We start from the raw sequence: 144,179 nt of genomic DNA, 5'->3' as shown, positions 1-144,179 counted from the left end.
CTGTAGGTATCAAGTTGGTGATGAACTCCCCAGTGCCTGCTTCATAAATTCTTATAGCCACATGTGATTCACATAATTATCATGCGAGACTGTCCAATCACCTGCAACTTATGCAGCAAAGCATGTGAGTATAGCATGCTGGGCAAGTCTTATTAAATTATCTGTACATAGTTTCCTTAGTTACGTGTATTAAGTGTCCCTTGATTTTTCATACCATGCTTTATAGCTGAATGGAATAACTTCTCTACACAGAGCTGCTGAACCTAATTTTAAAGAATTTTAAATCTTGCGTTGGCATATCTGATGTGCATTGATTACTGTTTACCTCTACGTATGGCTTGAGTTTTTTCTATCCCCTTCTGCAACATGCACAATATTGCACTTTCATATTTACATTTGCTCTTGATTTACAGCACATGTTAGCATGAGTTCATGTCACTGCATCTGAATGTTTTTTTTTTAATTTTCTAATGCTAGTAAGCTTGTAGTTTGCTTACTTTCAAAACTGTTCTTTGCTCACCCTGAAAGAAGGCATTTAGAGTACGAATAAATAAAATGTGAAAAATGATTCAGAAGTACAATACTGAGTTTGCTTGTTTAACAACCATGCGCAATAAGGCATGCCAGGTATGAGACCACAATCTGAACCTATTTTGTTGCGCTTCTCACTACTGGCGCAATATGATGCTGTCAAAGACCTGTTTACAAAATCCTCAAATCTTTACTATGCTGCTTCGTATATTTCAAGCTGCACTACTATTCAAGGTAGTCACTAAGCTAACATTTGCATGTTATCTGCGCTGTCTAATGTAAAGCGCTATATTCCAGGATGAACACAGTCCCAGTGAAGTGGCACCAGAAGCTTCAGACACTCCACTGGTCCCAGACATTGAAGACATCCACAGTGAGACCTGTCAAAGACTCATACAAGAGAGGTTTGATGGTAAGAAAGTCCACTTCCTTGTTTATTACTTTTTTCGCAACTTTTTGTCTTGGCACGTGTCATTCTGAGGCTGTCTCATTTATATAAGAATGTACACCTATGTCTCTGGGCATCACCTTCACAAGTATCCCACTGAGCAGCAGATAATCCAGCAATCACTTTTAGACTTAGTGTCTTGTCATTTCTTAACTTTTACAGGGCTGTCGCATAACTCGATGTGTGTGAGCACCCACAGGGTCCTCAAACATATCTGCTTCATCTATGGCATGTTTGTGAAGCACTGTGTGAATGTATAATGGATGTTCCTTTAGCATGAGTCCATCACCTGGATTCATGCACGGCATTTGTCATATATATATGTTGACTGTGTTTTAGCAGAGCATGGAATTGAAAGCATGCACATTTGTCTTGCTCTTCTTGTTTTTAGGCATGTTTAAATACTTGCAATACTGAACCAACTCTACGATTTAGCTATGTTGACCAGCATAATTAGCGAAAAAAAAAATAAAACCTAATGAGCACATGCAAGTTACAAGCTGCAGAAAAATTCTTATGTCACTGTGAAAGTAAGCTGTACAATTTTGTAGGAGATTAGTATCTACCTACATTTTAATCGTTGCAATATGCAGTTGTGTCATTTGACACAACCTAAGTACTTTAGCCTCTTTGAGTAGGCCTGTAGGGGTTTCTTTGTAGGATTAAATAAAAGCTAACCTAATGGTATTAAGTTTCTGACAAGTGATTCAACATAAAAGAAAGTAAGGCGTGCAAACACCAACAAGAGAACTAGACAACATGGAATTTACTTAGTTTGGTTCTCTTGTATCCATGTTTGCATGCGTTACTTTCTTTTAGTGCGATTCGCTATCAACTAGCTGAACTTTCTCTCATTTTAAGCTTCATTTCCTGTACACTTAGCTCCTATCTGCAGTGTTTGTGTTGTCTGGTTCTCTTGTGTCCATGTTTGCACCCCTTACTTCCTTCCACGATGAATCCCCACCAAATAGCTCAACATTGCCATGACAAGTGATGCTTTGTTGACGTCATGCTACTTCTCATTGCTTTAATACAATGTAATGCTTGCTGTACGACTTGTAAAACGGATTCTAAACCTATAAATTAACAATACTGTTTTTTGCAGCTATACAGGCCCTCTCGGTGGACAGCAGAGCAGTTGTTCTCGAGTCAACGATTGGACAGGCCGCAAATCCAACCTGGCACATGGAGCGGATTGGTCGGCTAACTGCCTCAATGTTTAAAAGAATTGTGCGGTGCCGGAAACCTGACAGTATTAAAGAGATACTTTACCCGCGGAGCTATAAAACTGAAGCCATGCACTATGGAAATGTGCACGAGCCAGATGCCGTTCAGGCATATGAACAGCTAATGGCCTGCATGTATAAGACCATAACTGTGGGATATACAGGCTTGCACGTGCATGCTGAGCATCCGTTTATTGCTGCATCCCCAGATAGACTGGTATTTGAGGGCAGTGACATGGGGCTGCTAGAAGTTAAATGTCCGTTTTCTTTCAAAGGAAAAAGTATCGAAGAAGCTGCAGCTTCTCCAAAGTTTTGTTGTAGGGCAACAGGTAATGAAATTACATTGAAAAGGGAGCATGAATACTATTATCAGTTGCAGGGCCAAATGGCAGTGACAGGACTTAGCTGGTGCGACTTCGTTGTGTGGACTAATGCAGCATCCATTGCATCCTCCTTGCACGTCGAAAGGATTTTCTTTGACGAGGCCATGTGGTCTCAGGAAATATTGCCAGCACTACTGCATTTCTATAGGAATGCTATGCTAGCTGAGTAGCTGACCCAGCGAATTAGAAGAGGGCTTCCCCTGTATAGTTCTGCCAGGTATGTTGGCACTGCCAAAAGGAATCTGAAAACCTGCAGAAAGCAGGAGCCCCCTACTGCAAAAATATGTACACCACAAAGAGAATGAAGTCATTGTCAAGGAGGTGGGACAAAACGATGCCTGATACGGAAGGGCGTATGTGAGTCGGCTAATTACGAATGCGTGAACCAGGCTGATGGTCTCTCCCTTAGTTAGGCCGTCTCTGCTTCTTGCCACTCTCCTTATCATTCTGGCCACGTTTCCTGTGACCGCGTTTAGTTTTTGTAGGGTGTGAGATGTTCCAGCATTCTGCTGTATCCACATCCCCAATATTCTGAGTGTCTCCACTTCACGAATAGGCACCCCGTCGAGAGTCAAAGTGAGCGGCACCCAGTCCTTCTTTCTTGCGTACTTCGCACGCACCCGAATGAATTCCGATTTTTCGGGTGCGCATGCCATGTCCGCCGCCCTCGCATATTCCACGACTGCGTCTATGGCCTTTTGAAGGGTTTCTTGCTTGTCCCCGTAGGACCCCTGGTGAGCCCAGAACGTGATATCATCGGCATATATCGCACAACCGAGATTCGGGTGCTTATCTAGCTCCAGGGCTAGCTTTCTCATCCCTACATTGAATAGCAGTGGAGAGAGTATAGCTCCCTGGGGGGACCTCTGTCGGGACAGTTGAAGGTGTCGGACCTCGTGGAACCTAATCCGATTGTGGCCGTGCGGTGGCTGAAGAACGAGCGCACGTAGTTATAAATTCGCGATCCACAGTTCACCGCGAATAGCGTGGTGGGAGATGCTGTCGAAGGCCTTTTTGATGTCCAATGCCAGTACAAATTTATCTTCCGACCCTCTGTTGGGGTGCAGGACCTCGTGCTTTAGTAGTAGAAAAATGTCCTGCGCTGACACGTGGGGTCAGAAACCGAACATGTTGGAGGGGAACATGTTGTTTAGCTCTATGTGGTTCGAGAGCCGGACCTGCACAACCTTTTCAAAGAGTTTCCCCGCGCACGACGTTAGGGAGATGGGTCGAAGGTTGTTGATGTTACGAGGCTTACCTGGTTTTGGAATAAGAATAATTTTTGCTTCCTTCCATTCTTTTGGAAGGACGCCGTCCTCTGTCCAGACCGTGTCGTTAAAGAATTTGGTCAAGCTCTTTAGCGTGTCATCACTTAGATTGCGAATCATTGCGTTCGTGACCTGATCTACCCCTGGGGTCGTGTTTTTCTTGAAGGAGTGTGCCGCTGCGTACACCTCTTCAAAGGTTACGGGGGCGTCCAGTTCCGGCTGGTCCTGACCTTCGTAAACGGGTTTGGTGGATTGCCCGGTCGGTACAGTACCTACGTATATCTCTTTAATTTTGTCTATGATGTCAGCTTCCCGACCTTCAAACTCGTTTTCAAGCAGCTTAAGTGTGCGATTCGCGACTGTTTTTGTTCCTCCCGGGTCAATCATACTTCGAAGAATGCGCCATGTTTTCTTTGTAGTCAACGTGCCCCGAAGCGAGTCGCTGAACTGACACCAATTGCTGTCGCTTAGCTTTTGTGCGTATTCGTTAGCTTCCTGCGCTAGCTGAGCTATCCGTATCCTGAGTTTACGATTAAGCTTCTGCCTTTTCCACCTTTTTGTGAGGCCTCTCCGGGCTTCCCAGAGATGCAACAGGTGACGATCCACGGCTGGAGCCTCCGTTGTCGTTTCAATTGTTTTGGTGACCCTAGAGTGAATAACTCGGATCTGCTCGGCCCATTCTCCTACGTCTGTTATGCTGCCGATTGTTTTCTGTTTTTCACGAAATTTGGTCCAGTCGGATAGCCTTGCCAATAGCTCTTCGAATCCTGGCTGCATTAACCGATATGCTTAAGATATAGTGATCACTTCCTAGGTTTTCACCTAGGTTCGTCCATCGCGTCTCACTTTCGTTGTTGGTGAACGTGAGGTCGGGGGAAGTGTCCTGCGACACGCTGTTCCCGATTCGCGTTGGGAGATCCGGTTGAGTTAGCTGAAAAAGTCCGTAGCGCGTTATAGTCGCCTAACAATATTAATTTGTCCCTACCTTGAGCGAGTCGCACCGCGGTGGCCACCACGTTTCCAAAATCCGCCTGTTGTTCTCTGGGAGAACTATAAACGTTGACAATAATTGTTTTAGGTTTGCCCCTTTTCTGCGGCCAAATCGTGATTATCTGGTGCTGAATAGGTTCCCGGAAAAAATAATTTACGCTAATCGCGACATCCTTCTTGGCAAAGGTGGCTACTTGAGGGTAGTCAGGGTGAGCATAAAGCTCATAGCCTTTGAGTTTTTGATTTTGTTTCCCTATTTCCTGAATACAGATAACGTCGGGAGGGATTGGCGCCGATTATATGTAGTGCGTGAAATTAGCCAATTTAGTGCGTAGCGTGCAGCAATTCCATTGCCAGATTTCAATGTGTCCGCTCTTTGTGTTGCTTGCCATATTATCCATGGATATTACTGTCGCTATCAGTGTGCTCTATAGCTTTCGGAGTCCTGGTAGGAGCTCCCGGACTTTGACTGACCCTCTTTCGGGGGACGGCTGCGACTTTTGTTTGCACATCTTCTACCATTCGTTTGAGTTTGTGTAGCTCTGCGAACATTAGTTGCATGTTTTGTGCTAACTGTTGCAGCGTTAACGAATGAGTGCTGGAGGTGGTACTTTGTTGCAGTGATGTTTGTGGTGGTGATTTGGAAGTGTGGTCCGCAATTTGTGTGATGTTTGTGGTGGTAATTTGGAAGTGTGGTCCGCAATTTGTATGGGTTGCTGTGATGTGCTGTTGTTTGCCGTGCGCTTAAAAGCTTCAAACTCGGCTCGTAGCTCGGCTAAACTGTTTCGAAGTATTTTGTTTTCTATGGCAAAATGAAAAGAAATAGCATGGCCTAAGTAAATTGCGTAGCATTGGTGATAACTATAGCCGTTACGTCTATAGACATAACAAAATAAATGTGCAGTGTACATGGAAGATAACTGAAAAAGCAGTATCATTTATTCAGAGATGGAAAATACAAATTTCCTCAGAAGGTAGCACAGTAGACAGCGTCGTCGTAAGTACACGTGATATAGTATGAGAGCACACTGTTGTTACACAGTCTGGTCTCTTCTGGTCATAAGCATGGTAAAGGAGGCTCATTTGAAGTAGAGATGTGCGAGCTGGCTACTTGTTCTCATTACTGATTGGCTGTAGAAAATTGCACAAAAAGGCGCAAGTCCTAAAAATGCTGTCAATAATGTCGAGCATGTTGATTGGCAGTGGTTTGTCTAAAAAATGAAATTCTTTGATACGTCTTATGACTCGCTCAACATGGATCCTAGCGCCAGCTATTTTTCGGGTGGCAATCACGTCACTAGCTGACAATTGGTTCCCCATTTTAAATGGTGGCATGTGGATTTGAATAGATGGTGGAAAAACGCCCTCCAACCTAAAGCCTTTGTCGACCATCACACCGTCCCCCGCATCTAATAAACCCAGTAGGCCCGATTTTTCGACAACTTCGCTATCACTAACATGCCCATTCCACAAATCTGGCACAAATGAAACGTAGCCATCTGGTGTTACCCCAACAAGTGCTTTGAACGTGTTATAATGCTTGTACGAGGAGAAAGTATGCCTCTGTGCCTGTAGTTTTGAAGGTCTTTGGATTCTCACCTCTGTGAAATCAAGGATGACTCTAGTGTTTGAGAAGTCACTGAATGCCATTGGCATGTGCCTTTTGATCTCTGCTAATGTGGGAAACCTTGTCAATGCTGAGAGCTCTTTATCGAGAAAAATTACCCATGTACAAAAGATGCGACTAAGGCATGACTGAGAAATTCCAAAGATTCGAACCACTTCCTTGGCACAAACACCAGTCCTGAGCCTATACAGCACTATGAAAAGTTCTTCGCGCTTGGAGAGCTGTCTTTCCTTTGCTTGTGTTTTTCCTCCATCCTAATAAACCATGCGTTCTGCATTTTTTTCAATGTGCTTAAAGAGTGCTTCAAACTGTTCCTTACTTTGCAGTCCTGTATAAAACCTAAAAGACGATTTGTGAATAGTATCCACAGAAAACGTGCAGCGTTTTAGCTTTCTGCATTGCAGTTCTAGATCCCTGACTTTCCGTTGTAATGCCACATTTTCAGTTAATAGGTGGTTAGTGTTCTCTCTGCTTAAGGGCGTTGGCTCTAGGACCTCCTGTGGCTCAGTGAGCATTGGGGATGTTGCAAGCAGCAAGAGTGCATCAGCTGCTCCTTCCTCGTCGAATGAAGAGTCTGCACCTGCATTTGCATCAACAAATGCAATAAAGTGACGCTATTGCTTTAGACACAATTCATTGAACACTGACATTTACTCTGAGCATTCGCACTTTGTGCGGAGTGCACTACTCTAATGACCTGGTCACCTGAAAGCAAATTATGGATAATTCATATGTCGCAAACGTGCAAGACTCGCAATGAGCAACATAAGGTGAGCCTCAGAAAACATTTCCAGCTGCATAATGTGACAGTGTGCTTGCCATTAGTTCAAAAGCCACTGCTCACCCTGAACACAGGACGTGTCTGGTTCCCCATCACTGTGACCTTTACAAGTTCCTCCTTGACCTGAAACCTCTGTACCTGTGACGTAAAGTGAGTAATAAAATAGTATGAGTACACACAAAAACGCATGACTCGGATAGGGCATGAAGTGTAGTTCTTAGGGCAAATATCACGTTTCACCACTGCATATATTCCTTTATAGTGTGCCATAGTGCTTGGCGTACATACACAGGCAATGGGGAGGCCAACAGAATGTCAGTTTGCATACGTGTTTTACCCACATAAAGTATATGTACACCTACAAAAATGCCAGAAAATGGCCAGTATGCCCAGAACCGGTGATACCTGCTGTTGGTGGAGCGCCTGTTTTCCTCTTGGAACGCGCCGCGGTACGAACATGGCGGTCGACCGCGTCCTTCTTTCTGAACTGGTCTGTATACACGAACAGCGTCGGTATGAAGTCCGGATGTCTGGGTGACAGAGAAGGTGCCCCTGGAATGTGTCCGTTACACAATAAGACGCGCCACTCGACTCTAGAAAGCGCAGCACGGGAAAATGAGCCATAGTACAAACCGTACTACATCGCTATTCGCTAAACGAACATAAGCTTTCTTCAAGAAATATTACTATACTCGGTGTCGACAAGAATGATGAAACGACAAATAGCAGCGATTGCTAACTAGCACCATCAGCTACTTAAACAGTGCACGCCGTTTCCAAATCTGCTCGGCAGTGCAGGCGCGCTTGGCTCCAACGGATAACTACGCCGACATCACGAGCACTCGCTGAACGCTTACGAAGTAGTAAAAGTGTGCACGGTGTAAAGTTGCTAAAGACGGCGTTCTAGCGGCGGCCGCACAGAGATGACAGCAAAAAAACAAAGTAAAGCACAACGCGGCGGCCGCACAGAGATGACGACAAAAAAGAATTTAAAAAAAATAAAGCACCGCGTTTCACTCGGCCGGCTCGCGCGAGCAAGAGATCGTTTGTTTCGCTAGCTCAAACACATTTGCGTCTTTCTCGAGATTATTCGTATGAGTCAGTAACGACAAAAACAGAGAACTACGTATGTGGATGCATACCTGTCACAAAGTGCTTCCCGCAGAGTCGAGATGCTGCTGACGGCTGCCATGGACGCCCTTGCGCATCTTGCCGCTTCACAGCCCTAATCCAGGCTTCACGGCGCTGTCGATCTCGTTTTACCGACGGAAATCGGAAAAACCGCACTGTCCTGCTGGGACTGTCACGTGAACTGCAGCCGTACGCGACACACGACATTGGCATCGCGCCAAATTTCGATGTCAATATGTTAGGAAGGCGTGCCGTGCGCGCGGCAGCGAGAATAGCGCAGCTGAGAATTGCAGCGCCTGCCCCGGCCGTCCGCCGTCTGCTCTAGCGCCTGCCAAATCGCTTCGCTCCTCAGCCGCTAGGGCACTGCGCATGCGCAGTTCGGCGTCGCAAAAGGCGGATTCTGGCGTATCTTACGCAGCAGTCGGGCCATCCTTTTCGGATACCGGTGTTCTGCACACGAGCACAAGTATCTTTACAGCAGAGGCCTACGCCATATTGGCTGCCGTTAAACACATTAAAGAAAGTAATATCCCAAAGGCAATTATATACACAGATTCATTGAGCGTTGTAAACGCTTTGAAAACTGTCAAAAAATATAAAAACCCTATCATTGTATCTCTTTACTCAGCATTACTAACCACCTATGCTTCCAAGCAGCAAATCGTGGTATGCTGGGTGACGGGGCACCGCGAGATTGAAGGAAACGTGTTGTCTGACCAGCTAGCCACATCCATCCACGCGAACGCTGCAGACATTTCCATGACTGTCCCTGTAATGGACCTTAAGCCCTCCATAAGGAAAGCGCTCAGGGCTTTCTGGCAGCGGTTGTGGGATAAAGAAACAGAAAATAAACTCCATGTTATCAAGCCATATCTTGGTAACTGGCCGCCGGTATCAAAGAACCGCCACACGGAAGTAATACTTTGCAGACTTAGAATAGGACATACATACAGTACACACGCATACCTCTTGTCAGGTGGTGATCCACCCATGTGTGATAAGTGTGGTGAGCCACTTACCGTGCTTCACATCCTGATGCAATGCAGAGAATTAGATGCAAATAGGAAAAAGCATTTTCCATTACCTCACCGGCAACAAATTCCACTTCATCCTCAAATGATTGTAGGCATAGAACCTTTCTTCAAACATGAATCCCTGTTTAGATTTTTAAAAGATGTAGATAGTTTCCATATTATAGCCCCAGGAAATCCGTAGCACAGCCTCTAACAGAGGTTTCTGCTGCGGTAGGTGCAATAAAAGAAAGCACCTGCCTCTCAGCCTTTGTACTCAAAGGCCCCCGGAGGCATTAGTGCTATTTACATATTCTCGCATTTTAGCTCCATGATCACTTATCACGCGTACTATATCCAGAGACCACTACATGTATCACTATCATAATTTTATGCTATATCCTATTTTACGCTTCCATGTCACTGATTGATTTTAGGCCACTTTACAGCCATGTTACATTCTACCATCGCCACTCACAAATCAGCGCTCAACACAAGATTATCAGTCATGGCGCTCTTTGGCCATACCTGGCCCTTGCGCCACTAAACAACACACATCCATCCATCCATCGACTTTGAAACAGCGCTGGTTGCACTGACAGGACAGAAGGAGTCAAGAGATGGGGGTGTTTTACCAGGTTTTAGCAACGGGACCTGGTTAGCGGTCTTTCAACACACAGGCATATGTTCTTCCTCGCCCATCTTGTTGAAGACGTGGAAAATAGGGGCGTGCCTGTTGGGCCAAGGTTTTCCAAGGGGCAATACGAGATGCCAGGACCTGTCGCGGTTCTTTGGCGTCTCTTCGAAAGAGCATACGGCAGTTCTTGTAAAGAAAAGAAAATATCCAACATGGTTGCAAGAACTTCGATCTGTTGCTGCACCGACAACATAGATTGAACTCGAACTGAGACAGGCTGTACAAAATTTACTAGTACTGCACATAATGCATTCGCATTTCCACGTTCATAGGATCTAAGAGCTGTAGCAAGGCTTGTGTAAAGGCTACATTGTGATACTTGATGGCCAAGGAAAATTGCTGACCCCCATATTTTTGGTAAGGTAGTGAAGGGTGTAAGTGACGCACAGAACGGACGCCACCGTTGCTGTCCCAGTTTTTGCATGTCCCGGTTAGATTTTTCGTATGCAGCTTGACTCTCTTGAAAGTCTTCAAGCCTTCCGAAACGAAGAAGCAACGCTCTGCTCTCCGTAGAACTCATCGGAGTCGTTCGTATTCTTTGTCGACAATGGATGGCCTCCTGGAATAGCTGTGTATCGCGTAGCCCTGGAGTAATTGTTAAGTATCGATGACATGAAGGTTTCCAAGCCGTCTACTTGATTCAGTTCCACGCAATTATATTGTCGAACTTGTGGCCAATTAGCAAGTTTATTGAATCTAGGAGATCTTGCCAGACGCATGTGGGTATGCGCTATCAGAATTGGGTAGTGGTCTATACCCCGTGTCCTATATTAAGTGCACCATCTATAGCGCCCGTAAGACCAGAGGGGACTATAGTCAGATGAAGACAACTAGCGTAACTGTAGCCTCTTATAAATTTTATCGAACCGTCATTAACTCAAGAAGGCCGCATGCATTTATCGCCTTTGCTAAAGATCTGCCTCTAGAATCAGTGTGGAGAAGGCAAGACAGGAAGGTATATCGCGTCGGACGCATAACGTAGTTCCGCTAGGGTTCGGAGTTTCGTGAAGTGAGTATACGGCATACTTCGAGAGCCGAAAATCGTGGCCTACACCGATTTCATGAAGGCACGCCATGGGGAATCGGTATTAATGAACAAGTTTCCTGAAGTCTGCGCTCTTAGATAGAATGCCATTTGCATTCCACTTAAATACGGTTGTGTTTTGAAAACATTCATGCACATTGCGAGCCATTTGCTATGTTGTAAGCTATTTTTACAGTACGAGCCTTTCCAAAGAAATAGCAGCGCTCACCTGCTAAAGGCCGTTCGCCAAAGAAAAAGAACAACAGAACTGCTTTTAACGCAACAGATAGCATAGACATCACCATGGGCTGTTGAGATGATTACGGTTCACGTTAAACATAAGTAGGTTCTTGTGTAATGCAATGTAAATTTTACATGCAAATTTCCCGAATTCATTATGAGGTACACCGTAGCGGGGGACTCGGGATTAATTTTGACCAGCAAGGGATCTTAAACGCACCCCCAGTGCACGGGACACCGGTGTTCTAGCATTTCGCCCCCATGGGAATGCACCCGCAGCAGTCGGGATTTGATCCCGCGACCTTGCGCTTAGCAGCGCAACATCAAAGTGGCTAAGCCATCGTGGCGGTTGAGGTGCTTGTGTTCTCGAATGGATGAATGCCTGCTGAGATTCATGTTGGTGGTCAGTTGCACTTAGCGACGTCTTTGCTCGGCTGTCGTTCCGACTTGGTTTGCTTTTCATCTCCTGTAATACATTAGACATGATCGTATCCATTGTCTTGCGCTCTTCAGGTTGTAACCGAGGAGCTATTCTCACCGGGTTGACAGCGTCGAAATTCGGAGGAGGCGTGCCATACTCCGTAGCCCGGCCACGTAATATTTCTTGTCGGCTGAGTAACGAAGCCGCTTGGTTCTTGGGACATTCGGCCTCTGAAGCAGTATGGTCTCCGTTGCAGTTGGTGCACTTGGGCTGTTTTCTAGAAGTAGGGACTTTATAACCATGCCCTCCGGTACAGATGCTGCATCGCAATTGAACATGCCACACCTTGTCAACGTGGCCGAATCACTGGAAATCATAGCAGCGGGTGGCAAGCTCTAAATACACTCCTATTGGATTGCTCTTGAACCCGAGTAGAAAGCGTGTTGGCAATAATTTATCCGGCAATAATTGTAGGAGTATGCTCCCAAGGGAATGTGGTTCCACTGCTCCAATTTCTTGCGCATCGCAGGGAAGTGCGAGGACACCACGGTAGTTTCCGTGTACATACAGGACGGCAAATACGAATCTAAAACATCTCATCCAAAAACGTGGGGCGTACAAACGACTCGTAAGACCTACCCGAGGAATTCTAACGTTGCTCTCCCCAAACACACACGAAAAAGGGGAGGAACCAGGCACGTACCCAGGGGGGGCCCGGGGGGGCCCGGGCCCCCCCCCGAAATCAAATGGCATACCCCCCCCCCCCCCCCTCCCCACCCACGCCACCACTCCTCACATATTCCTAAAGCGCCGCCAGATTAATGTTGAGACTTGGCAGCTGTTTATCGGTCAGCCTTATGCTGCCTTTTTCACTCCTTTTAGATGCCGGTAGTTATCGGCACCTCTTGTAATGTGAAGGACAGTTTTCTCATAGATTCCGCACCCGCGCGATTAACTCGAGATGCGTTCAGTTGTCACCATCTATTCAACCGTCACGCGCATAGCTGTTGCTTTTGTTAGTTCAACATTCTTTGTTTAGGCTGATCCTGGGACCAGGAGAGAGATGCGGCTGTTACTTAGCTGGTATGTATGCTCTCATGGAACGAGTTGCGGCCGGAGAAAACGCCAATTGCGTTTAACTTTTCCTTTTGCTTCATTATTTCCTTGAGTTACGGCTCGCCGCGACGCTGGCAGATGCCCGGAACCATATACACGTGATATGAGTTAGATAAGGTGGGAAATAAAATAATGTGAAAGAGCGTCCATCATGAAACCCTGGAATAACGCTTAAACCCATAAGCAAGATGACTGTCTCCCGCTACCTCGTCTGTTTTTCCCTAATTGTATAGCACTTTTCGTGCAAAATTGGCAACTGGAAACAAAAATCGCAAGGAGTTGAGAAATTAAGCGATCTACTAAGGGAGAGAGCCAACGCAACAACCAAAAATGTTGACCGTTGTTTATGAGAATATTTATGGATCAACATCTTTTTATTTTAAAAAGGAAGTAGAGGAAACGCCGCCGGAAGTGGAGAATAATTACTTGCTTTGAATGACGCTTCTACAGTTCTCGGTCGAACCGCCTCACGTAGCCACGTCTCTGCTGTGCTTATGTGGGTGTTTTTCTAACCTTTCTCAGGGAGCGCAGTACGTCTAGAATCGCAGGGTCCTGCGCTCTACGCGGTTGTATGGGACTGGAGGCCGCACAGCGTTACGCTATTCGCGGAACTGTCAAAACTGATCCACAAGACGAAAAATAACTGATATTCGAAACTATAACATGAGAAAGACTGAAGAAGCCGTAAAAAAATGAACGCAGCCTGAAATCAGTAAAAAAGAAACCTGGCGTAGGACAAACCATGATGAATGCACTAAAAAATGCACTAAGATAAGAAGGATAATATCATAAGAAATCTCGAAGATACAGCAAAAGCAGCGGGAAAATTCGAAGCTTACCTGTATACAGTACCCAGAGGAGTCACGATACCTTTCTTAGAAACAGTAATGAACAGGATACAGAAACTCCCCTATAACTAGCGATGAGGTCAGAAGGGCCCTGCAAGACATGAAACGATGAAGATCGGGAGGAGAAGGTGGAATAACAGTCCATTTAATCGAAGATGGAGGAGACATAATGCTTGGAAAACTGGCGGCTCTTTATACGATGTGTATATCGACTGCAAGGGTCACTGAAAATTGGAAGAATGCAGACATTATACTAATCCACAAAAAAGGAGACGTTAAAGAATTGAAAAATTATAGGACCATTAGCTTGCTCCCAGTATTACATAAGATATTTGCCAAAATAATCGCCAATGGAATAAGGGCAACGCTGGATTTTGTCAACCAAGGGAACAGGCTGGCTTCAGGAAGAGATACCTTACAATGGATCACATCCATGTCATCAATCAGGTTATCGCGAAATCTGCAGAGTACAATAAATAACCCTCTCTATGTGGCCCATATAGTTTACGAAAATGCATTTGATTCAGTAGAGATACCAGCAGTCTAGAGGCACTATGTAATCAAGGACTACAGAACGCTCACGTAAAAGGCTTGGAAAATATTGCTACATGCGTGTGGTATTTGTTTGTTTGAACCAGGTGCGTGGGCGCCATCACTCCAGAAAACAGGATGAAGAACGAACTGGGCTCGCGCTGTGAATCTAAACGGTCAGCGCTGCAACCATTTTTGTAAATATAATCCGTAAATAGTTTCTCGTCTTACTGACTCGTCCTTCACGTAAGAATATATACAGAAGTTCTACAGCTACCTTAATTCTACACAAGAAAAGCAGGGAGATACCTATAGAAAAATGGGTCAAACAGGGAGACACAATTTCTACAAAGCTATTCACTGCATGCTTAGAAGAATTCAAGCGATTAAACTGGGAAGGCTTAGGAATAAAGATCGACGGCAAATATCTCAGCAACCTTCGGTTTGCCTATGACATTGTTCTATTCAACAACAATGCAGACGAGTTACAACAAATGATTGGAGACCTTAACAGAGAGAGTGTAAGAGTGGGGTTGAATATTAATATGCAGAAGATGACGATCATGATAAATTGCCGGGCAAAGGAACAAGAGATCAGGATCGCCAGTCGGCCACTAGAGACTGTGAAGGAGTACGTTTACCTAGGTCAATTAATCACAGGGAACCCTGATCATGAGAAGGAAATTCACAGAAGAATAAAAATAGGTTGGATCGCATACGGCACACATTGCCAGCTCCTGACTGGAAGCTTACCATTATTATTGAAAAGTAAGGTGTGCAATCAGTGCATTTTGCCAGTGCTGACATATGGGGCAGAGACTTGAGAATGAGTTAAGGACCGCGCAAAGAGCGATCGAACGAAGATTGCTAGGCATAACGTTAAGAGAGAGAAAGAGAGCCGTTTGGATCAGAGAGCGAACGGGTATAGACGATATTCTAATTGACATCAAGAGGAAAAAAATGTAGCTGGGCAGGTCATATAATGCGCCGGTTAGATAACCGTTGGACCATTAGGGTTACAGAATGGGTACCAAGAGAAGGAAAACGCAATCGAGGACGACAAAACACTAAGTGGAGCGATGAAATTAGGAAATTCGCGGGCGCTAGTTGGAATCGGTTGGCGCAGGTCAGGGGTAAATGGAGATCGCAGGGAGAGGTCTTCGTCCTGCAGTGGACATAAAACAGGATGATGAAGATGATGATGATGATGATGATGATGATGAAGAAGAAGAAGGTGGTGGGCCCCCCCCGAAAAAAAATCCTGGGTACGTGCCTGGGAGGAACTTACCAGTTGTGTTAGACTACGCTGGCAAAATATTTTCGCCCAAGTTACTGGAAGTGCGATACATTTATGTTGCGATTTTTCAGTGCGTGCAAAGGGGTTTCAATAAACCACGTCGTCAAAAATTTTGGTGATCTCAGCTGCCCCTTAGTTGATAAGCTGGGCGCAGAATGGTGTATGCCAGCTCAAACAGCTGCAACCTTTCCTCAAATCTCTCAGCAAGCCCTCTCTGTTTGAAAGAGAGAGGATTGGAAAAGAGTTCCACAGCTTTATTGCGGTACAATGTGGGAACAAACTACATTGTTTTCTGCATATCCTGGTACGCACTGCAGGTGTCCCGTTGCTGCCATCATTGCTGTAGAAGCAAAGAATTCAGCGTTAACGCACTTGGCGTAACGCCGAAACATAAAACAGCTTATGCCGTCGGACGAGCGCTATCCATGTTGACGCTCTTCTGCTTCATACGGTCGGCTTGGAAACCTGTAAAACTTTGTTCCTCGTGAGTCGGTGTACGTGCTGTTGCAGCCCGCTACGCGACAGCTCGGGTTGCACTTCGTCCTTGCTCAGAAAAGGCAACAGCTACGCGCAAAACAGTGCACAGACAGGCGTTCCAAACGCAAGCGGGCCGGTCGTATCCTGCCGGTTCCGCGCTCCCTCCGCTAGTAGGCGCGAGAACTACGTTCGCGACCTGCCTATACCCAGGGATTGTGGAAGAGCCCTGAATTCGCGTAAACCTAAACTGATTACACAATCTTTATGACGGTGAAAGGAGGACGTGATGACCCAAAGGTGATGACTTCATACATTGGACGTAATTTTCGTGTAATGTTAACACGGTGATGGTTCTTTGGAAAGGTCATGTTTTATTTCTGTGACAATAGTACTATGGCACTAAGAGCGTAAGGTAAATAATATGAACTGAGGCTTGTTTTTCGAAACAAAACGTAGGCAAGAGCAGTTGTGCCCCCCATTCGTACTACGTGCTCTCACTTCTGCGTTCTGTGCAGTGCCATGTTTTACACTGAATAGAACGTTGGTTGCGGCTGAACAACGTTTTTAACGGTCGTACGCTTCAAATCAAGAGAAATGATAATCGATCATACCCGATGTGTAAACGTTTTTATATAAATCGGCGCGCTTGAAATTTCTGTTCAAATAATTCAAAACTTGTAGAAAGCTTTCATTCAAGTTCCAAAAACAATCTCATTTTTGAGAAAGTTTGGACTCTTTGAGAACGATCAATTTAGAAAATGGGGTGGAGGGACATCCACTCTTAAGATGAAAGTAATTAACATTCCACATCTCGGCTCTCTTTGCTTCTCATTCTCCCTTCGAAAACTAGTTAATAAACATTTGGCAACAACCGTCGAAGGAAGCGCTATGTCGTCAGACCCAAATGCAGGTATGGGTCATACCATTCTTCGAGCTGGTGTTTATTGTCTCCTGGTATGTTACGAACTTGGAATCATTGTTTTTTTATTTAAATACGACGGATAGGTTCCAAAAGCTGCATATCCATGTATGTGAAAGAAGTCACCATTTCTTCATGGTGGCTAAGGTAAAAACATCGTTTCATTGCGTATAAACGCAGGGATAGAGGTGGAACTACGTGTACTAGTGAATTGCAACGTTAGTGTTGCATCCTCAATTTTCACAAAATCTCAATGAATTCGAAACGCACTTCAAGCTTGCTTTCCACCGTCAGTGACAACTGTGACGTCTGGTCTGTGACGTCTGGTCGAAATCAGCTTAGTGAAAAATTGTCGAAAGCGGATGACAAGAATATGAATGAACCACTTATATACAGTTCGACGTGCACCAGGTTTCATATTGAAAATTAATATTTTGAGAAATTGCTTCCTACTGAATCTTGAAAAAAAGAATTGAAAGCAATGTACAATATAGTGTACAAGCCAGGGGTCTTAGAAGGTTATGAGTTATGCGCGAACGCCTCGATACACTCTGGAAACCCTCGTTTCGCTTAAGCGCAGAATGTTTCAAAAAAATACAAACGCGTTATTTATCAAGAAGTTCATTTGACTGCTGCATCTTCAGTGGCAATGTACATTGAGCGTCGCAACTCACTCAAGTGAGTCGCAACCCAAGGGCGCCAGATAGCGTTTCTCGCAGGGCGCTTAATTTTTGCGGGAGGCCCGGACACTATATACATATGGGGAAGGAGCGCTGGTCAGAAAGTGCTACGACACTCTGAGTGCGTAACCATAGAGAAAGAAATTTCAACAAGAGCGGACACTCCCATAGAGCCCAGCGGCCGAATTGACTGTAGCACACCAAGCGGATGTTGTTGACTCCTTCCGGTTTCGGTTTTGGGCGCGCGCGTTTTGAAAACCAGTTGGTACACGCCGCGCTGGCTCCGCTGCTCGGCACGGCATTCATTTTTTTTTCGGTTCTGCTGAACCTCGCGTGGCCTTCCCGTGGAATTGTTTTAAATAGAAACGATTGCGATTGATCTTTACAAGACTGCGCTGAATCTGTCAGGTGCAATTTCATAAAGAAAACGAAAGACGTCTTTTGAAATGATGGAATGTTTATTTTGCTCTATATAAATGCGCGTTCCGGGCTTCTTCTGCATTCATTCAAAGTTGTGGCACCAGGTAAGCAGCAGTCATTGCCGTACGATGCTCCACCGGATGCCATCAGCTGAAAGAAAGTAAATTACAAGCATGTGTGTTTTCCGTATATTGACCTAACAGGAGTATTGCGTGTAGAGGCGAAACGTGCGTAAGTGGTGAATGAGCGGCATTACAGGTAATTTCACTTTTACGTACATTTCGCAGCAAAGACTCCTCCGAAACAATGCCATAAAATCTGAGCATCCGATTTTCAAGCACCCCTCCTTTCCCGGGCATTATTTCCTGCATTTTAAGTGCACAAATACACGGGTGACTGCGCGTTTCCAAAACAACTTGGCCTCGGCCGATACGATGGTACGCCAAGTACACGAAGGTAGCTACAACACAGGCTAGGCCAGACCATGTTACACGCTCGCAGAATGCCTTCTAATCGCACTCAAGTCAGACTCGTCGGTGCAATGCCTGTTTTCAGTCGCTCAGAATACATCAATGTCATGTTCTTCAGCTCCTTCGTGTTATCTTTTACGCGTCCTGCCGGCGCATGCAACACTCCCGTGTTATCACTCTCGGCAATCGCTCGTCGCGTTTTCGAGAAGCGTGAGTACCGCAATAATGTATATGTTGTTGCAGGGCTATAAAATGCGTCACAAACTTGTCCCACTAAAGTTCAGTACACGCAAAACTAACTCACTGTGGCCGCGGCCGCGGCTTGCTTTTTTCGCTAACAGCTTCAAAACCCCAGAAGCGGCGACCAAGCCTCAAGGTATCCCAAAAAGTTACCAAATAATTTACAATACTTTTTGCGGGTCAGAGAATGCGTCACGAACTTCTACCAGTAAGATTCAGTACACGCGAAACTGCGGCACACAGCCAAGCTGCTTTTCGCTAACTGCGGCAATAAGCCGGGCGCGGCAACCGTGCTTCTAAACTACCCCAAATATAACGACGTTAGTTACAATAATGTTGGGGGCCACAGAATGCGCGAAAACTTGTCTGTCTCAGGCGCTACGACGTAGGGCACGCATGCACACGCGCAAATGCGTCACACGGCCGAGCCGGTTTTCGCTTACTGCGTCAATAAGCCGGGCGCGGCAAGCGTACCCAAATACTACCGAAATAAGTTACAGTAATGTTGCGGCTCATAGAAAGCATCGCAAACACCTCTCAGGACGAGGCATTAACTCAAATTAACTGCGCCAGGACGGCGGGGCTGTTTTTCGCTAACTGCGCCACTCGAACTAAGCCTAAATGTGATTAAAATGCGCCGCACACTGTCAAAAACAATTTCTCACCTTGCCGTAGTCCAGTAGTGCAGTGGTGCCGTGTGGAAATGCAGACGACACGCAGGAGAAGCATAGAGAAGGCCGGGAGCCCAATAAAATGGGCCATATCCAAAACAGACGGGTCGCCGAACACGCGAGCTTCGCACGTACGACCATCCTCGCTCACTCCTGCGGCTTGTCTGGCGCATGACGTATGCACGCGCGTCTGGCGTGCCGCTAGCTTGTTGCTAGGCAACGCAACAAAAAGTTGCAAAATATAAGTTCATTTACACGCAAAACTTTTTCAATTTTAGTGGGAAGGAATAAAAAAAATAAAACGTTGTCTGGAAGTTTATTTCACATTCTTTTTTTCTGATGCTCGCGTCAACTAACGGACGTTGTTGAAACTAGGCGTGACGTGTTTCCTGTTGCCAGTTTTTGAAGAGTGTCCCCTCTTTTTGAATTTCTTTCTCTATGGCGTAACTAAAATATGCTGACACCGTCCGGTTAGGCAGGTCATGATGATAGCACGACATATTTAATGATAACAGACACGCGCCTGTATCGACGTTTGAGTGCAGTCCGACGCGCCCCGCCAAGTTCTGTCGATGGCCATGCGCGTTGCGAGGGCTTATGCACAGCTTCTTTCTAGCACGTCACTGACCAGATAGGTCGGGAGCAGGACACATGTGCTTCGAAATTAGAGGTGAATTTCCTTTTTTTGTAAAAGCGTAACATGTGCTACTCTGAACTACGTTCACCACTCGCTAGGCTGCGTGTTTTGGCGAAGCTTCAGCGCTGTTTGCCCATGCACCCTCGTAATAACTGGTTTCCAAATTCTTGTAACTTTCCGCTCGCGAGCTTTCAATGCTACATTTTAGGAATGCAGCTCATGCAAATGTAGCGTGACATCTTTGGCTATTAAAGAAGTTCCAGTTTCGCCCCGAAGGCGAAGCGATATTAAATTACTTGACAGCTGTACGAAGTAAGGATAGTAGTTTTATCGGCCGTATAAACTTGGAAGCATTCGCTTACTAACTCAATTAAAAAAACATAGTGTCAGTGCTGTTGTGCCTGCACTGTAAACAAAAGTTAGCCGACATTGGGGTTTTTGCGGCTCATGAGCTTTGGAGACTACCTTGCACCAGAAAATTACTCTGGCATGAGGCAGTAAAATGCGTTACATTACATCGTTTTACTACCATCTCTAAGAAACGTAGTAAAAGGATGTCATGAGCCGGCTTTACGACGTACAGAGTTTTAGATCACGTGACCAAAAACCATCTATTGAGAGTTTAAAACCACGTGATCTGGAACCAACCTGAAGATCACGTGATTAAATACTACCACTTTACTCCCCAAGGTTGCAAGCTCCGCCCAATCCAGTTAAGCCTACGCTCGGCGACAGGCACGGCCGCGGCAGGAATGACAAAGATCGATGCCGTGGCGGTGCATCCACCAGCGGAACGGCAGAACGTTGGAAACTTGGAACGTATGTACTACATACGTCGCGTAAGAGGTGTCTCAAGTGGACGCGGCTTCCTGCCGGCGCGCCGCACGTTGCACGACCGACGAGCCAATCGACTGCATTGCGTCAGTGCGAACTCATAGAAAAATAATGTTCCGATTCCGCTCTGCACGGCGAACCGGTGTGGCCATGCTCGCATTCAGCGACAAAAATCGCCTCAAGAATCGTTCCTGGATCGATCCTCTCTACGGCAGGTAAATATCTTGCCGTTCGCGAGGGATACCGCCATCGGCCGGCAGCCTATACAAACGGCGAGTTGTCGCGTCTGCTGCTCCGGCCGGAAGCAAGCGTGTCGGTAAAACTTCATTGCCAAGCACAAGCCCACTTTTTCATGCTTCTACGAGCGAGAAAACGACTGTCTCTTGTCCACTTTGAAGCTATGAACGGAATCGTCACGACCCACTGTAGCACAAAATAAACAAAACGTTGGTTAGTTGTACTGACAGTCAATGGAAAGCCTCACGCACTAGAAATAGATGCGATCATGTCGAGCGGTCTCACCAATTCAAGGTGAGGGCACATAATCTCGTAAACACGACAGCTAGCGCTGTAGGAAGCGTGTATACGAGCGGTGATCATGTATTTGTGCTCAGTAGGCGTCAAAGAAGCCCGTAGGCCATCCACCATTGCGAGCAGACGGCGCGCTGATGGGCTCGTGTTCGCCAACTAAAGCGGGAGACACACGGTCCGATTCGGTGTCCGATCCGGCGTCCGACGCGCCTGAACGGCAGCCGGAATCGAGGTGTTTTGCCGTGCCGAAGCGCCGGATCGGACGTCCGGCGTGCGACAAACCGGGCTAATTTTCATCGTCCGATGGGTCCGACAACCGCACTCTCCGCACGGTCGTTTCTCTGACGTTCCCTCCACGCAGGCGGCGCTAGCAGGCCGGTTTCTCGCCGTCTTTTCTTTTTTTTTCCCCTTGCCTGCTGCAGTTTGTTGCCGACACGAAATAGTTACCAGTTCAATAAAGTTATCTCAAACATGTGCTTATTATGCAAAACAGCGCCTAGTACACTAGCACTAAGCTACCGTCGAAATCGGGAGCCGCGGACAAACAGCACACACCAATCTCTATGCACCGACCGTCCGAGCGAGGCTGCTCGCTTCGCTTGCACGTTTGCCCTTCGCAACGACTGCGTCGAATAAACCAATTGTATTTGATTACGGGCTACCTAAGTGCACAGCGTTAATTGTTTTGGCAAAAATAAGCCCTCTTCATCGAGCTCGGGCTGAATCAAGCGCCGTCGGCCGCAGCGTCTGCCTAGCCATGCCTGCCGGCCGTATCGCTGGCTGCTACCGGAGCCGTCAGGGGACAACGCGCCGTCGTGAAGTGTTCAGTCACTTGCAGGGGCATAATTTTAACGCGATAGCGTTAAGGAGCTCGTGTCGCAGAAAAGCCGGTGTCGTCGGCGTCGGTGTCGGTGTCGGCGTCGGCGTCAGCGGCGTTGACCATGAGCGATAAATCACGGCAGGCCCTTCATAAATAAAAAGCAACTTCCAAAGTGGCCTGGGTGGGAATCGAACCAGGGTCTCCGGAGTGTGAGACGGAGACGCTACCACTCAGCCACGAGTTTGATGCTTCCAAGCGGTACAAACGCGCCTCTAGTGAATGCGGTGTTGCTTTCGAAACGAGCCGTGGAAAGTTATACTGCGGTGTATATCGGTAATTATGAACATGTAACTTACAGAAGTCGCAATTCCACGAGTAGCGAAGTGCGTTTCCGCTGCATTTCTTCTGCGCTTTCCGCACACGCAGAGCCATCTTGCGGCAAACACAGAAGACCCCCTCCTCTCCATGTACGGAGCTGCCCCGACAGATGGCGCGCCACGCGCGCATTGGAGCTTTGCGGCCCGGACTCTCTCCCCTGACAACGCTTCGCCTTGCTCCCTCTGTAGAATCAAGCGCCCTTCCTTTCATAGTAAAATATTCTTGAGCGCACAATTGACAAGGACACAGTGAAGGGGACACACGAGCGCTCGTGTGTCCCCTTCACTGTGTCCTTGTCAATTGTGCGCGCAAGAATATTTTACTATGAATTCGTACCAACTCGCCCAACTATCAGTTCTGCCGCCCTTCCTTTCTTTAGATCACTATCTGTCTATCTCTCTGCCCGTGCCGATCACGACGTTTGGCTGGCGTGCATCATTTCCCCCTCCGAGATACCGAGTTCTTTGGTTCGTTCCGCTTGCTCAGGCACACGTTTCGTTGCTGCACCGAACGCCGCGTTGCTCGACCATATGGCTCGACGCTCGCCGCGTCCGATGCGGGGCGCCTCGTAAGTGATGGCTGCCCTGTAGCCCATTGTCTTACACCCCTTGGCGGGTCGACGGGAACGCTGTCGCGTTCCACTCTTGAAGGCGAAGCTTAAGCGTCCTCCAATTTTTATTGACAGTGTTCACGTAAAGCGAAGCAGTGTTGTGCAGAGTTTTTATATTGCGTTTCTCGACGTGAATCTGAACTCAAGCTGGGGGGGGGGGGGGGGGGGGCTGGATCTGGGCGGAGTTTACGCGCCGCTCGACCGTTCGGATACACGCATGTTGGATCGGACGCCGAATCGTAGCGTGTGTCCCCTGCTTAAAGCTCGCTCATGGTTCGGCGTTAGTCCCTGTATATTCTTTATAAATAAGGAAGCCTACCTAGGCACTGTAAACCCAAAAATTAGGGCCTAAATGCCTGCCCTCCTCCCAGCTACAGTTTCGTTTGAGCGACAAAGTCTGATTTCGAAGGCCGTGCTTTTGCAAACTGCATGCGACTGAAGTGGTTGCGAATTTTGAAGGCAACATCCGCTTTGTTTTTTTTTATATATACAGTACATTTTCTTAAACTTCGTGTAAAAAAGTGCATATTTATACGAAGTTAACACTTTTGGACCCAAGAAATTTGTTAAAGTGTCCCTACCTATTGTTGTTAGGAAAAAACACGTAATTTTCTCATTTACGACACATTTTTCTAAAAACCGCAGAGTGGCGCCAGTGCAGTATTTGTTTGGTCGACATACCACGTTGGTTGTCGTAAATGCACATTGCAGTAAGGCGGTATTTTATAAGTGCCTAAACAAAATGTGCTCCTTGTCGTGTGCAGTAACCATCGCAAACCCTCCGGACTCGTGTAACGCCGTTAGTTCGCCGTGTGTTTCGTGCGATCTACCAGTGTCGACAGTGAGTGTCTTGCTACAGCGCCCGTCCGAGCTGCCTTTGTTCTGCCGAGCTGCTTGCCCGTGCTCCCGTGAAAAGTCTGGTACTGGAGCTTCGAATCGTAGTGTATGGAAGGCTGTTGAAGGTTGTGCTTTTGTGGAGCTGGAGTTAATCGGAAGTTCTACAGTGCTTGCGCCAGAAAGACGTCGGTGCCTCGGTACCTTTGAGACGAAGGAGCGTTGGCCAAGTCTTTTTGAAAGGTAAGCAAGTTTGGCCCTTGCGCGCATTCTTGAACTTATGATTTACGTAATGAACGTTGTGTAACTAGCTAGAGCAAAGCGCTTTCTGATCGTAGGTTAGCCGTCTTGCTGTGCACATTTAGCAAGCAATTTCACGAAGGCTTCCTCTGATGTTACAGCGTACTTGCATTCTGTTGTAAAATATATGCTACCCGCCTTGATTGCTATGCCTGAATGGGCACACAATTATGAAAACACTGAAAGTTGCTGTTCGTTCGATAGTTTTCTGGCAAGAAGTTATTCGTTATATATGCATTCCCGCAAGTACAGTACATGTGTAATGTATCCGTCGATGTATCATGGGCTTCGCGCGTTGGCACACGATTCCTATGTTTGACGCTTAAGCGGATAGAAGCTTGTATGAAGATTTTTGTATGTATACAGTTTGGTTTGGAGGATCACGTCGCGGGAACCTGTGTATTGTTTATGTTCTTGAGTGTCTTCGCGTATTTGTCTTCTACGTTGCAAACCCGACATAGGCCGATATTACAGTAACGAAGTTTATTTTTAATCGAGACATTTCAGACACCGGCCTTTAAGAAAGACATAGACCAACCAATTCTTACGAACGCGATGCCAGCTCTTGCAATCGTAGGTTATAAGGCAGTGCGTCATAAAGTAAGGACTGCGATTTTGTAGCGATACTTACCCCTCGATTCTATACCACTCTTGTAGCCCACCGCAAACGGCCGGCTGTTCCAGTACGTAGCACGGGCCGGGGCGGCGGTCAGACCACTAACGAATAACGAAAAGGAATAACATCGCTACAAAATCGCGATGTAGCTTTCAGAATGCTTTTCATGTGCTCAATATGTTTGTTCAATCCAATGCGCCACGTTTTACTGCATATATGAGTTTTGTTTTTGATTGTCCTGGTAGCCTGTTGTTGCTGATTTCGTTCCTTCCTGAAACTTCACTTGTTACAAAATATCAGTGTAACCTCCTTAGATATAACAGAGACATTTGTGCAACCAGGCGCAAATTCATGCAGCTGGCTGTGTGAGGCTCTCTTTGCAATTCCACATGACACTGGTAAATCACAAATTCCCAGGTTCACAGCACAATAAATTAAACATTTCTTACTTTTGAAGGCTATGCGGATTCTGGACGCATCCCTACATCGAGCAGGAACCTGCTGCACCGCTGGAAGCTGGACAGCACGACAATAAAGCACGTGATCTGTGTGCTTTCTCAAAGGTGCGTACAAAACTGGCGCTGCCTTTCGAGTTGTAGGATACATTTGTGTTATATGCAATCATTTTACTGTATTGCCATTTTCAGTATTTCTAGTGGCTGATCACGGATTTTATGTTTTGGTGGAGTGCCCTCAGTTTAATGAATTTACCTAAAGTAGCCTCCTCTGAGTTAAATATAATTGGGCGCTTGAGTAATTATGCCTTATATACTCCATATAGACTATATTAATCTTGCCAAAATGCCTTTTTAAGAACCATGAATTCAGGTTTCGTGCCTTGAATAATGTGCTCTAGAGTGTCTAGAAAAATACGTTGTACCACCTAAAGACATGGTTTACGCAAAAGTGCCTTAAGCAATGCTTTCGCACAAAAGTTGTATCATCAAGAGTTTCAGAGGAGCCTGTGTGGTCGGTATGAAACATGACAAAGACAGACAGAGACCAACCAAATACAACATTAAAAGCAATACATTTTGGCTTCCAAATCGAAGCCTTGTTCACAATAAGACTAAAAAAAGTGAAAGTGCATATTTAATTAAGTAAGTTTTAGCATAAGATGGGCGTGGGCTCCTTGGTTTCAGATAAACGTGTATCCTGTTGATTGCATCTCCAGGAAATCCGGGTACAGGCATGGCTTCCAATTTCTTTCCTGGCCGATTATGCTAGACACTATCCAGTTACTATTGTGTTTAGTCATTGCTGCATGCTCTGCCAAAGCATTTGATGCCACTCTTTTCTCATCCACATCGTTCTGATGTTGGCGTAGCCATTGCTTAAAGTTACCCATTGCTCTAATGTAGATAGTATTCATTTACACATGTTATGTTTCAAAGGTCAGAATTCATGTCAGTAAAATTTTTGATACGGTTTGTTACTGGGATGGCTACCTCGTTGGTTTAACATGGGTTGTCACTGGGATTGCTCTCTTGTTTGTTTAGCTTGTTGTCGGGTTCTTAGGGATTTTTGTGCACAATGAGATGTTACACACACACCTTGCATATACATGAAAAAAAGGTTTACAACAGAGATAACATATATGCATGGGCATATATATGTGTCAATAAAATACTCGAGCCTCATTTCTGCCTACAGAAAAAGAAGTTATTTCTCCTCGAGGGCATGACTGGTTGCAATAATGAACCTCCAAGAAACGGTTTTCTCTAATCCGTATTTTTGATATCTAAATGCTTATGTGGCATGTACAAACTGCTTGCATCAATTTCTCATTCGGATGAGTGGTCTAAATTTTTAATTTGGGTAATAATTGCAATAAATAACCCATTTCACCTGTCTTCTGATGACTCTAAAATTCTATGCTTCCACCTTGCCAAACCTTTTATGAAATTAGTTTGATGAGGCCCAATATACAGGGCTTTCTAAATTGAGGGTATCAGTGCCTATTAAAGACTGTGCTAACTAAGAAAATGCTGCTTGTGTATGTGGTTTATTCATTTCTCAGACAAAAGCTTTACACCTAAGTGCAGTCAGTAAATCGAAAACAATTGCGTCTTGTTCAATAGTTCTCGAGCACTTGTGCGTCACTATAGTCAGATACAAATTTAGAAAAAAGGGATGGCCCCGCCCAGATGAATGAAGCGCGACGTCCGATTGCTTCCGCGACTAAAATAATCCCGCTAAAAAAATCGTGCTTAGGAAACGCGCAATTCTCAGTATAAATAAAGACTTTGATGACTGGTTTAGTCAAGCTCTCATGTGCTACAGGACATGCCAGATCGCGACAGAAAAATAACCCTGTGCCTTCCACAACGCTGCCCGTCGTCTGCTCTTTAGCTTCATTGCAAGTGGCAAAAGTAGAAAGAGCAACTCTGCATGGCATTTGTGCTTGTTTACATGTACACGGTACATTTACTACTCCTGTTCCGAGCTTCAAATGAATCAGTTGCTACTGAACAAGTACTTATATAAAACAATGCATTTATCGCAACCATTACAAACCCAAGATGCTCAGTGTCAGCGAAAGCTCCGTGTTAAAGGTGAGGAGGGAGGTCAAAGCTTCGCATACTTCGGGTGGCAAACTACCGACGCCCTCGTGAAAACGCCCACAAAATGTGGAGAAAAGAAGAAGCAGCACGAAGTAGGACACGTGTGCGCTGAGGTAGTGTGCACGATTTCTTTCACCACAACGAGATACCGACGATCGAAAAGATCACTAACGAGTTCTCCAAGCTTATATTGTGTTATGTTTGTGCCCTGGGATTTGCCTGACGGAAGGCCAGTGCTATGGTTTGTGGACTGTGGAGGCAGCATTCATCCCCGCTTGGTGCCTGCCTGCTTCGGACACGACTACGTGCACGGTTCGAGTTTCCTCGCGGCTGCACGGCATCCATGACGGAAGCAGCCACCGGATCACGTACTGCTATTCGGCCCCTCCCCGTCCCGGCCGCAATGCAATCCCCCCCCCCCCCCCCCTCGTTAGTCCGGCGGCGCCCGCACCACAAACGACTCCCGCTGTGTTTGGGACAGTTTCCAAAGGAGGGCTGTGTTTCAACCCGGTGCCTTGCAGTTGGTTCCCTTTGTCCTATGCGGGCCATAACACTTGCCCGGCGCACCATTCTGACTGACCGCCAAATCGTCCTGACGCCGCAGCGCGGTTCAAGGAAGCGCCGGCCACCGAGAGCGGCGTTAGGACCCCGGAGGCTGCCCGGACCCTCTCTCTCACGACCTTGTTTCGTCCTTAGGGACTGTCTGGGGGATATTTGGACTGAGGGGTGTTATTTAAGCAGCTTGCAGCTGCCCTGTTGGTCTCTGTCCTGATAACGACGACAACATGTAAACATTGTATAAAGAGTTATTCGCAGAGAAAACTCTCCTCGTCTCTGACTCTGCGTGAAGCGAGGTCCAGACCTCCTGCCAGCCACACATACCTCGGCAAACGCAACAATGGATCTCCCATCACTGAAGCGGTGTACTGTGTGTCAAGCACAGCAGCCAAGCATTCTCCCGTGACCTCTCAAATAAATAAGCAGTTCATTTGATGACATATTCCTTCTAATGGAAGCCCAATTCTGAAAAAGCAACGTCCTGCACAGATCATGCTCATTATAAGCGGTGGCATGGAAACGTGCTGAAATGCCGGAAAATCTGAATGCAAATGCAGTTATTAACTCTGAATAACTATGTGGGGCCCGAAATGCTCATTCAGGCAGCCACTGTCCAGCTTCACACGAAAAAGCAGTAGTCAACGTGAATGAAATTGACAGCCACTCTTAGCAGCCTGCACGCCAAAGCACATTGTGCTTTGGGTGCTGTTGTGCTGCCCCTACTGTTTTTTCCAGCCCGTTGAGATGAATGATGCCAACGTCAGAAGGCCCAAAATACTCTATTGGGCAGCCACCTATGAGCATGATGGGCCCTGTGATGAAATAACAGTCATCAGGGCACGCTTCAAAGGCACCTTCAGCAGTATGCACGTCAAAGCCCAGTCAAGCCGTCACCACTGTTGGTGAAACGGCAGCAATCAATGCGAGAATGACAGCCACTGTTGGCAGCTTGCATGCAAACACACATTCATGTGGTGGCATTGTTTATTTAGGTTACCTGGCCTAGGCAAGTAATGCGAATAAGAGAACAATTATCAAACATCATTAGCTTAGTTACGCCCAATATACTCAGTCAGGTAGCTATTAATAGCAGTAGTCGAGGGCACGCTTAAAAGGCACCATTAGCAGTCTGCACATCAAAGCGCAGTCAAGCCGTCGCCACTGTTGGTGAAATGGCAGCAATCAATGCGAGAATGACAGCCATTGTTGGCAGCTTGCATGCAAACACACATTCATGTGGTGGCATTGTTTATGTTGGTTACCTGGCCCAGGCAAGCAATGCGAATAAGAGAACTATTATCAAACATCATTAGCTTAGTTAGGCCCAATATACCCAGGCGGGTAGCTATTAATAGCAGTAGTCAAGGGCACGCTTGAAAGGCACGATTAGCAGTCTGCACGTCAAATCACAGTCATACCGCAGCCATTGTTGTATTTGATTATGTGACCGGGCAAGTAACACCAATGTAAGCACACTTATTCTCCCTGAATAGCTCTGCTAGCATTGTGCTAAAAAATGCTGAGTGAAGTTGAATGTGTTTTATTGAGGCAATTATTTAATTTACAAGCCATCGGCATGTCGATCAACGGCCAGGTTCAGACAATGTCATTTGTGAAGTAATAAATGGTGAAAGTTGCAAAAGCTCTCAGTGCACTGCTTTGCTGGGCTCCATTCGCTGAAGAATGTCTTTGCAACGGCGAAAGCGTCAGACAGAAATCACACCCCACTGCACATTGTTATTCGTGCTGAAAATTTTCACCATCATATGTGATAGGCAGCGAAACCGTTTGTTTACTAAGACTGAATGCATGAAAAATGCAACAGCATAGCAAGGTGTTTCACAATATGCAGCCTTTCATGTGCACTTCTGGCTAGCTGCCACATGCACTGACGCATAGACATGAACAGAGGTAAGAGGCAAAGTTACTGTGCAACCCACATGACGCTTTTAAGAAAATGTATCTCTAAACCTTTCTGTTTTGATAGGCGATCAAAATTTGTTTTGAGCAAGTTGGTTAATCACATTGCAGCAACAGCACAAGAAACAAGGACAGAAAACGCAGCGAGTAGGCAGATTGAAAAGACGAGGTAGACCAGTGAGAAAGGTTTTAATGAGATGGAAGAGGCCAGTCCTGCAGTGTACAGGAGTTAGTGCTTTGAATGAGATTGGCTAATGAAAATGTGTAAGGACTTTGCTGAAAGAAAACTATCAAAAACAAATGCTAATATAAAATAAAAGGACAAATATGAGTAAGTGCAAACACGCATGGAAGCAGGAAGGCTGGCAACACAACCTATGCGTGACTGTGCCACAGCACGTATTCTACAGCTTGCATGCGCGGTGAGCACTGGTGGAAAGAAATCAATCGACGGTGCTATACACAACGCTCGAACACCGCCATTAGACGCTCGGCTATCTCACTGTTGACAACGATCACTCACGCTAAGTTGACGGCGACAAATCTTTGCATTGGAGGCTTCTTTGTCAAATATTTTCTGTTGAGACGCTCGTAGGTTTGTTTCACGCGTGCACGCTTTTCTAATTTCTCCTCAGAATGGTTTTGCTCCATCACTTTACCCCGTCCGACGAAAAATGCAGCGACACGGTACACGAACTCACCCGCCGCTGACAGCAGGCACCAGACTTTGGCAAACTTTTCTTGTCCTAACTTCACTCAGGAGCGAAATAAAAAAAGACGTGAAACAAACAGGCAGGATGAGTGTTTGCAGCAGTCACCGAGGCATCCTGTTTTCAGGCAAAGCGTAGCGCAGCATCAGTGATGCTCGCTGCAATGTTTCTTCACCGGATCACGGCTTAGAATAAACGCACGCGGCACAGATGCCGCATTGTAAGCTCGCAGTAATATTTCCGGCATGATAGACAATGACAAACAGTTTGGGAATTCACTGTGACGAGGCATTGACACGCACAGCTAAAGCTATTTGGCCCAGTTTGAAGCCCGGGCGGCCATCTTCTCCGAGGGCGTGCTACCGGCCGTCCGGCGCACGACGTCAGTCCAGAGTGCGCACCCATTAGTGGATGCTCGTGTGCATCCGCCTCGGAGGAGTAAACGCCCCTGTTTTTCTAAAGTTGTATCTGACTATAATCGAGCACAGCTTGACCCTTGGCCTAATACTAAATCAGGCTTGAAGCTTTCAGTGTGTGCTAATCTCTAGAACAGCACCAGATTTCATTCTGTGCCAAGGGGTGGAACGCATTTGCTTAGAGCTAGGCAGGTGAATGTCTTTCTTTCGCATTGAAGTTCCCAATACTTTCTAGTCTTCGGTGAAAGTACAGAGCTCAGCACAACGCATGTATGGTATACGTAATAGTACTTTGTTCTTTAAACCATATCAACAAGAAGCAGCTACTTCCGATTTTGCAAACCTTACCTTATTTCCTAACCTGTCCTTGATCAAAAGTGTAGAAAATTAATCTGTGCTTGTTCTGTTGTTTCACAGGTAGACATCGGCGACGGTGTATATGTTGAAAAGGGCCTGCTGAAGAGGCTGCGCCTGGATGCTAACAACTCGGGCTTTCAGTTCGCGGGGGGCCTCCTTAAGGCTCCTTTTACAAAAGAAGAGGTTGAAGGGAGGCGCTACACATGGATGCGCAGCAATTGTTTGTGACAGCGTCACTGCTGGCAGGCCTGGCCTGCCTTGTCGCTTCGTTCTGGGTCTTCCACATTATCTACTCGAAAAAGGCCCATAGGATTTTGCATTTATTGAGCACTGCTTTCTGGATTTTTGCTACACAAAGCCGCAGGTGAAAGCATTGGATTTACTCAATTTTTGCAAGAACCATTGCTAGGCAAAAAAATTTTCAGATGCATATCCTCAAGAAAGTTTCTGTAAAAATTATTTTGCCTAACATAAGCACTCGTGGGTTCTGTGGCTGGCAGGTTGCCCGAGCCATGTAGCACAGTGCTTGCTTTAAAGGGACATGAAAGAGAAAATTTATTTTGACCTTTATTAAATCATTCTTCTACAACACCGAAAAAACAACTCCCACCATGAGAATCGGCTTGATAAGCCAGATAACTTGCAAAAACGAAAACTGGTGTCGCCACCACCACCTTATAGTTCCTGCACCAGCTCGCTGTGATATGGAATTTGACGGGTGTCTGTTCGGGTCTAGCTAATGTTCTACTGGCTAATATTGATGAATTGTGTTGTAAAGGTGTCATAGAATATACTTAGTTGAAGTATGACTCCACACTGATGTGCGGGCACTGCATAAAACTTGAAAAATGAAAATTAAATCTTCATTTTCTCATCTGTTAATCTGCTTATTGCCACAATGTTCATGAATACAGTTCTGAAAGATTGTTTTATCAGTCTAAAATGATTTACTGTTTCTCTTTAGTATCTCTGTAATGGACCTTCAGCAACAAAATGTGTGTTAGTATGCCACAGGTATTCTCAGCAGGGACAAAAGCACCAGCAGCAAGCTCAATGATTCTGTACCAACTGATAACTTGAAGGATGTCCTGTGCCACTAGGGTTAGGCCAACGTGGATCTGTGTTAATCACCACAAGTGTATTGTGCAAAACTTAATGGGCCAGAAATAGGTAATTCAGGGGGGAGTTGAATTAGCTATTTTATTTCTTTTTTTTTCTTTATCATGGACTTCTCACATTACACTTTGTCACAACGCATTCACTTTAAAGTAACTGTGGAAAATAAGGTGGTTTGGTATTCAGACATGCCTTCTGTGTGCAAACAGTGTTAGATGAGCAATACAAAGATACACCATAGATGCTCACTGGCAACATGAAGGGGTTTAAGGGCAGCTACAAATATACATCCTTGTAGTCGTACCTATAGCACTATGTTCAATTTGTCACACAAGCATATGGCATCCATTACAACTGCATGCCCAGAAACAGACAAGGGCAACACACTCAATTCCCTTTTAGTCTATCTAAGAAGCACCACAATTTTTAGGCAACGGAATTGAAATCTGGCTTGTACCCATAAGTACTGCAATACAGTTGTGCAATATGTTCCTCTTGTGTGGAAAAAGGGCTGCATATGTTTTCTTTGAGCACAAGGGGGAGTGTTATCAGTTAGAGCCCCTCCATCCACGCGCCACTGCCGCTTTCTTAAGTAGCGACAACCTTTGTTGTGCGCCGCCTTTTCCCCTCACACCAAATCCGGTTCCAGCATTTCCGGTTTAAAAGTTTCTGGTTCCGGCGTTACCGCTTCCTGGAGTTGTGCTGCGGGAATTTCCGCTTTGACTGCCGATGGTCAGACGCCCACGCGTGCTTAGCAGAGCTGTGGGAGTCACCATGAGAAGAATGCAAAGGCGACAAGCTGTTATATTCCGCTGAAGTAGTAATTCGCGGTCGCTGTTTTCTAAATGCACGAAAAACGGCAGTGGTCTCCAAGCGCCCAGGCACTACATTCCACTGTACGTTGCCTCTCGTGGCACAACCCGTCGGAGGTTAACGCGAAACAGCGAACACGATCAGATGGCTAATTACAATAGGCGGTGGTACTTGGATGGAATCGAATCGCATTCACAGTTTAAACCGCAGCTGGTGCAATTAAAGCCTCTCCATCGACGCGAAAGTAAACAACGTTAAGAAAAACATAGCGTTACTTCCACTAGGAACAGGAAGCTGCAGCTACGGAAGTTCCGCTTGACACCGGAAGCTAAGGGGGTGAGTGGCAGAGGAGCTTGGAGGAAGAGGGTAGGTTGGCGGTGCTTAACCTGGTCGGCGGAAACGTGTATGGAGGGGCTTTAGTATCAGTTAATGGCTGTTTTCACATATATGTTTTGTCGTGTGTATTAGCAATCACCACTTTCCTTATCTGAGTGAGGTCATTTTTTAGAAAGTTTATAAAACATGTTGCTCGTGGTTGTGGCAGTTTTCTTCCTAACTATCCATTCATTGCACTGTGCACCCATGTCTTGGGCAACTAGCTGTTTGAAGGTCAGTATGCTATCGATGGGTCTAATGATAATCTCTAGTGCCCTCTCATTTGCTTGTTGCAATACTGAAGAGTTAGATTTTGCATATTGTGTCACTTGTTTATTTTCACTGTACTTTAGTTTCACTACATCTTGAATGTGTTGTGATAGTTCTTCTTTTGCAATGAAAGATATGGTGGACAGTTGCCGACACTAATGTGATAGTATGAATGCTTGCTGTATTTATCACAATTGTTTCATTTCGCTGGGGCACTAATGGTCATTAGCAGCAGATGCCAGCTGCCCTTAAGTGCAATGTTTTTATGTTGCATAGTATTGTTCATGATCCATTGAATGCACTGCACGAGCATGTTGTGGACAACTGCCTGTTTGAAGAAATTGTCTGCATATTCAGTGGGTCTAATGTGAACATCTCTACTACTGACTTAGCTTCACTACATCTTGAATGTGTTGTGATAGTTCTTCTTTTGCAATGAAAGATATGGTGGACAGTTGCCGACACTAATGTGATAGTATGAATGCTTGCTGTATTTATCACAATTGTTTCATTTCGCTGGGGCACTAATGGTCATTAGCAGCAGATGCCAGCTGCCCTTAAGTGCAATGTTTTTATGTTGCATAGTATTGTTCATGATCCATTGAATGCACTGCACGCGCATGTTGTGGACAACTGCCTGTTTGAAGAAATTGTCTGCATATTCAGTGGGTCTAATGTGAACATCTCTACTACTGACTTAGCTTCACTACATCTTGAATGTGTTGTGATAGTTTTTATTTTGCCGTGACAGATGTGGTGGGCAGTTGCCGGCACTAATGTGATAGTACGAATGCTTGCTGTATTTACCACATGGTTGTTTCATTTCGTCTGAGGCACTAGTGGCCGTTAGGAGCAGATGTCATTTGGCCTTATCTGCAATATTCTTATGTTGCATAGTTTTGTCCATAATCATCCATTGAATGCACTGCAGACCCATGTTCTGGACAACTGCCTGTTTGAAGGAATGATCTGCATATTCAGTGTGTCTAATGTGAACATCTCTAGTGCTGCCTGTGTATTTGTGAGTTAGATTTTGTATTGTGTGTCATTTTGCTTTCACAGTGCTTTAGTTTCACTACATCGTGAATGCGTTGATAGTTTTCCTTTTGCAGTGAGAGATATGTTGGGCAGTGGCCGGCACTAATGTGATAGTACGAATGCTTGCCGTATTTACCACATGGTTGTTTCATTTTGTGTGGCGCAGTAATGGCCATTAGCAGCAGATGCCATTTAGCGTTAAGTGCAATATTTTTATGTTGCATAGTTATGTTCATACTAATCCATTGAATGCACTGCGCATCCATGTTCTGGACAACTGCCTGTTTGAAGGAATGACCTGCATATTCAGTGGGTTTAATGTGAGCGTCTCTAGTACTGACTGTATATTTATCAGTTAGATTTTATATTGTATGTTGTTTGTTTTCACTGTACTTTAGTGGGATTGCACATTGAATGTGTTGTGATGTATTTTATTTTGCTATGAGAGATCTAATGGGCAGTTACCAGCCCCCAGTCTGTGTGTTAGTACAAATATTTATTATGCTTATCACAGCATTTTATAAGGCTATAGTTATTGATGATTAACTCAAGCCTGACTTTTTTATGAGAAACATGTCAGAACTAATAAACAATCACTCATGCTTGGGATCCATTAAATCATCTTTGTAATCTTTCAGTTGTCTTCGAAATATTTCCACATCAGGCCCAAGAAACTCCAGAACGGGCTTGAAAAATTACTCTCGGAAAGAACCGAGAAAACCTGATGAACGAGGTAAAAAAATACTCCGAGATCAGCTCCAACAAACCACAGAATGGGCTTGAAAAATTACTCTCAGGTAGAGCTACGAAACCTCGATAACGAGGTAAGAAAATACGCCGACATCAGTACCAACAAACTCGAGAATAGGCCTAAAAATAACTCCCAGGAATAGCCTAGAAAACTGGATAAATTATGTAAAAAAGTAATCCCACATCACCTCCAACAAACTCCAGAATGGGCTTGAAAAATTACTATCAGATTAAGCTGAGAAAAGCTAATGAAGGAGGTAAAAAAATACTCCCCCATCTGACCCAAGAAACTCGCGAATGGGCTTGAAAAATAACTCTCAGGAATAGCCGCTAGAACTTCGTTATGGCAGTAAAAATATAGTACCACTAACGTCCCTAAACACCTTCCCACAGATTAAAAAATTACTCTCGTTTCTACATACAAAAACCTTGGTCAGCATGGTAGTAAATTTTTACCTCGACTGGTACGTAGTAAAAAAAACCCAGAAACGGGAATGCGATACAGGACGAGTGGTTTATTCCCGTTTCGCGTTATTTTTGTTTAGTGTGTGGCAATCCCCGAGAACAAAGGACGCCCCACCAGCGACATGCAGCTGTCACGATTGATGTCCACGCCTCTACATTCACTTCAAGACAGCTCGCTTCAAGACATCAAGGTCACCCTCCTGACGGTCACGAAGAGGCCACTGATCGATGACAGGGTCATCATGGAGAACTCCCGGGGAAAGCGTCGATGGCAGGTTCAGTTTGTGACATGGTTCCCTCGTATTGTGCCACATTAGAGATAGGAGCCCCACGTTGGAGACAGGTGCACCACGTTGTAGGCAGGAGCATAGCATTGGAGACTCCCTCGATTGCCTAATTCTCTCGACGAGGGAAAGAGGGCAATGAACGGCTTAAAAAAGCTGAACTGGACAGCTGGGAAAAAGGTACGCTCGGACATGCGAAAGCTCTATATTATGTATTGTGTTCCGATAGTTGGAGCCGAGTTAACTGAACCATGTACATTCTTTAAATCAATTCCCTTTTTTACATTCTCTTGAACGTCGCTTGCAACCCTTCGTTCTCCTGGCACCTGGCACGGCCCCCCGTTGGCCGCACGGACCCCCAACTTTCAGAACAGCACGCACAAGCAAACATGAACACATCACACTCGATAAACGCGGACACTCACTGTCAAAACCCTGGTGCGAGCAAGCGCGGCAGGAGCAGCCGCAAAGTAACTTTCGTGCACACTATCGCTTCAACGCAAGAGCGGCGAGAACACAGCGAACACAAAGCTATGAGCCGTCTGCAGATCCCCTTCAATAAATAGCGTGAGCGGCCGTGCATAGTACGCACTTGTTGACGGGGTGGAAGCCGCCCGGCCCCTCCCTTCCGCACTGCCTACCCGCTTTCGTTCATATATGGTGCGCGAGATTGAGCCGCCATCGTCAGTTCCCCTTCCGAAATGCGCAGTTGCTGCCGGAGCGCAACGCCGCCCGTGTCTCTCCACGCCCTTTCGCGCGACGGAAGACGGCGCGTTTGCTCTTCGCTTTCTTCCTTCGCGCGGGCCAGATTAAGCCGCGATTGTCGGGTTCCCCCGCGTGCTTTCACTCACACGCACAGCACACGACGTGCGACGATGTTGTCATCGCGCTTGGACTTTATACGGAACATCAAGGCGACTCCAAAAATGCGCCTGGGGTGTTCACATAATTGCCATCGCAACAAAAGAAAGCTTTCCCCGCGTACGTCCGGGCGTAATGGCTTTGTCATTGCGCTGCAATGCCCGAGGGCACGGTGTCAAACCCGGGCCGTGGCGGCCGCATTTCGATGGGAGCGAGATGCAAAAAACACCTGTATAACGTGCATTGGGTTTTGGTGCATGTTTAAAAAAAAAAAACAGGTAGTCAAAATTGCTCGGAGCTCCCCACCATGGCGTGCCTCATTGTCATATCGTTGTTTAGACACGCAAAAACCAAAAAAAATTATTGAAATTAATGATTTAAGAAGAAAGTTTGCACACATTTACTTGAAGGTAGCTCGAAGCTCCATAGAAAAAAAAAGATGTGTAGAAACCCTCGAGGATGACTGTACAGCGTAAGCAAATCAGCACTAACTAACAAACTTTTTCCTTGCATAGTTCGACCATCTATCAACCATGAAAACGGGTGTAGGACGCAAAGAAAGCTATTCGCTTTAAACAGAAGCACGGGTGTTCTTCGGAAAGCAAGCTCCGCTATTGAAGAGGTATGCCCCGATAATCGAACTCGGCACCACAACTTTTCCGCGAGAGTGGATCTACCAAGGAAGCTAAACAAAGTGGCCAACCCTTAGCAGCGCCAGTGCCAATAATTCCACTTGACTGAGTAAAAAAGTATTCAATTTATGTAGCTTCGTTCTTCATGCATGGATTTGCCTCCTTTTTGCTGATGAGCGCAATACGAAAAGATGACGGCGATGACAACGGCTACGACAATGATAAAGATTGTTTTTCATTTTAATTTCACTGATTTTCACGGATAACGTCAATAGTCAGTAGTCAATATCAGACTCAGAACCGGCTGATTACGCCGGTTCTCGTCCAATCAAAGGCACAGGAATTACCTGCGCTAAATGCGGTACAGATACGCAAATACCGGGAAGATCTATATTTCCGGTTCTCATTCTAATTTTTGGCTCAGCTTTGAAGTGAACAGACAAAGTTCGTCTCTCATACAGACGCCCTCAATGGTCCCCTTCTCTCATCACCTTCGGCATCAGATGACATAAGTGCTGCTAGGTTCAGAAGGCGTGCAAATATGCTAGGCTATTTTGAACCCGCTATTTCTCAATTCTTTGAGTATCGACACCTCTTTATCCCTCGCTCCAGATGTTTCTTTCATATTAGAAAATTCCATTGAAGTCATTTTCTATCAACAGCAATGTCGGGTACCATCGCTATAGCGGCACTAGGTTGACCTGGTGTCCTTCCTCCTGTGCCCGTTTTTTAGAGACGATGGGACAACTGATTATTTTTTCTATGTATCGGAACTTTTCTAATCGGGAAAAGGAAAAACGCTTTAGAATGCCTGTTTTCGAAGCTTGGATTATTTTATTTTTTTGCACTGGTCGCATTCTTCCACAAGTCGGTGCGACTCGGACTAGAGTCATCGGACATTAAAGTTTTCTTCTTCTTCTTCCAGGAGAATTGTACTTTGTCCTTTGTACTCTGTCATAGAGATGCTTTCTCTGCGGTTGAGGAGTTTTTGATTCCTTCAAGTGGTTTCTTGCTAAGTTCTTCATACGTTATTTTCCATTCCTTTGACCCTTCACTAATTGTTTCTCATTCTCTCAAGTGCAAACTTATCTTTTCCCCATTGGATTCTAGTGCCCATCGTAGTTGCTCAGTCGCTGTGGTGCTGGGCTGCTGAGCACAAGATCGCGGGACCAAATCCCGGCCGGGGCGGCCGCATTTCGATGGAAGCGAAATGTGAAAACATCCGTATACTTGGCCATGACTGGCCCTTGAGCCACAAAATTCTATACATCATCATCACCACCCGTGTACTTAAACGTACGTGCACGTTAAAGAACCTCAGGTGATCGAAATTTCCGGAGCCCTCCACTAAGGCGTGCCACATAATCAGAAAGTGGTTTTGGCCCATTAAACCGCCTAATTTAATTTTATTTCCATTCTAGTCTTGACCAATCCCCTATAGTAGCTATGAGCTATTGTTAAAGGGAGACGAAACCAAACCAGAGCGCGTTGTCAACAAAACGAATAGCATTTGATATGAATACTTTTACAATTCTCTTAATGATGTTTGAGTGTTAAGTCACTGCATTATACTATTATAAACTATATTGGTTTGGAAAATTTATGAACCTGCCTATTTTATTGCTAAATTGCACTTGTATACGTAGCTTGAAATATTATGCAAACTTCAAGTGTCCAATTCTTGGCCAATCCCCCACGGTGGGTGCAAGCCATATTTTAGGGACATTATCATCATCAGCAATAGCAGCAGCAGTAGCAGCAGCGCGTGGCCTGTGGAACATGGCCTTCGGCGAATGACAGTGCACGCGGTATCGACTTGACGGCACGACGGATCAAATGCGCGGAGCAACTGAGGAACGCCGCCCCCCACTCCTCGCGGAAACCCGGACGCCGTCGATTGCGACAAAAAGCGTGTGCTCGCCGTCGGCCGACAGCGGGATTCCTCCAAGGGCCTCACGGGACGTGAAACCCGAAACACCTGAAGAGCCCCAGCCCGGACCGAAGCGGGGCACGACCGATGGCGCGGAATTATCGTCGTCCGCGGAGTGCTGCAGCAGTCACGCCCCAGCGAGTCCGGACAGCGCGATGGTCGTCGAGTCCACCATCGACAGCACATCATTGTGGTATGAAACATTGGTTAAAAAATAGATATTTGCACAGGCAGCTAGCAACATTCGCTCCGATGTGAGTGTGTTTTACGCTGTTGTTTAGAGGCGGTTAAATAATTTTCCTTTCTTTCATTCTTTTTCTTTTTGTAGCTGATGTGGTTGTTTCTAGTGGGCTGTAAAAGCATGGTAGCTTGAGTGGATGCTGTAACGCAGGGGAATTTCGTTGCAGTGGCCTTATGAAAGCTCCGCATTTCAGCTCCTTCGAAGTATCCCTTAGCAGTTGAGTACTGTCGCACAGTTCCGCGCTGCTAAAAGTAGGTGACTAGTTAAAGTTCATTGGTCGTGCATACGTGCGTTCTTTCTGTCGCTATATTTTGCTTTCGTTTACATTCATCGAAGTTGTGTATATATTCTATTTCACGTGTTTTAACAAACATGTTAAGGTACCTTAATCAAGCCTTGTGGCGTTTAAAATAAATTTTGTAGTTGCGTTCCATTTTCTAGCATGAAAAAGGAAGTTGTGAGTGCAGCTAACAACATGAGCCAATCTGAGCGACGCGTCGCGAGACTTGGATCACCTCGTTGCACTAATGTCACACTAGCGAGTACTTTTATTCCATTTATTTACATTATGGGCCCGAAAACAATTATTACTGTTGATGAGAGGGGCTATTGCGTTCAGGAGTTAGAATTACTGCCTCAACAGCAACAAAACGTTTCATTGGCTTCACCTTGGCCTGCTTACAAGCGCGTACGTACGGGACAGCCCAGTCTCGGTCAGAAGGCAAGCTGTTCATCTCAGGCTCGCCGCGTTACGTTCTCTTGTTTCTGGTAGCTGTTCGCGCCTCATGCAGAGTATACTAACCCTATCATGGAAAGAGGACTCAGAGCTATCCTATGCGCCACCGCAATTTTTGCTCAGCTGAACGGACGGAGTATGTTGGTCTTCGCACTGCAACTGTCCGATACTGCTCTCGTACGCACGTGTTGTCGGCTTTCCTTGAGATACGTAATTTTGATGCGTCTTTCGATTCTCTCAAACTCATTGGCTTCTTCAGCTTTGGAAAAATAAAACGAAAGTTAAATACACCTAAATACTAAGTTGGATGGCGGGCACAAAAAAAAAATCACTGTCGGTTTCACAGCAAGATTCCGAGAAACATGCATTTATTCTTATTGGCGTCGAATAATAAATGTTTCAAGTTTCACGCGTTACAGGTGGATAACTGTATATATAAACTAAGGTTAATGGAGGTACATCAATAGAGTATGTTTTTCTTTTTCAGAAGAGAATCAAGGTAGATGCCACAATTTCTATGAACTTCAATACATATTCTCCAGAGCGGCATGTTTACTTTCCTCAAGTTCAAAAGAATGGCGTCTCAATACCGAAGGCGATGCACATAGTAATAAAAAGATGGTCATGCAAACCCTTGACATCAACTGGTTAAATTGGTAGAATGTAGGCTTTCAAATTTTGCTTCCGCTGGTGAGCGATCTCCAAGTTATTTTATAAAATTTTGTATATTCTTGAACATGGCGAAATATCAATAGGTGGATACAATCTGTTGCTAGAGAGCTGCATTCATGTATACTTCAACGGTCACATCGATTGTTAAAAACAAATTGGCACACCTTCCTCGATTTGCCTGAAGCACTAAGGGCGATAAAATTTAAATAGCTCTGAATAAGGCAGGTTGGGACGATAAACCACACTGCACGCAAGTGATGCTCATTGATGTTACAGCACATCGTAAAGATCAACCAAAGTCAAAGGTTTCTGTTTATTGTGAAGAAATGCAGTCAAGCGGTTACGACTGGGTTAACTAAATATAAATAAAAGTCATTAGAGTACTTGCGCGCCGTACACCTACTTCTGCAAACTAGTGGCTCGCGGATGATGCGAAGAACAATTCACTTTTCGAAAACTAGGCCACACGGACGTCGAAACACGAAGAAGTCAAGTACAATCACTCACAGCTTACCATTTAACCGTCGCTTCCACCAGAACCTACCATATGGCTAGTTTGTCTCTTCTCATTGGGGAATCCTAGCAGCTATTTGGCCACATTGGCGCACCACCTAGGGAAACATCTCAGGAACTCCTGCACGCTGCCTGTAATCATCCGTCAATATATGTGGGCGCATAACTTTATGACAGTTTGATTTCCTCCTACTCTCATTTTGCCATTTACTGGGCAAGCAAGCCCAACGTTCACGTAACCTGCAGTTATCCAATATACATCTTCACATATGCAGCCTTTTAATAAACTGATTATTTCTGGTGTTTTGTACGCCAAATCCCGACCTGAATACGAGGCACGCTGTAACGGTGGAGCCTGCAGTGATTTTGACCACCCGAAATCTTACCACCCGAAAGCAGGACTCTTTGAACAACAACAACAACAACAACAACAACAACAATAATAATAATAATAATAATAATAATAATAATAATAATAATAATAACATTTACTGCCACTTTGTAGAGGATACAGAGAGGTTCAGGCCCGTCAAAGCCAACAGGAGGCTTGAAGGACTGGGTCCGGCGGTTTACGGCAGAAGTTACAAAATGGCAACAACATGCAGAACATTGAAAGGAACAATAGGTTCAGCTGAAGAAATAGAAAAACAAGGCAATCACAAAACCAGTATCAAGGACATGCATACTAACTCCAAGGAAACAAAGCTCATAATACACAATCTCATACATCTAAGCACCAACTGTAAAAGAATACAAGAATCAACTCAATGTTTTCAAATGAGTTTTTAGGTTCCGCATAGAGTTGACAGCAAAAAGTTCTTTTTTTAGCCCTATAAAAATGTCCGGCACATAAGCACACCATCTTGCCTTTCCATACCTTGTTACACTCCGTGGTACAAAATATCGATTGGTATTTCTCAACTTCCGGTTAGGCTCATATTTAATTAAGAATTCTGAATTCCAAAATTGGCGACGAACAACTGTTTGTACAAAAAGAGAATGGAATGAAGGAAGACGAAAGAAGCTGAAAATGTCGGCCCCGGAAGGGATATGACAATTATATGCAATGCTCTTTAACATGTTTTTTAAGGTACTATCAATTCGGCAATGCCAACGGGAAGGACATGACGCAAATAAGGTAATTCCATATCTAAGAACACTATACGCAAGTGCATAAATTACAGTTTTCTTTACATACATAGGAGCCAAAGATCTGATATTAAAGAGTAACCATGAAACCTTCCGCAGCCTGGTACAAACGTAAGCCAAGTGGTCATGCCATGATAAACTGCTATCGAAAATCACCCCGAGGTATTTGATCGAATTTACATATTCAACGGGTTCGCAACGACAAGAGAGAGAATTATGATCATGTAAAAATACTTGTTTGTTTATAAGGGCTGTCTTTAGCGGATTTCTGAAACATATTATTTTGGTTTTCTGTGTGTTAACTGAAATTCCGTTATCAGCGAACCATTTCATTACATGAATCACGTTTTCCTGCAATGTATTAACTGCAGTCTCGTAGTTTATATGTCTTGTGAGCAAAACAGTGTCGTCTGCATACTGAAATATGGAACACTTGGAAGTTATTAAGCTCAGGTCATTTGTAAATATATTAAAGAGTAGTGGGGACAGAATGGATCCTTGTGGTACACCAGCCTTCACAGGCAGCTTGCTACTATATTCTGATTGGTTGTTTAAACTAACAATTTGAGAACGACCACACAAAAAATTCTTGAGAATGGCATAAAAGGGACCTCGAAAGCCGAGTAAGTACAGTTTTTCTAAAAGAATAGTATGGTTAACAGTATCAAAAGCTTTCTTTACGTCTAGAAAGAGGGCGCAGCTAAACGAGTTTCCCTCAAATGCTGCGTACAATTGGTCTGCAAATTCCTCCAGAAGATGTATGGTGCCCCTTCCTGGGATAAAACCATATTGACGGCTTGAAAGGACAGCAAATTTGTTTAAGAAGGACATCATGCGTTCAAATAAAAATTTCTCGAGTATTTGGGAAAGGATCGGCAAAACAGAGATTGGTCAATAGTTCTCAACTGCATTTTTCGGACCTCCCTTGAACAGTGGTCTTACAATGGCGGTCTTCAACTTTTCCGGCAAGACGGCATGTTCTAAGAAGTCGTTAAACAGAAAGAGCATAATGTCCGAAAGAGCGTCAAAATTTCTTTGCAATAGTGCCGCCGATATGCCATCTATTCCAGCGGCCTTACTTCGCTTGAAGCTAAACACTAATCTGGCAAGATCGTCCTTTGATAACTTAGGAAGATATGCAGAAGCTGACAACGATTCTTTTCAAGTGCATTTAACGTCTTGTCGAGCTGCTGCCATTTCTGCTGCGAGCGTTAAATACTTATTGAAACTATCAGCTTTTGAGACAGGCTCTTCTACTGAAATATCAAAACTAGGCGCATTGCCGTCTTGCCCACGAAGATGGTTAATCAGAGACCACATCTTCGCAGGATTTTTTAAATGCTCGTTTGAATTGCTGTTGAAAGTACAGGCGTCGAGCTGATCGAATAAGTGCTACAACTTTGTTTCTGGTGGCTCTGTAATCTGAGCGAAGGTCTGAGTTTTTAGGAGCCTGCTTGGAACGTCTCCAAAGCCAGTCTCTGTTCGCGATTGCCCGTAAAATTTCAGGACTAAGCCAATCATGATTCCGCCTTTTTTTACGCGTAATTTTTCGCGTACAAGTATTTTTGAGCTCATCAAGTTTGCGGCACATCTTTAAGTAAACTACCTCTGCTGAATCGTCCGCAATTAAACTTGTCCGGTGAAAAGATGCCACTAATGCGTCCAACTTTCTTTCATCTGTTATTAACACGGGTATCTTATTAACGTCAGAGAAATTTGATGAAACAGTTTTAGACTGAGGAGAAAAACGACAGGCGGTTAAATAATGATCAGCCAGTCGCTGAGAAATAATACATAAGGTTAAGGTGTGATTCGGCGCACGAACAGCTATGTGGTCAAGACATGACTTAACTTGACGACCGCACAAGAAATTTTCACGTGTGGGGGCAGTGATTGTATTTTCTATTCCATAGGCTGAAAGTGAGGATAGGTAATCTGAAATAGAAATTTTGTTTGAGCTTAAGATATCAATGTTCAAATCCCCTGTTAGGCAGAACAGCTCAGCATCTTTGTACCTGAGAAGTATTTCCTCGAGTTCAATTACAAATCTTGTCATGTTACCAGATGGTGGCCTGTATACCGCGAGTAATGTAAAAGCAGCGTGTAATAAATTCACGTTTAGAGCCAAACATTCCGCATGCATAAATGTAATGTCAACAGCTGAAACATCGTATTTTTCACTCACAAAGACCGCGATCCCGCCTCCACGGCGTGCCGGGCGTACAATAAAACTGCCACGATAACCGGTCACTGTGAACGTATCTAGACAAGAGTCTGGTGCATTTATCTCGTTGAGAACAAATATATCCACAAAACCCGCCGACTCTTCTGCTATAATCTTGAATTGTTCCCAATATTTGCGGAGACTACGAATATTCAAGTTTATCAACGTGAATTCATGATCTTTGTTTCGGCCAAAGTTTGCTTTAAACGTGGCAAAGTCTGGAAATTCTTGTGTACTAAGTAGTGATCGGTCAGTCATTTTATCTTATCGATGTCTGCGTCGCAAGTAATTCGAATGAGTGTTGTGGCTTCGTCTTTTTTTGCGAAGATTTTGCCGCCCCTCACCCATATGAATTTGTAGCCTGCTTTCTTTCCTGTGCTCCTTGCCAACCAAAATCACCTTCTGTTGAACTGCGACAAATTTTCATTGAAATACAGCTGGTCCAATGATTCCGATTGATAAAGGCTCTGTAGCTTGCCTCGCGCTGCGTACCAGCGTTCCCGAACAGCAATTGAAGCGAATCGTACCAAGATCGGTGGAGATGGCTTCTTGCTAGGAAGACGATGTATAGCCACCACTTCTCCATTACGAGGCTTCTCTAGCTCGAGTTTCTCGGCCAGCTCATCAAGGAACTCAGTCAGGTTTTCATCTGTTCTCGATTTCAAGCCATGAATTTCTATGTTGGCGTTCCTGCTATGTTGTTCGGAATCATTTAGGCCTTGCTGCAGTTGATGAATCAATGATTCCTGGGCGAGCACCTTTTCTTGTAGTTGCTGCACTTCTTTCCTCCAAGCCGAGACTTCCTCTTTATCAGCTTTAAGTTGTTTGACCGCATCATCGTTTGTGCAGATAGGAACTTCACGGATTCCTCTACGACATTAACCGCTGTACAAAGCCTTGTGAATTCTGTCTTTAACAGAAGCAGGGAATTCACCTTCGCGTGTAGCTCTGGCAGTGATTCCACATTTCGATTGATGACCTTTATCTCTGCTAAATGTGCTGCTAGCACATCGGAGCTGTCCGTAGGTTGTTACACCTGTTGCGAACTGGAGCCAGTGCGTTTTTTGTTAGTACGGCAGGTTTTGCACACCCAGGCTTCTCGTTTTTGTGGTCCCATCGTATTGAACGTGTTTGGAGCAATGCCAGAGCAGTTCTGCCCCAAATGATATGGTTCTTTGCAATCCATACATCTAATGTAACGGCCATCGTCGGGCAACGCCTTCTGACACACAATACATTCATCACCGTCACCCATAACAGTGCAACAATACACACTAACACTCGGCAGTCAGCAGTCGGCGGCAAAAAAAAAAGAACTAGGAAACTAAAAACAAGGTACAGAAAAGCACTCTACCTGTGCAGAAAATAAGCGTCAGGCTGTGGCGAAAATCTGCCGCCGACTGCCGACTGAATAATAATAATAATAATAATAATAATAATAATAATAATAATAATAATAATAATAATAATAATAATAATAATAATAATAATAATAATGTTTATTTACCATCAAGCAAGATGGAGGAGGCTGCAAGTAAAAGCTGCACGAACAAACGGCAGCTTGACAGGACCCCGCAAACCCCTCTACAAGGCGGCAGTAAAAAGGGTTACAGGAAAGAACATCAAAAACATACACAGGTACCGGAATGGACACTGGGAATGAACACAAAAATCATCCAATGAGAAAGATTAGATACCTTATACATGGTGTTGTCGCATTGCAGCATTAGTTATATTTAATATATCAGTGGTAGTATTGTTGTAATTATTCAGGAGAGTGGGCAGGGTGAAGGAAAGTTTTTCTGTAGAGTAGTTAGCCCAAGGGGTTAAAACATTCCATTTTTCTTTCTGCCGGGTAATGTGTATGGAACTGTTCTCTTTTAGTGATGATAAATCGCGTAGAAACGTTCTATTTTCAAATACTTGGCGTTTGAAGGCTAGTGTTAGCTTATAGTCATAAAGCTTTTTTACTGGAATAACGTTTGTTTTTTGGAAAAAAATGTGATTGTCTGTTATATGGTAAGTAATAAAGCAGTCTGACCACTTTTCTCTGGAGGACGAAAGTTTCAGTAAGTTAGTATGAGTAGTTGTGCCCCAAACCAATAAACAGTAATTTAGATCAGAGTAAAAAAGCGAATTATAGAGAAGTTTGACCTTGAATGGCAGCTATATTTTTAGGCGAGATAAGACGCCAACCACACGAGTTAACTTTGTCAAAACAGTGTCAATGTGGTTATCCCAAAGCATATTATCGGAAAAAGGTACGCCATGGATTTTAATCTGATCGGTTATTGGTAGTGGTTCACCCCCATAGGTTAAGTTTGCCGGAGCGTTGAACTGTTTCGTTTTCGGCCTAAAAATAACAGCTTTTGTTTTATTAACATTGTTTTTCTGCTGGTTTGCTATTGACCACTTTTTTTTTCAGGTGTATAAGGAGGGAGTTTGCTGCACTTACCGTTGATAACAATCGGGAGCTGTTATAAAGATGCTGGCGTCATCCGCATATAAAATATATTTTGATTTTGTACAGATATTTCTAAGGTCGTTGCTGTAAATATTAAAGAACAGTGGACCCAGATTGCTCCCTTGGGGAACACCTCTAATAATAGATTTTAAGTCAGATTGATATGATTCAAATTTTACAAACTGTTGCCGGTGACTAAGGTATGACTGAATTAGTTGCAGGAAATGTCCGCGGATTCCATATATTTCAAGTTCTTAAAGTAGTGTACAGTGATGAATACAGTCAAAGGCTTTAGAGAAATCCACATAAATACCAAGTACCAACATTTGTTTTTCAAAATGAGATAAAATAAATTCTTTCTGTTCAAGCAACGCCAATTCCGTAGATTTGTTTTTGCTGTATCCAAACTGTTCAGGTGAGATTAAATTGTGTTTATCAAGGATGCTGGGCATTCGAATATGGATAACTTTTACCAATCCCTGAGAGAATATGGGTAGTACAGAAATTTGTCGATAATTACGCATGTCATTCACATCACCCTTTTTGAACAGTACAGTCACTTTTGCAATTTGCAGTTTTTTCGGAAATAAGGCGCTCGACAAGGAGATGTGAAAAATGTAAGTGTTATAGGGACACAGAATGTCAAGAACATATTTAACTGGACGAATTTGCATAGGTTCTGCGTCACAGCTTGGACTACTTTTAAGAGAGGAAAAAACTGACATCCCCTCGGATCCGATTACTGGACTGAGAAAAGCGCAACGTTGGTTGTTAGCAGGCATGAAGTCGACGAACTCATTGAGTACTCCACAATCAGAATACTTAAGGAAGTGATCATTAAAAGAATTGGCAAGTGCGTTGCCGCTTACTTCTCTGCCATCCAATGACAATTTCCAGATACCTGGTGTCGATTTTCTAGGCCTTATAGAGGTATTTAGTTTTTTTCACAGTTGATCACTTTTGTATAGACATCTCTCGAATTCAGAGTAAAGGTAACGAGATCTGCTCGTTCTAATCTCTTTGTTTAGCTTATTTCGATATGTTTTATATTTCTTCAGAAGATTCGGGTCTTTTGTTTTAACAAAACTATGGTAAAGCAAGTTCTTGTAGTTAATTTTGCTGCGCAGTGCGGGTGTAATCCGGGGCTTATGAATATTTCTACCCAGGGTAAACGTTTTAGCGCGAAATGTTTCTTATAAATGTCCGTTATTTTATTAATCAGCCTGTTGCATGCGTCATCAGCATTTTCTATTTCCAGAGGCCATTCAAAGTCAGACTGCAGTAATTCGTACCTAAAGCTGCCTAGACCAGCCTTCGTAATGGGTAGACAAACAACGCGCTGTCGGATTTTACGGGCTTCCATATTGTGTTTCTGTATCATGAGAATTATCGGGAGGTGATCACTAAGATCGGATGATACAACTGGCGTCGTGATGTTCGTTTTGTCAATGTTTGTTATGAAAAGGTCAAGTAATGTTTCACAGTCTTTTCTGGGTAATGTATTTGTATTCTCACAGCCATTTGAGATAATGAGCGTTTCCATTGCCTTTTGCAGATTAGTATTTGGCAGCATATCAATATTAAAATCACCGCCCGAAATCACATAGTAACCATTGTTAGAAATGAAATCCAGGAATTGCTCATAAATGTGAAAGAAATTCGGAGCATTTCGATCAGCAGGCCGATAGCAAACAGAAAATACGTGTTTGTTCACACGTGCTGAGAGTATTTAAAAGTCATTGCAAACAACGCAAAACGAATCAAGCAGTTCACAATTGACACCCGGCTTTATCAGCAACATAACACCACCGCCACGACGCGTGGCTCGGTTTAACGAAAACGACTGATAAGAGGAGAATGTGCAGTTATATTGCCCGTCTTTACACCAAGTTTCCGTCAACATGACGACATCAAACAAAAAGAAAAGCTAGAAATAAAAGCGTCAACTTTGGCTTCCTTGTTACACAGTAAACGGGTGTTTAAGTGAAGACATTTGAGGGAAGTTTTGTTATAACTTGCTACAACTGTGCTTACCTCATCAGGAAGAAGGTAACTACTATTAGCCATGGCAAACATCAAAAATATTTTTTATACACATGGCTATAACGTAATAAGAAGAATTATGTAGGAAGATCACGTGCACTGCGCACTACAATCACTGAATCACCATTGGCTGTCCGCACAAAAATTTTACCATTTCTGTGCCAGACGTACTGGTGCGCATTTTGCTTCGCCCAGTATTTTGTTTGTTGTAGCCATTGACGGTTATGGCTTGTCAAGTTTTCTAGAATGGAAGCGCTACATTTGCTCTCCTTCAGTTCATGCTTTTTTTCAAACCACAGATCCCTCACTGTTTGCCTTGCGTATCTGACGATAATTCCGAGAATTTTATCAAGTTTGGACGGTAATCTGTGAATAGCATCAATGTCTGTATCGTCAAGCCTGGACACACTGATCACGTCGGCCACAAATTTCACTTTGCTAAACAAATTTTCATCAGTGGATACCTGAATTCCTTGAAATTCAAGGTTTAGCCTTCTGGTTCGCCACTCAAGGTCGTTAATTTCACTTCGTAGTTTTTCATTTTCGGCTTCTGTTCTCTGTGCTTTTAGTTGAAGGGCTTCTAGTCTCTTGCGCATTTCTTTTGCGTCCTTTTCTTGGGTGGCGAGTCGCTCTAGAACTTAATATTTTTCTGACATCAGCTGAACTAATCTTTCTATATTTGGCACAGTCTCTTTAAGTGGCATCAATTCATCAAGTTTTTCATTTATGCTAACTAGGATCGACCTTATGTCGGATGCCACCTCATAAGCAATTTTTTCATGCAGGTTCTCTCCTTTGCGCTTCATAGTTTTGCACGTTGCGCAAACCCATTTCTGTTTTGCTGACTTTTTGTATTGTTTCTCTGTGAGCGTAGCACACGTTCCAAAATGGTATGGGTGGTTACAGTCATCACACAATACAAAACGTTTACCTGACGCGAACGTATCCTTACAGGAAAAGCAGGCATCTGTGGGCATGGCACACTTTGACTGCACGAATAAATTACTTAAAGCACACGTACAGCAGAAATATACTATGGTTACAAGAACAAAGTACTTAAAAAGAGCAAACACAGCAGGAATATCAGGGTGGCAGCAACGGCAGCAAACACATGTTTAAAAACCAGCGCGAGGGGAAACACCAACCTGCGGTGACAAGAAAGACGCTTAAGGCGTGCTCTTCGCTGCCCCCGCTGCTGCCAAGTGGTCCGGCGCACGATGATGTTTGGTTTATCATACATGTTTAGGGATATCATTGGCCGTAGTGAGATTAGAAAACTGGCGAGTCTTGTACAGTGCTGACTAACGGCCATGTCCTCTGTTATAGAGGTTTCCTGGATAAGAAGCAATACGGTGTAGGATTACTAATCCATAAGGACATAGCGGGCAACATTGACGAGTTCTGAAGCTATAATGAGAGGGTAGCAGTAGTCGTAATCAAACATAGTAAGAGGTATAGATTAAAGGTAGCATAAGCCTACACTCCAGCATCCAGTCACGATGATGATGAAGTAGATCAGTTTCAAGATGATGAATTAGCAATGAGAAAATTGCAGACTCAGTATACAGTAGTAATGGGCGACGTGAATACAAAAGTGGGGAAAAAGCAGGCTAGTGAACAAGCAATTGGCAACTACGGTGTCGATTCTGGGAACGCTAGAGGCGAGATGCCGATTGAATTCGCAGAAAGAAATATGCTGCGAATAATGAACACCATTTTCAGCAAGCGTAGCAACAGAAAGTGGACATTGTGAAGCCCCAATGGTGAAACAAGAAATTAAATTAACTTCATACTTTCGGCCGATGCCAGCATAGTGCAGAACATAGAAGTGTTAAGAAGGGCAAGGTACTGTTAGGTAAGGTAAGGATTCACCTCAATTTGAAGAGAAAGAATAAAATTGCTCAATAAGAAAAAGAAAAACCTAGAGGCAGTAAGCGTAAAAGCCGACCAATTCAGGCTGGCACTTGCAAAATATATGCACTTTTAGAACAGAGAGATGAAGATGACATAGAGGTAATTAATGAAACCGTAACTAGGCTGGCTTCAGAGGCAGCAAGTGAAGTGCGAGGCAAGGCACCAAGGCAACCAGTAGGCAAGCTCTCCTATGTAACAAATGACCTAATAAAGAAACGACACAGAATAAAAGTGTCCTACTCATGACATCAGATAAAATTCGCACAACTGTCAAAATTGACCAACAAAGAGAAAACAAGGGATATTCGAAATTTTAATGTGAGAAAGACTGAAGAAGCCGTAAAAAATGGACGCAGCCTAAAATTAGTGAGAAGGAAACTTGGCATACGAAAACCAAAATGTATGCACAGAAAGACAAAAAGGGTAATATCATCAGCAATCTCGAATGTATAGTAAAAGCAGCGCAAGAATTCTATACTGACCTGTACAGTACCCGAGGAGTCAGGATGCCTCCATTCGAAGCAGTAATTAACAGTATACCGAAACTCCTCTTATTACTAGCGATGAGGTCAGAAGGGCCTCGCAAGGCCTGAAACGGACAAGAGCGGCAGAAGATGGAATAACAGTCCATTTAATCAAAGATGGGGCAGGCATAAGGCTTGGTAAACTGGCGGCTTTCTATACAATGTGTCTATCGACTGCAAGGGTCCCAGAAAACTGGAAGAATGCAAACATTATACTAATCCACAACAAGGGAGACGTTAGAGAATTGAAAAATAATAGGCCCATTAGCTTACTGCCAGTATTATACAAAATATTCACCAAGATAATTTGCAATAGAATAAGGGTAACACTGGACTTTAGTCAACCAAGGGGACAGGCAGGTTTCAGGAAGTGATACTCTGCAATGAATCACATCCATGTCATAAATCAAATATTTGACAAATCCGCAGAATACAATGAGCCTATCTATATGGCTTTCATTGATTACGAAAAGGCATTTGATTGAGTAGAGATACCAACAGTTATAGCCGCATTACGTAATCAAGGAGGGCAGACCGCTTACGTAAATATCTTGTAAAACATTTACAGAGATTCCACAGCTGCCTTAATTCTACATAAGGAAAGTAGGATGATAGCTATAAAAAAAGGGTGAGACAAGCAGACGCAATCTCCACAAGTATATTCATTGCGTGCCAGGAAGTAGTACTCAAGCTATTAAACTGAATGCTTAGGAGTGAGGGTCAACGGCGAATATCTCGGCAAACTTGGACTTGTGGATCACATTGTTCTGTTCAGCAACACTGCAGACGAGTTACAACAAATGATTGAGGACCTCAACAGAGAGAACGCAAGAGTGGGGTGGAATATTATTATGCACAAGACAAAGGTAATGACAAATAGCCTAGCAAAGGAACAATGGTTCAGGATCACCGGTCAGTCTTTAGAGTCTGCGAAGGAGTACGTTCATCTAGTTCAATTAATCACAGGGAATCCTGATTATGGCAAAGAAATTTATAAAAAAAGAAAATGGGTTGCATAGCATACGGCAGACACTGTCAGCTCGTGACTGGAAGCTCACCATTATCATTGAAAAGGAAAGTGTACAACCAGCGCATTTTACCGGTGCTAACATACGGAGCAGAAACTTAGAGACTAACAAAATGCTTGAGAACAAGTTAAGGACCGCGCAAAAAGCGATGGAACTAAGAATGCAAGGCAGAACGTTAAGAGACAGAAAGCGAGGGGTATGGATAAGTCAGAAAACCGGCATAGCCGATATTCTAATTGATATTAAGAGAATACAATGAAGCTGGGCAGGTCATGTAATGCGCAGGTTAGATAGCCTTTGGACAATTAGGGTTAGAGAATAGGTACCAAGAGAATGGAAGTGGAGTCGAGGTGGGCGGAAGTCTAGGTTGGGTGAACAAATTAGGAAATTTGCGGGCGCTTGTTGGAATCGGTTGACGCAGGGCAGGGGTACTTGGAGATCACAGGAAGAGGACTTCGTCCTGCAGTGGACATAAAATAGGCTGATGGTGATCACGATGAATGTTCTTTAATGTGCGGCTAAATATAAGTGCACGAACGCTGTTTGCGTTTTGCTCTTATGGAAATTTGGCTGCCGCTGCTGGAGTTGAACCCTCGACTTAGCGCAACGCCAACACCGCTATAAGCTGCCACAGGTGCATTTTTCAGGATTCTGCCTGAAAAAGCTGACGGCCAATATGAGATTTAGGCGCCTCCATATTGTGCTCTCATTTTTCTCTGCCTTTAGCGAGAGCCAGGACGCCACGTCGGTGACGTCCTTGCGGGCCACGAGTGGCGGTAGGGGCCACCATCTGAGTCCGGCGGCAGCAGCAGCCCGCCGTCGCCGAGCACTGAGAACATTTTGGCAGATGCACAAGAAGGCGTTGCTTTTTGCCTTCTTCGTGGTCTTCATCGTTGGCTGCCTAGTGGCTACTGCAGTGAGCGGCTTTTTTTGCATGCTTTCCCTACCAGGCCCCACATTCACAAAAAGAAAAAGCTTTTTTTGTATTTGTGTTTTACGCTGGAACCTTTCGCAAGAACACAGGCCGGTCAATGGTAATGTTGGACATTTTAGCGACGTAGTGTTGCGAACAGCTCTGACCAACGAAAATTTTTGTGAATCAGGACCATGATTATTCGTAGCCAAGTAAATAAGCACCCTTTACGGAGCCAGTTTTTACGTTCTGTATTACTGGCGTTCCTTGAGGACCCATAGCTGGAGCCTCCACCAATATTTGGCTAAACGGTGGCCGCATTCCGATGGGGGCGACATGCGAAAACACCCGTGTACTTAGATTTAGGTGCACGTTAAGAACCCCAGGTAGTCGAAATTTCCGGAGTCCTCCACTATGGCGTGCCTCATAATCAGAGAGTGGTTTTGGCACGTACAACCCCATAATCTAACCTAATATAATATTTGGCTAAGAATGCGAAATTGTTTACCGCTCATGCAGTTCGTTTCAGAGGCACGACAAGGAAGTATAGAACTTTTCAGAGGAGTCGCAGCTGAGCAGTCAATAAATGTGTGAATGAGCTCGCGCAGCGTAAGAAACTCTTAGAGAAAGAAACAAGTTACAATTGGAACAACTGATTGGTGAAAAAAAAAGTACGCAAATTCCACGCATTGTATAAGTGTCGCTATGAAGCGAAGCATTTCGCACGTAGCCGGCTTGTGCCATCGTCCCGTGCTCTGTGTAACTAATTACTACAAATGCTGTGTAAGTAATCTGTTTCTGTAAAGCAAGCAGCTGTGTGATGCGAGCGTGTGTGTATCGGGAGCAGCAAGGTGACCTGGCGACGGCTTCAGTATATATGTCACTGCCGGGTGACAGACTCACGATGGTCCATCAGTTCCCATTGTACTCCGGCGACGAAACGTTACTTATTCACATATACGACCTGCGAAGTTACCGAAACCGGTCTGGCTGCGCGTCCCATTCCAGTCTTTGTGGCACGCGCGCACGTTCCTTCACTTTTATTTTTGAAGGAAATTGTGGCTCTAATGCGCGACACAAGCGCCAGTCATGTCAACACGTTACTTGCATGGTGTTCCACGTATGCACACATGTAGTACAGCGGGCAGAGTGACATACTTTTGTGCTGGGGTTCTTAGCTTCGATAACACCATGGGACACTTGCCTGCCCAGGTGGCGTTGTGGCTTCCGGTGTTGCGCTGCTAAGCCCGAGGTTGCGTGATGAAATCCTAGCCACGGCGGCCGCATTTAGATGAAGGTGAAATCCAAAAACGTTAAAGAAACCCAGGTGTCCAATATTACTCCGGCGTCTTCCCACATAGGCGTGCCTGATAATCAGAATGTGGCTTTGGCACGTGAAACACCAGCGTTTATTCATTATTCGCGGACAGGAATTTTTTTTTTTGAAGGAGTTCCTAAACGAGTGCTTCTTCGTTGCCTACGTAACCCATGAGAAAAAGAATAGAGACCACAGGTAGGTGGAGAACAAAGTCGGCTTTATCGCGGAATCCGTTGTCCGTATAGTTTTTCTCAAAGGAGTACTTATCCTGAAATGCTTGGCATGAAGAAAAGATGGCTTGGCATTTACAATTGCAGTATTGAGCACCACTCAGTAGAGCCAGCTTCTAGCCAGGGTATATGGCCGTTCCAACGATGTCGGCAGCGTTGCCACGGTGTTATTCTAGAACTCAATGCCGCCTTAAAGTGACTCCGAAACAATTTTGCCTATATTGTACCAATGTACTGAGTCCATATGGTAGACGCTTCTGAAAAATAAGTGACACATTCAAGCACTCCGCGTAACACGTGTAATTTATTGTAAGATCTTAAAAACGCACAATCAACAGCAAAAGTTTACGGGATGCGGTTTCCCCTTCAAATGTGAATTCCTGCGTTGATAAGGCATGACACTTCGTATTTAATGAATCACTGTGTAGGTGACGAAGGCCACTACATGCTGGAACATTTAATTCGAGGCTGTGTGACCACTCTTCTTGAGAATTCAGCTTCATAAAAGATCCTGCGTCTAATAAACTTTTGCTATTCACTGTACATAGCTACTGATCGCAACGGCGCCAGTACCTTAAGTTTTCACCATCGCCTTAGAAATGACGTAGTTAGCCAAATTTACGTCAGTTAAGTGTGCTATCCGATTGGCAGCCCAGGTTGCGTCATTCATAATTTTTCCAGCTTTATCGTGAACAACTTTCCTCCGTAATAGTTGCAATGTTGGTTAACTAGTTTTTATGAAAGAGGTAACTGAAAGGGAATACACAACAATTTATCGCTACACTCAAGCACTTGCGGCTCGCAGCAAGTGGCGCCTGTTTATGTTACAACGTTCTCCGTGATTACGCGAGCTGTCAGTGTTGGTGTCGAGCGTTCGTTTCGCGAACAGCATAGATCAACCTTGTTATGTTGTGGGCTACAAATCCCGCGATGGGCAACGTGTCAAGCTGTGGCGTCGTGTCCCTCTACAAGACAACATTCGAACGGAGATGCTGCATTACATCAGGCAGTCGGTATCCCTTCGGCGACAGCATGTACCCCTTTGCCACCTTAACTTCACGCTGCATAATTACTACCACAATAGAGTTTTAGCGTGTCCGCTATTCGGGTAAACGCAAACGCAAGCAGTATGGTCGTTTTGATGGATCTGCAGAGCTGCGAACGTGAATGGCGTGTATGGTGCAGCCACCTGGTGGCAGAGAGCTCAACGAGACAAAGACAGAGCACGGCCCGTCCCTAGGGGAGCGCGCCCTTTCCTTCTTACGGCCTTCGCATTCACCGCGGAAGCAATGGGGGTTTTTCTCCAAGAATTACGCCTTTCGCCGCTGCCAGGGGCGCGAAAACCCTCCTGCTAGGGACCGCTCTCTGTCCGCCTGCTTCTGCGGCGGCGGGCGGTGATCTTCTGGTTTCGTGCTGTTTTTCCGCTGCTTCTCGTTCAACGATTCACCGAAACGAAAGAAAACAAAAAGCAAATGATTTATCTACATGTCAGCCAATAAGTTCACACGTGAACGGAGTTTTCATAGAAAAATTCGAACCATAGAAACATCAAAGGTCCAATCACTCTCGTTCCTGAAAGGTATGACAGGGAAATGACAGATGTTGCGATCTGAAATCCCGAAGGTCGTATTTCGGTCAATTTCTTGCATGTCTCATAGTCCATGCCGAAGTTAAGTGCTGGTAGAGAATTTAGTTAATGCGAAGGTTAGCGGAATAGTTTATGGGGGTTTAACGTCCCAAAGCGACTCGGGCTATGAGGGACGCCAATGTGAAGGGCTCTGGAAATTTCGACCACCTGGCGTTCTTCAACGTGCACAGACACTGCACAGTACACGGGCCTCTAGAATTTCGCCTTCACAGAAATGGCTCAGTAGCTTAGCACTCCAACCACTGAGCCATCGCGGCGGATTCATATAAGTTTCAATGCCGCCATATTCATTGCTTTCTTTTTCTCGCCACATTGTTAGGAATAGAGGGTTTCGTCTCCTGACTCGGCTACCTGACGACGCCATTGTCGCCGCTGCTACCGCGAACAGCATTCCTCGCAGCTGCGTGTCGAATTATGTCTCGAATTCCGACTCATCTGCCTTTACGTTGGTTTTCCAAGAATCCTCCCAAGGTCCGAATTCGCCGATCATAACAATGTGCTGAAAAGCCTACCAACTTGACTTCCCACTTATGTGCGAAGCGCAAACGTGGCTGTTCGTCTGCGCTTGCTTTTTTTTTTTCCAGCCTCGCATATTTCTCTCTTGGACGGGGAGTGTTCTCATCGTACTGTGTGCCGGCAGGCAGCGTGGCCTTTTGTGTTGTGAGCGCTGGCGCACGTTTCTACCCGTTTCTTCCACGGATTAAGTTATTTTCTGTGCGACGGTGTTTATTGCCCGCCGTTGATCATCCAACGCGAAAGTCACCGACAGGTGACCAAAAACGTCACTGACAGGAACGAGAAGCCAGCTAATTATGTGCATAAACCATCCAGCAAGCTTTTCAAACTGTGAACTTTTCTTCTTTTTGTTTGGCGCCCTTCTCGCTTCCACAGCGTTGTTCATGCCATTTTCTTTGATGGGAAGTTGTTGATCACTCATGTACTAAACCGACTGAATCTGCAATAGATGTGCGTGAGTCGCGATGCTATAGATATGTAGAGTGTTTCAGCCAACTGATATGTTCTGAACGTAAAACATATTGAAGTTATGGATCTGAGCGCACCGCATTGGACACCTTGAATCTAGCTGTGAATTAATTTGTTTTCGTTTCTCTGAATCCGTCTACCATCATGAATTCATGCTAAATCCGCTTTCGCGCAAAACAAAAACAGCAGCGCTTGAGATTTCAGCAGCTATATTTTATACGCTTCGGTATTCTTAGGAATCTGTCATATAAACGCTTCAGGTCGCTTATAATTCTACACACTGGTTAAAACCCGTCAGTAGGCAAACTGAGGAGGCTAATAGATTTGTTTCTCTCCAAATTTAACGCGTAGAAAGTGTTGACGTGAGTGTACCAAAGCCTCATGCGACCATGCAGTCATACTGAAGAAGAGCATGCGATGGTGCGCGGTAGTTATTGTGTTGTTTAGAACTCTTAGCTGCCAAATCGAAGAGGCTGATTGCGCGGTCTTTGCATAATGCATAGGGGTGAAATATCAGGACCTGACGGTTACCACTCACGCGCGACGGACTTGGAGCGGGCGCGCGTTCTCCTTCCGCGTGAACGGCCGTCGCAGCGACGGAGCAGTGGGGCACTGGCGACCCCACCGCGATGCGGTGGGATGCGGAAACAGACCCCATTGCGAAGGCCGTAAGAAGAGAAGCGCGCGCACCCCTCGAGACCAGCCGTGACACAGAGCTAATATAGCAGTGACCAAGTGTCATGTACTTTGCTGCTGGTGTGAATTTTCGGCAGAAGTGTCAACGTGAACTCGTTGTCCCTGTAAATGCTTAAAATGCTTTACACTTGATTGCAGCAATATCACTCTGTGTTCGGCGGGTTAAGCTCTACATCACCAAGTGGGTGCACCAATGCAGGCCACTCAGACCGCTCACTTTTACGTTAAAGAGCCTTCATCCCAGCGGTAGTAGTAAGGAGGGGCATTACTTTACACCTCCGCCGATCCGTCAAAACGCCCAGCTTACGTTCGTCGTTATCGTCGTTAACCAGTAAGACCTCGCATAGTCACGCCGCATAACGTTTATAAATATATAACCGCTGAGGCCGTATGCTTGAACCATGCGGTATATAGAACAAAGATATGTATAATCCAGCACCTACCACTGCTTTGGACGCTCGCGCAGTTCGTAAACAGTCCCTTTGCTGGACAAGCTCGCGGGATCGAATCCCGGCCACGGCGGCCGCATTTCGATGGGGGCGAAATGCGAAAACACCCGTGTGCTTAGATTTAGGTGCACGTTAAAGAACCCCAGGTGGTCGAAATTTACGGAGTCCTCCACTACTGCGTGCCTCATAATCAGAAAGTGGTTTTGGCACGTAAAACCCCGTAATTTTTTTTTTTTTTGCTGGACAAGCCTAATTCAGACTGTACGGTATACTGCTATTACTTGCCAAAACTATTTTATTCAGGGGCGGAAACCTCATCAATCGAAACAAGTAGTCACGCAATGTAACCTGCAGCGAACAGTTTGAACGCTTGTCAAAGTATAACAGCACAACTCCTATCGTAGCAGAACGGTACCAACGCTGTTACGATCGTCGCGTATGTTTCATGGCTCCTAAACCGCAGCTTAGGAATAGAGGATAATACTGCAAGAAGGTCACATTAGTGATTGGAACATTCAGAAATACACAATTGATCTCTGAGGCTGATTGTAGGCTCAAATATGCGCGGACACGTCGCGCTGCGTGTTCCGTACACCTCAACGCCAGCAGAAATTCCGGCCATGACGCCTTAAACCACCTGAGCACGTCTCACAGAACCGTTTACCACGTAGAAAACGCGCGTCATACTAAACAGACCGCACGACCGCGAAAACAAACGCCAGAACCTACCGCCGACCGTATACCTGCCACGCAAAAAACCGCTTTCACCCAAGCCAGTATGGCGCTGCTCATAGGCAGCGCCATTGCATTCATTAAAGACTACATCCCGAAAAAAAGTAAAAAATCGAACAAAAAGAATCCTTGGATAACACGCGATATAATTCATGTCAAGCGCAGAATAAAACGTTTGCGGCGTAAGATGAAAATGACCGGTGCAAGTACACAAACGAAATCGCAACTCTCCCGCGCTGCCGACGAGCTCAAGTTAAAGACGAAGCTTGCGAAGCATATATATTTCAATGAAACTTTGCCTAACCTTATCAATCACAACCCTAATCGCTTCTGGAACTTCTTTCGCACACGCCCCGCAACGACACCACATCGTCCACGCGAGGAAAAACTGGCACTCGCTGATAAATTTAACCAACACTTTCAATCAGTCTTTACTAAAGATAACAACGCAATTCCATATTTGCCACCGTCATCATTTCATACTATTGACACATTAACAATAAATGACTCCGGAATATTTAAGCAGTTACTTGAGTTAGACGTGAAGAAATCAAACGGCCCAGATAACATCCCCAACGAGTTCTTGAAAAGATATGCTGAATATAATAGTAAATATCTTGGCCTTATTTACCGTAAGTCACTTTCGACGTCAGAGCTACCTGAAGACTGGAAAATTGCCAAAATTGTACCCATTCATAAGTCAGGCGGTACTAACCTGCCATCTAACTACAGACCAATTTCGCTTACCAGCACATCATGTAAAATTTTGGAACACATTATTCTCAAACACTTAACCGCATATTTCGAAGAACATATTCTAGTAGATGTTCAACACGGTTTTAGAAGAGGCTTATCGACAGTCACTCAGCTAACAGAGGTGGTACACGATCTTGCTTTAAGTATTAATAATCATAATCAAACTGACCTACTTTTACTAGATTTCAGTAAAGCGTTTGATTGTGTGTGCCATACTAAACTAACTGCCAAAATTACAGCTGCGATTGGCAATGGACCTATTACTGCATGGATAAAAAACTTTTTATCTCACCGATCCCAATTTGTCGTCATCGAAAACACCCCATCTGCTCCGGTGCCTGTCACATCAGGGGTACCACAGGGCTCAGTAATAGGTCCGCTCTTATTTTTACTTTTTATCAATGACATTACAAATAACATTGATTGTAAAATCAAACTGTTTGCAGACGACTGCATAATATACAGAGAAATACACAATCACCAAGATCAAGTTCAGCTCAATAACGCACTAGCAAAAATAACCGAATGGTGTGATAACTGGCAAATGACTATTAATACAAACAAAACGGTTTGCATGACAGTAACGAAAAAAAAGCACCCATCGTTTTTCCACTACACACTTAACGGCAGCCTCGTAACTAGAGTTCAACAGCATAAATATCTCGGTTTAACAATAACATCCGACCTTAACTGGACAACACATATTAACAACGTTACTTCTTGTGCATTACGGAAACTCTTCTTTCTCAAAAGGTGCCTGCGGTTGGCACCAACTAACGTCAAACTTCTAACGTACATTACATTTGTGAGACCCGTCCTTGAGTATGCTAATGTCGTATGGTTCCCGCACACTAAAACAAACATATCTAAACTGGAAAGAATCCAGAGAAAGGCAATTAGGTTTATCCACCGAAAATACCGGCGCAGTGATTCCCCTACTCTTCTTCTAAGACAGTCAGGGCTTGCAACTTTGGCTGTACGAGCAAAACGAGCTCGTCTCAAATTTCTGCATCAAATATTACACAGCCGACTCAAAATAAATGCCTCTGCATACGTTACCTTTTCTAAATCCCGCGTACTTCGTCATAATCATGCATATACACTAAACGAGTTCCTTTGTAATAACGATACTTTTCAGTCTTCCTTTTTCCCCCGTGTTGTCCGCGAGTGGAATAACCTAGATCCATCTGTAACTAACACAGTATCGCAGTCTGATTTTGTTAAGTTATTAGAAACCGAAATAATTAATTAGGAAATAATAGAACTTATGCATATATAATTGTCAGAACCCCCATTTTTTTTTAAACTGTAGCTAAACATTTACCCCCTTTGTTTCTTTCTTTGTTTTTATAACACTGTATTAATCCTTACGTGTATGTAACCTGAAGTGCACTATTTCTGTGAGTTTCTCTTGTTATTCATATTATTAGTGTTGTAAAATTTGTGCATTGAACCTGTTTATGTATTTCCATTTACATGTTTTCATGTTCTTACCATTCGGTATATAAACCATGAAATGTATGTAAATCATATGCCCACCTGCTATGGTCTCGATATGAGACTGGCAGTATTGTAAATAAATAAATAAATAAATATGGCGGCGCCTACGAAAAAAACGGTCTATAGGCAGCATAGGTAACTGTACGCTATATAGAGGGCGTGATATAGACATAAATGATGAAGGGTAGATAGGGACAATGCTAGGCTGCAATGATATATATCATATCTGATTCGCTCAAACAGGCTAGGTAACTATTTGTCGCCGCCCCTTTTCGAAGGGGATGACAATTGAAATCATCCCCATGATGTTCCCCATTTATGGCCATGCCGCGCGACGCTGGTCAGCCTGCATACTTCTACCACGCCTGCAGTACGCAGTTCGGATATCTAGAACGGTGAGGCTGCGGTTCAGCGGTGATGATAAGTGTCCGTCCTTGTTCTTTCTTTGTCTAACTGATGGTCATAATTTGCGCTGCCAATGTGAATGCAATGCGGTTCCGCCATAGACACTTTAAAGTCATGCTTTTGTATCGCCTACAAATGCTCTTTGCGCTGTCCGATTACATCGCCGCGAAGAGAGCGAATCTTCTACTCGTCCGTCCGCAGTTTCTTCTGCTGTCGTTCACCGCTATTTCATGGTTGGCCACTCTGTCACTATCAGTGTATTCCTGTTTGAGCAGTTGTCCATGCACGGCTGCTTTCGCATTGAACAGTACCTTGGCATTGCTACGCACTACCTGCCTCCTTCTTGTGATACTATGGAATTTATTGAAAAATATTGGTATATTATACAGCAGGCAGGTTGGTATAGACCCATTAGGAATAATAAAACAGCGCGCAAGGCCGCAGGACAGGTTCAGGTGGACAGGCGCACACTTTCCGCTTAAAATAGGTAAAATAACACAACGCTCTGTAAGAGAGTGAAAACGCAATGCCCATCCCGTCCCGTGTGTGCGCTCGTCTGGGGCCTGTGCTTTTGTGCTCAAGTTGTTTTACTACTTTTGGAAACCAAGGGCATCACAGTGGACTTCGTGGATGACCGGCATTTGTATTCAAGTCTGGGAACCTGTAGTATTTACGAACTCTGGCTGTTGTGACAGATCGGACTAAGCTAGGCGATTCTGCCGCGTCCTACATCCTATAGCAGCGTAAATGGCGGATCAAGGACAAGCTATCAAGGGAGAGTACAAGTGCTTGTCTTGGTCGCTATTTGACGTTCCTCTATCATACTTTTGTGTTGTCACTATGTTGTCTATTGTCGGTTCCCATGTCACCATCACCGCTTCAAATTTATGGCACAGCTGCAAACCATTCTGATACAATTATTGATTCTATAGCTATGCTTCCATTAGATGACGACATTTAGCCTAAGTTATTCTTTAACTATTCTGCCCCAGCCTCTTACCGGGTCATTGAATAAGTCGTTATGCGGGCTCGCACCGGCGCGCAGTTGGACCACAGGCGAACGGTCCTTGCTGACTTGGCGGACGCGACCATGACCCCTTCCGAAAAAGATGCCAGCCACGTCATGGACGCGCCGGCCATGCCCACCGTCCCTTTCTACAGGTGGAACACGCCTATGATGAGCTTTGATGCCCGTGCCATCTCGACGACGCCGTCCCCTCATGGCGGGGATGGCGACGAAGGAGAACTTGCTCCAGTTCCCACGTCTGTTGAGACCGAAGGAAGAATCGACAGGAGTGACGCATTAAACAACGTCCAGGTGCGGCGACATTCCAGCCACGCACCAATTACAAAGTACGACAGTTTAAATGGACCTTGTGACTAGACTAAATGAGCCCTGCTCTGAGCAGCGCGTGGGACAAGCGCCGAATTGGCACAATATTTTGTAGCCATAATCCGCCCAAAGGAGCGCTTACGATATTTAATGAGTTAAGCATGCAAACCGATTTTGCTCTACATCCGTTCTTTGCACGTTTCCTGCGCATGCGACTACGACGTTATTTGACCTGCGCACAAAGAGACGATAGGCAGAGATTGTTTAATGAAGTAGGAAATTTCTCGAGCAAGCTTGTACGACACTTAGTGTAGGAAGTCTGTCGTGCATACATTTAGGGATTGCCTAAAGAAAACCCGTGTGTGTTAATAAGACGAGGGAGGAGGTGCGGTACCGCTGGCATTGGTATTAGAGAAAGCCTTATGTACGCAACCCAGAACACACCAGTATTTTCATTAGCGAGGTGCAAACTTATTAAGACATTCATCAGACATAAGTCGCTAAGGCTGCCATACAGTACGCGTGTGTAGGTCGGCGTGCAGTTCTCAGCGATGGCACGTGCTTTGCACTTAGCTTCCGTTGCAATATAATGCTTCATTTACGTGAATTCATGTTGCACTCGATAGCAAACGGCGAGAAGCAGACCGTTCGCGCGAGCAATAGTAACTGGCAGTAGGAGGGGGGGCGACTGGTTTCCAGCCACTAGCAGCCAACGCTCAAGTAAGTATAGGGTTACTAGTCGATTGCACGCGAGAAGTCCTCACAATTTCCTTTGACTGAAGGTTACAGAGAAACCCTCAATAAGATAATGAACTACCAGTACTCCTAGAAATTGTGCTATGCATGTCTCAAGACATGATCGTTTCACTTGACTGAAGAACACAAAAGGTTGGTTTAAATATTGTACGAAAGTTTCTTGCAGTATAGGTAAGGCACCTATGCAGGCACGCTTTCAAGATATTTATGAAACATAACCCAATCAATATATTTCTCGAGAGGAATTGACAATTCAGCTGGGGTTTAAGCACGGTGTATGTGGCGTTAAGACGCTGGACCACATGTAACGCTGAAATCACGTACAAGCCATCTACCACTGCTGCTAGACAAGCAACTAGAGTAGAAGTAATATTTGGCTTCCGCATAGAACAATGACAAGTTAAGTGTCTGCAGAGCTATTTTGTTGAATTCAGCACCTAATAAGCATATTACTGCGCCCTTCCTGCCCGAACATGCCCCCAGATGCTTGCCTAGTACTGAAATAGTATACCGTGTGTCTCATCTTACGTTAGCCAAGCTGATCAACAAAAATAACAACAAACAGATTTAAAGAACACTTGCAAGGTACTATTACAAGATTGTGTAAGGTATTCGGTCCCTAGAGGTCTGGTGACCGAACACGCTAGGTCTTAAAATAGTATCTTGCACCATGTTTATTCAATATTCTTTTTTCGTTGAACAGCTTGGATAACGTAAGCTGCGACACCCTATATAGTTGCACATAAACCAGAAGATGACGCTGCAATCACATTCGACCCAAAGCAACAAACAATCTGAGGCACTGTTAAGCTCGCCGCTTTGCCGCAACCAATAAGAATACGAGGCTGAAGTAGGCAAAACATGTGAATGCAATCATCCGGCCAGGCGATTGCATATCACGCCCGGCATATTCGCGCCACGCTGGCTGGGGCGTGGAGCTCCCTGGGCGTCCATTTTTTGTGCTTGCGTGTTCTTGAGTGTGCTTGTTTTTAAGAAGTAAACACGACAGTTCATATAGGCCCAATTACAAAGTTATCCTGTACCCCCTGTATCTTGCTGCACCGGGAATCGTTACACACGGGGCCCTATAACGTAAAACTATTCCAATATGTTTCTATTCCAAACTCCTGACGTCAAATTTGCGTAACCACCGACGCAAGCACCGGGCGGTCACCCGCAGGGTTGTCTGAACGGACCAATCAAACGTTCTCCTCGTTCATAGGAGGTCACTTTTGTTTGCTTGAAAAACGAATAACATTGCCTACACTGAGCGGCTTGTCGTATCTCATTGGCTGACAAGAGGAGAGGAGAACGCTCAAGTGGAGAGGGATTCACTGGGGCAGAGCCTGTGCACTGAAAATCGATAATCGGATGAAGAGGGTGGTGCTGGCGTCTGCGATTGGTCGGCTTTCCCTTACTTAGCTTGTGGTGGCTGGTCGAAAATCACGGCGGCATGGAACGGAAGCTTAAGAATGACGCTAACGCTGACCGTCAGCAAAGAAGAGTTGGCAGAATGAGGTGGTAAACGTGATGAAAGGGCTCGAAAACGTTACACGGCCACGCAAGAGGTATTATTATACGCAAATACAACAATGCTCTCCGGCAGGTGCGAGAAGCCAGCGTCTCAGCGATCGGCGGCAGCCATCTGTTATTCCTTATGGATCGGGGCAGCCTGCGGCTATTCCGAAAAAAAATCAGTTTTGTTCGGCATATTAATGCATCTTTATCGCGTACACGTAACTTTGACGCGGTGAGTTTGTGCGGTTTTGTGACGTCGCGTGACAGGCAGGTGAAGTGGGTGCAGCCCGAAAACTTTTTACCAATAGCCGAGGGCTAATCGCAAAGAAGGGTCGAATCAGAAATAACTGTTTTTTCTTTTTTCTGTCAAATCTTGCATAATCAATGTGTACACATCATATCAGATGGGGAGGTATCGCGGTTTTCGTGACGTCGCGTGACAGACAGGTGAAGTGGGCGCAGTCGAAAAAAGTTTTTGACCAATCGTGGAGGGCTGCTACCAGAATTGGAATAGAAAAAAATTGAATAGTTTTACGTTATAGCGCCTATGGTTGCGGAAGCTAGGTGAGGTGCTTCTAGAGTAGAGGGCAACTCACATGCTTTTCGCTTGCATGCCGCGTACGCTCTGTCATGGTAGGATATGCGCCACGTGTAAACAGTGCTTTCAGCATCGTGTGTAATTCATCGATGACTCCGTGTGTGCGCGAGTGCGTGTCGGTATGCGAGCGTTTGTGCAACGCCGTACGTGCTTTCCGTTTTCATACAGTGTCACTCGAAAAAAAAAAGGCTGTTATACACTAAACCCAAGTAAACAAACAATGCAGGCCTAACATATTTTGGTAGCAAATGCCACTACAACAGTGTCAGTAATATATCTGTAGTTCGTGAACTGACTACCTGTGCTAGTCCATATGCACCACTTGCTTTCGGTAGTAAATGCAACTACCGGCGCCAGTGCTAACTGTCCTTGCTAAAACGTTACTTTTGGAAATGCACTTATTAGCTTTTGAGTAGTAAATGAAGCGACTTTTTCTATAAGAGTTGTTGTGCCCCCAATAGACCGTGCGCATTCTTTGGGTGCTTCCCGCGAGGCAGCCCCTTTCCTCGGCTCCCACCTACCTGGCGACGGGACCCGGCACCAACCGCGGTGGGCAAACAAGCAGCTGACTTGGAAGGGACCGTATCTGTCACCCTCCATGTAAGCGGTGACGAGCCCGAAGAGTAATATCCTGGCCGTCACACGATGACCGTCACGGAGAGCAAGGAACTCAGTTTCGTGGAGGAAGCGTGAACTGTTTCGTGGAAGGAGCACGAACGAAATGAGTTTCCAGATTGCCTCGTCCTTGCTTCTAAGGTTGGATATCAGAGGCGGAATTCTGCGAGCTGCGCCACCCTTATGATTGGCTGCCACAAGGTCATCGAATTTCCTTGTTTAGGGAACTAGAGTAGAAGGACAGCTAAAATGAGGCCTTTGGTCCAGTTAGAGGTGCGCTGACATCTGCAGATGTGCACGTCCTGGCGTCTGCAGTAGGGTGTGTCCTGTCGTCTGCAGACATACGTGTCCTAACTAGAATGTGAATACTTTTTTCAATATGTAAAAATATCGTAAAATAAGCCCTTTTTCTTTCGCTCCTACTCCCGAATGTACTCATCCCTACGGCATGAAGGACCCCTGGCCAAAACGCTACTCCAAGCCACAGCATAGTGTAGGCGAATAGGCTATCGAAGACAAGTGGAAATGAAATCTTCACCACGCTTGACGGTTCGCTAATTGTATACCTTGAGGCAGTGTAGCAGCGAACGACGCCACCCATAAAAAATATACTCACGTTTCACTGTTTCATTTCGTGAACGCGGCTTACGCGCAAGCCTACGGGTGCTGCTCTGAAGTTTCTAAACTATGCCATCTTTCTTAACACACCCGCATTGTCGCATGCAGTCTAGCAGGTTCTTCGGGAGTCTCCTGTGCACGCCTAGTGCATGCCTTTTGCTGGTTTTGCTCAGCTTCTGCCCTGCGCTTGCCGACAACTTCGGGGTCGGTCGAGTTGCGCTCGGTCTGCCGCCGCTTGCCTTGCTGCTCTGTCCTCCTCGCGCGGCGCTCGGCTTCTTGATAATCAGAAGAACCAGGTACATAAAAACCCCATGAATAAAACTAAAGGTAGTGACATACCTGCTCGCGCAACCTCTTCTTCTCCTGGTCTCCTCAGCGTTCGCCCTTTCCCTCGTCGCTCGCCCTCGCAGCTTGGTCGTTCATTCCGCGGTCGCGGGGGTCCGCTTATAGAGTTACGCGAGGTGAGACATAAAAAAATTCTTGTTGGGTGTTTGTGCACGGATTTTTAGCGTATTTTAGGCTTGCTTATTGCGTGCTGTGTTAGGAGCGATGACGGAAAGCAATGAAACTGGCAGAAGCAGATTATTTTTCCTCGTTTTCGCAAAGTAACTGCGCACTTGCTTTGCCGCTTATGGTTGGCAGCCTGCTTCCAGTCAGAAGCCTTTTGAGGCTAGTTACTTGTGAAGAAACTCTTTTTAGTGTCTAGTATAAGCACAAAAATCACAGCTCATTATCTCGCCATTAATGTATACGTAATGTACATGATGTTCATATTCGCCTCAAACTCCACCACTGAAAACGCTGGCGCCACCGTCAGCGTGACGTGCTATTAGGGATCACGTGGACATAGCGACCGCGTCGGCTGCTTCGGGAGCGCCGAAGCGAGCTGAAAACGAGAGTTTAAATTCCCTCGTACGCTGTGGTCCTCATTTAGTGGCGAGATTTTCCCGCTTCGAGTGTCTCCTTTGTAACGCTTGAAAGCACTACAATAGGTAGTGGCTGCCTTTGAAGGCGCGCAATATGGTGGGCTACAGCTCGGTGCCGCAGTGCCGGACGTACGCAACTGAGCCCGGTGTCAGCCTTATTCACACGTAGCCGCAGGACAAGAAGCTGCATGAAGCTTGGCTCGCGAAACATAAAACCGGCAAACAGTCATCGGCTACAACTCGGGCATGCAGCAAGCACAGAGGCGTGGTAGATTCCTGCTGCCGCGCCGGGTCTGCGATGTTCGGAAAACGCACACTGAGAAGCTCGCCCGTGTCCGCTGCCCGACTAATGTAATGACGGTTTGGTCTATAAACTTTTCGATGCTATAGATACTGGCATGTTCACTGGAATGAAAAGGGAGCGGTTAGAAGCACAATAAAAGAAAGCATGACATATGGTCATGTTTGTGTTATGAAATAATGCACTGGATTGCAACAAAAAAGCAGCGGAAAATTGCACGCTGAGAACACCAATAAACATTCATTGCGACGCAACTCGAGAAATAGTATTGAAACGTTCAAGAATTTATAAGAAAGAAAAAGTTTGAATCGTCACGACGGCACATCATAGTCCCCTAGGCGTCGAAGTCTCTACAATTAAATTATTGTTCAACAGCTCTGATTGCGCGCACGCGGCAATGGTTGCTTGTATACTGTCAAATGCTCATATTCTGTAGCCTAAAGATCATGGCACGGTGCGAAAACGCGCACGCGGCGAAAGCGAAACAGTGCGCGGACAAGCATACATAGGAGCAGTCGGTTGCTGCGAAACTGTGCGATCATTGCATTGAGGTTTCATTCAGTTACGCTCCATTTAGTTAAACACACGCTATAAAAACATCTTTCACATAGTTTGCTGTCAGCGTTTACCTACCTTTTACGCAAGAAGCCGGTTCGGGAGGCTCCATCGCGGCGACCACGCGCAGTGGCGTTCACTGTACGTATTCTGTAAAGAGATAGCGTCTGTAAACGATTCTGTGCTTTCAGTTGGCCCAAGATTATTATTTAGACAATGAAAAAAACTTCTCTTGGTTCGAAAGTACTTACAGAAATGTCCGGGAGAGCTCGCGCGTGGTGTTTTCAGTGAGCGCTGACAGCAAAACTTATGAGGAGCGTGCCGCGTGATCCCTCATACTACGCTAGCGAGGCGCTTCCGATAGATGGTGACTCCGTAACTCCTCGCCGCCAATACCTGCCAGAGCTTTATTTGAGTGTTATGTCTCCACGACCGGTGTACCTGCAAGCAAAAACACTGTCGCGACTTGCACAAATGAAGCCGCTTCGTCGGTAATTTCTTTTCCGTTTATCAGATTCTTGATTTAGTCATCTAACGACACTTGCCCGGAACCGCCGTGGTTGCTCGGTGGCTATTGTGTTGGGCTGCTGAGCTCAAGGTCACGGGGTCGAATCCCGGCCACAGCGGCCCAATTTCGAAAGGGACGAAATGCAAAAACACTCGTCCACTATGGTTTTGGTGCACACTAAAGAACCCCAAATGGTCGAAATTTCCGGAGTCATCCACTACGGCGTGCCTCAAAATCAGATAGTGGTTTTGGCACGTATAACCCCATAATTTCATTTTTTTTATCCCTTGCCCGGCGTTAAATGGTTGCGATGACGTATAGGTTTCGCCGGTACACGCGAAAGGCGATGCGTATGTGTACCCCTATGTAGTATTTACTGATTCAAAAATCGACGTGTTCACGCTGTTCGAAAGTGCGTACGCGTATAGCTGCGCATACTGATTCGGCGGCAGCCTGTATACTGAGCTTCTGCAGCTTCATTATTTAATCACCTTAGCACCGCGACGACGGAACGTTAGGTGTGCGACATACTCGCCTGAATAACGCGAGCGTCATGTAGAAATGCAAGCGATGAATGCGGAGCATATCAACCATTCTCATCATTTCCTCATGACGCTGCCATCTCTGCTTGCAGTGAAAGTGGTCCCTACGCCTTTATGTGAAGCTAGTTCCACTCGCTCTCAAGCGCAAATATCGCAGTGGAACCTGGGGCAGTATAACGTAAAACAATTGCAATATGTTTTTATTCCAATCTCCTGACGTCAAATGTTCGTAACCGCCAACGCAGGCATCAGGCGGTTACCCGCAGGGATTGCCTTAACAAACCAATCACACGCTCCCCTCGTTCATAGGAGGTCACTTTTGTTTGCTTGAAAAACGAATAACATTGCCTGCACTGAGCGGATTGTCGTATCTAATTGGCTCACAAGAGGCGAGGAGCATGCTCAAGTGGAGAAGGTTTCGATGGGGCCGAGCCACTGCAGTGAATATCGATGACCGGATGAAGAGGGTGGTGCGGGCGCCTGCGAGTGGCCGGCTTTCTCTTACTTAGCTTGCGGTGGCTCGTTGACAATCACGGCGGCATGCAATGGAAGCTTAAGAATAGGGCTAAAATGGATCATCAGCAAAGAAGAGTTGGCAGAACGAGGTCGTAAACGTGCCGAAAGTTCTCGAAAACGTTACACGACCACGCAAAAAGTTTTATTACACGCAAATAAGCCCATACTCTCCGGAAGGGGCAAGTAGCCAGCACCGTAGCGATGGGCGGCAACCATCTTTTATTCCTTTCGGAACGGGGCAGCCAGCCGCTATTACGAAGAAAATTCACTTTGGTTCGGCATATTAATGCATCTTCAATGCGTACATGTCACTTTGACATGGTAAGTTTGTGAGGTTTTGTGACGTCGCGCGAGAGGCAGGTGAAGTGGGTGCAGCCCGAAATCTTTTGACCAATAGCCGAGGAGTAATGGCGAAAAGGCGTCGAATCAGAAATGACTACTTTTGTTTTGTTCGGTCAAATTATGCACATGCAGTGTGTACACGTCATATCAGAAGGGGACCTATTGCGGATTTCGTGACCCCGCGTGACAGACAGGTGAAGTGGGGGTGGTCCAAAAATGTTTTTGACAAATTGCAGTGGGTTGATTGCCGAATTTTAATAGAAAAGTTTGGAATAGTTTTACGTTATAGCGCCCCTGGTGCGCTATAACATAAAGCTATTCCAAACTTTTCTTTTCCAATTCTGCAATCATTCCCTCCACGACTGGCTAAAAAATTTCCGTACATCCCCCGCTTTGCCTGTATATCACGCCACGTCACTGAAACCGCGAAAGCACCCCATTTGATATGATATGTGCGCAGTGATTATGCATGATTATACCAAAAGAAAGAAACATAATCATTTCTGATTCGACGCCCGTTTCGTCATTACACATCTGCTATTGATCAAGCGTTTTCGGGCTGCGCTCACTCCATCTGTCTGTGACACAACGTCTTAAACACGTGAAAACTCGTCGCGTCAAAGTGACGTGCACGCGATAACGGCGTATCTTTATGCCGAACAAAACGAATTTTTTTTCCTAATATCCGGGCAGTGCTCCGCTCCAAAAGGAATTGAAGGCGGCTCTCCGTTGATCACTCTGGCACTGGCAAGTCATAGCTGCCGGCGAGCATGGATTTATTTGCGTGTAATACACAGTTTTAGAATAGCGTCTGTCGCCTTACGTACGTTAAACGTAAGCACCTTTGCGGGACGTTACGGTGCGTGTCTTTCATGTCTTTTAGTTTACCTTCCGGAAACATAAACGTAAAGAACGTGTTATAAAACAGGGCGCCCTCTGGTGCGTCGGGCCAAACGTATCCAAGCCAAGATGGTCCATTAACAACCATCGTGCTGTTGCAATGTGAACACGTCTCGTTTGGGCCCACGGGCGCCAGAGTCGCCGAACGATCTCAGAAAATGGACACGCTATGCGCTCATGCCTATCCTTTGAGGTGAGTGTAGAGGAAGCGAAAGCTCATTACAATAGTAACTGGCGATGAACGCGAGTAAGGGCGTAGTCATCACGACAATTCCCGCTGAAGCAGGAGCCATGGGCCGCTATGTTGGACAACGCTATTCCTTAACGTCCGTAAACATTACGGGCGTACATTAAACTCGCCAGATAACATACGTTATCGTAAAGCACGTAAACCGCAGAAACCCAATAACGTTCCGAGAATGCGCAGTGAAGATGACGCTATTTCTTTACGTACATAATGCTTTTACGTTCGGTTGCAAACGCTACACTAAAACTGTCTAATAAATGATTTTGTATGGTAATCGAACCTTATCCAGCCCTGTTATGCGGCATTGCTGTGCTAACTCTTCTTTGCTGAAGATTGGTTTTAGTGGCATTTTCAACTTTCCGTTGCACGTCGCCGCGATTTTCGACCAGCCACCGTAAGCTAAGTAATGGTAAACGGACAAATCACAGCCGCCAGCACCACCCTTTACATCCGCTTATCTCCTTTCACTCTGCTGGCTTGGTCGCAAAGAAATCCCCTCCACTTAAGCGTGCTATTTCCCTACCGTCAGCCAATAAGATAAGAAAAACTTCTCAATGTAAGCAATGCTATTCGCTTTACAAGTAAAAAAAAAGTGACCTCCTATACGCGAAGAACTTGTTTGCTTGGGATTTTAAAACAACACTGCTGGTTACCGTGCGATGTTTGCGTCGATAGTTACGTAAATTTGTCGTCATGAGATTGGAATAAAGATAGGGGCCCAATAACGTAAAACTATTCCAATATGTTTTTATTCCAATCACCTGACGTCACATTTGCACAACCGCCGACGCAAGGATCGGCTGGTGACCCGCAGCGGTGCCTCAACAGCCCAGTCAAACGCTCCCTTAGTTTATAGGTGGTCACTTTTCTTTGCTTTCGAAAGAAATAACATTCCCTACATTGAGTGCTTTTTTGTTTCTAACAAGGCTACCAGGAGGCGAGGAGCACGCTCAAGTGGAGAGAGTTTCGATAAGGCCGAGTCAGTGCATATAGATATAAATAACTATATAAATAACTGTATAGAATATAGACAACTGGCTGAAGATGGTGGTGCCGGCGTCTACAATTGGTCCGCTTTCCCTTAATAGATAACTGGCTGAATATGGTGGTGCCGGCGTCTACAATTGGTCCGCTTTCCCTTAATTAGCTTGCGGTGGCTGGTCGAACATCGCAGCAGCGGGCAATGGTATGTTAAGAATGCCGCTAAAATGGATCCTCAGTAGAATACGTTGGGGGGCCAGCTGGTTCACAGCATAGCATAGCTGCTTCAGCAACGAAGAGTTGGCAGAGTGAAGTCGGGAACGTGCCGGAATTGCTCGAAAACTTTACAAGGTCACGCAAAAATGGTTATTATACGCAAATAAACCCATGCTCTTTGGCAGGTGCGAGTAGCCAGGGCTTGAGCGATCGGCGGCAGCCATCTTTTATTCCTTTCGGAACGCAGCAGGCTGTGGCTATTCAGAAAAAAAATCAGATTTGTTCGGCATATAAATGCATATTTAACGCGTACATGTTACTTTGACGCGGTGAGTTTTCGCGGTTTTGTGTTATCGCGTGACAGGCGGGTAGAGCGGATGCAGGCTGAAAACTTTTCACGACTAGCCGAGGGCTAATTGCGAAAAGGTGTCGAATGAGAAATACCTGTTCTTGTTTGTTCGGCCCAATTATGCATAACCTTTAGATAGAAGTGATATCCGATGGGGAGCTATAGCGCTTTTCGTGACGTTGCGTGACAGACAGCCGGATGTGGGGGTGATCCAATAAAGTTTTTGACTAATCGCGGAGGTTGATTGCAGAATTCTAGCAGAAAAGTATAGAATACCTTTACGTTCTAGCACCCCAGATTGGAATAGCTTTACGTTATGGGCCCGTGTACTTCATTTGCAGAAAAAAGTGCTTGCAAGAACGAAAGATCCATACATCGAAATGGTTTCCGTCAATGAGCACCTTACATATGTTGGGCTTTCGCATGGCAACGTGAGTGGAAAACGCGTTAATTGGTTCTTGCTTTTGCTAAATATATTTGGAGCGCCTAACAATAGCATGGACAGACGAAGCTACGCACTGTCAGAAGTGCAATAACAACGCGTGTTATCTTTTTACCATGATATATGACAGCACGCAGCCTACACGTATTCATATTCATACACGTACTCGTTCATATTCATACATGTATTCATACACGTATTCATATGAATTCATACACGTACTCGTTGACGATAGCCCCGAGAATGCCACCCGTGCATAAATTTACCCATGCCTGGGTGCCGTACCCCGTGAGCAAAGAAAAAATCTCTGTTCGTATACTTTTGCGCCTTCTTCCTGTATAGCCTTAACAGAAAGCTTTACCTAGGGTGCTCCTATCTAAATACATGTAAAAGGAGAATTCATTTTTCTCGGCAACCACACCACGAAATTTGACGAAGTTTGTTGTATTTGAAAGAAAAAGTTAAACTATAGTGACTATCGGTCTCGAAATATTGATTAATGTCCTCAATGTTTTATTAAAGATTGGGAAATATCGAATACTTTCAGAAAACGAAACTATCAAGTTTACAACTTTGTAACTCAACAATGAAAAACGATATCACAATTCTATGAACTGCATCTAATACGAAATCTAAAGTGGACAAAACTGGTATGTTACACGTCAATCTAAAGAAATTGCATAATATGGAAATACAGCTTTTGCAGAACCCTTGCACACATTCAAACAAATTCACGTAAGATATAAAATGACACATGAAATTTGTCCGCTTTCAGTTATCTAATTGATGTTGTTTGCAAAAGCGCGATATCTGCTTTTGATGCAGAAACTTTATTATGTAAACTTCGTGCTTCTATTTCTGTCAAACTTTCGAATTTTCGAAAATTCTTGTAACAAAATTGAGGCCTCAAATCGAAATTCCGCCTCAAAAATCATTAGAATTTAACTCTGTGTCTCAGATGCCACAAATTTGATGAAAATCCGTCCAGTGGTTATTTCAGGAAAATGTTTTTGCGTTTTACATGTATTTGAATAGGCCGCGTTGGGGTTGGGCACGAGCTAAAGCGTTCTCTTTAAAACCAATCCCTAACATCAAAGAAAACAAAACACTTCTTCAATGACGCGGGTAGCCACAAAATTTAGCTAATCCTTGCGAATGCCTCGCCTAGAGTGCACTAGAACACGGATAAATAGGACGAGCGGATGGGGCTGCGCATGCTTTGCAGTGAAGCGCATGACGACGAAAAATAGTGTGCCGGCGCTCCTTTCGAAGTGGATTGGGCTGCATCAAGATCACGCCGTTGGAAACTGCGGGCAACACATCTCGGAAGGGCCATTCGTACTACCTCATGTGTTGGTATATGAATTCAGCCCACTCAAACGGTGTTTATAATTGTATATGACATGCATTTATGCATTAGGAAGATGCCTTTCCAATTCTCTTCCTTATTTTATTTTAATGCCGCTCGATGGTACCACGTTCACTGGGGTCGCAGTGTCGGCTTTCATTCTGCTATGTTATTGTATGGTTCCCTTTGGAAAAGAAATATTTTTCTTGTTCGCCAAGCAGCATGTATCTCTCGTTTATGTATTTGCGCATATAGTTTTCCTTCAATAGGTCTTGTGAAACACAGACGCAAAAACATATGCAAACTTCCCGCTTGCAGCTTCAAACAAATAATACATATATGCCTCATCCAGTGCCCAGCACTCATATTTACGAGAAGTATTCTTATAAAAAAAGAAAAAAAGTGCCAGTACAACCTTCCATTCATATTTCCGTCTTCCTCACCTAACAGAATGCGGAGTAATTGATACGGACTCTTCTATTGTGGTGGGACCTCGGGTGCCAAGAACAGTTTTAAGTAGCATCTATATGTGCTAATCTTTGGCCCGTAAGCTGTGTGAAATTTTTTTCCAGTCCGTGCATAGCAACAACCAAAGAACGAAAAACCGCGCGGAAGCCTAATTAGTGGCTACACAGGTGATATGGCGTTGCGCTGTTAAACTCGAGCTTGCGGGTTGAAACCTGGTCGCGGAATTCGATGGGAACGAAATAGAAAAACAGTCGTGCACCTCTCTTTAGGTTCACGTTAAAGAGCCTCAGGTGGTGAGACCTGAACAGGGTGCGTCATAACCATATCGCCAGACGTAAAACGCCAGAATTTGTTCAATAAAAAAAAACATAGCTACCGCCTTCGCCTTTCTTTTTTTTCTAGAAACGCTGTAAAGAAATTATTCTCGAGTCTGATTTAAAAAAAAAAAAAACATGCTACGCTCACCTTATATTTCATACCTAAATGTAATGCCATTCCCAATTGCACGTCAACTCAACAAAGCCGCTTCTGTATTATAAACGGCTGATTTCGGTTATGCGGTGCACTCTCATAAGGATAGTAATGAAGCAGTTAAAGGAACGACATGCATCACATACTCGTAGAGATATTTGCAGATCTACTGGGTTCGTTGAAGAAGATAAGTGTGGTACTACATCGGGCACCCAGCTTTGATGGTTTACAGTCTTGCAGACATCGTTAGACGGTAAAAAAATGTTTTCTTTGCCTGAATAAGGTTAGCGGATTTGCACGCTGCCCAAGAACGTGGCCTTTATATTGAATGACAGCTAGGAACTTGTTCAGCAGAACCGATTAGCACCCGTGCGTTAATTCTCGCGGGAACTGGTGCGCATATGCGCAACAGCCACGGCTATCCAGGAGCACAACCATTCAGAATGAGTCCTCACTTGCATCGGCCCCTCGCCTTCAAAAAGGCTGCTATGCGTTACATTCGCAAGGAAACGGCTATACGAGAATTTTTAATAGTGAATTCTGAAGTAGAATACGATCTGAATAGCAGATACCATTTGATTAGACTATATGTTTCTACTTCATTTTGCCTGCTGGCACCTTGAAGGAAATCGCCAGACAAGCCACGGAGATTACATTGATAAAGACTTCGTGGTCTACCCGACTTAGTCTGAGTACATAGGCTATATCGTTTCTCTAACATTGTAGGTCATATTAACGTCCAATAATTACCTAGACTCCTTTACTCGGAAAGCCGATTGGTTATCTTGGGGCTGGTGCAGCGTTTAAAAGGAACACGCCTATACCGGTCCGGAGTTTTCACTCTTTTCAATCAGGGCGTTTAGAATATTTATATATTCTATTACTATGCCTATGTACCCTTAGATCTACCTCGAAGCGCATTGGTCATCTGCGTCTATTCGCACCACGCAGCCAATAAATATTGTTTATTTAACTATAATATTGCTTTCTTTGATCATTGCGCCGGATCAATATCCCACCAACAAGAAGCGCGAGTACAGTGACACGATATCTATATCATTTTCTTACTTAAGCTTCATGTTGCAGATAGGCGGCTTCTGTGGCAAAAAGTGCGTGTTACTTTTCGAGGAGTAGGAATGAACGTTTATTGTCAGAAACAGCGAGAAAGTGTTCTTTCTTCGCCTTAGGTGGGCGGCTCTTTTAGTCCAGAAAGTCATTGGCTATCGCCGCAGACCGAGCCTGCTCCACCAGACTTCGCTGATCTACCAGGCTCTGTGTCTTTAACATTGCCTCCAACGTTTCTTCGATTGCTTGTAGCGGTTCTGAGTAATCATCATGACTATTTGTCTCGGGGTATCGGCACACCAACACCAAGTGTATGAGGGTGTCTGGTAGATCACAGTATCGGCGTAGGTATGATAATTTGGTGGGGTGCGTCCGGTGCATGCTATTTCCTTTGTATTCCTTTGTAGTCTGCGGAGAGCAGTGGCTTCTTCCTTGCTTAATTTTAGTAGCGGTAGAGAATATTGTCTTCTTTCCAGTCGGTAATTTTGCAATATTATGGCGTAGTTGATGGCAATGTCCTCCACCCTGGTCACTTTCCGGAGACCAAACGGCAGGAAATCCCGGCTGGTATGCTCTCGGGCGAGAGCACGTGCAGTTCGTGGCCTGGGGTCCATGCGACGTAAGTGTCGGGTAGTTCTTGGCAGCTTGTTATTTCTTTCAGAATCTTCACTGCTGCGGTAGAAATTCGGCCTTTTGGTGGGTCTCTACATGCCGTTTGCTAGTCGCTCAAGATGATTGCTGTGTCTTTGCATGTGGTGATGCCGAGGACGATGGCAACTTCCTCCGCCGTTTCTGGATTTCTGGCTGGTATGGTGGCAGCGACTAGCTCAGTCTCTTGGTTATTGGTCACGGTAATTGCGTATGCTCTTCTACCTGGGTATTATGCCGCATCTGTATATGTCGTGCTGGGGTTCTTTGAGTATTTGTTCCTGCGCGCTCTAACTCTTGCTTGGCTTCTGTATTTGTGGTATGTTGCATGTACGTTGCGAGGTATTGGAGTGACTGATATAAAGTCACGAAGAAGTGGCGGCAATCGGGCTTTCGCGTTTCAGTCTGCTACGAAGTATTCGATGTACGGGAGTTTGCGAAGTACTGTTCTGCCTGTTTGAGTCAGCTTAAGGCGTTCCAGCTGGCTGGCTCTGTTTTTTTTTTTCATCCCAGGTGTTATGGAGGCCAAGTTTGAGGAGTGTCGTGGTTGAGTCGTACTGGGAAGTCCTAGTGCGCTCTTGATTGCTTTTCTGATGACGATGTTGAGTTTTTCAATTTATTCTTTCTTGTGGAGTAGATACGAGGTGCTATATGTGATCCCGCTTATAAGACGTGCTTGGAATAAATGGACGGTTTCTTGTTCTTTAAGCCATTTTCTTTGGGTGGTTTTACGCCCAGTGAGATGGGTTACTTGTGTTAGGGTCTTCAGAAACTTCGGAAGTGTAGCTGTGCCAGAACCGTCTTTATGTATTGTGAGGCCAAGGACGCGGAGGGAGCCAACTTGAGGGATATCGATTCCATTGAGTCTGACGTAGGGATCTGGGGTGACGTAGGCAGGTAGTCTTCCCCGGGTTCTTGCCTTGAGTATAAGTAGCTATGATTTTTCGGGGGCGCACTAGAAACCTCGTCTTCAGAGGTGCTGTTCTATCTGATTGATTGCATCTTGGAGGATGGTTTGCTGTTGCCCGGTTGTGGACGCTTTTGTCCATAACGTTATATCGTCGGCGTATATTGCATGGCTTAAACCTTCGATGCGATCGAGTTGTTGCGGGAGCTTAATCATGGTGAGATTGAACAGCAAAGGTAAAATGACTGACCCTTGTAGAGTTCCCTTGTGGGCATTTCTAACTTGTCGCTTCAGATGTTGCCGATACCCACCATAGCCGTGCGATCTTTGAGAAAGTTTTGTACGTATTGGTAGGTCAGGATTCCGCAGTTTGTGTCTTGGAGATTCTGGAGGATTGCTTCATGCTTCACATTATCGAAGACTCCTTTTACGTGTATTGTTAAAATAGCAAATTTTTGTGGCGTTCTAGGTAGTCCAAGAAGTCTTCCTTGAGCCGCAGTAGTATGTCTTGTGCTGAGAGGAGCTGTCGGAAGCCAAACAGTGTGTCAGGCATGAGTCCTGAGTCTTCGAGGTATGTGATGAGGTGATCGTGAGCCATAGGTTTGAGAAGCTTTCCAGCGCAGGAAGTAAGGGAGATGGGCCGTAGGTTGCTAATTTTTAGTGGCTTGTTGTGCTTCTGGATCCTAATGACTTCTGCGTGCGTCCATTCTGCAGGGAGCTCACTTTTTTCCCAGCAGTTATTCATGTTGTCGAGAAGTCCATTTACGGCCTTGTCGGGGAGGTTTCGTAGGATCTTGTTGGTCACCTTGTCGTTTCCTGGCGATGTGGTGCGGGTCAATTTGGCAAAGGTGGCATGGAGTTCAGGAAGCGTGAAAGGGTTGTCGAAGGGGAGGTCTGGTTCACCTTTGTACGGTCGGGGATCAATATTCTTGGGGGCGTTGTCTCCAACAAGGTGACGCTTTATTTCTTCCAGAATTTGTTTCTTAGATCCTGGATGGGAGTGAATGATTTTCTTGAGGTCATGTCTTTGTTGGGTCTTGGTTTTGGTGGTAGCTAGAATGGATCGCAGTATTATGCCAGGTCTCCTTCGTGCTGAGTGTGCCTTGAAGCTGGTCGCACAGCTTATGTCAATTCTAACTGCTGAGTTGACCTCCGTATTCTTCTGCTTCTTTGCTATGTGAACGATCCATTTCTGCAGTTTGTGGTTAAGTTTCATCTTTTCCCCCCACATTAGTAGTCCTCTTCTGGCATCCCAAAGATGTAGGAGGTGAGTCTACGGCTGGCATGTCCATTGTGAGTTGGATGACTTTAGTGTGCTTCTCCGCCGTTTTGACCACTTCGGTGAGCCACTATTCAATATTTTCGATGTTGTCTTCTATGTCATGTTCTCGGAAGGCCTTCCAGTCTGTCAGCCTTGCCGTTCCGGTTCTGCTCAGCTTCTTATGGTGCAGTATTTCAAGCAAAAGGATGTGATGGTCACTGCCGAGATTTTCTTCCAGTCGGGTCCTTTCTGCCTTGGATATTCCTATTCTAAATGTGAGGTTGGCATTCGTATCCCTGGACATACTGTGCCCTATTCGAGTCGTTAGTGTAGGATCATTCAAGAGGGTGAGGTGATTCTTTTGAGCCGAATCGTGCACTCGCGATCATCTCTTGGTCGTGTGCTGGTAACCCCATGCTGTGTGGGGGGCATTAAAATCTCCCATTATTGCGAGTTTATGGCCTTTAGATAGTCTTCTGGGTTGCGTGATGAAGTTTACAAATTCGGATAACGGATCCCTCGGTGGACTATATAAGGATAGTACGTATAGTCTTTCGTGTGTCTTCTTCTCAGGTAGCACTTCCACTAGGGTGTGTTCCACGGTTGTTACCTGGATTGTGTGATCTTGCTTGGTAAGATTTTTCTTCATCAGGATCGCTGTTCTCTGAGGTCCGGTGTGTGTATCATGTCCCTGTATGTGCAGATTGGTGTGATAAGTTTTTTGTGTAGCGAAGATATGTGGTTGTTCCTGGAGGTTTGTTCGTTTGGTTAGAATAGGGTGGCAGTTCCATTGCCAAAGCTTCATTGGGAGTTGTGGAAATCTCTTAGTATTACTCGCCATATTTTTCGATATCGTTGTTTTTGCCCCGGGCAGTGGATTCCGGTCTGGCTGCACTGTGAAGGTATTTACTTGCTTTCTCGCGAGCCCTGTCGGTGTTGTTGAGTAGCTTTTTTACTGTGGCTTTCGTTACGTGGTTCTGCTTGGCATAGGACATGAAGTTGCTGAGGTCTTGGAGGGTAGCATGGATAGTTACCAGCTGAGCGGTGATGTGTTGCTGGAGCTATTGTGATATCTCCTTTCCAAAAGTGGTCATGGCCTCCTGTATGTGCTTCCGCACCTCCATTGTTACACTTTCCTTGATTCTTTTTTTCATGAGGGGCACACTGGGATGTTTGGCATTCCATGAGGTCTTGAGGCTTGATTGGTGGTGTTTCGTTCTTTTCACCTCTGTACGAGCTTGTAATGAGGGCTTGCTGATTTTGGAGTTGTGCCCGCAGATCTCGTTCGGTTTCCGTGGGTTCTTGTGCTAGTGTTTCCTCCTGCAGCGTGTGCATACGTGACTAGCTTTTGTGGGTTGTGTGTGCGGGAGTCAGACCGTGATCTTGACTGGGGTCCATCATTTGCTTGACCGTGTGTTTATTTGGAGTGACTTCTGGATGTGCGTGGACTGTATAATGAGGTACTGCTTGATATTGACAGTGCCGGGAAGTCTGAGTCTAAATTTGAGTTCCATCGGCGTTGCTCCTCTTGGATCTTGTTTTCCCATTGCTTTCTGATCTTGTAGTGTGTTGGATTTGGTTTCAATTTATGCCAGTACCTCTTTCCTGCTCTCTCATGGGGTTGTTGACAGATTTTGCAACTGCGTTGGCAGTCATGGTTTTCTGGATCATTTTCCATCCCGCATTAGTAGCACAAGTTGATAAGTGGTTTCGGGCAGATATCTTGCCGGTGCCCTAGTTCTCCGCAGGTTCTGCAGTATTGCACGGATTTCCTGTATGGTTTGCAGTGGTAGTCACAGCATTTATATATGATGTTGTATGGGACGTGCGGTCCGTTGAACTATATGAGTGCTGTTGATGATATTCCCAGCGTGCGTGCTGCGAGAACCGTGTATTTTGCGGGTACTTGTAGCCCTCGTAGTAGTTCTTCCCTCGTGCCTGGCGGAATGTTGTAGATTACACCTTTGCTGATGCCCTCTGGTGTCCTGACATGTGCTTTAACTTCGTAAACGGACCCTGCAAGCTGGATGCTGGTGATCTTGAGGAGCATGTCGTACGCTACATTTTGTTTGGTGTACTTGCGAGTATTATATTCTCGACATGTTGCACTTCAATCCGGATGTTGTCATAGAAGTCTTTTTGGGACAACTTACTAGCTGGGCCGATGGCATGTGTCATTGCCACCAATGTCACTTTGGAGAGTTGTAATCCCGCCTAAGGTCTGTAGATGAACTCCTTGTCGTCCACTGGCAAAGGCGGAAGTCTCGGTTTTCTATAATGTGGCATGTTTCTCGCAATAGGTATTGTTGCTCCGGCTTGCTGCGTTCGTATTTGGTCTACTTTCTCGGCTGTGTGTTTTATAAGCACCTGAGTCTTCTTGCCTCTCCTCCCCCATGTGTGCCATTTTTCCTGGATGTTTATCGCCTTTCCACTGCTCTGGTCATAGTTCCACTCCGCTTCCAGTTGTTGCTGCTCTTGTATCGTCTCCATCTGTATTTCAATTTTGTTGTTTTTCTAGTTCATTTCTCGTGCAGTTCTTTCTGCGTCGGATGCGTCTGTCATTGGTACTCAGCGGCAGCACCGAGTCGCTCTCGAAGAGAGCGAGCGGCGGCTCACGAGCACTCACGAGCCACGGGACACGCTCCGCGGGTCACGGGTCACGCGCGTTTGGCTGGCCGCTTAGTCTTGTAGGGTTAGCTCCATTAGCGTTGCGTGAAACCTTCGAACGGCAAAAAAAGATGGTAATTCGACCTACCACACATAAACATGATATCCTCCGGTACCATTTCCGTACCAATTCCGTCGATGCCACAGTTTTCAGTGAATAAAAGCAGGAATCCGGAAAATTACCAAAAAATGCAGGAGCGCATGCCAAGTGCGTACGCACTGCTTAGCCCAGTAGCGGGCATGCAGTTTCTGTTATTTTAAATAATAATGGTAACTATAGCGGTTCACCTCACTAAAACTGCAATTGCTACCTGCCGTTAAGAGTCTCGGGCGCCTCAAAGAAAGTAAAATAAAAACAATTTACTGCACAGACTTTCTGTGAGAGAAACTCGGCATTTGCCAGCGTCCGCGCAACGAACGCGCGCTCGCTAGCAGACGACGCACTTGAGAACGACGGTAAAATTCAAGACATACGGTTGTATAACTTATAACCCATACCTCAAATTTGTATACGTAGCGAAAAGGCGTCAATATAAATTTGCCGCTGAAGAAAAGCACCCTTTTAAGAGCGTACGCGCGCAATAGGTCTCAGCGCCCGCAGAAAAAGTACGTTGAATCTGCCGCGATAGAGTGAAAACTAAATACACTATACTAATGGGTGACTTTAATGCCAAGGTAGGCAAAAAGCAGGCTGGAGACAAGGCAGTGGGGGAATATGGCATAGGCACTAGGAATATCAGGGGGGAGTTATTGGTAGAGTTTGCGGAACAGAATAATATGAGGATAATGAATACCTTCTTCCGCAAACGGCGGAAGAAGGTATTCCTCATGTCAGAAGGTATGTCAGAAGGTAGGAAGAAGGTATTCCTCATGTCAGCTGTCTTCCGCAAGCGTAAGACAGCTGACATGAGGAAGTATAATGTGGATAGAATTGAACATGCTCTCAGTAACGGAAGACATATAAAAGCAGTGAAGAAACTAGGAATAGGCAAGAATCAGATTTATGCTTTAAGAGACAAATCCGGCAATATCATTACTAATATAGATGAGATAGTACAAGTGGCTGAGGAGTTCTATAGAGATTTGTACAGTACCAGTGCCACCCACAACGATAATGGAAGAGAAAATAGTCTAGAGGAATTCGAAATCCCACAGGTAACGCCGGAAGAAGTAAAGAAACCCTTGGGAGATATGCAAAGGGGGAAGGCAGCTGGGGAGGATCAGGTAACAGCAGATTTGTTGAAGGATGGTGGACAGATTGTTCTAGAGAAACTGGCCACCCTGTATACGCAATGCCTCATGACTTCGACCGTACCCGAATCTTGGAAAAATGCTAACATAATCCTAATCCATAAGAATGGGGACGCCAAAGACTTGAAAAATTATAGACCAATCAGCTTACTGTCCGTTGCCTACAAACTATTTACTAAGGTAATCGCAAATAGAATCAGGAACACCTTAGACTTCTGTCAAGCAAGGACCAGGCAGGATTCCGTAAAGGCTATTCAACAATAGATCATATTCACACTATCAATCAGGTGATAGAGAAATGTGCGGAATATAACCAACCCTTATATATAGCTTTCATTGATTACGAGAAAGCATTCGATTCTGTCGAAACCTCAGCAGTCATGGAGGCATTACGGATTCAGGGTGTAGACGAGCCATATGTAAAAATACTGAAAAATATCTATAGCGGCTCCAGAGCCACCATAGTCCTCCATAAAGAAAGCAACAAAATCCCAATAAAGAAAGGCGTCAGGCAGGGAGATACGATCTCTCCAATGCTATTCACAGCGTGTTTACAGGAGGTATTCAGAGACCTGGATTGGGAAGAAATGGGGATAAAAGTTAATGGAGAATACCTTAGTAACTTGCGATTCGCTGATGATATTGCCTTGCTTAGTAACTCAGGGGACCAACTGCAATGCACGCTCACTGACCTGGAGAGGCAAAGCAGAAGAGTGGGTCTAAAAATTAATCTGCAGAAAACTAAAGTAATGTTTAACAGTCTCGGAAGAGAACCGCAGTTTACAATAGGCAGCGAGGCACTGGAAGTCGTAAGGGAATACATCTACTTAGGGCAGGTAGTGACTGCGGATCCGGATCATGAGACAGAAATAATCAGAAGAATAAGAATGGGCTGGGGTGCGTTTGGCAGGCATTCTCAGATTATGAATAGCAGGTTGCCATTATCCCTCAAGAGAAAAGTGTATAATAGCTGTGTCTTACCAGTACTCACCTAGGGGCAGAAACCTGGAGGCTTACGAAAAGGGTTCTACTCAAATTGAGGACGACGCAACGAGCTATGGAAAGAAGAATGATAGGTGTAACGTTAAGGGATAAGAAAAGAGCAGATTGGGTGAGGGAACAAACGCGAGTTAATGACATCTTAGTTGAAATCAAGAAAAAGAAATGGGCATGGGCAGGACATGTAATGAGGAGGGAAGATAACCGATGGTCATTAAGGGTTACGGACTGGATTCCAAGGGAAGGGAAGCGTAGCAGGGGACGGCAGAAAGTTAGGTGGGCGGATGAGATTAAGAAGTTTGCAGGGACGGCATGGCCACAATTAGTACATGACCGGGGTTGTTGGAGAAATATGGGAGAGGCCTTTGCCCTGCAGTGGGCGTAACCAGGCTGATGATGATGATGATGATGATGAATCTGCCGCGAAGCGTGTCTCCGCCCAAATCCAGTTCGTTCGCAGCGCCCTCGCACAATTTTTCCACACGCGGCAAGGGACTGGGGCAGGGATGCCAATGTACATTGTGAGGATAGAGAGGGCGCTAGAAGCAAGTACTATCGGGTTTAATTTCTCATACAAACAGGTGAGCACAGTAGTAGAGCAGGAGCTTCCAGGTTTGTGTTATGCGGGTGACATTGTGTTGCTAGCTAGCAAGCAAAGTGATTTGCAACGTCTGGCTAATATCTGTGTAGAGGAAGGCGAAAATTTAGGTTTGAAATTCAGTGTTAGAAAATTAGGTGTTATGGTATTCAAAGAAAACAGTGAACAGACAGTGGCAATACAGGGCCAGAAAATACCTCGGGTAAAAGAATATAAATACTTTGGTATATGGATAAACGAAGGCAATAGATGTATGGCAACACAGTAAAAAAACCATATCAGTAAAGGGGAAAAGAAATGCAGCCATAATGAAGTACAGAGTGCTATGGGTTTACAACAGGTACGAGCTGCTCCGGGTTATGTGAAAGGGTGCACTTGTTCCATGATATACTTTTGGAAATGCGGTTATTTGCTTGAAATCGAAAGTACAATCAGGACTCGACGGCAACCAAAGGTCAGTGGGACGCCTCGCACTGGGCACACACGGGAAGACTAGAAATGAAGCTGTGCAGGGTGATATGGGCTGGACAAGTTTTGAAATGAGGGAAGCTCATAGAAAATTGATTGTGAACAACGACTGAGGAATATAGAAGAAAGTTAGTTGGCTGGTGGAATGTTCAAATATTTGTACAGGAAAAACATTCATTCACAGTGGAGGAAAAGAACTAGGAAGCTTACCAGCAAGTATGCGGCTTGTAGGGTGAGGAACACAGTGACAAAGATCCTGTAGCGGAAGGTCAGAGAGGCTGAAATAATCTAATGGGTGCTGGCACTGCAACAGAAACCTGCCATGAGTAACTACTTGAGAGAAAAACGAAATCAGGAAACAAACAATTTAAGATTACTCAAAGGGAAGCTCATTACATTTCGAAGCGAGATCAGGGTGCCTTAGAACGCGCACCTATGAAGGGAGATGTAAGAAGGAAGTAGAAGCATGTGCTTAAAAATTAAATATATTTTATTATAATGTGAAGACGTCTTCCCAGCTGTCCATTTAGGCACCACTGGCCTCCTTGATGCCCTTGGGTTCAGCGAGAGCGGGGCAAAATAAACATGTCCACAGGAGAGATTAGTAAGAGGTGATTGGAAGAATGGTTGAAGTAGGCAAACGACAAAAAGCGGAGACGTACAATAACAAAGTTCACAATAGGGGGTCAGAAAATTTGGTTATGGCAATTCATCGTATTCGTTTTCTTTTTTTTTTCTTCTTTAACCTAGGTAGGAGATTAAGCAGCATAATAGAAAGAGCTTGGTGGAGCAACCCACCACCCCGTTCCAAAGGGGAGGCTCATAACATCCATCCGTTCATCCAGCCGTTGGGTGCACTCGACCATAGTCTAGTACACTCTAGCCTGGCCGCAGCTACTCGACGGTCAACTGTCAAGGGGGAGAGCGCGCTGCGACGCGAAAAGAAAAAAAAATATAGCGAAAAGGGCGCGAAAAATGCCACGTGACAACGCTCAACCAATGGGTGACGCAGACCCTTCTCCTGCGTCCTCACAGCTCTTCGCAGGAGCTGCGGTGGCAAGATAAAAGGATGTCGCTACCTTTAGTTTTATTCAGGTGGTTTAGACACAACCATAACACATACAGTCCGTAGGAAACACCAGAGGAGTTGAACGCAGCGCGCCTCAGCCTCCCCTCCTCCTTCACGACGCTCCGCCTCCTCTTCCATGTTTTCGCGCTATTCCGTACCTTACGCGGCGCGCGTTCCTTCCCTCCACTTCTAGGCTGGTGCTCGCGTCCCCAGCACAGCTCGGTGGCCTCCGACTTATTTCACGGACGAGGCGTGCACGCTTGTGCGTGAAAGCGTGAGAAAGCGCGCGCGCACATGGAAGATGCGAAGGAGGTTGCCATAGAAACGGCGGAAGCGGCGGCATCAAATGTGAACCACGCGGACAACGCACTGCTCAGAGGCCTTGCCTGATTCTGTGGCTTCGCGCTTTCTCTTTACCTGTTAACAGCTCCGGCAGGCGCTTGACACACATTCGCGTTGCAGTACATAAGCAGCAGTCACAGCTGAATCTTGTTGATATGTTAGGCTGAAATGCTTTTTGGTACTCCCTTAAAGTTGGTGTTACAGTTGGAAACATTTTCCACCCAGGCAAAGGCAGCGGCTCACCTAACTTGGAAAATTAGAGAAGGCAAAAGTTTAAAAGCTGACCTGTTTCGCGCAGATTTCGCGCGATTCTGCGTGACTTCCTACGCTGTTGTGCAGGCGCACGACGAAGAGACGCCGTGGACAGCTGCGATGAGACTCGAGTCGACCAAGACAACCAGGTGGGAGCGTGGGCGGCTGCCGGCGGTCTCGACGAGCAGACGGTGGCGGCTCCGTGAGTTTTCCGATGAAGGCGGAACAGGGTCCGGCATCAGGATACACGCTCCCGTTTTACCGAGGGATGTGTTGCACGACCCCTTTGGTAGTTCGGTAAGTGCGCTATCGGAGGAATTAGTTCTTCAAAGGAATTTCTGGTCGTGAACTGCGCTTCGAAAACCATGCAGTAGAATTTACGCTATCCGTCACGTTACTTTTTTTTTTTGAAGCGAAATCTTGTGTAAAACCACTGGCGTCTACTTGCAAAGCACCCGACCGACCAACGCCGAACTCCGCATAAGTAGGCAAAGAAATAGAACTTTTCTTTAGAAAAACAATAGCTCCTGTAATGTTTGACCGTTTAGTTCATTGAGCCTCATTGGTAACGCGAGAAAACACGCTGCTACTTAACGCCACTGAAAGCACAGCGGTTATGATTGTTGATCCTGATTTGTATGATGTTGTTGCTATTCGCAGAATTCTCGGAACTGCCAAAACTGATCAAAAAAGAGAAAGTAAGGGATGTTAGAAAATCTAAGCGAAGAAAGACTGAGGAAGCCGTAAGAAATGGATGCAGAATGAAATCAGTGAGAGAAGAAAACTTCGCATGGGACAAGCCGTGATGTAGGCACTGAAAGATGATCCAGCAAAACTTTTTGTTGGGCTAGTTTGTGCATTACTGAAGTACTATAGCGCCAAACAGACGACACAGGAAGAAGAGAAGAAGAAGCGAGAGAAGAAGCGAGAGAAGAGAGAAGAAGCGCACGTCCGTGTCTCTTCTTCCTGTGTCGTCTGTTTGGCGCTATAGTACTTCACTGAAAGATGAGCAGGGTAATATCATCAGCAACATCGAAGATATAGTAAAAGCAGCGTAAGAATTCCACACTGACCTGTGAAATACCCAGAGCAGTCACAATACGTCCATTCGAAGTAGTAATGAACAGGTTACAGAGGCTCTTTCTGTAACTAGCGATGAAGTTAAAAGGGCCTTGCAAGGCATGAGATGGGGGAAAGTGGCAGGAGAAGACGGAATAAGAGTCGATTTAATCAAAGATAGAGGAGACATCATGCGAGAAAGCTTGCGGCCCTTTATGCGAAATGTCTCAGGACTTCAAAGGTCCCAGAGAGCTCGAAGAATGCGAATCCACAAAATTATACGAATCCACAAAATGGAAGGCGTTAAAGAATCTAAAAATTATAGGCCCATTGGCTTACGTCCAGTATTGTGTAAAATATTCACCCAGATAATTTCGAACAGAATAACGGCAACACTTAAGTCAAGCAAGGGAACAGGCTGCCTTCAGAAAGGGACACTATACAATGGATCAAATCCATGTCTTCAATAAGGTAATCGAAAAATCTGCAGAGTACAATCAGCCTATCTATATGGTTTTCATAGATAATGAAAAGGCATTTGATACAGTAGAGACACCAGCAGTCATAGAGGCATTACGTAATAAAGGAGTTCAGGCCACTTACGTAACTATCTTGGAAAATGTCTACAGAGATTCCACAGCTGCCTTGATTCTCCACAAGAAAAGTAGAAAAATACCTGTAAAGAAAGGGGTCCGCCAAGCAGACACAATCTCTCCAATGCTACTCACTGCATGCTTAGAAGAAGTGTTCAAGCTATTAAACTCGGAATGGTTAGCAGTGAGGACCAACGGCTAATATCTTAGCAACCTTTCGTTTCCAGCTGACATCATCCTGCAATACTTGGGGCGTGTTACAACAAATGATTGAGCACCTTAGCAGAGACAGAGTAACAGTATGGTTAAAGTCTAATATGCAGAAGACAAAGATAATGTTCAATAACCTTGCAAGGGAACAAGAGTGTACGATCGCCAGCCTACCTCTAGAGTCTGCGAAGGAGTACGTTTTCCTATGAATTAATCAAAGGGAACACTGATCATGAGAAGGTAACTAACAAAGGAAAAGAAATGGATTGGAGTGCATGCGGCAGACATTGTCAGATCCTGACTGTAAGCTTACGAGTATCATTGATAAGAAAGGTGTACAGTGAATGCGTTTTACTGGTACTAACATGTGGGGCAGAAACTTGGACATGGACAAAGTACGAGAACAAGTTAACTTTTTGCCTACCAGGGGGAAAAAAGATGGTTTTTGTAGGTTACGCCAGATAATTTTTTTTTATGGAAGAACTACTGCAGTCAATATTTTATGAGATACATAAACAAAAAGCAGAATGAATGCACTTTTCAGGCATAGAAGTTTCGATACCGAGATGTATTTCATAAAAAAGAAATAAATTTCCAGAATCACAATTGTGGGATGAAATTGAACAATTAAGGTTTGTATAGACAGGTTTGTATGTACTAAGAAAAATATGTAACAAAAATTACGAGATATACAAAATATATTGCTGTCAAATAGGCACTATATCGGAAAAAATGAACATTTTTTCATTGAACATGTATTCTGTTAGACAAATTTGACATCAAGAGAGGGAGACAGAGAAAGAAGACACGAAAGGCAGGGAGGTAACGGCAACCGCTACAGTGGGGCGTGCAGGGCTGCGGCCGCCAATGTTACGGCTTGGTTTGCGTCGTCATCGCTCTCAGAGTCCCACGAAAAGGCAGCATCCTGAGAGTCACTGCTTCTCGCTACATCGATAAAATTAGCCGCAAGCGCAGCCTAATCTCCAGGTCTGCGATCTTTCGAAGCGCGCACGCCACCCTTGCAGGCGGTCATTTTTGCTTTCTCCTTTGACGAATTCTAAACTTCGGAGCGTGTTCAAAAATTACAGCCTGGCGTGAAAAAAAAATAAACTTCTTAGAAAACAAAAATATAGTTCTCCTCTTTGGCGTCCGATAGCGTAGTGTGCCCGTGAGCAGCGCGGAAGGTCCCTAAAGTGGCGTTTGCAACTATCGTTAGCGGACTATAGCTATGCCCAATGGGCACGGTAAGAAAAGAGTTAAGGACCGCCAGAATACCCATGGAATGAAGAACGATAGGCTTAACGATAACAGACAGGAAGCGAGTGGTGTGGATCAGAGAGCAAATGGGGATAGCTAATATTCTAATTGACATTGAGAGAAAAAAATAGAGCTGCGCAAGTCATGTAATGCGAAGCTCATATGACTGGTGGACCATTAGGGTTACATAATTAGTGCCAAGAAAGGGAAAGCGCGGTCGAGGGCGGCATAAAATTAGGGCGGGGGTGGGGGGTATGGATTTAGGTAATTCTCAGGTAAAAGTTCAAATTGGCTCGTGCAAGACAGAGGTAATTGAAGATCGCAGGCCTTCGCAGGAGTTAAAAAGAGGTAATTGAAGATCGCAGGCCTTCGCAGTGGACATAAAATAGGCTGCTGCTCCTGCCGCTGATGATGCTGATGCGACACTTGCATAAAGACTAGCAGGAAGCAACAATGTCATTACAATGAAATGTTTGGGGGCGACTAAGACACCAACTAACATAATACATATTGATAAGAGGCGTGTAGAATAATGAAAGACTCCTGGACAATCTGCACGTACCTCCTTAACAAGCTTGTCATAACTAAACATTATAGGTTAATTTAGGTGCAAACTTCTATATGCGGATTATGGTACCTTGCAGCGCTGCGCAAAGTAAGGAAAATTTATACTGTGAAAAATAACGGCATTGTCTGGTTGCAAGAAGTATTCGCTGCCCTAAGCATCTTGCGCCGAGTTTTTGAAGCTTTCAAAGAGAGGCTCACAAACAGAATCTCTGACATAAGAGTCCTACGGAAACCCGCAAGGTGGAGAGGAGTAATTGATAAAGAGATAATGATATATCAGCCCATTCGTGGCAATTGCTAAAATGGAAACCTATACGGCTTCATCAAAAGAAAAACCTCCCAGTTGAAGAAAAATTTTTCCTAGTCCGGGGCTCCTTTCAGTGGGACTCTTAGAGCTTTGTGTGGAATGTTATTTCAAAGCTGTCCGGCGTATATTGTGCAATACCTTTCCTGCTCACGGAGCTTTCAACTAAATTAACAGAAGGCAATGCTTATAACTCCAACATATCTGCATGGCTTTTCACTTCATTGTCAAAACAAGTTTGGTATTTAAAACCGGTAAATTGACGTCATGAGTGTGGCACACAACGACCCATCGTAGTATGTCAGTGGTTATAGCGTTGACTTGCTCATCAGGTCAACGCTATAACGTTCGATCTCGGCCGCGGCGGCTGCATTCCGATTGGGGCGCAATGCAAAAACGATCCTGTTCCGTGCATTAGTTGCAACTTACAAACCCTATGTAGTCAAAATTATTGCTCAGCCCTCCACTACAGCATCCGTCACAATATATACTTTGAAGCTTAGGGATGTTCAACAACACAATTTAATTGTTTATGCCCCAAAGCAGAAAAAGAAAGTGCTCTCTCTGCTGTCTACTCTTGCTCGAACATGGGCCAGTGATATCATGCTATCCCTGCTTTAAAGCCCATCGGAGATGGATCACGTGGCCCTCCGCGTATTCCCAACTGCAGCAAATTTACCATGCACCACTTATGCAGCATGCACAGATACAGCAAACTTAAATTTACGATCATCTTTCGTTCGTTTGTGGTAATCTACTAGAAGCAGATAAAACGGAACGCATGAGGTAATGTTTTCAGCCTCGGCTGAGAAAGCCCATCATTATTGTTTCAAACCAAAGCTCTGTAGTACAGTCCACGTTCGCTCCCGATGTGGTATCGTTGCCAGTCATCTAACATATTTCAAATCTCAAGACGACGCCCTACAAAAGTATAAATATCAAGGGCCCTGTAATGTAAAACTATTCCAATATGTTTTTATTCCAATCTCCTGACGTCAAATTTGCGTAACTGCCGACGCAAGCATCGGGCGGTGACACGCAGGGTTGTTTAAAGAGACCAGTCAAATGCTTTCCTCGTTTGTAGGAGCTCTGTTTGGTTTGCTTTAAAAACGAATAATTTTACCTACACTGAGCAGCTTGTGTTGTTTAATTGGCTGATAAGAGGCGAGGAGCACGGCTCAAGTGGAGAGGGATTCGATGGGGCTGAGCCAGTGCACTGAAAATTGATAACCGGATGAAAAGGGTGGTGGGGCGTATGCAAATGGTTCACGTTGCCTTGCTTAGCTTGTGCTAGGCTGGTCGAAAATCGCGGCGGCATGCAACGGCAGCTTAAGAATGACGCTAAAACGGATCCTCAGCAAAGAATGGGCGGAATGAGGTCGTAAACGTGCCGAAAGTGCTCGAAAATTTAACACGACCGTGCACGCAAAAAGTTTTATTATACGCAAATAAGTCCATGCTCTCCAGCAGGTGGGGGCCCCCAGCGCCTGAGCGATCGGCGGCAGCCATCTTTTATTCATTTTGGAATGGGGCAGCCTACAGCTATTCAGAACAAAATTCAGTTTTGTTTGGCGTATTAATCCATCTTTAACGCGTACAAGCCACTTCGACGCGGTAAGTTTTTGCGGTTTTGTGACGTCGCGTGACAGGCAAGTGAAGTGGGTGCAGTCCAATACCTTTGACCAATAGCCGAGGGCTAATGGCGAAATGGCGTCGAATCAGAAATAGCTATTTTTCGTTATTCGGTGAAATCATGCATAATAAGTGTGTACACGTCATATCAGAGGGGAGCTATCGAGGTTTTCGTGAAGTCGCCTTACAGACAGGTGAAGTGGGGGGTGGTCCAAAAAAGATTTTGACCAATCGCGGAGGGCTGACTACAGAATTGAAATAGAAAAGTTTCGAATAGCTTTAGGTTGTAGCGCCGCAGTTTTGTTCGGAATGTTAATGCATCTTTAACGCGTACACGTCACTTTGACGGGGTGAGTTTTCGCGGTTTTATGACGCCGGGTGGCAGGCAGGTGAAATGGGTGCAGCCCGAAAGTTTTGACCAACCGTCGAGGTCTACTGGCGAAGGGCGTTGAATCAGAAAAAACTATTTTTCTTTTGTTCTTTGCAGTCATCCATAATCAATGTGTGTGCATCATATGAGATGGGGAGTTACCGCAGTTTTCGGGATGTCGCACGACAGACAGGCGATGTGGTGGTGGTTAAAAAAAGCTGCTGGCCAATGGCGGAGGGTTGATTGCAGAATTGGAATAGGGAAGTTTGGAATAGCTTTACGTTACAGAGCCCCATGTCTGTACCAAATGGACGGCGCGCAAGACGCTATCATTCCTAACTGACAGAGCGCACTAATTACTTTAAAGCCGTGGGTCCATTATGCACAGCTCTCCCGGTCAATGGGGGTATTCGTTCACACACTTGAACCTTGAACACAACACAGAGCTTTATGCGTATTAAACATGGCTTTGACGTCGAGCCACCATGGAACATTGTGCATCTAAACTCTCCCCGTCGCCTTTCGTGTGGTGGCAAACGTCGCGTATTTTCAGTGGGCAGTTGACACTCAGTGGGCCGTTGATACCCTAAAAGGTGCTGCATTTTCTGACATTTTGAAACATAATCGAAGTGTGCCTGCAATGCGGTTTAATTGTCTAACAGCTCCATCGTGTGGTAATACAGTGTGTGGTGACATCATGAAAATAGGCTTAACAGATTGTGATGTAACCCTACGTTGATTACCCATGTTCACTTCTACATATGCTAACAGCTTTAAGCGTTGTCATCGTCTATGCTATTCGCTCCATTTCTTTTGTTCAACAGTGGCGACAAGGCTTTACTGTGAGGATAAGTTGTTATGAGTCATCCGGGCTGTTTTTTATCTCCATTAGTTTGCTGCGACTGCGTCAACATGAACTTTCCTTTTCTTTCTAGCACAACATGCTAATGTGCCCTCTGCAGATTGTCCTATAGGTGTTTTCTTTCACTGGAATTTTCGTGGAGACGCCGTTTTCCTAGTGCCGCGGTCGAGAGGGCTCTGAATTGGTATGTACAAACCCATAAGAATAACGTCGACGGCTAACCGGCCTTCATGCACCTACTTTCTTACTAACTCTTCTTTAACTTCAGTTTTTGATTATAAGTACCTTGGCGTATACATTACTGCCAACCTATTGTATCGTTTGGACGGAATCCAAGAATGAAAAGAAGGTTTATTCAGGAAACACCCAGGGTATATATAGTCGTCGGCATTCACAGGCACGTGTTGCCGTAATCTTCGTGCTGTCAGTCAGTTCAGGCGGATAACTGTGACGCATGCGTAGTCTGCACGATACATCTTTCTCTGTTTAATAGTTGAATAAAGCCGAAATACACAATGCACTTGATTGAAATTGTGGTCGTACTGCAGCCGTCTTGGCTGACGAGTTATCCACCTAGACCGTCTTGGGATCGGTGTTGTAAGTTGAGTCGGGTTTGCGTGCACTCCAGTTGGGGATCTTACCGGCTGGTCGTCCTCGCTTTCCGGCTCATCGCTGTCGAGGTCATCGTGTCGAAATGGCTCACGCGTTGGAATCAGGTGTCTCCGATTCCAACGAAGTACTTGGTCATCATCAGTAACAATGCGATAGGACCTCAGCGCTGCCTTTCCCATGACCTGCGCTTTGCGGGTCCATTCTTTAACTCGGATCCTCACCACCTCCCCTTTTCGGAGTACTCGTAGGTCCTTTTTGTGGGTGCCAAGTTGTCTATGCTTATACACAACATTTTTAGGTTGCGAGCTGAAATCTGGAAGTCTGGTTCGTAGTCTCCTGCCTTGCAACAGCTCACCCTGGGAACGACCGTGCTCCAGTGGTGTAGATCGGTAGCTGAGCAGGCCCAGCCAGAAGTCGTTGTGATTTTCTTGTGTTTTTTATAGATCCGTTTTACTATCTGGACGCCTTTCTGCGCTAAGTCCATTGGACTGTGGAAAGCCAGGACTCGATGTCACGTGCTTGAAATCGTAGAAGGATCGACATTTGGGCGAGTTGGTACTGGTTGAACATCTTGAAGGGGCAGCGCAAAAAGACGATGACAGAAGGCAGGAGGCTGTCCTGTGTGTTTCCTGCCTTCTGTCATCGTCTTTTTGCGCTGCGCCTTCAAGATGTTCTTGAAATCGTACTCGGACGCAAAGGTGGCAAACTAGTGAGACGCGAACTGGGGGCCGTTGTCACTGCATACTTCGACTGGGATTGCATATTGCGCAAAAATGTAGCTCAGTTTGGCGATGATCGTGCTCGACGTAGTGTCCCCCAGTTTTTCCACTTCCGGGAAGTTTGACTGTGCATCGAACGCGCAGAAGTACGAGCTTCCCCCATGCTGAAAGATATCAACGCCGGCTCTGTACCAAGCGTGACCCGGCGTTGGTCTGAGCATAGAAGGCTCACTTGATTGCCTGTATGCGTACTTTCGGCAGACGGCGCAACTTTGCAACATAGTTTCAATATCTGCAATAATTCGGGGCCGAAACATCAATCGTCGGGCTCGTGCTTTGCATTTGTTTATGCCCAAGTTTCCTTCGTGTATACGTTGAAGTATTTCGTCCCTCATCGACCTTGGAACAACTACTTTGGTTATTTTTAGTACCACTCCCTCTATTAGTGACAGCTCAGTAGCAAAAGGTTTCATGCAGCCATCAAGACTGCCGCTGCCGCTGATGTAGCGCACCACTTTTTGTAACTCCGGGTCACTTGCAAATGCGGCAATTAAGCGGTCAAGAGCTTTTTTTTCTGCTTACCAGGTCCGACACTGCAGCGATTGCGTGAACCTCTATTTCTTCTGTCGAGCCAGTCACGTCCCCTGGGTGGTTGAAGGGCGTCGATCTTGAGAGCATGTCGGCCAGCAGCAGTTGCTTCCCTGGTACAAATTCAAGCGCATAGTCGTAGTTCAGTAAGCGCATGAAGAAACGCTGAAGACGCGGCGGCATGTCACCGATTCCTTTGGATGCAATGGCTAGCAGTGGTCGGTGGTCGGTCTCTATGATTATCTTACGCCCGTATGCGAAGTTGTGAAATTTTTCACACCCGAACGTTATGCCCATTGCCTCTTTTTCGATTTGCGAATATCGTTGCTCAGTCTCATTCATAACGGGTGATCCATACGCAACAGGCCGCCAGCTGTCACCGTGAAGCTGTAGAAGTGCAGCGCCTTGTCCACTTTTAGGAGCGTCAGAAGAAATTTTAGTTTTTCTGGCAGCATCGAAAACAGCCAACACAGGTGCGCTGCTGCACCATGTGCAGATGGCTGTCCATTCATTTGCGTGGTTGGCTGAAGATTCAAACTTCGTGTCCTTTTTGATGAGACTGCGCAAAAGTTGCGTCTTTCTGCCAGATTCTGAGTGTATTTCCCAAAGTAATTGGCAACACATAACATTCTGTGCACTGCAGCTTTGTCCATTGGTGAGTGAGTGAGTGAGTGAGTGAAGTCCCACGTAGGTCCCACCTAGGGACCGCCAAGCCCAGCTTGACGGCCTGATCGCAGGCACTCTGGACGGCCAGGGTTTGGTCATTGAGTTCGGGGCTGCCCAAGAGCGCAGCCCACCTATCCTCGCTGAAGGAGGAGCCGATGGCTTCACACTCCCACAACACATGGTCCAATGTTGCCCTTAGTCCATAGGCAGGGCAGTCCGCACTGAGATATCTTTCGGGGTATATGGCATGAAAAACCGCGAGGTTAGGGTACGCTCGGGCTTGTAAAAGTCGAAGGGTAACCGCCCACGCCCTACATAAGGCGGGGTGCGGCAGGGGGAAGACCCGTCTTGACAGATAGTAGTGCGTGGTGATCACATTAAACGTAAGCAAGGGTTCCCCGCGGGGCTGAGGGATTGCTGAGGCGGCGCGGTCAGTGAGTCCTCGCGCAGCCTCGTGTGCGCCCTCGTTAGGGTTAGAGGGAGAACCCTCAATCGACCCCAAGTGAGCGGGAAACCAAAATAGAGAATGCGGAGAGATACTTTTGGCGCTTTGGAGAATGCGGAGGGCCTGGGGGGAGATCATACCGGTTTGGTAGGCCTTAATGGCTGCCTTGCAATCACTATATATTGCCTCTCTGCGACCATCGAGCACAGCCAGTGCGATTGCAACCTGTTCGGCTACCACGGGCCTTGAAGTGCGTACCGTAGCGAAGCAAGTGAGCCTTGAATTGGAGTCTACGATGGAGACGGCGAATGCCTCTTGTTGGACATATGCCGCGGCATCCACGAAGCTTGCCTCAATGTGGTTATTGCGGACATGCTCGAGTAGAGCTCTACCCCTGGCCCGACGTCTGCCGACGTTGTGTGCGGGGTCATATTGCGGGGCAGGGGCGCGATGTGCAGTTGAGACCTGATGTCGCTAGGAATCTGCATGGCGTCAGGGCACTGTTCGACAGGATTGAGGCCCATCTCGTTGAGTATCTTGCGGCCCGTCTGGGTGCCGGATAGCCTGAGCAGCTGTGAGTGCTCTTGTGCCTCGGTAATCTCTTCGAGCGTGTTGTGGACTCCGAGCTTCAACAGGTTTTCGGTGTGGGTGCTTGCAGGCAAGCCGAGGGCAAGCTTAAAAAGCTTTCTGATGAGTGAATTGAGCTTGTTCCTCTCAGCCACATGCCAATTATGCATGGCCGCCGAGTATGAAAGGTGGCAGAGAACAAAAGCATGTATAATGCGGATGAGATTTTCTTCCTTGATTCCCCGGTGCCTGTTGGCGATCCTCCGAATGAGGCCCAAAGCACTCTCCGTCTTGGCAGTGATCTTTCTGAGTGCGGTTCCATTGGAACCGTTAGACTCGTTATACATCCCCAATATTCGGAGCGAGTCCACTCTAGGCGCCGGAGACCCGTCACCAGTGAAAAGCCGTATTTCGATTTCGGACACCGGTTTCCAATCACGATGCCCGCCACCTCTGGGTTTTTTCTTGTAGAGAAGTAGCTCAGATTTTGATGAAGAACATCTGAGCCCAGTGGGGCGGAGGAAACGCTCGGTCGCATCGATGGCGCTATGCATGGCGGCTTCAACTTGGCCGTCGCTCCCGCCGACGCACCAGATGGTGATGTCATCTGCGTAGATAGTATGGTTGATTCCTTGAATCTTCGCGAGCTCCCTAGAAAGCCCGATCATTGCGATGTTAAATAATGTTGGCGAGATGACAGAGTCCTGAGGCGTGCCGCGTGAACCGAGGGTGATCTCTTGCGAAAGGTATCCTTCGATCTTGAGCTTGGCAGTTCTCTGGCTAAGGAAGGATCGGACGAAGTCGTAGGCCCTCTTCCCGAGCCCGAGGCCGGCAATAGACTGGAGAATGAACTCGTGTGAGATATTGTCGAATGCCTTCTATAGGTCTAATCCAAGGATGGCTCTGGCATCTCCCGTGCTCCGGTTGATGATCTGCTACTTTATCAGCTTCATGGCGTCCTGTGTCGAGAGGCCGGCTCTGAAACCAATCATGTTGTGGGTGTACAGGTAATTGGCCTCGATGTGCACCTTGAGCCGGTTGAGCAGGGCATGCTCTGCAACCTCTGCACCCAAAAAGTCAACTTCAGTAAGCCCAAACTTGCACTTGCTTGCGTTAAAAGTTAAGGCAGCGTTTTTTGCCAGTTGCAATACGTTTCGAAGGCACGTGTCATGTTCTTCTTTAGTGACGCCCCAGACAAGAACGTCATCTACATATACACGCACCCCAAGAGCCCTGTCGAAAATTTCGCTCGAAGTTTTTTGAAAGACTTCAGGAGCCGAGGCGATACCGAAGGGCAGCCTCAGAAAGCGGTAGTGACCGAAGGGCATGCCGAATGTGCATATTTTTGATGTGGCGTCATGCAAAGGAATTTGGTGGAAACCTGAATTCGCATCGAGGCGGGAAAAATATTGAGCGCCGGCGAGCTCAGCCTCAATGTCTTCAAGTTTAGGCATCTGATAGTGCTCACGTTTCAGGCATTCATTGATATGCCTAGGATCAATGCATACACGTAGTGTGCGGTCCTTTTTGCGTACCATAACAAGCGGGCTCACCCAGTCCGTTGGTTCTGTCACTTTCGTGATGATGGCGCTCCATTCCATGTGGTCCAGCTCCTCCCGCAGTGCTTCTTTTAATGACAAGGGTACGCGCCGCGCTGGCTGGACTACAGGTGTCGAACCAGTGCATAATACCACCCGATACTGGTGGGCAACACAGCCTGTTCCTTGGAAGAGTTGAGGAAATTCCTGCAGTATTTCGTTGGCAGCGCTCGCGTTGACTGCATATACCGATCTCACGACCAGTCCGAGCGCCTCACTTGCCGATAGTGTGAGTATTGCCTGGTTGCCTTTTTTGACTGTGAAGAAGTCGAAACTCCCAACCTGATCTTTTATGGTGACTGGTAACGACGCAACACCGAAGGGTCTCATGGCGTCTCCGCTATATGACCGCAGAATGGAACTGCTTGGCTTCAAACTTTGCAACTCTTTGCATTTCCGATAGACCTATTAAGGCAGGAAGTTAGCTTGGGAGCCTGTGTCTACTTTCAAGAAGGCATCCTGGCCGGCCACTTCAGCGTTTACGATCCAGTCCTTCGAGTTTCTCACGCTGCAAGCTTTTACATCAAGGATGTCAAAAGTGTCCTGCACGTTGACCACTTCGCCTACTGTAGACACTTTCTTGCAACACGCTGCAAAATGATTGGCGCCACCACATACAAAACACATCTTCCCGAACGCCGGACACCTACTACGTTCGTGCGAGCGGTTGCATTTCATGCGTTTAAATGGACGCTTCTTTACCGACGCGACCTGTTTTTCCGCCTCAGTCCATGCCTCATTCTGCTGGCTGGACAGTTCAGCAGCCTTGCAGATTTTTTCTGTCTTGGCTATCGTCCTGTCTTTTACTTTGATGAGCTTCTCCCACAACTTGGGGTTATGTACAACGAAAACAACCTGGTCGAGGATCATTGACTCGGTTAATTCAGCGAAGTTGCAGCTTCGATACAGCTTTCGCAAGTCGCGCAGGAAATGCTCAAAGGTCTCTGCTTTGTCCTGGGTTCTTGACCGGAAAATATACCTGTCATAGACTTGCGTTTTGCTGTTCTTCAAAGTGCTCTTTAAACTTCCGGACGACCGTCGTGCAATCATCCTTGCGTTCCGCCTCCAGAAAGTGAAGTGGTTAAAAACCTCAAGTGCATCGTCGCCAGCAACACAGCAGCAGCGCACCCTTGACAGCTTCTGACCTTGGTTCTTTCGTAGATGCTGTCGCTTGTAGGAACAGTTCGAACTTCTGGATGAACAGGATGAAAGTTGCAGAAGCTCCGGTGGCTTGACTAGCTCCATTTCTCTGAATCGTTATGTTCATCAAGTGATCCCACTTCTGACACCATGTGTCTGTTTGGACGGAATCCACGAATGAAAAGAACGTTTATTCAGAAAACACCCAGGGTATATACAGTCGTCGGCATTCACAGGCACGCGTTGCCGTAATCTTCGTGCTGTCAGTCAGTTCAGGCCGATACGTGCGACGCATGCGTAGTCTGCACGATACACCTATCATGGAAAACGCAGGTTGCGTATATCACTAATAATGCTAACCGCAGACTTAGTTTCCTTCGCCGTAATTTTTCCATGGCTCCTGTGTCCCTAAAACTACTATATAATACGCTTGTGCGCCCGAAGCTAGAGTATGTGTCTTCCGTTTGGGATCCCCACACTATATCACTCATACAAGTCCTCGAACCTATCTAAAATTGTTCTCTTTGTTTCGTACTTTCTAATTATTTTCGTTCAGCCAGTGTAACGCTTATGAAGAACACATTATATATTCCTGACCTTTCCTTACGCCATCGTATTTCTCGTTTCTGCCTCTTTCACAAAATTTTTTTCATCAATGACACTCTAAAGCAATCACTTTTTATTACTATCACTTACTTTTCCTCCCGCAAGGACCACCGGTTCAAAGTTGGCGTGCCAAGCTGCAGGTCTAATCTTTATTTTGATTTGTTTGTTCCGAAGACAAGCGCGGACTGGAACCACCTTCCTGCCTCCGTCGTGTCCATCGCAGTACCTGAAGCCTTCAAGTCCCTACTGTGTCTGATCATCTTCAATAACCTGCCTACTACAAATGTATTCTTGTATACCCAGTTGCATTCTTGTATTCTTGCGCTCGCAAAGAAAACGTGCCGTCGCCCGCTCGTTCCCTGGGTGATTTAGTCGTCGTTCGTGCTTAGTCGTTTGCTCGTTCGTTCGCACACTCGCTTAGTCGTTCGTTCAGTCACTTGTTCGTTTGTTTAGTTCGCGCGCCATTTTAGTCGTTCGCTTGCTCGTTCATTCCACTATTAGTATCTACAGTTACTATGTCTAATCGAGACGCGCTTGCTGTATGGATCTTAGGCTGTTGCGTTTATTTACGCAATGAGACAATAAAGGGTGCCTAAATGTCAACGACTGTAACAAATGTCCGCCTTCAAGCTCATCATTCCTTTAATAAAGAACGAACAGGTTTCCCGAAGGTTTCGGCTGCTGCTGACATTGCCAATCATTGCCAATATTTTCTGCATGTCTTTTTAACTGTCGCGTCTACTGGCCGAGACATGGTCTTGCACTCGCGGTTTCCTTTACATTAAGGTGCAGTGCAAATAACTAGTATCAGCCGAATTCTATTCGAAGTTATCTAACTGAAATTACCTTTTTTTAGGACCATTTCACCAAGGACCAATTCGAGCCTTTATATTTGAGTAAGCTCGGGACAAAGAAATTACGACCTAACGCTCTACCAAGTATGTTCATACATCGGAAGCTACCAAAGCCTAGGAAGCCCCCTTTGGAACCTAACACAGGTAATCCCTCAAAAAAAAAAAACTGCTGTCATTTTACTCTGTTCGTTTTGCTGCACAATAGGGGCAACTTTGTATCACGGTTAACTTATTTCTTTACAATTCAGGTGCCTTATTGTCAAGCAATGCGTATTCTTCAGAGGACCCTTCATTGAAAGGTATTTCATCACCATAGCCATGACGTGTAGTTTCAACGAAAACATATCTTTAGCTTCTTAACATCCCACTAATTTTACCGAACAATATATTTCGGGGAGTTTTCAGCTGCAGAAGTCAGCCATGATGTGTCAGGGCTCTCCTTGGGCAGCAAGCAGAGCAACTTTCTGGGCAACAATGCGGTATCATTGCTGCTTATGCTTACTCAATTCATCATATGCAGGTCCTCAAAGCTCAGTACAAGTTAAGGGCTCAAGTCCCACATTTGTAGCTATGGCTGATACTGAATGTGAGTTGTTAGTTTCTTGGATTTACTTTGTGCACATTTTTCCGATCAAACATTGCAACTTCATTGCAGTTAAGAAACATTGCACACATGTTGTTTTGCTCACCTATAGCTCTTGTATATTTTATATTACCAGCTGTCTCTACGGGCAGCGACAATAAAATGTGTGGGTACAATGGGCAGGGTATGTATGACACTTGAAATGACGTATTTATAAAAAGTACGCCGATTACGGTGCTCCATCTATTTTTTTATGCTAAATGCAGCTGGAGAAACCAATGCCAACAATGTGGGTGCATGCCTCCTACTGGCAGCTGCAGCTTATCTTGAATGTAAGTTGTCATTTATGTTTTATGCATGTCTGGCTTACCCTTTGTGTGGGATGCTTTTCTATGTCAGCAGCATCCTGTAGCAGTTCATATTTCGAGAACAAGCTCTGCTCGGAAGCTGCCGCCCCTCACAGCAGTTGTAAGTCACGCACTAAAAAAAATAGGTGCTGCTATATTGCTTTGTATTTGGTAATAATAACACCATATGAAGCATTTCTTTGCAAGTTTGTTACAATATTGCTGCTGTATAACTGCACAGGCCATTGTACTTTCTGGATTTATGGCAACATTACAGGTCCACAGGTGTCTTCACACGATGCGGCTCCCTTTAACTACCAGGCACTTCTGTGTGACCGTGAATGTGAGTCTGTATTTGCTTTGCTGTGGTGCTTGTGTGCAGCTATATTCATGCGCTGTCCCTTTACTGTTCCATCTACTCAGCAGTGCTGGCCTCCAGTCCAGACAGCCCAGATTTCCTTGATGAGGAACTGCCTGAGTGCACTGCACATAATGCTTCAAGTAGGTGTCTTCAGCAACTTTGGTTTTTGAAAGCCTGCTTCACATAACTATTTTTCTCACTTTCAGCTATTCCTGCATCTCATAGTGTCAATGTGAAGTTACACTTCACAAGGCTCTACGTCTTCTGTGAAAACCTTGGAGTAGTAAAGTGGTGTGCAGTGTCTAGGAAACATTTATTTGTGTCTTGTGAAGCTTCACTAATGAACAAGAATGCGGGTGCTTACCTCCTTCTGAAAGCTGCAGCTCCTGTTGTGGTTAAATTTTTATTGCGTTGTGCCACCTGTGTATAGCTACGCCTAAACTCCAAGTTTTCTCTGTCAACAGCGTCCTTGACCAGTGTACGTATCCCGAACAGACATGACTCACAGGCTACAATGTGTGACAGCAGCTGTAGGCTGTGTTCCTTCGAATTTTGTATCCCTGTAACGAATAGCCAGCACACCGATTTTCTTATGCATTCCTATTTGCAGCTACCCCAAGTGTTATATATACTACGGAATCTTCCCACGGGGAGTGTCACAGTTTGGAGAGGCTAAGAAAAATGGGCGGTGAAATTGCCAATTCTACCGTCGGTATGCCTCGCTCCTGCTTTCCTTTTCTTCCACGCTGAATTGTTGTAACTGCTGATATCTAATGTTGTCTCATTTACAGCTCTATCAAATGCCATGACTGACAGTCTACATGTGCGACCTCCTCAAGAGGCCCAGTACCTTTCTCCGAATGATGTAGGTGCTCTACAGGAGAGGATACGGCAATTAGAAAACCAGCTGCAAAGTACAAAGAGAAGCCTGGCATTTACACAGCGAAAGAAAAACAAAGCAGTCCAGGAAAAGATCAACCTGAAGAAACAAATTGATCACTTTGTAGCGTGTGACCAGCTCCAGTGCATGAAAAAGTCATCGACGAGATGTGTGCGTTGGTCTCCAGCAACAATTCAAAAAGCTCTCAAGGTTAGACTGTCCTGTGGTGCCCGTGGGTATTCTGTTGTAAAGGAACTTTGCACACAGCTACCATGTGAACGCAACCTATATAGGCACTTAGAAAAGAACAAATTTTCTCCAGGCATGCTTCACGACATTCTGCAGTGTCTTGCTCTTAAAGTAAGTGTGTATGACAACGTTCATGATACATAGTCATGATATTCTCTACATATCTGCTCTGCTTGTATTCTTCAGGTTAAGCTTATGGATGACTACGAGCGGCAGGCAATCCTAATGCTGGACGAGATTCAACTCACACCAGGTCTAGCTCTTGATCAATCGATCGGCCATGTAATTGGCAGGCCTACCCTCGTTAGCTGATGGCACACTGCCAGAGGATGCCTTGGCTACACATGCGCTAGTTTTCATGTTAGGTGGTGTGACCACACGGTGGAAGCACACTGTGGCATACCATTTCACAGGGAATTCCTTTAGTTCTAGTGCTGTTAAGAATGTAATCTTGGAGGTAATTCAACAGTGTGAAAAAATTTCCATCTACGTGGATGCAGTGGTCAGTGATATGGGAGCTGGTAACCAAGGTGTTTGGAGGGAATTTGGAATAATTGTTGGCAAGTACTGCAAAGCCTCCGTCCAATGCCCGCACCCCTATGATACAAGTCGAAGGTTGTATTTCGTTGCTAATGTAGCGCATCTCTTAAAGAACCTTCGCAATCATTTTAGAAGAGGTCAGTCATTTTTCTTACCAAGTTATATTGTAGCTGACCATAACTTGCCCTCTAACGAGGTTAAGATTGTGGGGATTCCACTCTGCGTGCGGCTAGGGCTGAAGGCGAGCTCCGGATCTAGCCCCACGCAGTCGCTCCGTGGTACTCCCAACCCGTAGCGCGGGAATCGCGGCTACGCCGGGTTCGGACGAATAAGGCAACCAGCGGTGTCAACGGTAACAACGTTTATTGCTATTTGCAATATCAAACACTCGCAGAGGGACGTCCTCTCAGTAAAAGTAGTAAAAGGCTTGCCTCGTTGTCTGGGTGGGTCAGACAAACGAGGTCACTCACGGGATGCGACAGGTGCAGTGCAGGCGGTCCAAGGCGTCGGCGTCCCAAGAGAGGGAGTCTTTCTCGGTCGCGCGCTTTTATGCCTTTTTACCTTGTTGCGAGGGGAAGTCCTCCTCGTTCGCCGGATACGTTTCCCTTTCCCGTGAGCCGCGTAGGAGAAGGGGAGTACGCGCGTCATGAGAGCGACGAAGAAACGGCGGGCGCGTAGTGCCTCTCTCCCCTGTCTACGCCGGCACGACCCGTCGCCACGTGGGAACGGGTCGCCGCGGGTACGCGGGAGGAAATGGAGGCGAGTGCTCCCCACAAGATTGAGCACATAAAGATGCTTGTAGAGCTTGATGCGAAGCTTGCACCTCACTTGAAGCCAGCTTGCTTAGATCCTGGACATTTCGAGATAATGAAAGTAAGCCTTGCCTATTAATTTTTTAATCATGACACTGCAGCTTCAATTCGTTTCCTAGCTCAGAAAGGAGATTTACCCGTGGAAGCTCTGACAACTGCTTGGTTCATTGAAACTGTTTTCATGTGGTGTAAGTTGATGACATCGAGAACAACAAAGCTTGCAATCAGCAAGCTTGATGAGGAAAAGTACGGCGAGGCAGTTTTATTCCTTAATGCTGGTATTGACCTATTTTGAAGAGTGCAAATTGGCAGTGCAAAGAAAAATACTTGGAAGCCGGTACAGAGAGGAGTAGTACTGGCGACAACAGTTGCGTTCGAATTGCAAGAATACTACTTGAACAAAAAGGACTTTTTTTGTGTACTCCTAAGCAGATTCGGACAAAACGCATTAAAAAATCTGTTTTCCACATTGCGCTCAAAAAACCCAGTGCCTAGGCCCCTTGAATTTCGGTGTGCCATTCGAGCTGCACCAATGGCACAGTTTTTAAAACCTAGAAAGGATAGGAGCTATGCCAGCGATGATGGATTTTTTCTTGTAGGCCTAGACAAAACAGATAGAGAGGCCAGTTCGAAGACAGAAGGCGCCGAGTTTGTCGCCCTTCCAGACGACATTCTTGCACTGAGCAATGCAGAGCAAGAATCATTCGATTACGTGGCTGGGTACGTTGTGAACAATGTGCTGAAAAACACAGTGTGCTGTAGCGAGTGCAAGGCAGCAATGCAGTCAAACAGTGCTAGTATGCTGATACAGATGAAATCCTACACGAACAACATTAATCTGGTGATGCCTTTGCCAACCGTTCTACATTTATTGGAAGCTGCAGAGGGTTTGTTTCGTGCAAACAGCCGAGGTCTTCTGCACAATAAATTGCCTCTTGCACAGCTAGAAGCCTCTGCTCTGAGCAATACTCAGTCGGTAAACTGTTTTCCGTCTTGTCATGATGTTGAGAGGAAGCTGTGGAACATGTTTTTCAGGACACGGTTGCACATTATATTGAAGAAGGAAAATGAGCGTGCAGCTTGAAAAAGTGCAAACTTGAAGTGTGGCAGTCGTAGTGTGGGAAACAAGTCGCAAAAAACTGTCGTTAAGTGAGAAGAGCTTAGTTATTGACGCGTAGTTTTTTTTATTGCTTCTTGCTCGCACAAGCCTTTAGAGTTCACTGTAATTTTTTCCCCTAGTGGTTATCTAGTGTAATTTTTTCTTTGATTATATTTATCTTGTGATTAAGTACCTGTTGTGAGTTATGTTGTAGATAGCACCTAGTTGAACTCCCTGAAGATATCCCACTTTGAAATGATAAAAAAGCACCTCACATTTTTCTGAATACGGGCTGCCTTTCTCAAATATGAACGTTCGCTGTAAATTCAGCTGTGTTAATTAATTTTTTTATCAGCAATGCTCAGTGGTAGTCTATTGTGCTTTAAATGAAAGCATTTCAGTAGGTAATGTGATTTAATAAACTTATAAAGCTGCATCCTGCCCTTGTTAAACTCACACATGCGAAGCATGCCTGTATTGCTAAGTGTAATTATGCACATGGACTTGTGACTGCAAAGGCAAATCTGTAATGCATCTATGCTGAAAATAAACTGTCTACTTACAACTCAAATTCCGTTTCATATAAGTTTGACCTATATATATATATATATTGACCTATATCACTTCACTTGCTGCGATTTCGGCCGCGTCGTGGCGGGGCGATTCTTTGCGCGATCATGACTTCCCTATATAAAGTCATGTCTCGCAAATGTTACTTTGGAGGGAGCGCAACCATCCTCAATACATACATCTCAGTGCAACTCGGTTCGCGACAAGTACGTCACTTAGTGAGCGGATGAACCAACCCACGATGAAGTGCTATTCGTGATAACTCACTAGCCCGAAAAAATTTGGTCAAGCCCACTATGGTCTTGTTTGAGAGTGAGTTATGCATTGTTATCGGGCTCCTGCTTCACGCATGAATGCAAAAACGTATTTTATTTTATTAAGTACGCAGATCCCCGACTCGATGATCGGTTGCGGTATTTCTGTTGACGTTGAGAGACGAGAAACATAATAGCACCAGCGCCCACCTTTGAGCCTTTGCGCGCGCTTAGATTAGCAAGCACGCACGTTGGCGGCACTATAGCTTGTAGTACGCTTTCGAACCTTCAGAGCAGCGTTCTCGGTCAGCCTTTGTACGTCATAGCTGATACGCGCCGCGAATTCACATGGTAAGGGCGGTGCGGATTCTGTAGGCTACTGAGGGCTTGCTGGAAGTCAAGATGTTTGCATTCAATCGTAAACGTGTTATTTACAACAATTCGCAACAAGAACTTGCGTCACGCGCTTAACAAATGTTGCGTACCTAATTGTAGGGCACGCGATACATTCGTAGTCGTCAACGCACAGCGTTAACACCCCTTCAGATACTTCTTTAAGAAATAGTTATCAGAAAATGAAACCAAAGCTGCCGTCACTGAATTTGTATAACCATCCGTATAGTAATTATATGTTGTATACGAAGTTACACGGAGCTGGAAAGCCAACGCGAGCGCCTCAAGCGCATTGCCTTGCTATGCGTGCATTCACTCTGCGAAAGGCCGTCTGCTCCGCTCGCGCAACGTAGGCGGCGCCACGGTCGAGGAGGGAGCGTGAAATAGAGCGGAAACGAGGAGAAGTGAAGGCGGAGGAGGAGAATGTCACTACTTTACGAAGTTTAAGGGGTTTTAGCGAAAGCACCTCTCAATGCGCGCATTTTAAAGCGAAAGCTTTACTGGCCCCGAACTTGCGATTTCGCCGTGGCCGTGCTCCGAGGAGGCACATGACGTCACTCCGCGTTCCTCGTCATTGCGTTCACCTCCGCTCACTTCGCCAGCTGCATCGCATGCCTGATAACATGTCGGAGGATTGAAAAAGAAAGCTGGCGTGCGCCACAACCACAGTTGAGGCGGCACTATGGACGGCGACAATTATGATAAGCAGGAGGAGGCCTGGAACCGACATCGGAAAAAGATGAGAGGAAACGAATCGCCCAGGGAACACACTAACAACGCGCCGAACGACTGGCTAAACGCCGTTACATAGCTAGACAACCAGACTAAACTGGACTTGCAATCAAGATTAACCAAGGCTAACCAGCCTATGCCTTAGCTTTCTCTACGTATATTCTGGCATAGCCGAGCTAAGCCACAGCCAATTTTTTCAGCACGCCGCCTTGCACGCGCTGATTTACGCAAGTGAGGACTTACCTTAACACTCTGAGCTTTTCCGTGTCCAAAGCCCGAGCTTGGCAATCCTCGCCTTGCCGCGTTCATGCGTTACCCTTTCTTGGCGATAAGAGTTGCGAAACGTCGTCACAAACATTAATCTCGTCTTTCCAACTTTGCTTCTGGCGCTCGCTATAGGCGGTGTGTTCTTGCGCCACGCGTCAACTGGGAAAAGCTTCAGCGTAATGTGGCGGGAGCTCATGTATAATTGATTGGTTACATTGGTGTAAGGCCGCCGTTGTACATTTTGTTTCGTTTACAATAAGTGGTATATTTCAAGAATAGAATGAATAGGAGCAGTGTTCAGAACTTCTGACTCTCACCCAAAAATTCATGATTAAAAATCCGAACTGATGACTTTTTCAGCACTGAAGATGAAGACATATTTTTCTGTTTTTTATTATTATTTAAGCTTAGCGACATCTTGTTATCAGAGACAGACAGGCACACCAACCGAAGGAACGCGCTATGCGAGGACCCGGCCATCTGGGGCTGAATTCACCAAGTCCTTCGTTCGAAAAAGCTGTTTGCCATTGGTCATGGCCACCTTCACTAAAATGTCTGTTCAAATAGCCTGCACCACCTGACCCTGTTCATGAGGAGCTGCACCCTCCCATTCGTTTCAGCAGTGCAGCAACTGCGCCCTCTGAACCGCACCGTTAGTTTCACATGGTGCAGGAAAGGTGTAGGGCTGGTTCAATATTTTGCTGCACCCTCTCTACTGTCGGTGTTACTTGATGCAGGCATACAGGTGCGAAGCAGGATTACTGCAGACAACACAGCATATGGGCGGAAGCGCCGTGAAAACCCCGCCTACGCTCGTCTGCTGTGTCGCCACGAATGTGCGCTGTATTTACGCCTCAGAAGACGATCGTACCTGCAGTTTGAGACCCTGAAACTTATGCACCCGGTGCACATTTGTCGGACAGAACGTAACGCCTGCACTATATTTCCATCTTGACATCCGTTTCAAGCGTTGCTTCGTAGCTGAACCACAGAAATCGAGCTGCACAAGTTTAGAACTTCTTGTGAAGAGCCTTGAACTGCTTCAGAACAGTGCAAAGGAGTCGAACGGACCAAAATATGCCCAACATAACGAGCAGCCTTATCTTTCATTGTTTCAAACATCACTTACAGCGCATACACAGACAAGGGACCAAAAGAACGACGAAGACAAGCACTGTCTGATTTTTATTCTGAGTAACGCGCATATATACTGAGACACCAAGACAAAAACGCCCCCCCCCCCCCCATAGCATTATACAGACATGAGTATGCATTAAATTTTAAAAGAACCATGACCACCGCCTAAGATGAACGAGGGCGCATGTGCGACCTCCAAAAACCAGTTCTTTATCTGTTAATGCAATTGATGGCTTACTAACTGACTCGCCCTTGGCAATCGCTGCTGCTTCAATGCTAAGTGTAGTGCATTCATTAGAATGCCTAGGTAAAATAGTGGTTTCTTCAAACAGCGGGATACAGCCACATTGCCCTCAATGGACACCTAGAAAGCCTTCCCACCCTTTGTGCCCGTTATTGCTGTGTTCTTGTAACCTAACGTTGAGACATCCACCTGCATGCCCTTTATAAGACTGGTCGCATTTAAGGGGTATCTTGTACACAACACCTTTCGAACAAACTGAATACTTTTCTCTTTGATTAATACTGCAAATCCTAACGCTCCTTAGCAACAGGATTCGTTCTGACACAAAGCTGGGCAAGTTTTTTGGAGCAGAGAGAACATCATCGATACCTTCCCTTTAAACTATTTCTTTAAGTTTGCGGGAGATCCCATGAACGTATGGGATAATAGCTGTTTTGTTTCTTCTATCATTTCCATCATGCTCAATGCTGTGAGGATCGGTGCTTAACTTACTGCGCAAGTTCACCGAGACTGAAACAAGATGGTTGCTCGGGTTTACTGCGCACTCAACTAAGCAATCTGTGAACTGAAACTAGGTTCTATCAAATGATAACAGTATTTTGTTTGTGCATTATGCAAGCAAGCATGAACGATACCTCTCTTAACGAGTTTTGAGTGCGCAGATGCATAGGATAACAGAAGCTTATTAGCTCGCGGCTCATACATCCAGCATACATGTTGCCGGGTAAAAGATAAATTGAAATCTAAAAACCTGAGTGACACATTCTCTTGAAGCTCATGTGTGAGTGTGAGTAGAAATAAGCGTTCTTCAAACAGATCCAACGTCTGACAAAAGAGGCCGCCACACAGCTGCTCTCACAATTAAACAGAAAAACTCAACCACAACACGAAAGGTTTTTTCGATTTTTGTATTGCCCATCCGTGACATGACGTTCCTGTCTAGGTAAGCCAAAAATACATCGCTCAACAAGGGGGCGACACAAGACCCTATACATATCTCGCTTTTTTAAAGGAAAACATTCCCATTCCATTCGGCGAAACTTGAGGAAATGTAAAGTTGAAGCAATTTTCTAATGTCTGAAACACACACACCACATTCATTCTGGAAAGTAACAGCCCCAAAACGACTAATGGCTTCTTCGATAACCACGAGCGCCTGATGCGCAATAGAATAAAACAAGTCTTTTATATCTATGGTCATAGCCTTAAATGGGACGTCAAAATTTTGAGAAACGTAGTGTATAAGCTCGGAAGATCCTTTAACCAGAAACGGATCATTAACACATAGCTTCTTAAGGTGACACTGGAGCCACCAGCGAAGGAATATTGCCACGTGCCTTTTTCCGAAGTAATGACACGAAAAAGCGTTTCCGGCTTGTGGGTTTTCGCCGAAAAAAACATCCGAAGGGCCAACCCTTCCTTGCTGTCTACAGATTGTGCAAGAGTGCCTAGACTCAATTCTAATATTATGCGTATTGCCTGCGATTTTACCCTCATCAGATATACACCCGTTCGCTTAATAAAAACAGGATCGATGAAAGCTTGGGCTTTTTCCAAGAAATTATTACTAGTTGTGACGAAAAACCCACCTTTTTTGTCAGCTGCTGCAAGACAAAGCCTATTCTCGGTGAGATAGGAACACACCCTTTCAACGGGAATAGCGTTTTAATAATAATATTTGGGGTTTTCCGTGCCAAAACCAATTTCTGCTTATGAGGCACGCCGTAGTGGAGCACTCCGGAAATTTTGACCACCTGGGGCTCTTTAACGTGCACCTAAATCTAAGCACACGGGTGTTTTCGCATTTCGCCCCCATCGAAATGCGGCCGCCGTGGCCGGGATTCGATCCCGCGACCCCGTGCTCAGCAGCCCAACACCATAGCCACTGAGCAACCACGGCGGGTAGGGAATAGCGTTTTGACGTGGAGAGTACGACCGGAGCACGTTCACAGCCTCAGACGCGCAACGTTCTCCCTCACATTCCGAAGCACGCCTCGACACATTACGCACCATAATAAGTTCCACTGTAGTGTTCCTTCCCACTGTGGCGAACATTGGCCGATGTTTGTAAGTTATGTTTGAAACAATGGAATACCAACTAGCCCGCACCCAATCCTTGCTTATCTTTCAGACAGATGTAGCGTGAGTACGCATTTTTGGATATGGACCCAGATATGTGGAATGGTGATCGCCACCTCATTCCTTTATATAAAAGTGGCATATCAACCATACAGTACTGCATAAGCGCTGTAGGGTCTCAAGCTGGTTGAGATGCAGTGAAGACTTCCAGTACAAGGCCTGAAGTTCTATCTAGTTATATGATTTCTTTTGCATGTTTGCCTTCGAGGATGGTCCTAGGTATGTATGTGAAACTGATTATCTGCCACAGGGAACACGTGCTGTCCACGCGGTGGTACTTTGATGGACGCCGGTGCCGCGAGTGGCATTTCCCGGCTGGTCGCTGTCCCACTGCGCAGGCCTTCCGTAGTCGAGTGCAGTGCACAAGGGCTTGTGCAGCATCAGCTCTGGGCCCTCAGAAAGTACGTCTTTACCTCCTCTATGGTATTTTTTTCCCCAATATATGTGCCCCAAGAAACCCTCTCTGGTTTTGAAACTAACTTCTGCTCACTTAAGCGTTGTAGAAACAGCTTTGCTTTTGCATCAAGATCAATGATGATTTGTCTAGATGTATTTTCGGCAGGTGGTGTCAGAAAAATCCAAGGACAACCAAGCACTACTTATGAGTTTCCAATGAGAAAGCTATAATGTACTATTGAACGCCGTTGGGCGGTACTTCGGGTTTAGCGCTACGAGTAATGTTTTCGAGTTTTGCGATTAAATCGGTGCGGGTTATTTTTGTAGTACACTTTATGCGTTTACATGTTGGCTGTGGACCGGTATCCTTCGGAAGATATTTGTTGAGAAATCAAGGACGCCGCATGCTAGCGACCTCCTGCGCGACGAGTGACCGAGGAAGCAGAAGCGGCTACCAAAGCCGCCAGCCGCGCGCTGCAGCTAAGTGGGGGTCAAAAGGAGAGAGATGCGACCGGTGCGCCAGCTTCCGAGATCACGACTACGGCACCCTCGCGCCCGCGACTGCCTCGCTGACGAGAACGCGTCTCACCCCACAGCGTCGCGTGATCGTATATGCTCCGTATATATATATATATATATATATATATATATATATATATATATATATATATATATATACGGAGCTTTAGGGTATAGCACACCAGGGGCGCTATAACTCAATACTAGTCCAAAAGATTGCTATATATATATATATATATATATATATATATATATATATATATATATATATAGCAATCTTTTGGACTACTTTTTTGTTATAGCGCCCCTGGTGTGCTATAACCTAGAGCTATTCCAAAATTTTCTTTTACATTCTGCAAACATTCCCTCCAAGACTGGCTAAAAAAATTTCGTACATCCCCCGCTTTGAATGTATATCTCGCCACGTCACCAAAACCGCGAGAACGCCCCATTTGATGTGATATGTGCACAGTCATTATCCATGATAATACCAAAAGAAAGAAACATAATTATTTCTGATCGTGGTGGGCTGATTGCAGAAATGAAATAGAAAAGTCGGGAACAGTCTTACGTTATAGCGCCCCCTATTTCGGCTGACCTGATGGTGCTTAGCACGGAAGAAAAGTCAACAACACCGATCGGAGCGCTGCGGCCGTGTTTTCTAGACGCAACGCTCCGCCCAAATCCTTTGCTGGAGAAATACTGCCGGTTTGCGTCCCAACTGGGCAATCCATTCAGCAATCAATGCGTTTACCAGAACTTGCATGCGTGATTGGCCAGCCGAATAACCATCAATCAAAGAACAATTTTAGTATAGTTTACAGTGTAAAATCCTCACCCGAAATACACAATATACAACAACGAAGGCGTGAGGGTCAAGCCAGCTGTACACGTCGCGAGTTCCGAAAAACGGCACGCGAGCACAGCCAGTGTAACAAGCGCTGATAATGAAAACACGTGCGCAAAACCTAAAAACCAGGAAACGTCAGGATCGTGTTGTCAGTCCTCGAACACGTTCGCGACACGACCAGATTCCAAGGCACCGAAGTCCATGTGGCGCCATAAATAAGCGCTTGTTTGCAAGCCAATTTGTCACTGAGGATCACGGGGTATTTGTCCACCCGCCACGGTCATCCCCGTGTCCGGGCTGTAAGCCGAAGAAAACCTTCCCTCGGCGCCTCGGAACCGCGAAAAAACCGTACGCTCTTTTCTAAGAACCCACACGCCAGTGAGCGCGCGGTGCGAACCCATAAAAAGTAATGAAGCTCTCGCGCCCGGCTGACGTCCCACGATCCCCGCTGCCCGCGTCCAGACCCAAACCACGCATACTCCAAGGTCACCCGCCAGAGCACCGCGGAAGTCAGACGCGCACGCCTATTAGAGCGTTTAACGCCCATTCGGGGAACCTGAAGCTCACCCGCCAGCCGGCCGCGCGCAAGGAAAACACCTACGGGGATGCCGAGGAAGCGCAAGGTGACGGGGGGTACGTTCGAAGCTCTCTTTTCACTTTTATGTGCGACCGCAACTGTGGCGCTGGTGGTCCTCTCCGCTCCCCGAACTCTGCGGTAGTTAGGGGTGCCGGCAGCGTGTTTACTTTGCTTGCTTGCCTGACCCCGCTCTGTGTCAACCGTGGGCAGCCATTACTCAAGTGTGCCAAACAAGCTCGTCGAGAAGCATGCCCACTGCCCAGATGGCCCTCGCCGCGTTTTTGGGTTTGTTTTGCCTGCGCCCATAGCGGGGCTTGCACCCCCCACCCAAGATGAGGCAACAAGTCGCTTACAGTGTTTTCGAAGCAGAAACCAAAAGAAAAACAGTCCGCGTGTAGCCTTGTACATACGCCGCAGCTGAACATGACAAAAATTACTAGCCAACGTTAGGTATCGCGTTTTGACAATAGTCTCAGTTCACCCACGTAAGAAAAGTGTGTCCCACGCCAGGCTCCCGGCAATAACAAACCAGGAACAATGTACAGCGCTGGCTCACTTATTGAAACAACACAACTAAATATTGACGCTATACGATGCGAGCTGTATGCCGCACATTCTGTAGAAAGTGTGTACACATGAATGAATGCCACAGTAAAATAGGAACAACCAAGACACCGACAAAGCAAATACACAAACGAAACAAATAGTAAACGCTTCCCTGATGCAACAGGGCTCGTTCCATGGAAGTGGTAGGCAGCACCCTACAATGATGAGCCGGAAGGACACTGTCAGCCTGTGGTTTTGGGGTAAAAGACACAAATGTGCATCATGCAGCTTAGAAGACGACACTCGCCAAAATAAACGTACTAAAAGTACAAGGTACACACAGAAATACAGACGCATGAGTTTATTGTCCAAGGTTGTCTGTGTTTGCCGCAGTCATATCACATCTCACCACACTTGTTCCCTCGCCTCCACTGTCCGTCACTGCGGGTTCCCTGTCTTCTACATCCTTTCCCCCGCAATGGTTCATCTGACGCGAAAGTGCGTTGGCGTTTGTTTGTGCGATTCCCCTGCTGTGTCGCACCACTACATCATGGCGCTGCAGCGCTAAAGCCCAACATGTCAGTTTTGCTACCTGAGGCGCGAACTGAGTGAGGTACGCAAGAGGGTTATGGTCGGATACTACAAATATTTTCGTGCCAAACACCCACGTGTCAAACTTTTTGAGAACCCAAATGACGCCAAACGCCTCGCGTTTAATCGTAGACCACCGCATCATAGTGGTCGTGAAACAGTCTCTGGTAAAATCAATGGGGCACCCTGTGGCATTGTCGGTCATCTGAGCTAGACATGCACCCACAGCGATTGCAGAGGCATCGGTGAATAGCCAAACTGGTTTGCTTGGGTCTGGAGTCGCTAGCTTTACGGCCCTGCACAGATCACTTTTGAGACCTTCGAGTGCCTTGTTGGCCTCAGGAGACCACGGAACGTGATTGGGAAGGTGCTTAGCAGTCAGCTGCGTGAGCGGCTGCGCGATAGCCGCGAATTTTGAAATGTATCCCCTGTAATAACCACAGGGGACAAGGACATTTCTCAGTTCCTTTTTAGTACACGGCACCTGCACTCCCTTGATGGCCGCGAGCTTACTAGGGTCCGGACCATGCTTGCCGGAGCATACCACATGCCCGAGATAGCGGATAGGTCCACGGGCCACCTGGAATTTTGCAAGGTTTGCTACCAATCCTTCTGATGTCAGAGGTGAGAAAACAGCGTGAAAGTGTCAGATATTCTCCTGTATCAACTTGCGGAAAACAGCGATGCCGTCCAAATAACGCGCAGACGTAGTCCTCGTGCGGTGCTCACACCTGATTCATGCTCCTCTGAAAACTAGCTGCCGCGTTCCTGAGACCGAATGGCATCACCCTCCAAGCGAATTGAACCAAGTGTGATATGAATGCCGCCACTCGCTGCGAGTCATCCGCTAAGGGCACCTGCCAATAATCCCGACGAAGATCAATGCGGGTAATATGAGCAGCCTGCGTGACGTTCATAATTAAATTCTGTAGCAATCCTATAGGAAATGTATCTGGCTCGGTCATCGCGTGTACGCTTCTATAATCAACACACAGTCTCACTGTGCTGTATTTCTTGGGGACGCACACCAACGGATGTTCAAAGGGGCTTTCACACGTATACGTCAGCCTTAACTCTAGTAGTTTCAATATTTGTTTGGATATATCGCTCTTCAGAGCTGCCGGAATGCGATAGGGGTAGCAACGCCTTGGAGTTCCATCAGTTTTATGCGGTGCTCGCTCACTCGCGCTATCCGAATTTTGATGGTAAACAAGGCGGCATGTGTCTGAAACGCCTCATTCACTAACGCTCGCTCCGGCGGTTCAAAATATGATATATGGTCTGCGGGCAGGAGGGCCTTACTGCCGAGAACCCTGTCCGGACGTGGCGTGTACTCTACCTCGCCAAACTCGCGGTCGTCGAGGAATATAACGCATATTCTAGCTGCGCGAGATGTGTACGGCCTCAAGTGGTTTGCGTGAACGAGCATGCGCCTTCCTTCCTGGGTTTCCATGTAATAAGAGTGCTACCTGTACTTCTCCTTGACCGTGCAAGGTCCTAGCCGCTTTGGGTTCATCTAACAAAGTCGTTTATTATCGAACGCAAGCACCTGGTCCTCTAGCTGAGATGCCTTTTCTTTCGCGCGGAGATTGTACTGAGTGGCATATGCCCTCTGGTGGTTGGTCGTAGTCAGGTCGTCCACCTCAGATGCTATCTCTAACTGCTTTTTCAGTTTCTGCATGGACTGCGAAGGTCTATCTGCTACCAAAGCGTGCACCTCCTGCTCCCCTGACTTCGTTCGTTTTATTATGGCGAGCGGGCCGACTGGTTCTCTGCCATACATCGTATGGAATGGCGACACAGCCGTAGTATCATGCGGGACTTCTCTGTAGGCCCACGACAGGAAGGATACAAATTTATCCCACTCGCTCCCTTGTTTGCTTATCACGTGAAACAGCATGTTTTTGAACACCCTGTTCCACCGCTCCACCGCTCCATTGCTTTCCGGGTGGTCAGGTGTGCAAAAGCGAGGTGAACAGCCGAGGCGAGAGAGAACTTCATTGGTGACTACGGCAGTAAAATTCGTTCTGCAATCGGAACAAACTACCTCTGGTACTCCGGTTCTGCTGAAAACTCCTAACATCGCGTCACAGGTTGCCTTAGCTATTAATGATATGAGGCACACGACTTCCCGCCAGCGGGAGCAAACATCTATGATCCACACGGCGTAGCGAAGGCCGCGACTGCTCGGAGGATCGATCGGCCCTATAACGTCTAGGCTGACTTTCTGAAAAGGGTACTGCGGCCTTACTAGAGGCGTGATGGGCACTCGGTCTGATTGTCTTTCCTCTGCCCTGACTTGACACCCGTGGCAACTGTTGGTATATCTGAACGTCTTTTTCGATGCCTGGCGAAACGAAACTAAGCTCAATCCTCGCTTTCGTCTTGCGACAGTCAAGGCCGCCGCCCAAGCATGACTCGTGGGTGAGCCTGAGCACCTCAGTGCGCCGCGTCGTTGGTAACACTAGCTGTTTTACCGGCTGTCCCAATACGTGGTCACAGTGGTAAAGGAGTCCATCAATCACGACCATGCCGCCCCTTCCTTCTTCCGCACTGTTCCAGGCCCTGCTGAGAGTCGCGTCACTCTTCTGTTCCTCACGTAACGTCACCGCATCACCCCTCACTGTACAGGAGCTAATGGGGGATTCTCCTTCTGCCCCTTCCTCGTTCGGGTGGAGCACATCGGCGCTACTCGCTCGAGCCGCTCATAGCCGCAAGCCGCACCGCACGCTTGCGGTCGCGCGAAAAATGGAACGTATCCAGCACTTGTGCACAAATTACCATTTACACTGTGTGCACAGTGTATACCTTACACGTTGTAAACCGAAATCGGCCCTTAGGGCCGATTTACGCTCAAACCGCCCATAGCCGCAAGCCGCACCGCACGCGTGCGGTCGCGCGAAAGATTGCACGTATCAAACACTTGTGCACCAATTTCGGTTTAAAACGTGTAAGGTATACGCTGTGCACACAGTGTGAATGGTAATTTGTGCACAAGTGCTGGATACGTGCAATTTTTCGCTCGACCGCAAGCGTGCGGTGCGGCTTGCGGCTATGAGCGGCTCGAGCGTAAATCGGCCCTAACCAGCTGTTAGGGGTTAAACCGTTCCCCATCTAGTCCTACGGCTGCAATCAGCTCTTCGCTGCTGCTCGGCGGGAGTTTGTTGGCGGGCGCCTCGCAAGCCTCGTCCCGACTCTGCTGGGGCACGCTCCAGTCCTCTGCTGAGAGCAGGTATTCCGCGCTCACGCTCATCCTATCAGTGAGCGCGCACAATACTGGTGTCGCCTCCTGCACTTTGGAAAACAAGGGGTGGCCGTGTTTTAGCGTCTGCAGTGGAACTAGGAGTCTTACTTCAACTCGTTCGCCAAATGCTGCACGGAGGTTTACGCTGCCGTGCGAATGTGCTAATTCCTGTGGTACAGCGCTTTCGTGAACTACAGTTATCTCTGCGCCCGTATCCACTATTGCCTTCAATGTTCGGCCCCTACAATTGAGAGCTACATACAACAAGCTGTCACTCGCGGATGTGTTCTCTAGCGAGACGCGAGCGGCGAGCTTCTCTGGCTGTTTCTACTGGGCGGCTGTGCGCGCCAGCCTTTCGCATATGAGTGGAGGATGCGCCTAATTTGGGCTGCCGACCCGAACTCAAAGCAGACTGTAGGCCTCAGCTGTCCTGCGGGCGGTTACGGGCATTCTGGTTTTGTCCTCTGTGCTTGGTGCAGAGGCAAACCCCTTCTGTTGCGGTTTTCAGCTGTTTTTTCCGGGCCCTAACCGCTGGCGTCCCGAGGTTGCCCCTTAAGTATGTCTACGCGGCTCGTGAGCGTCCTCAAAATATTGCAATAGTCTAGCAATTTCCCAGGCCTTGTACCACCCTGCACCCTCTCGTAGCCTGACGTACCTGAGTGCCTCTTCCAACAACACTGTCTTCAGCTAGTCAGCCACAAATAGTTCTAGCAGCTCCGCAAAATTTTACACGTCCCTAGATGCCACATAAAAATTTAGGTAGGTGGTAAGACGAGTCGTGAAACACTTCCACGTCTCGGTCTTCCGCTTCCTTGCCCAAAAAGCCTTCTTTGATATTCAAGGAGAGACATCTGCGGCTCATCAAGGACGACTTCCTTTAAAGCTTCATAGTCACGGTGTTGCGCGGGACTCAAACGTGATGACAGGTACTCAATGCGCTCCGCCAGGAGCGGAAAAACTACCTGACCCTAAGAGCTTCGCGGCACCTCGGATGCCTCCAAGGTGTGCTCTACAGATTCGAACCATATGGAGACCTCGGTGTTTGTGGGAAACTGGGGGAAAGCACCGACTAATACTTTTGAATATTTACGCCATTCCGTGTTTCTGTCGTTCTCAAGTGCTCTGCCACTGCCGTCGCCACCACTCGACGTTAGCACTGTACGTGCCCTGATAAGGTCCAGTTCAAGTGCAAGTCTCTTGTGACGTTTCTTAGCCATTTTTAGCCTAAACTCCATCATCCGCTCAGAAAGAAAGGGCTCGCTTTCACTATCACTGCTACCCCTCGCCCTGTGACCATCCTCGTTCTGCCTGTCATTCTCCATCATGATTAGCTCCACAGCCGCACAGTAACTGATGAGTAAGAGGAAAGGAAACTCACGGTTCAGACAGGCAACACTGGCTGACGAGGGTCCAGACTTTCCCGCGTCGCACACGATCGGCCCGCTTCCTTGCTCGGGCTCAGCGGCGCCTCGACGTCTTACTCGCAGAGGTGCGTCGCATTGCGATGCCTCGCTGCTGGCTTTCCTCCTCCAAGGCTTGAGCTAATTGCAGACACCAGAGGTGGTGCTAGCTCTTGGGATGCCACTCTGCGAGATGCACCGCTGAATTACTAGCGTTTAGCTTGCCTTCCGAACCTATTCTGCCGACTGCGCCAGGAAGAATTCGATGCGACGATCGATTGATTCGTTGAAATTCGCCCCCACCGTCGGCGTCCGAGACGCACCGTCAGAGACGGTCTGCACAGGTGGCTGACTTAGGTTCGAAGGATGAAGACGCTGAAGTACGTACGAACAAGACTTGCATTTACCAATAAAATTGCGAAGTTCAGTTACAAGATTGCATAGTTTCAACACTACATCGGTTGCAAAGAGTTACGCTGGTTTAGACCACAAAGGGCGACACTATTTCGGCAGAGCCGATAGTGCTTAGCATCGAAGTGAAGTCCACAACACCGATCGGAGCACTGCGGCCATCTTTTCTAGACGTAATGCTCTGCCCAAAATCTTTGCTAGCGCATTACTGCCGGTTGGTGCCCCAAATGGGCAATCCATTAACCAATCACTGCGTTTAGCAGAACTTGCATGAGTGATTGGCCAGTCGAACAATGATCAATCAAAGAGTGCTTTTTTAGTACAGTTCACACTGTAGAATCCTCACCCAAAATACACAATATGCAACAACGACTTGTACGCCAGCTGTACACGTCGCAAGTTCCGAGAAACGGCACGCGAGCACAGCCGGCGTAACAAGCGCTGACCAACAAAACACATGCGCAAACCCTAAAAGCCAGGAAACGTCGGGATGGTGTTTTGAGTCCTCGAACACGTGCGGGACGCGACCAGATTACAAGGAACCGAAGGCCATGGGGCGCCTTAAACAACCACTTGTTTGCAAGCCAAATTGTCGCTGAGGAGCACGGGATAATTGTCCACCCGCCTAGGTCGGCCCCGTGTCCGGGCCCTAAGCCGAAGAAAACATTCCCTCGACGTCTCGAAACTGAGACAAAATCGTAGGCTCCTGCGTGGTTCTAACAACCCACATGCCGGTCAGTGCACTTTGCAAAACCATAAAAAGTAATGAAGCTCGCGCGCTCGGTTGACATCGCGCGATCCCCGCTGCCCGCGTCTCGCATACTCCAAAGTCACCCGCCAGAGCACCGCGGAAGTCAGACGCGCACGCATATTAGGGCGTTTGACGCACATTCGGGGAACGTCAACCTGTGAATCGGTTCACACCCTCCAGCCGGCCGCACTCAAGGAAAACGCCTGCAGGGATTCCGAGGAAGCGCAAGGCGACGGGTGTTCGAAGCTCCCTTTTCACTTTCATGCGCGACCGCTACTGGGGCGCTGGTGGTCCTCTCCGCTCCCCGAGCTCTGCGGTAGTTAGGGGTGCCGGCAGCGTGTTCACTTTGCTTGCTCGCAAGACCCCCCTCTCTGTCAACCGTTGACAGCCATTACTCACGTGTGCCAAACAAGCTCGTCGAGACGCATGCCCACTGCCGAGATGACCCGCGCCATGTTTTTGGGTTTGTTTCGCCACCATTCGGTACGGGGCTTACAGGCACTTTTCATCTAATTATAATATTTGAGTTCATTAAATATATGAGACCCAATATCAAATTAGCCTGAATACAATATAATTTGAGTATCCCCAAGCGACGGGAAACATCGCTATTTTGGTTCTGTCGAGATACGTGGCATTCTCATATTTTTAAACTCTGGCGAGAATTAGCTGGGACACACAGCATATTTGAAATCGAAAAAACATTGACTTCCAGCCGAATTGTAGCACGAAGCTACAAAAAAAATCAATACCGGTTCCTCAGAAAGAAAGCCTAGAAGTTGGAAAAAAATCTTCCTGGTCCGGGACTCGAACCCAGTACCAACGGCTTTCCTCAGTACTAGCTCTGCTATCTGTGCTAAACTGGAGGCTATCTGATAGCTGAGTGAAGGCTGAGTAAGCGACAACTCGAGGCACTGTCACTCTAAATATGGCAAATTAGTTCTGCAGAATCCCGCAAGGTTGAGGAAAGTAAATGAAAGGGAAAAATTTCCAGCCACCCGAATCGTAGCACGAAGCTGCAAAGGAAACCCATACGAGTTTCTCAGAAAAAAAAGCCTCGCAGTTCAAGAAAAATTCGTGCTGGCCTGGTACTCGAACACAGGACCAGTTTGGGTGCCAATTTTTCTCTTTTCAGATACTTGCCTCCACCTTGCAGGCTTCCGCAGAACTGACTTGCTACATATATACTTGTGGCAGAAATTTTCACTGCACGCGCTTTTAGGGAAGCTCAGGACATGGTCATGCTCCCACAATGTCCACATTTGCGTTTAAGACCAAGGAGAGTGAAATGTACATTAAAATGGTTCCTTCCGTGCACCACGGCTTCACTGCACACATCCTTCCTAAGTTTTTTTCAGTCATTTTATGCCACGTGCTGTCTTGCTGTGTATACGATCCTCTCCTCAAAGAGAGCGGAACGAACGGTTTGTGTGCTTTGATGAAGTTAGCTTATATGTGTGTGTAGTTGACGCAAGAAAACAATGTGAGGTGCCTCAGTCCTTAGGGAAAAATTAGTGTGGTGCGGGCATAGTAGGATGTCCCCACCCTCCGGTTCGAGGCAGATTAGTAGCTTACTGTCGGGAAAACGCTGTAGCTATCCCTGCCAGTCTTCGTCTCACAATGAAGAACAAGAGGCTCTCTCTATGGTGAATTACCATCGCCTGTCCACCGTCTCCAGCCATATTATTCGCCATATCTGTAGAACAGGAAAAGAAATCGAATACCTTGTCTCTTCCATTTTGACGAAGAGCTCTTGCAAGCCCCCCGTGGCGGCGGACTAAGGAAATTCAAGCTTTCTTCTTCTTCTTTTTCTCCCTGCCCGCAGAAGAGCCCGCAAGACGATCGGTGTGGTCCGGCCCCGTCTCGGCCATGCAATGAGCGCCAGCTGCGCTTTCTTTATTTTGCCGACGTCGCCTCGAGTGACGGTCAAGTTCGCTGCCTGAAGGCCTCGCAAGCCACGCTCGTCGGCCGCCGCTGCCTCGTCGGGCCGAACCGCTTCGAGGATATGGCCAAGTGCCGGGCCGCCTGCGTGCGTGGTGGTGACGAAGGTGCAGACCGCCATTAACGCGACTGACACATCGAAGACGGGGCCCGGGCATAAGCGGCGAACCTAGCGCACAAATTTGAAGGCACACGCAGCAGAATTAAAATTTTATAGCAGTTCAATGCCGCCCTGCGTGATGTCTCTTTTAATGCCACACAGGGGCTTAGTTACAGATTCTACTACTAGATCGGAGCAACACAAATCTCAGAGTGGAGATTTAGTGAGCTTCTAAGTGTAATAACGACAGAAATACGGAAGGAGAAGGAACATGCTCCTTGGAAGAGAAAAAAAAAAGAAGACGAAAAGCTGCTGGAACGGAGAGATACGAGAGGCGATCGCCGAACGACAGAAAGCATCTCGAGAGCACAGGCAGGAAAACAAAGCGCGGTTGCCGCAGGATCAATTAGCCAGAAAATGGGAAATACACGAGGAGAAAAAAATATATGGTTCAAATACTGGCGCAAGCAAACATTAAAAGTGAAAGTGAACGTCGGTTGTCAGAAATGTGCCTCAAAAAGAATGCCGCAGCTAGAAGATTTTGGAAAACACAAACTTATTGGGCGGGGAGTCTGGAATTGTATAACATATCCTAGACGAAAATGTAAACATACTGAAAGGGGACATGGCATTAAATTACATCCGAAAAATAAGGTCCGAATCTTTCCAAGGCAGTGACGAGGTTGTACTTGAGGGAAAAAAAAGTGCATGCAAGAAAACCAGATGGAAAAGAAGCGCATGCTGACAAATTTCGACGCGAAGAAAGCAGAATAGAAAATACCGAAACGCACAGCCACAGGTCTAGACGAGCTTCCCGTTAGGCTGATAATTGAACGAGGTCAGAAAAATAAGCAGCTCAGTTGAAAGCAGTAGAAAAAAGTTTAAAATGTAGACGAATAACGAACAGTTGGCAACAAAGTAGAATGAATTTCATATATAAAGGCAAGGGGGAGAAATATTGAATTCACTCATATAAACCATTGACCACTACATCGGCAATATTGACACGTGTACTTGCTTATCTTTATCGGGCGACCACGTTTCGCCGCGTAACAAATGTGATCGCACAGCGCAGGACGCGCCTGCATGTATCGGAAGTTTCTGGAATGTTATCAATGGCTCCATCCGATGTCTGTCACCGAACCTCGTATAATCTGATTGTATGTATGCGCGGCGCGAATAGTGTAGAACTTTCTGGAAGACACGTGGGTCCCATAGATTACTCTGGAACGTTCAACGACGGATGTATAAAAGCCGAAGCGCCTGACCCGCTGATGAGAATTTTCGACGATCGCCGACTGTGTTCACCGCTATCTTTGTGCTTTAAGTGTAGCCTGTCTTTGTGGGCACAGGTTCGCCCAATAAAAGTTAGTTTTGTATTTCACAGTATTGCTGCTGTGTTCGTTAACATAACTACCACGTGATAATATAAAGGTTAGCAATGCAAACAATTAAATTAAAGCTCCGGGCAAGGCCCCAGAATAAAGGCATTTTCTGAGATCTTCAGAATGGCTTTAGCATAGGTAGGTGTCTGGATGACAACTTACTTGTCCTTATTCAGACGATTTAAACATCGAGAGTAGAAAGTACGTAGACCATTATGTGTTGTCTTTTTAGACATTACGAGAACGTATGACAGCGTAGACCACAATATTTTGAGGGATATTCTGGAATGGGTAGGCTTGAGCAACAATTGTATACAGTTTTTGAGATATATTTACCTAGAAAACGCCGTTTGCATTGAAGGGGAAGGGGTGATGAGCGAGGAGAAAGTTGATTTGGACAGGGGACTGAGGCTGGGATGCCCTTTATCCCCACTGCTGTTTATCATGTACATTGTGAGGATGGAAAGGGTACTAGGTGAAACTAATATCAGGTTTAATCTCTCAGACAAACAGGTGGGTACAGTAGTAAAGCAGCTGCTTACAGTTTTTTTTTCTGGGGACGACATTGCGTTGCTGGCTAACACGCAAAGTGATATGCAACGTCTGTCTAATATCTGTGGACAGGAAGGCGATAATTTAGGTATGAAATTTAGCGTGAAAATGTGGTATTGTGGTATTCAACGAAGAGAGTGAACAGACAATGTCAATTCAGGGCCAGGAAATACCTCGGCTGGAAGAATTTAAATACCTTCGTATATAAACAAATGAAGGTCATATATACAACGAAACACAGGAAAACCTAACAGCAAAGGGGAAGAGAAATGCGGCCATAATTCAAGACACAACGCTATGGGAATACAAAAGGTACGGGGTGCTCCGGGGCATGTGGAAAGCTGTAATGACTCCAGGACTAATATTGGGAAATGAGGTTGTTTACTTGAAATCAGAGGTACTATCCGGACTCGATCACAACAAAAAGTCATTCGGACACCTCGCATTTGGCGTTAACGGGAAGACAACAAATGAAACTGTGCAGGATGATATGGGCTGGACAAGCTTTAAGTGAGAGAGAGATAAAACTTAATCATGTCCTTGATGGGGTTCAAGGGTGGCGGGGGTCGGGAGACGAACGCTTAATCCACCCCTTCCTCATACGGCGGCCAGTCCTTGCTTTCTGGCGGCGTCTTCGGTCATCCGGACGGCCCAGAGCTGCTCCTCTGGGTCCATGCTGAGCAGCAATGTCTCCCACTGCTCGGCCGTAGTTATGAGGCGTGTGTTAGTGCGGGAGGTGTTGGTGGGTGAGGCTTTGGGGCATCGCCAGATAATATGATCGAGGTCAGCGCGGGCCTCGCACGCTTTGCAGAGTGGGGAGTATGCATCTAGGTACATGCGGTTGTAAAGCACGGGGTTTGGAAAAGTTCGTGTCTGAAGAAGTCGCCAAGTGGTGGATTGAGATTTATTCAGTATTTTGTGTGCTGGGGGTAGCGTAACCGCTCTCTGCGGTAGTGCAGGAGAATTTCTCTGAACGTGACCATTCGGTCCCGCGCGTGACCGCGATGCAGAACACAGGGCTGGTCGGGATCGGAAGACGCAGGAGAACGATGATGCGCCCGGTGTGCGAGAGCTCGGGCGGCATAGTAGGCGACTTCGTTTCCAGCCAGACCCGAGTGACCTGGGGCCCAGATGAGCTGCACGCGGCGTTGCCTTGAGGGAGCAGTGCCATAGAGAATCTTGTGCGCTTGGGGTGCTGTCAGTCCTCTTGTGTAGTTACGAATGGCCGTTTTTGTATCACTGATGATGTAGTGTGCATTGGTCGCCGCGTAGGCCAATTCGATGGCCGTTTCTTCTCCTACTTCGAGTTGCGTGGTGACTATTGATGCAGCCGCGGTGAGGCGGTACTGCGAACCCGCGACTGCGACGACTGCCATGGCGTTTTGGCTGGGGTATTCTGCTGCGTCCACGTAGGTTACGTCAGCAGATTGTGCGTAGCGCTTTTGTAGTTGATTAGCTCTTTCTGCACGTCCCTCCGGATTGTGCTCAGGTTGTATATTGCGAGGTATGGGCGGGATAACTAGCTGAGCACGAATGTTTGGAGGGATGGGTACTTTTGGTCTGAATTAGGTGGTGTAGGTTATGCCTAGGGTACTTCAAATGTGCCTGCCCTTGGTGGAATTGGGAAGTCGTTCGTATTGGCTAATACGCTGCGCTTCAATAAGATCGTCTATGGTGTTATGAATGCCGTGGGCGTCCAGTTTCTCGTTAGAGGTGGTGATGGGAAGATGTAGGGCTTGTTTATAGGCCCTCTTGATCATGGTATTGAGTTTGAGTTTCTCAGTTGCATTGAGGCTAAGGTACGGGGTGGCATAGGTGATCCTGCTAAGGGCGTAGGCGGTTATCAGGCGTATAAGGTTGCTTTCTTTCATGCCATAGTGTCGATTTCCGATGCGTGCAATGAGGCGAGTGGTTTGGTGTACATGATTATCTAATTACTTGAGCATCTCCGCGTTTCTTCCATTTTGTTAGATGCGTAAGCCAAGGATACGAATGATAGGTACAGTAGGTATGCGTTGCTGGTGCAGGTGGAGTTCTATCTCAGGCGGGATAGGGTCTGGACGTCGACCTCCCCAATTAGGCTTGTACAGAAGGAGCTCCGATTTCTGTGGGGAGAATGCCAGGCCGCGCGGTTCTTCATATGCAACGAGCTCGTTGATGGCTTGCTTCAACGTATCTTGCATGTCCCCGTCGCTGCCCCCAGTGACCCACAGGGTGATATCGTCTGTGTAGAGGCTATGCTTGAGGTTGGGGATACTAGCTAATGCAGGCGGTAGTCCGAGCAAGGCCACGTTAAACTGAAAAGGGGATAGAACCGATCCTTGTGGCGTGCCGTTGCTGCCGAAGTGAATAATTGGCGACTGCAACCTTCCGATGGTAATGGTGGCCGTGCGACCTGTAAGAAAATTCTTCACGTAGTTATATGTTCGATGTCCAACCTGGAGTTGTGCCAGTTGGTTCAGTATGGCCTCATGCGTGACGTTATTGAAGGCGTTGGTTAGGTCTAGCCCCAAAGTGGCTCTGGTGTCCAGCCTGGAGCTTTTGTCACCATCGATAATTTAGTGCTTGAGCTGAATCGTATCTTGAGCAGAAAGTTTTGGGCGGAAGGCAACCATGGTATTAGGGAAGAGGTCGTTGTCGTTCATATGTCTGTGTAAGCGTGTGAGGATTACGTGTTCGAGGACCTTTTCGACACATGAAGTCAGGGAGATAGGGCGGAGGTTTTCGAGTAGGAGGCGCTTCCCGGGTTTGGGAATCATAATAATTTTAGCTTCTTTCCATTGTGAGGGGAGATCTCCAGTTTCCCAGTATGCGTTAAAATAAGCTGTGACGGCTAGTTATAATCCTCATCTAGGTTCTGAAGCATTTTCTTAGTAATGCCATCAGGTCCAGGGGCCGTGTTAGGGGGGAGTGCGAGGATGGCTTCACGTACTTCTGCTACTTGTATGGGCGCCTACAGGTGGTCATTAGCGGTGCCTGTGTATGCTGGAGCGGGTGTAGTAGGTTGAGGTCCTATGTATCAGTCTATTAGCTCTAGAAGAACTTGTGCGTCCGTGCCCGCATGGGTGTGAATAATTTTTTGCAAGTTGTGCTGTTGTGTGTTCTTGCTGTTTGCCGGATCGAGAAGGCAATGGAGGATATTCCACGTTTTGGGCAGGTTGGGTTGCCGCTCCATGCTCTTGCATTTGCTGTGCCAATTTCGACGAGTAAGCTGTTGTGCATAGTCTTCGATGTGAAGGAGGAGAGTACTAATACGTTTCCTGAGCGTTCGATTGAGCTTGTTGTGTTTGTATCTGCGTTGCAGACTGGCGAGGGCTTCCCACATATGCAGGAACTTGCTATCTGCCTCCTGCAGATTGGCGTCCTCAGGCACCAATTTAGTGGCTTCGCTCACGTCTCGCAGCAAGGATGTGACCCAATCTTCGAAAGGGGGTTGGGTACCCGAGAAAGAGGTGAGTGCTCTGGCCTGCTGGAAAGCATCCTAGTCATATATGCGGAGTTGACGGCCCTTAGGCTTTCGCGGGCCCGCTCCAACTGTTGTTTGGATTAAATAGTGGTCGCTGCCCAAGTTGTCTTGTGTGTTGTTCTAGTCTACTTGTGGAATTTGTTTTGCGAATGTCAAGTCCGGAGTAGTGTCTTTGCTAAAGCTGTTTCCCATACGAGTGGGACAAGTTGGATCCGTGACAAGAGTAAGACCTAGATTCTGTCCGTCTAGCCATAGTTGTCTTCCCTTTCGGCGGTCCACTGGGTATCCCCATGCCACCACAGGGGCGTTTAGGTCCCCTACGATGAGCAGGGGGGCTCCCCTAGCTACTTGATCTGCTTTGGTGAAAAGTCGTGGAAACCTATGTTGTTGTTTTGGGCTGCTGTAGAGATTGAGGATGAAGAGGCTCTGTTGCTTGCGCCTTGCAGACGGGATGATCTCCAGGAAAATGTGGGCTGCATGTGATGCTGTATAACCTGTGATGCTGTTTCACTTAACTAGTGTGGTTATTTGGGGCCTGTGGCTATCATCGCAAACCGTGGTGCATGCCGCGTATCCCGACAGCGTAGCCGCTTGTCCGGTCCCTTGTAATGCGATAACATCGGGTGATGTATGTGGTGTGAGAGAGGTAATGTATGGCTCTAAGTGTGCTCGTTTTCGCCGGAAGCCCCGGCAGTTCTACTGCCAAATGCAGTAGGCAACACGTTCTGTATTACTCGCAGCCATCTTTCTCGGCACGCGAGTACGGCTTCTTTAGGGGACCTGCTCTGGGACGGAGTAGGGTGTTTTCCAATTCTGTCAAATGGGTGTTGTGATTTTGAGCCAGAGTCGCGACCATGTCTTGAAGCACTTTGCGCATGTCGTCCATGTTTTCCTGTCGCTGTTGTTCTCTTGCCGCAAAGGCTTGCTCAAAGCTGGGCAGTAGTAGTGTTTCTAGTTTCGCAGTAAGGAGGTTGCCCCTTGCGCGCTCGAGAGCCTTTGCAATGGAGGCGTCGAGCAATGTGGCAAGCTTACAGTCTAATGCTTCTTTGAGGTTGCGTTCTATCCGCTGTTGCAGCTCAGTGAAGGCCTCACAGTTTACATTTCTTTCGGAAGTGTAGGCTGGTGTTGCCGCTTTTGAGATTGGCTCGAGAGCTTTTCGTTTGTGCGGGGTTGGTTATTGGTTGGTTTGCGGGCAATCTATTGCAGGGACAGGAAGGATGTCTGCATTTGGATGTGTTTCGATTATGTATCTGCAAGTTGTGATTTGAGCTTAGCGTTTTCTGTCTTGAGGTCTTGTATCTCAGCACGTAAGGATCGGAGCTCCTGCATGAAACTGTGCATGGTAGCGTCACTAGCTGTGTTCACTGGGGTTGCTCTAGGTTGGGTGGTGTGACCTGTGTGGGAGAAAATGCTGGCCCAGCTTACCTTGGGGTGTGCGTCTTGCACTTTAAGTGTGGTCGTTCTAAGGCTTGGGTTTCCTTGCTGCTGCGGCGGTGTTGAATCCGGTCCGCTCCGGGAGTGACTGCGTCCTTGTGACAAACTGCGACCTCGGGAGCGGCTGCGCGCACGAGACCGACAGCGTCCTCTTGAGTTGCTGCGTCCTGGAGTCTGCGGTTGTGGTGTCGACTTCGGTGTAGGCAGAGCTGTCTCCATTTGCAGAAGTCGATGGCCCCGTCACCGCTCCTTGCTGTCCCAGTCGTAGGCGTTCCCATCGTCGTTGGAGTAGGAGGTGTGGTGTCTGGAAGCGGGGATGGCAGGACTTATCACCAGTCTGGTGGTCTTTGCCGCAGAGCGCGCAGCAAGGGTCACAGGGATGATCAGCCGGCAGATTTACTGTGTCACAGCTCTTGCATTTCTTCTGGGTTGGAGTGAGGCATACATCGGCCCTGTGACCGATGGTCCCGCAGATGTCGCAGACTTCGATGCGCTTCTTATTAGATAGCATTTGTATTCTGCTCCTCGGTAGTAGACATGGTATGGCACTTGCTTTCCGTCGAATACGATGAGCACTGAATTAGTATTGCCCATGCGTTGGGCCTGCAGAATCGTAGGGTTCTTCTTGTAAACGCGACTGTTGGTAATGTCATCTTCCGTGTCATATGAAGGTATGTTATGTATGATTCCTTTGGCTGTGTCTTCCGGTGGTGTGACGTATGCTGTGGCAGCGTAGCGGACTGCTCCGATGGGGAGGCTGAGGATGTGGCAGTATTTTTCGGCATTAGACATTATTGGCGTGCTAACTACAATGACGTTAATATCCGTGAATAACCGGTAAATCTCGTCCTCTGCTTCTTTGGTTTTAATGCCCGTGATCTGTAGTATTGAGTCGCGAATCTGGGCGTCTCCTAGTTTGGACACGTTGAAACCGTCTCTTGGGCGCATGACGATCTTGATATCGTTCTTCGGCAGTCGTGGTTGCCGTGGTGCGCGTGGGCGTAGTGCGGACTGCTGGATACTCTCGGTGCGTGCGCTTGCTGTTGCATGGAGGGGTCCGTGTATGAGTAGGGATGATGCCTGCATAGTCTGTCGCTGCCTACGCTGGCTGACAAGCCACCCTGCTTCAATGGTAACTTCTTCGAGGGCTATTTCTGTGCCTTCAACATCTACTACCTCCATAATGAGGGGAGCGGCTGCGCTTGCTTGATCTCATGGGAATTCGAGTCGTTGGGCGAAGTCCTCGGGAGCCGGGTCTGCGACAGCGACGCCACGCACCTTCGTAGCTGCGGCGCACCTGTTTCTCGGCCAGACGGAGCAGCTGAAGATGTTGTTAGGGTTTGCAATCTTGTTGTCATAGAAACCCTTGTCCTGGGTCCCTGGCGTCGGGACTGGTCTTGATCGGTAGCTGACCACTTCCGGAAACTGCTTCCAACGTTAGTTGGGGTCCAGCGGTGATTGTTTGGCCACGAGAGTTTGAAATATACGGAGCCCATACGAGGCACGTGCATTCCGTCAGCGTCGTCGTCGTCGTCCCCTGAAGTGTGAGAATATCACAGTAAAATTGATATTGGAAGGCGACTAAGGAATATGGAAGAAAATAAATGGGCTGGGAGAGTGTTCAGGTATTCATGCTGGAAATGCATTGATTTACAGGGGACGAAAAAGCTAGGAAGATTACCATCATGTATGAGACCTGCATGTTGCACAACGTGGCAAGAAAGAACGTCGGGGTTCGCCAGAGAGGCTGAGAAAATAGCATGGGTCGCGGCAATGGAAAAGAAACCGGTCATGAGTAACTGCTTAAGAGTGAGTGAGTGAGTGAAACAACTTTATTCGGTCCACAATAGACGCGAGTAAACTCAACGTCACCAGGCGAGGCCACTCGGCGACCATCACGCGACACCTGACGCCCCTGTCGCGCGCCCTCTGGACTACCAGGATTTGAGATCTGGTCCTGGGCCCTAATAAGCTTCATCATTTCCTCTTTGGTGAAAGGGCGGCTGGCAGAGGCGCAACCCCACAGGACGTGCTCGAAGTCCGTATAACCACCACACAGGGGGCAGTCCGGGCTTGGGAACCGTTCGGGATGCATTGTGTGCAGTGCCACGGGGCTCCGGTAAGTGCTTATTTGTAGAAGTCTGAGAGCGACTGCCTGGGCTCTGCACAGCGAGGAGTGCGGTAATGGCAGGTGTCTTCTTGCTAGCAGATCTCGTTGTACGAGCAGAGAGGCTCGGGTTGCCCAGCAGAGGACGCGTTACCCGGCGCACGGTCAGTCAAACCTCGTGCAGTTGAGTGGGCCTCCTCGTTGTGGTTGAGCGTGGCACCCTCAATGGTTCGAAGGTGCGCAGGGAAGCAGACCAATGAGTGATGTGTGAGGTCTTTAGCATTTTGGTTGATACGTAGGGCCTGGGGAGCCAACATTCCCATCCTAAATGCCCTGATAGCGACCTTGGAGTCTGAATAAATCGTGTCATGTAAACTTTCCGTCAATGCACAATTGAAACCAGTTCTGCAACGCTGGAACTAGAAGTGCGGATGCTAGTGCAGCTGAAGACTTCAGAATCACAGTCGATGATCACTGAGGAGAGGGCTTCTTCTTGAGCGTACGAAGCAGCGCCTACGAAGCATGTTAGATCTTTGTCCAAGCGGGCATCGGCGCACAGAGCATAACCTCTGGCTTGGCTTCGTCCTTCGTTGTAGGTCGGATGCATATTGTGCGGCATGCGGTGTATGGAATTCTTGGACCTCACGTTGTTGGGCAGCTTCACAGCGTCGGCACCGACGACCGTGGGGTTACGTCCCAGCATGCCAAGTATAGTTCGGTCCGCTGGCCTACCAGAGAGTCTGACAAACTGAGAAACATTCTTGGGCTTCAACAATTTCTTCGAACGTGTTGTGGATTTCCAACTTGAGGAGGTCTTCTGTGTGCGTTCGGACGGGACCCGTACAAAAATGACTGTTGATTAACCATTGATATATTTTTAGGCAATCCTTGAAACAACGGACTTCCACCAATATTCAAGAGCAATTGATTTCACTCAACCATTGCACAACAATATTTCCGTAGAGTGCTCTCAATAAACAATTTATTGGGTAATTTGTGTTGATTTTTCTAGTTGTTTTTTTTGTGGTGTAGCAGTTGAGTCCAGTATACAATAATTAAGACTCGCAAATGAAGACATTCCAAACATTTATTGCGATGCGTTCCAACCTCATATCTGTCACTTTGTGGCAGGTAGGTTCTTCTTTCGCCTCGCTTTCATTAAAAGAAAATAATGTGTGACTGATGGGGTGGAATCGAACGTCGGCCGTCGAGCCCGGTACTCTAACCAATAGGCCACGAGCGCGCGCATACTCCTCTCATTCGAAAGCCAGTAACACTGAAATGCTTGGCACGTGCGCCGCGTGCCACTTCCTGGTGCTGTCGCTACAGCTGGCGCTTTGAAGCACCTATCTCCGGGACCGCCCCACTTTCGTAGCCAGTGTCGCTACGTAAAAACTGCAATGTTAGACTAGATTCATGACTGCCCAAGTTCACAACGATTTATTTATTCGCCCGTGTACAAATGCCATCGTCGTTTTAACATACGCTAGATGACATAACCATTGGTACGATCCGAAATGAGCACGTTTCGCGGAGTAGAAGAATGCGAAATTCACTTGTAAACACGGTGACTACGCGCATGTGAAATTTCCCAAAAGTGGACACGGCGGCAGCGCGGCCGGCGATAAGACAGGTGCCGACAGGCGACGACGCTACTTTCGAGCATCGGACGCACTGTGAGAACCGTAGGATGCAAGCGCACACACGCTACAAACATACACGGGTGAGGTCTTTAAATTTCCTGCGACGTACCCACTGTCCGTAAAGCAAATATAGTTCTTTTATCCAATGTCCGTGGTACTAGAGATCAAAGAACGAACGCGCTTTGAGATCGCAGCGCGCAGCCGCTATAACCATTGACTTCAAAGAGCTTCGGATTCAGCAACGGCCGCAACAATATCACAGATAATCGCTGTATCTGCGGCTGCTCCCGACTCTGGCCTTGCAAGAAGCACGCGAGTTATTTGAGCCTCGCCTAACTGTCGTCTTCTCATCTCCCAAGCCTGCAGGTCTCGTATGTTCAGTAAAGAACACCAAATGGAAATTAAAAGAAATACAGGTAATGGACTCTTGTCATACCTTACTTGTCACCTCGTCATCTGCAAAGGCGCTGCAAACAATTTTGGAAGCGTTATTTTTGTAAAAATAGCAAAACTAATAGTAATCTTTATTTCTAGGCGGCGCTACAAACATCAAGGTAGCGTTCGGGTGTGTATGTGTGCGCGCAAGCGTGTGCAACCGAGCTTTGTTTTGCGCACGCTTTTGCAACAGTACCAACGGTTACCGCTAGTTTCGTAGTCGCATTTTTGGACGTAGTATTTATTGTTTACGCTACATATTAGGTTGTCAAAAATTTATGAAGGTTAGTTGATGAAAAAATATTGCTAAATAATTAGCGGTTTTTCAGTGCCGTTATTTTGTGTTGGAAAAGTTTTTATTACTGAATACGATAGTGAAGCTGTGAACGGCTTTCGGACTCAGTTGCAATTGGTTGCAGTTGTGCGGTTGCTCACGCCTCGTGCTTTTTGATGAAAGCATTTTTGTTTCTTTTCGGACATCATGACGCACATTTTAGTAAAATGCTTTAACGACGATAAGTGGGATGTTTATCAGTTCAAGTGGTTGGCTCACCCAGCTACTAGTCTTCGACTGATGTGCGAGGCCTGGTTGTTTTGATGAGTTGCGCGGCAGAGGTCATGATGCCTGTTAGAGAGAAGGCACCCCGAAACAGTCGCAGCCACACTTCTGTAGATAGGTGAGTAATCTCTTTTTCTTGGGCACGTAGCCTTTTTTTTCTATTTTGACATTGACGAGCGTGAGATGTTAAGCATACCGTTCACTTTCTTCAAGCAAACCGCATGCCCCGGAGCAAAAACGCGCGATAACTCTCGCTGCCGCCGTCACTTCGTTTGAAACAATGGCAGGCGAAGTGGCAGCGGCGCCCCATGTGCTAAAATTGCATCGCTTTATTCGTTCCTGTCTAATAACGTTTCCTTCATTTGTATGAGAACACAATTGGAACATAAGGATGGGCTTCTCCGCGCAGTGATAATTATGCACAGTGACCACGTCATCTTTCGTGCGGGCTCACGTGGGCCGTCTAAGCGCTTGTTATCGCGTTCCGATACGTGAGAAGCGCGCTGCCTTTCAAGTTATTTAGGTAGGCACTACGAGCTTAGGAGGACCGCGACAAATAATTGTGCAGCAGGTGCGCAGCTGTGCTACACTTGCGCCACACTCGTACCGGAAGGCAGTGTCGCACTTCACGCTTAAGCATTTCGTAACTATGGCGGCCGCCGTGGCAATTTGGGGCTCGAGGTTGTGGATACGATCCCTGCAGCGGCCGCATTCCAAAGGACCGGAATGCAAAAACGCTCGTGCATTGTGCATTGTATGCACGTAAAAATTTCCAGGAAGTCAAAATTATTATGAAGCACCCAACTACAACGTTCCTCATAATCAGATCGTTGGTTTGGCATGTAGAACATCAGAATTTTTTTTTCCGTAGTGGCTCATCGTATACCATACGGTGAGTGTGATCACCTTTTGTGCCGTAGCGGTTAAGCGCGCCTCGATTTAGGTTGCGGCTAATGATGCGGCGCATCGCGAAATATATTTCGCCTCTTTGGGATTTGCGGAGAATGGCCAAGCGATTAGTCACAGTTTCCGCGCGGTGACTTAATGGATACACAGCGCAAATGAACAGAGGTGTGGTGACGACGTCGGCAAAGAACACAGCCGCCGACGGGACCTTATCGCCTATCACCGCTACAACTACCGCAGTAAGCATCTTTATCTAGCGCAGCGGGTTGCCGTTGAAGGCGTACTGTACAATTTTAATAGGTGATAACCGAAACATGCCACCGTTCTCTGCTGCCTCTTTCAGTTGGACCGATCCGAATGTGCGTTGCTTGCAGAAGCGAAAGGAGCGCCAATCGGCGCGTTGTCGCCTCGAGCTAAGCGTCGCACTCGAGCACCGTTTGCGCGGTGAATAATGACGCGTGCACGAAGCTAGCTCACTGCACGGACGCTACCGCGCAAAACGCGCATGGGCGTGTACGCTACGTTCTGCACACAAATCGCGCGGTATGATCGGAGCCACGCCGGAGCAGCTAGCTTCAAAGAAGCGGTACATACACGTTCTCACTCGTGCAGGCACGCTCACGCTTGCATCGCTCTCGGCTATATTTAGGTCATTCCTTCTGCTGTACTTCTACCCCAAAATTCGATATCTGCTTGGTATCGGCTATGCAATGTCCCGTGGTCTTTGGTTCTGCGAGAGAGCGGGGACTATTTTTCCCCGGTGTGAAACATCGCTGTGCTTGTTTTAGCTAACATTTACCGTAGCAACCCATTTCTTCCTTTTCTCGGTGGCACTCGTAAAGAGTCACAAATTTTTACTTGCCAGTATAGTGTGTACGTCGATTTCGTGCGTAGTTATGTGCAGTGTGTGGCAGATTCTCAATCCGCGTAATCTCATTTTCTGTCCACATTCCCTTCTCACAGGTTACGCATGGAGCTAAAGTGTTCTACGCTAAAAGCACCTTGGCGTCATGCAAGCGACACCCGTTGATATGTGGCTGATTCACTAGGAAACTCGCATTTCTGTTGCCACTCTCTATCAAGTAGGGTTTTCAATATTTTTTGTGCTGCTCTGTGGTGTACTAGCTGCCGCATGGACGCTGTGAAAGCTTACTTTTGATTTGCTCTGGCGTTTAGTAGTAAAGGATGGGCTACCTTTTGAGGGGAGGCATTTACTTTTGTTTGTTCAGAACGTTTACCAGCCTAACCAAGTGATACGTGCGTACTGTAAGCAGCAGCACGAACAGAGACGGATGACGAAATAGGTAGGAGCACACACGAGCGCAAGCTCTACTAAAAGTTTACTTTTGATTACAGAGGTTTAATTAAGCACACTGGTCAACTTGACAAAGGTGAAAATACATGCATGCGTGGCAGAAACAGCCACGTGCGACAAGAAAAAAAGATGAAAAAGCCACGTCTTGTAGAATAAACGTGCGTTAAAAACGAGAACTATCGTACAAATCTTTCGAAAAAGCGAAAGATCTGTCCGATAAGTGATACTACCTAATGAGAAATACTCTTTTGAGAACTGCAAGTTTTTCCCACTAAGGGCAACAGGTAACTTGGCTATTCATTTGTTTCGTTTGTGATCAATAAATATTGCTTCTGGAACTCCTCTGGTGTTGCGGTATAGAGCAGAGAGAACGATTGTTTCATCACAAAGACCAGAACACAAGAGGACTTATGGAAGCATTATTTTTTGATCACGAAGAAATATTCATAACCAAGATTTCTGTGACCATTAGTGGGAGAGAGTTGCTGCAGTACTTCTCGTTAATACCACTTACAGGACAAAGGTTTCATGTTTTTGTTAGTTTTTGACGCAAGTGTTTAATCTGCAGGACGTATTTCGGTCCTTTTTTGTTGTGCCGTGCTGTTTCTGCTGCGCATCCATGCCTTTTTCTTTGTGAAGTTGGCCAGTGAATTTAAAATCTTTTTCCTCACGAATAAACTTCTAGTTGATTCAGCGTTGATGTGTATTTCTACCTTAATTCATCCTTCGCGTCTCTGTTTGGGTGGTTGTCAAATATAAATGTACACCGCATTGGCGAAGTGTCCATAGAATTGATACATGAAGTTATTTGCGCTGTTTATTTCAGGAAGAACGCTATAGGGTCTTATCTTCTCTTTGTTTTTAACACAGAGTACATTTTTCTAGTTCAAGGAGTCCCCTGAGGAAGCCAAGAAGAGTGATGGTAACTTCCTTTGTGTGTGAGATTTATAAATTTCATCCATTCAAGGCATGACATGGCACATGCCTGATTGTAGGTTGCAAGCATTCGTCGCAAGATCTACTTTTCGGTTCTCATGACGCTTCTTTGTGCTGTGCTGCATTCTCCAGGCACATGAACGTTTTTTATGTTCTAAGTGCATGCGTTCTTTTTCTATATGTTGGAGCGAACATTCTTACCTTAAATATGCCTATATATCGCTTTCCTTGTAATTTCTTTCAGCACAGGTGCTGTAGCTGCCTCCGTCTTTCAGTTACTGCTTTGTCCCAATTTTTATGCAACCTTTATGTATTTTATGCATAAAAATTCTGGTGCTATTTTAATAACATTTTACCTGCGAAATTGAGGTTATTAGTGTTTTGTATATGCATTTATTTGCGTTTTTCACTGTCTCACCAATCTAACTGTCGAGTCATTGGAACCTTTTCTCATCCTTTATGACTATTTCTGGGATACTTGATACTGAAAGTGCAGGTGACCATTTATTTGGCTGTTTGGAATTCTGTTAGCCATGTGTTACTACCAATTTCTGTCCTAAATTATTTTTTCTCTTATCGTTCAAGGTATTAACCTTGCCTTATTTCTTTATTGACGGAGGTACCACTTAGTTGCTGGGTACAGGGAAAAAGGCTCCAAAATGTGCTCTAATTAGCTTTGTGCAAGTCCAGAAATATTACCTGAAAATGAGCTCACTAAATTGAGGAAATGCCACCAACCAACTCTTCTGTACCCCAAATTAACATAATCAAATGGTGTACTGTTCTTGACTTGTGCCAGGGCAATAAGCTGCATTTATTACACAAAAGTTTTACAAGTTTATTTCTGAAGAACGCAAACATGGCTCATGAGAAACATATGATTCAGGTGTTCACCATGCCCGACAACTTTCTAAATGATGTCTCGTCAATTATTAGATGTTGAGTGATGTTATTTTATAAAATAATTGGGCAACATGAAAACATATACATCTCGAAGGCAAAGCTCAGGCAGGTCTACTTGAGTACTTCATTAAATTTTAATCACAGTGAAAGACGTGTGCTAAAGCTTGTATATATTTAGGTGAAGTCATTTGTTCCAAGTCTGTTATTTTGCTTTCTCGCAGTCAGCCGTAGCTCTTCCAGGGATGTGTTAGCGTGCGAAACATTTTAATGGAGCATATTCAGGTGCCTTTTATGTATTCACACGCAAGCAGCTTCAAGTCTTCATGTGTTCAAAGTTGGTTGTCACAGGGGTATGCTTAAGCCCTGCCTTTTGAGTCGCTTTGCCTTCTAGGCATAAAATTAACTCGAAAGTGAATACCACAATGATCTTTTTGATTGAATTCATGTGTATAGTTTTTTTCAGATGTATTTACACTGCGAGAGTGCTGTAGGTACGAGCCTATGTCTCCAGGTTCGATTTAGTGGGGCCTTATGTACTGTAATAATGTTTCACGTGCGCGCATCTTTAGTGTAAATAAAGGTACTTCAAGTTGACCAGTCTCTCCTTTGATTTTGTTTGTGTTTGGGAAAGTTATGAGCAGGCATCGGGGCATGCAAGTGTGAACAGCAAAGTAATTTCAATATATGAATAAACATCCACTAGCCCAACAAAACGTCAATCATATTTCGATGGCGAATTCTGAAATCTCAATTACATCTCAACTGTGCCAAAATGTGCTTTCCAATGCTGTGGCAATAATAACTCAAGAACAGGTCAACAGAACTACCACAACATCAGTTCAACACAGAATCAGTGGTAACTCAACAACCGTTCAACAAAACGAACACAACGGGCCGTTTAAGTACATTGGACTTTCAATGGTAACTTAACAATTATTCAACATTGAGGTACCTAATGGTGTTTCAATTAAATTTCAGTGGTCAATTTTCAAGAGTCCTCAACACCCTACCCAACAATTCTCCAACAAACTCTCAATAATTCCTCAATTAAAAACTCAACATTGATCAACAATACTTCAATGTCTTCTCAATAATTTTTTTTGGACGGCCGAGGGCAAGCTTGAATACTCTTCTGATTCGGGCATTGATCTTGTTGTGCTCCAACACCAGCGAGTTGCGCATAGCCACCGAATAGGCGAGGTGCCATAGCACGAATGCGTGAATAATCCGGATCAGATTGTCCTCCCTGATCCCGCGGTACTTGTTGGCGATTCTTCTGATACCAAGGCCGCTTTCGGTCTTGGAAGAAATGCGTTTGAGGGCGGCTCCATTGGCCGCGTTCGACTCTATAAACATTCCTAGGACTCTTATAGTGTCCACCCGTGGAACTGGGGAGCCATTACCGGGGATGACGTAATGTGGCTGTCATTTGTTGGCTTCCAGGAGCGGTGAAAACCACCTCTGGGCCTCTTTTTGTAGAGTAAGAGCTCAGGTTTAGCGGGCGAGCACCTTAGCCGAGCGAGGATAACATACCGCTCCGTCACATCGATGGCGTCTTGCAAAGCACCCTCGACCTGACCCTCACAGCCACTGGGGCAGCATGTGGTGATGTCCGCGTCGATCGTGTGGTTAATGTTCGGCATCTTGTTCAAGGCCCTCGACAGATTGATCATGGAGACGTTGAACAGTGTCGGGGAGATCACCGTCCCGTGAGGTGTTCCCTTTGGCCCAATCTGGATTTCGCGGGAAAAAACCCGTCAATCTTGAGTCTAGTGAACCTTGAGGAAAGGATGGAGCGCACTAAATAGTACATCTCCTTGCCGACGTGAAACTCTGTCAGGCTCTTGAATACAGAGGCATGCGATATGTTGTCAAAAGCTTTTTCCAAATCCAAGCCGAGAATATCCTTAGTGTCGGTGGAGGTGGAGTGAATTATCTGGTGCTTGATCAGCCTCATGGCGTCATGAGTGGAGAGCCCCGACCGAAAGCCACTCATGTTGCGCGCATAGCATTCGTTTGACTCGAGGTGGTAGGTGAAGCGGTTAAGCATGACGTGCTCGGCCACCTTCCCGACACACGACGTCAGGGAGATGGGCCTGAGAGTGTCCATACTCGGCACCTTACCGTGCTTGTGTATGAGCACTGCGTATGCTGCTTTCCAGCTCTTGGGAATGAGGCCGCTGCACCAGAGTTCGTTCATCTTGTGTGTGAGAAATTCGGGTGAGTCATCATGGAGATGCTTGAGCATTTTGTTAGTGACGCTGTCGGACCAGGGGCAGATCCGCCTTTGAGGGATGCGAGAACCTGCTTGACCTCAGCCACGGTAAAATCCTTGTCCATCGATGGTGCTTCGCGCCCTTCGTACTAGGGAAACTGGGGGGCACCAGATCATCTGTGAGCCGCTCCGTGACCACCTCATCTGGAGTCGATTCGGTGGCCAAATGAACAGCTTTCGCCAAAACTCTCTTCTGATTGGATTTCGTGTTGCCATTGTGCAGTAGGTGCCTGAGGAGTCTCCAGATTTTACCGGTCTTTAGCTGGCCGTACACCTAATCGCACAGCTAGTCCCATTGTCGCTTGCATAGCACCTTGCAATGAGCATCTATCGTCTTGATGATTTCGGAAATTTTCTTGCGTAGTGTTCTGTTAGCGCGCTGAGTCTTCCATTGCACGCA

General features: G+C 46.2%; 3 protein-coding genes across 8 annotated transcripts in view; 2 read left to right on the top strand and 1 right to left on the bottom strand.

Annotated features, from left to right (window-relative positions):
* Nucleotides 1-2,758, top strand: part of LOC135914820 (uncharacterized) — a 5,012-nt gene extending 2,254 nt beyond the window's left edge. The window contains exons 4-6 of the mRNA XM_070529613.1: nt 829-943; nt 2,085-2,177; nt 2,643-2,758. Of these exons, the coding sequence (XP_070385714.1) occupies nt 829-943; nt 2,085-2,177; nt 2,643-2,758 (324 nt within the window). The remainder of the gene's footprint in view (nt 1-828; nt 944-2,084; nt 2,178-2,642) is intronic.
* Nucleotides 2,759-5,763: 3,005 nt separating this feature from the next.
* LOC135914821 (uncharacterized) lies at nt 5,764-8,680 on the bottom strand. Of its 2 annotated transcripts, none has more exons than XM_070529610.1 (4): nt 8,397-8,680; nt 7,660-7,806; nt 7,318-7,392; nt 5,764-7,053 (listed from the first exon to the last, which is right to left on the bottom strand). In XM_070529610.1, the coding sequence occupies exons 1-4, from the start codon at nt 8,596-8,598 to the stop codon at nt 6,728-6,730; spliced, it is 750 nt and encodes a 249-aa protein (XP_070385711.1). In that variant the 5' UTR covers nt 8,599-8,680; the 3' UTR covers nt 5,764-6,727. The 2 variants fall into 2 exon arrangements, with proteins under 2 accessions (XP_070385711.1, XP_065303820.2); XM_065447748.2 differs by having other exon boundaries at nt 7,660-7,784.
* Nucleotides 8,681-39,903: 31,223 nt separating this feature from the next.
* LOC135914811 (uncharacterized) lies at nt 39,904-125,981 on the top strand. Of its 5 annotated transcripts, none has more exons than XR_011509938.1 (16): nt 39,904-40,258; nt 54,300-54,489; nt 64,250-64,522; nt 89,369-89,578; nt 103,933-104,074; nt 104,179-104,229; nt 104,451-104,516; nt 104,650-104,697; nt 104,780-104,845; nt 104,913-104,981; nt 105,138-105,203; nt 105,287-105,361; nt 105,832-105,933; nt 106,013-106,086; nt 114,788-114,938; nt 125,648-125,981. XR_011509938.1 is itself a non-coding variant. In XM_070529615.1 (15 exons), exons 1-15 carry the CDS (start codon nt 39,972-39,974, stop codon nt 125,763-125,765), a joined length of 1,914 nt encoding a protein of 637 aa, XP_070385716.1. In that variant the 5' UTR covers nt 39,904-39,971; the 3' UTR covers nt 125,766-125,981. The 5 variants fall into 5 exon arrangements, 3 of the variants coding, with proteins under 3 accessions (XP_070385716.1, XP_070385717.1, XP_070385715.1); XR_011509937.1 differs by having other exon boundaries at nt 106,013-106,311; XM_070529615.1 differs by lacking the exon at nt 106,013-106,086.
* The last annotated feature ends 18,198 nt before the right edge of the window (nt 125,982-144,179 follow it).

The sequence above is a fragment of the Dermacentor albipictus genome, unplaced genomic scaffold (genome assembly GCF_038994185.2).
Source record: "Dermacentor albipictus isolate Rhodes 1998 colony unplaced genomic scaffold, USDA_Dalb.pri_finalv2 scaffold_25, whole genome shotgun sequence".
NCBI classification, from domain to species: Eukaryota; Metazoa; Arthropoda; class Arachnida; order Ixodida; family Ixodidae; genus Dermacentor; species Dermacentor albipictus.
The sequence above is the reverse complement of the archived record's forward strand: the minus strand, read 5'-3'. Positions and strand labels throughout refer to the sequence as shown.

Excerpts from the sequence above, each read along its gene's own strand:
- LOC135914821 (XM_070529610.1), bottom strand. The coding sequence starts at position 8,598 with ATGCCAATGTCGTGTGTCGCGTACGGCTGCAGTTCACGTGACAGTCCC. Across the intron at positions 7,393-7,659 it reads AGGCGCTCCACCAACAGCAG|GTACAGAGGTTTCAGGTCAA; the intron begins GTATCACCGGTT and ends TTTACGTCACAG. Across the intron at positions 7,054-7,317 it reads AGACACGTCCTGTGTTCAGG|GTGCAGACTCTTCATTCGAC; the intron begins GTGAGCAGTGGC and ends ATGCAAATGCAG.
- LOC135914811 (XM_070529614.1), top strand. The coding sequence starts at position 39,972 with ATGCGCGGAGCAACTGAGGAACGCCGCCCCCCACTCCTCGCGGAAACC. Across the intron at positions 104,230-104,450 it reads AGAGGACCCTTCATTGAAAG|GTCCTCAAAGCTCAGTACAA; the intron begins GTATTTCATCAC and ends CATCATATGCAG. Across the intron at positions 105,934-106,012 it reads AATTGCCAATTCTACCGTCG|CTCTATCAAATGCCATGACT; the intron begins GTATGCCTCGCT and ends TCTCATTTACAG.